The sequence below is a fragment of the Pseudochaenichthys georgianus genome, chromosome 24, assembly GCF_902827115.2.
Source record: "Pseudochaenichthys georgianus chromosome 24, fPseGeo1.2, whole genome shotgun sequence".
Taxonomy (NCBI): Eukaryota; Metazoa; Chordata; class Actinopteri; order Perciformes; family Channichthyidae; genus Pseudochaenichthys; species Pseudochaenichthys georgianus.
This window is the reverse complement of record NC_047526.1, coordinates 4,660,836-4,805,014: the sequence shown is the minus strand read 5'-3', so window position 1 is coordinate 4,805,014 and position 144,179 is coordinate 4,660,836. Positions and strand designations below refer to the sequence as shown.

The 144,179-nt window shown below is 43.0% G+C and overlaps 1 protein-coding gene across 1 annotated transcript; it reads left to right on the top strand.

The window, feature by feature from the left end:
- Window positions 1–44,882: 44,882 nt before the first annotated feature.
- On the top strand, window positions 44,883–120,271 carry ube2j1 (ubiquitin-conjugating enzyme E2, J1). The gene is made up of 9 exons (XM_034076537.2): window positions 44,883–45,257; window positions 69,580–69,653; window positions 72,373–72,504; window positions 73,766–73,850; window positions 77,043–77,148; window positions 82,100–82,232; window positions 84,190–84,318; window positions 102,818–103,102; window positions 119,978–120,271. Exons 1-9 carry the CDS (start codon window positions 45,227–45,229, stop codon window positions 120,269–120,271), a joined length of 1,269 nt encoding a protein of 422 aa, XP_033932428.1. The 5' UTR covers window positions 44,883–45,226.
- Window positions 120,272–144,179: the final 23,908 nt, after the last annotated feature.

Genomic DNA, 144,179 nt, shown 5'->3' with positions numbered 1-144,179 from the left:
AATGAATGAATGAATCAATCAATGTTTATTTATATAGCCCAATATCACAAATGTTACATTTGTCTCAGTGGTCTTCACAGTGTGTACAGAATATCAGTATGACAATACGACACCCTCTGTCCTTAGACCCTCACATCGTACAAGGAAAAACTTCCGGAGAAAACCCACAGTTTAAAGGGAAAAATGGGAGAAACCTCAGGGAGAGCAACAGAGGAGGGATCCCTCTCCCAGGACGGACAGACGTGCAATAGATGCCGTGTGTAAATTGAAAAGATAATACATTTGCAACATAGGTAGTCCAAATGTTTGGAAATGCATGTGTGTATAATAGGAAGATGAATCCACGAGGATATCCATCCAGGACCGATGATCCAGGACCACAGCCACGACTCGCGATCCAGGGCTCGCTGATCCAGGACACAGGACCGCAGGATCATCCATGACTCCGGATCCCAGCGTATATAGACACCAAAAAGAAAGACATGTGGGGAAGCTGGGTTAATCGGAACATGAGAGTACACAGGTATAGACAGAGAGAAGGAAGAAGTAAGATGTCCCCCGACAAACTAAGCCTATATCAGCAAAACTAGGGGCTGAATCTAATCAGCCCTAACTATAAGCTTTATCAAAAAGGAAGGTCTTAAGCGCACTCTTAAAAACGGATAGGGTGTCTGCCGCCCGAACACAAACTGGAAGCTGATTCCACAAATGTGGAGCTTGATAAGAAAAGGCTCTGGCTCCCATTGTACTTTTAGAGACTCTAGGAACAAGGAACAACCCTGCATTCTTGGAACGCAATGCCCTAGTACAGGGGTCGGCCGCATGCGGCCCTTTAAGCCCTCTGCTCTGGCTCCCTTGAGCTTAGACAAAAATAAGGAGGAAATACAATAAAAGTATTTGTAGGACTATTTATATTTTGTTGCATGGTTGAAAATGTTTCGTATCTTGTATTTTGAGGTGATACTGTGACACAAATAAAAAACAAAACGGTTTTAATTAGGTCAACTAAAATATGCATCACATCCTGCTACGGTCCCGCGCGAGCGCCTTTTCTTGGAGGTGAATAACCTGACCCCCGGCTCGATGAGCGAACCATGGATAAATTAAAAAAAAGTACCGGAGGAACACAGGATTTAATTCTGTGTTGACAGTTATCTGCTTTCACAGCAAACGATGCTGGTTTACCGGTATGTCTGATATGTAGAGAGAAGTTGTCAACGGTGGTGCAGCCATTACGTATAGAGGAACAACAAGGGTCTAGCGCACTCGAGCTGGTTTCTCCATTCTTACCTACCCTACCTTTAACTCTTTTTAGGGTGCAGCTATATATTTTATTTATTTCAAAGTGGGCCCATTTTAATAATATTTTTTTTCCTTCAAATGTGCAGAGGACTCCCCAAGTGCTGTGTTTAATTTATTTTAAAGTAGGCCTGTGTATTATTTTTAATTCTCCTTATAAGAGTTCTTTGTTTCTTATTAGAGGTTAACAGTTTTATATCATGTAATAAATAGCCTAATAAATGCAAAAAAACCTGTAGTTTTTGTCTGATATAACAATACAAATCTATGAAATATGTTTTGCGGCTCCAGACAAACATTTTTTTTGGAAAAAGGAGCAAAATGGCTCTTTTGGTCAAAAAGGTTGCAGACCCCTGCCCTAGTAGGACAGTAGGGTATAATGAGTTCTTTAAGGTAAGATGGCGCCTGCCCATTAAGGGCTTTGTAGGCAAGAAGAAGAATTTTAAATTCTATCCTGTGTTCTATAGAGCCAGTGTAAGGCAGCCAGAACAGGAGTAATGTGGTCCCTTTTCCTAACTCTGGTTAGTACACGAGCTGCAGCATTTTGAATCAGCTGAAGCGACTTGACTGACTTCTTGGTACTCCCTGATAATAAAGAGTTACAAGAATCCAGCCTAGAAGTAACAAATGCATGGACTAGTTTCTCTGCATAGTTTTGAGGCAAGATATGCCTGATTTTTGCAATGTTACGTAGATGGAAGTAGGCGGTCCTTGAAATTGATTTTATGTGGGCGTTAAAGGATAAATCCTGATCAAATATAACACCAAGATTCCTTACAGTCTCACTGGAGGCCAAATTAATGCCATCCATAGTTAGTATATCTTTAGATCATTTGTTTCGTAGATTCTTCGGGCCAAGTACAATAACTTCAGTTTTGGTCGTGTTTAACATCAAAAAGTTTAAGGTCATCCACGTTTTTAAGTCCTTGAGGCAGTCTTGAATTTTATTTAGATGATTAATTTCATCAGGCTTGATTGATAAATATAGTTGAGTATCATCCGCATAACAATGAAAGTTTACAGAATGATTCCTTATAATATTGCCTAACGGAAGCATATATAATGTGAACAAAATAGGTCCGAGCACTGAGCCCTGTGGCACTCCATGGCTAACTTTGGTTTGTGTGGAAGATTCATCGTTAACACGTACAAACTGAGAGCGTTCAGATAGATAGGACCTAAACCAGCCTAAAGCAGTTCCCTGTATGCCAACTAAGTGCTCTAGTCTTTGCAATAGGATATCATGGTCGATAGTATCAAATGCAGCACTGAGATCGAGCAAAACAAGAATAGAGACAAGTCCCTTGTCTGAGGCTATTAGAATGTCATTTGTGACTTTAACCAGAGCTGTCTCTGTGCTATGATGTGTTCTAAAGCCAGACTGAAAATCTTCAAATAAATCATTGTTTTTTAAGTAATCACACAGCTGTTTTGCGACCGCTTTCTCAAGAATTTTTGAGAGGAACGGAAGATTAGAAATAGGTCTATATTTTTATATATGATATATTTTTATCAACGTCAACATGAATATTAAAGTCACCTACGATAATTACTTTATCTGTTTTAAGAACCAAAGTTGATAAAAACTCAGAGAATTCTGATAAGAATTCTGAATAAGGACCTGGTGCACGATACACTGTAACAAATAAGATTGGCTGCAAAGTTTTCCAGGTCGGATGCGTAAGACTAAAAACGAGGCTTTCAAAGGAGGTATAATTTAATTTTGGTTTAGCATTGATAAGTAAACTTGAGTCAAAGATTGCTGCAACTCCACCTCCTCGGCCAGTGCCTCGGGCAATATGAGTGTTGATATGGCTGGGTGGAGTGGCCTCATTTATGCTGACATATTCTTCATGTCTCAACCAAGTTTCAGTGAGACAGCATATATCAATATTATAATCTGATATTAAATCATTTACCAATATTGCTTTAGATGCTAGAGATCTTATGTTTAAGAGACCACATTTAATCTTCCTGTTTTGTTGCACTGTAGTAGTTGTTACATTTACTTTTATTAGGTTATTATGTATGACACCTCTATTAGGTTTTAGCTTAAATTGTCCTTGGGCAGACACACACACCGTTAATATTGGGTATTTTATTGGGTTCGGGATTCCTATGGATGACTGCCTAGGAGAGAGTGCAGAGAAGCGTGTAAGACTGCGACTCCGCCTCCTGGTCTCAACTCCAGTTTGTCATGGATTAAGTCCACAAAGCCCTGAAATGTTTGCCGAAATGAGATCTGCACCTTCCAAAGTAGGATGAATGCCATCTCTCTTAATCAGACCAGGTTTTCCCCAGAAGGCTGTCCAATTATTTACGAAGCCCACATTGTTTGCTGGGTACCACCAAGACAACCAGCGCTGAAATGATGACATGCGACTATACATGTCATCATTGATCAGATTGGGGAGGGGACCAGAGAAGATTACGGTGTCCGACATTATTTTAGCATAACTACACACCGACTCCACATTAAGTTTGGTGCATTCTGATTGGTGTAAACGAACATCATTACCACCGACGTGAATAACAATCCTACTGTATTTACGTTTATTTTTAGCCAGCAGTTTAAGATGCGCCTCAACGTCGCCCGCTCTGGCCCCCGGAATGCATGTGACTGTGGAGGCTTCGGTCTCTAAATTCACGTGTCTCATAATAGAGCTACCAATAACCAGAGTTGGCTTCTCAGCGGGTGTCTCGCTGAGTGGGGAATATCTGTTAGATACGTGAACGGGTTGGTGGGGACCTGTGGGTTTCGCGTTATGCCCTCTTCTGAGCAGTCAACCAGTCTCCCTGCTGCTCGGGAGTTGCCGGGGGACGGCTAAGAGGAGCTACCTATTGCCGGTCCGCACTGGCTAACATGGGCTTTACTGTAGCTGAGTTACTTTCTAAGATGCGGAGCCGGGCTTCTATGGCTATGATTCCCGTCTCCAACCTAACAACTATACTACATTTAACACATGTATCCTTACCAGTAAAGGAGGCAGGGAAGTAACCAAACATGAGACAGGAAGAGCAGGAAATAACACCCGAGGGTGGGGAAAGAGCCATGGCTAGCTATCAAGCTAAAGTAGCTACCGTTAGCAAACACGAAAAGAGTGTAGGCAACTGTGAAGTTACAGTCGCTAAGAGAAGGAGAGTTGTGAGTGCTTAAGCTGTAGTAACGTGTGATTACAACGTCAGGCAGTTGCCGTGATCAAGAGTTTTAAAACGATCGATTAAGTTAAGATAATAAGCTATCAGCAACAGCACAGGCACACGGGATACACGGAGATGACAACAACAACAACAACAACCGGAAGTTACAACATGCTTACCGCAATAGTGGTCCGTGTAGAAACAGTTGGTTCTCCTCTCTCCTGCAGTCAGCCAGTGTGCTAGCTATGCTATGCTATCCTTTGCTCTAATCGTTCGAACACCCCTTTGAAGTGTGTGGGGGGGGGGGCGTTTAAAGCTCTATGCCCTCAAAGCTTTCAATGTGAACTCTCCACACTGAGTTATTGGGAGGAAAGGATTAAGGAGGAGCAGGAGAGGAAGAGGGCAATCAGGAGCTGGGGGAGCACTGCAGGACCGGCTGGAGGACCAGCTACAAGGACCAATCTTGTGCAATAAACCAATTGTAGTGTGCAATAATCTGTCACGTTCACAGGTACAGATCAGAACCCAATAGCACGACTCAGATACAACCAGTGTATAGCAATGTTCAGTTTATTCAGGTCAGGGACAGGCATGGTCAAAACCAGGAAATCCGTCAGACAGGCAACCAAAACCAGACAGGGAGCAGGCAGGAACTCGAGATCCGTAATCAGGCAGGCAGGGATCAAAAACCGGGCAGGACAACAATCTAGGCTAGAGCACAACACTCACTGGAGAGCTTGGCGGAAACGACAAGACAATCTGGCAAAGGACAAGTGATAGTGAGGTGGTATAAATACTGTGGAGTGATGAGGGAATGAGTAACAGGTGAGGGGAAGGGCTGTGGAGACCAGGTGAGGGTAGTGAGCTGATTACAAGGGCCTGGAGGAAGGCGGGCTCTGAAATGACAAGAGAGTTTAGATGAGCCACCAAACAAACAATAATATAAGTGTCTAACTTGTGGCAAAACCCCCCCCTCTATGGACGGCTCCTGACGTCCCACGTGGTTGATCGGGATGAGCCTGGTGAAATTCAGTAATGAGAGATGGGTCAAAGATACTGCGAGCGGGCACCCATGAACGCTCTTCAGGACCATAACCCTCCCAGTGTACCAGGTACTGCAACCCTCTACCACGTCGCCGGGACTTGATGAGGCGACGGACAGTGTAAACAGTCTCCCCGTCGATAGTCCGGGGTGGTGGTGGGGGTCTAGATGGGGGCTGAAGAGGGCTCACATTAACTGGTTTGATCTTGGACACGTGGAAGGTAGGATGAATCCTCATGGAAGGGGGCAGACACAGGCGGACAGCTGCAGGATTGATGACCCTAGATATGGGAAATGGGCCTACAAAACGGCGAGACAACTTCTTTGACTCAACTCTGAGGGGGAGATCCCGTGTGGAGAGCCAGACACGTTGCCCTGGGGAGTACTGTGGAGCTGGCTTGCGACGGCGATTGGCGGTCCGTTGATAACGGTCGGAAGAGCGCAGGAGCGGGGAGCGGGCCTTTAACCACATGCGTCGACATCGGCTTACAAACGCCTGTGCAGATGGGACGCTGGCCTCACGTTCCTGTGCAGGGAAAAGGGGTGGCTGGTATCCGCGGGAGCATTGGAATGGAGAAAGACCAGTAGCAGAACTAGGAAGGGTGTTGTGGGCATACTCAACCCATAGAAGCTGCCTCGACCAGGAGGAGGGAGTGGAGGAAGCTAGACAGCGTAAGGCAGTCTCCATCTCCTGGTTCATTCGCTCTGCTTGACCATTGGACTGGGGATGAAATCCGGACGAGAGACTGACACTCTCTCCCAGCAGCCTGCAAAACTCGGACCAAAAACGAGAAGTAAATTGTGGTCCCCGATCAGACACAACGTCACTGGGGAGACCATGCAGCCTGAACACATGTTGTAGCATGATTTCAGCCGTTTCCTTGGCAGTAGGTAATTTGGTTAATGGAATAAGCAGGGCAGACTTGGAAAACCTGTCTATGACTGTGAGTATGACTGTGTTACCATCTGAGGGTGGTAGTCCAGTGACAAAATCCAAGGAGATGTGGGACCAGGGACAATGAGGGATAGGCAAGGGATGAAGAAGACCGGAGGGAGCTTGACGTGAGGTCTTATTTTGGGAGCAGACTAGGCAAGCAGCAATGAATTCCTTGGTATCCTTCTCCATGGAAGACTACCAAAATCGCTGTCGAATCAGGGCTAGGGACCGTCTCACTCCTGAGTGACAAGCCAGGCGAGAGTTATGACCCCACTGGAGAACCTGGGTACGGAGAGTGGCAGGAACAAACAGACAGTTAACAGGACAGGCACTTGGGGCTGGGTGTTCAGCATGAGAGCGCTTGACCTTATCCTCCACCTCAAAAATCAAAGCGTGTGAAAAACAGAGCCCACCTGGCTTGACAAGAGTTCAGCCGCTTAGCTGAACGGATGTACTCCAAATTGTTGTGGTCAGTCCAGACCACAAAAGGCTGCTCTGCTCCCTCCAACCAGTGTCTCCATTCTTCCAGGGCAAGTTTCACTGCCAACAGTTTTCGATTTCCAATGTCATAATTTCTTTCTGCTGGGGACAGCTTCCGAGAGAAGAAGGCACACGGGTGCATCTTCTGATCCTCGGCCGACCGTTGAGAAAGAACTGCCCCAACTCCAGTGTCCGACGCATCTACCTCTACAGTAAACTGCCGAGTAGAATCCGGAAAAATCAAAATAGGAGCAGAGGTGAAGCGTGGCTTTAACTCACCAAAAGCCCCTTCGGCCACGGAGGACCACCGGAAGAGAATGTTCTGAGAGGTGAGAGATGTGAGAGGGGCTGCCACCAAACTGTAGTTTCTAATGAACCTCCGGTAGAAGTTGGCAAAACCCAGAAAGCGTTGGAGCTCCTTGCGTGTTGAAGGGCGTGGCCAGTCATTCACCGCCTTGGTCTTGTCAGGATCCATCTGGATGTTTCCGGTGGAGACCACAAATCCCAGGAAAGGGACTTCTGTGGTGTGGAACACACACTTCTCGGCCTTGACAAAGAGGTGGTTCTCCAAGAGCCTCTGGAGGACTAGGCAAACATGGACCACATGCTCCTGTTTTGACTTGGAACAAATCTAAATGTCATCCAGGTATACAAAAACCCAGATATTGAGTAGATCCTGCAGAACATCATTCACCAACCCCTGGAAGACTGCAGGTGCATTGGTGAGTCCAAAAGGTATGATGAAATACTCATAATGTCCACTAGGAGTGTTAAATCCTGTCTTCCACTCGTCCCCCTCCCTGATTCTCACCAAATGGTACGCGTTACGTAGGTCCAGCTTGGTAAAAATAGTAGCGCCTTGTAACAGTTCAAATGCAGAGGAAACAAGTGGAAGGGGGTACCTGTTCTTGACAGTGATGTTATTGAGTCCTCTGTAGTCAATGCATGGGCGCAGAGTCTTATCCTTCTTACCCACGAAGAAAAAACCTGCACCAGCAGGAGATGATGAAGGCCGGATAAGCCCTGCATCCAAAGAGTCATTGATATACTTCTCCATTGACTTAGTTTCAGGAGCCGATAAAGAAAAAAGTCGACCTCTAGGAGGAGAAGTACCAGGTAACAGGTCAATAGGACAGTCATTAGCACGATGAGGCGGGAGTGAGGTGGCCCGAACCTTGTTAAAGGCCTCTTTAAGGTCCCAGTAATCCTTGGGAACACCGGAAAGGTCTTGACACTCAGAGATAATCGGCTGACTGGAATCAATTGAGGAACTAGATCTTAAGCAGACAGCATGACAATGAGCATTCTACTCTCTAATAGTCCCTGCAGCCCAATATATATGAGGATTATGTCTCCTTAACCAAGGAAACCCCAAAATGACAGGCTGATGTGGTGCATGGATAAGGTGAAAAGAGAGTGTTTCGCTGTGATTACCTGACATGCTCATTTGAACTGGAGTTGAACGGTGTGTCACTCTGCAGAGAAGACGACCATCTAGAGCTATAGCATTCATGGGCTTCTCCAAAATCTCCCGACCAAGTCCCATTTGAAAGGCCAGTGTAATGTCCAAAAGACTGGCATCAGAACCAGAGTCAATAAGAACTGCCACAGTGTGCATTTCCCCCGAGCAGCTCAGCTGAGCATGGGTTAGGGGTCGAGAGGGCATTTCTAAAATCATACGGCTCACCAGCGCCCTCTGGATGACTGGTGAGCCCTGCCTTTTACAGGACAAGAGAAGGCAAGATGACCCTCCTGGCCGCAGTAAAGACAGCAGTTGTCCCGCAGGCGGCGCTGTCGTTCTGCCTCGGAGAGCCGGGTCCGCCCAAGCTGCATTGGTTCAGAAGAGTTAGAAAATCCTCCTCTCACCTGTTCAGTAGCATGCGCTGACGGGAGAGGCGGAGCCTGAGGGGCGACGGAGAAAACCCTCTCTCTCCTCCGCTCCCGCAGACGGCAGTCAATGCGGATGGAGAGAGCCACCAGCTCATCTAAATCAGCAGGAAGGTCCCGAGCTGCCAGTTTGTCTTTAAGGCGATCCGACAGACCGTTGTAGAAGGCATCGAGAAGTGAAGAAGCATTCCAGTTACTCTCGGCGGCTATGGTACGAAACTCGATGGAGTAATCGGACACAGATCTCCCACCTTGCGCCAGGTTAAACAGTCCCCGAGCGACCTCTCTTCTGGGTGTAGCGTGATCAAAGACTTTACGCAGTTCATCGGAGAATAAGCTTACAGACGAGCAGGCAGAGGATTGTCTCTCCCATTCGGCGGTACCCCAGTCTTTAGCTTTGCCCGTGAGAAGAGAGACAATATACGCCACCCGGGATCTTTCTGTTGGGAAGGGGGAAGGCTGAAGCTCGAAGGGAACATTGGACCAGGAATGGACCAGGAATGGTCTGCACGAACCTGGGGCTCCAGAGTAGCGTTCCGGAGGAGGCAGGCGTGCATCCGATGCCGGAGGATTCTGGATTCGAACAGCGGAAGCTGGAGTTAGTTCCGGACTTTGGACCGTAGCAGGAAGGTTCTGAAGATGATCACGGAGATTCACAAAGGTCCGTTCGTGACACGTTGTAACATGATATTGTGCGTCGGCTGGGTTCATGTTGGCCAGATTGTACTGTCACGTTCACAGGTACAGATCAGAACCCAATAGCACGACTCAGATACAACCAGTGTATAGCAATGTTCAGTTTATTCAGGTCAGGGACAGGCAGGGTCAAAACCAGGAAATCCGTCAGACAGGCGACCAAAACCAGACAGGAAGCAGGCAGGTAGTGATGGCAGTTTGACACTGAAGCTTCGAACGGAGCTTCAACCCTGGACTTCCTATTCCATAGAAGCAGTGCTTCGAAGCTTGCTTCAAATCATGTGACATATGACGTCCGAAGCAGCAACTGCTTCAAATCACGTGACATGTGACGTCCGAAGCAGCAACTGCTTCATTTCCTGAATGAATCACTTGACTGGTTCGCGGTCCAGTCACGCGATTCAATGCACTGCCTCGTCTCGATTCTGACAGGTGACAGGTTGAAACAGTTTCAAACTTGAGCGCTTCAACACCTTATGACCGCTCTAAACAATGTGCAATGTGTGGGTTGTTGTCGTAGTTTGCGTTGTTGCTGTTGAGTTGTTGTTGGTATTGCATTTTAATTGTAGTATCATTATAGAGCAAGCCAGGAAGAAAGATAGGTCGTTCTGGCTCGGGAAACACTTCGAAATGTGGAGAAGTTGTGAACAAAAAGACTATTATCAGTAATATAAAAACAGTTCAATATTTCAAGGAATAGATAGCCCAGTGGGTACAGCCGGCGGCCCGAATACGGCGATGTCCTCCGCGCAGCTGGTTCAAAGCCCGGAATGGATGTATTTGTATGCAGCTGTCAAGTTAACGCGTTATTAACGCGCATTGTTGTTGTTGTTAGCATCTGGTGCTAGCTAGCTGCGCTAACGGATATAAGGAGCTGTTTAAATGAAAACAGAGGAGCGACATTTCGCCACAACTGCACCGAGCACTTGACTTTATGCAGGAAGCAGACAGCGGGACATTGTAGGAGAAGTCAGCACACTCATGATTGCAGCAACATGATTGCAGCGTCCAGGCAGCTCCCGTTCGAGCATATGCCTTGAGTTGCACATAGCTCCAACGATCCAACACGCACGCACGCACGCACGCACGCACGCACGCACGCACACACACACACACACACACACACACACACACACACACACCCCCCATTTGTATTGTATGAGAGAGGTTCCAGGTTGAATTGAGGCGAATATTTGTAATGTTCAGAGGTTGTTGTGTTTAATATTCATGAGAATATTTGTCATTGTTCAAATGATAATAAACACATATTTGTCCACTCATATGTTGTGTGTATTAAAAACTTGAAAAATATTCCTCTAAGGTACATTTAGAACAGATAAAAAATTTGCGATTAATTTGCGATTAATCGCGATTAACTATGGACAATCATGCGATTAATCGCGATTACATATTTTAATCGACTGACAGCCCTAATTTTAATCATTGCTTTTCAACTTTAATGACTGATAAAAGGCCCTCTCCGCCCAAAAACATGTCTAGCACTCTCTAGTCTCTTCTTAATAACCCAATACACACAATTATCAATCTTTAATTGCAAATAGAACATGATATTCAGTCTTAGTGTGTGTGCATCGAATATTTTTCAAGGCAAAGATACGTTAAACCCACTGCAGTCTTGCACTTCGCCAGGAGAGGTCGCTGTAACTGAAGCTTCGAGAAATGAACCTATTTCCGACACAATTTTCCAAGTGGTTCGACGCTTCATTCAAAGCTTCATTTTGCCATCACTACAGGCAGGAACTCGAGATCCGTAAACAGGCAGGCAGGGATCAAAAACCGGGCAGGACAAAAATCTAGGCTAGAGCACAACACTCACTGGAGAGCTTGGCGGAAACGACAAGACAATCTGGCAAAGGACAAGTGATAGTGAGGTGGTATAAAAACTGTGGAGTGATGAGGGAATGAGTAACAGGTGAGGGGAAGGGCTGGGGAGACCAGGTGAGGGTAGTGAGCTGATTACAAGGGCCTGGAGGAAGGCGGGCTCTGAAATGACAAGAGAGTTTAGATGAGCCACCAAACAAACAATAATATAAGTGTCTAACTTGTGACATAATCGCTGTTATGTAAAAACAAACATTACAAACATTTCCCAACAATTTTACTTTTATAAGGTCTCAATAATTGAATATGTTAATTATGTCACTTTATTCTTTTAAATTGCTGCTACTCATTTTCAGTAAACTCAGAAACCATACAACCGTCATAAACCTGGGACTGTTCTTCATCATTACCTTCCACAGTAGGAACAAACAAGTGAGGAAAGCTACCACCTGATTTTTCATAATTTGAGCTTGGACCCCCTGCTGCCCCCCTCCAAAAGAAAATGAATGATAGCCCAATCTGTGAACGTGTTGCATCAAAGAATGTGCTTTAGCATGAATAACAGGAATGTTTTTTCTTTTTTTTAACGGAAAATGTTGAAATCTTGAACACTTTCTTTGTCTTTTGTCCCGTATTAAATGTCCTCCCTCTCACATATTATAACCGGCCCCAGAACGGCTCCCCAGTAAAGTTGGTCGAGAACCAGCACTGTTGATTGCATCGTCTTATGTTTGCTCTTTTGGAAGCTGAAATGTATATTCATAGTTTTCCAAGAGCCAAATCATTTCAGCTCAATTCCCCCTTTTCCCATTGCTCCAGGCTCTAATTATTTTGTTCTCAACACTGATGAAATGTGTTAAGTCCTCTGGGTTTTGGATATGTCTAAGGGAACCTGTGCGAACACATTAAACAAGGCTTAATTCTCAACAGCAATGTGCATGATTTTGAAATAGATGTAAATGCATACACAGATAATCACAACACTTAACCCCCTTTGCCCAATTTCAGCTTCCTAGCGTGAAAAACTGTGGTCGCCAAAGGGTGGGGGAATGTTTGTAGACTGATCGACCACTGCCTGGAAACTTAGAAGTAATGATCAGCTGCAACAGGTAGTCCTCGTCGGGTGCCTCAAGGATCAGTGCTCGGTCCAATTAGCTATTCTATTTACATGCTCCCTCTTGGCCGGATCATTCGCAATCAACGACCACCAGATTTATTTAAACCTCTCATCACACTGTCAATCTCCTGCCTTCACGTTATCCGCAAATGGATGTCACAACGTTTCCTGCAGCTGAATGCTGATATGATATGATCATAGGTCAAGTTGATACTGTCGTCACCAACATTTCAAACAGTCTTGGAGGAGATTACGGTTGCAAAATCTGTCAGCTCTTTTAGGAGGTGCTTTTATGTGATTTAATGATTTATTTTTATTATTTTCTATCTGTTTTACAAAAGCACTTTGTAACTTTTGAAAGGTGCTATACAAATAAAATGTCCATCCATCTTCTCCCGCTTATCCGTGGTCGGGTCGCGGGGGTAGCAGTTCCAGCAGAGAGCCCCAAACTTTCTTTTCCCTGGCGACATCAACCAGCTCTGACTGGGGGATCCCAAGGCGCTCCCAGGCCAGCGAAGAGATATAATCCCTCCACCTGGTCCTAGGTCTACCCCTTGGTCTCTTCCCAGCTGGACGTGCCTGGAACACCTCCCTAGGGAGGCGCCCAGGTGGCATCCTTACTAGGTGCCCGAACCACCTCAACTGGCTCCTTTCGACGCGAAGGAGGAGCGGCTCAACTCCGAGTCCCTCTCTGATGACCGAACTTCTCACCTTATCCCTAAGGGAGACGCCAGCCACCCTGCGGAGAAAACCCATCTCGGCCGCTTGTATCCGCGATCTCGTTCTTTCGGTCATGACCCATCCTTCATGACCATAGGTGAGGGTAGGAACGAAAATGGCCCGGTAGACAGAGAGCTTTGCCTTCTGGCTCAGCTCCCTTTTCGTCACAACGGTGCGGTAAAGCGACTGCAGTACCGCTCCCGCTGCTCCGATTCTCCGGCCCATCTCACGCTCCATTGTTCCCTCACTCGAGAACAAGACCCCGAGATACTTGAACTCCTTCACTTGGGGTAAGGACTCATTCCCTACTTGGAGTGGACAGTCCATCGGTTTCCTGCTGAGAACCATGGCCTCAGATTTGGAGGTGCTGATCCTCATCCCAGCCGCTTCACACTCGGTTGCAAACCGATCCAGTGAGTGCTGAAGGTCACAGACCGATGAAGCCATTAGAACCACATCATCTGCAAAAAGCAGTGGGGCAATCCATAGTCCACCGAACTGCAGACCCCCTCCCCCACGACTACGCCTCGAAATCCGATCCATGTATATTACAAACAGGATTGGTGACAAAGCGCAGCCCTGGCGGAGGCCAACCCTCACCGGAAATGGGTCCGACTTACTGCCGAGGACCCGGACACAGCTCTCGCTTTGGGAGTACAGAGATTGGATGGCCCTAAGTAGAGACCCCCTCATCCCATACTCCCGCAGCACCTCCAACAGTAACTCCCTGGGAACTCGGTCATACGCCTTCTCCAAGTCTACAAAACACATGTAGACCGGATAAGCGTACTCCTAGGCATCCTCCAGCATCCTTGCGAGAGTAAAAAGCTGATACGTCGTTCCACGACCAGGACGGAATCCGCATTGTTCCTCCTCAATCTGAGGTTCGACAATAGGCCTGACCCTCCTTTCGAGTACCTTCGAGTAAACTTTCCCGGGGAGGCTGAGTAAATAATTTTTTTTTATCATTTATTATTATTATAATGGAATAAGGAAAATGGTCGTTCACATCACGGTCAGCAACAATTAAGGTGACATTACTTTGTCATTAAGTTACAGAAATCATGCACTTCTAGGACAGTGCCATGACACACTGGACCAAAAGGAAGACACACTGAGCCCTTAGCTCAGGACATGTTTTGTTAGTACCATGATTCAGAGAGAGAAAGAGCTTAACAGGCCTGCTGTTTGGTTGTGACTTTGAGTGACTCACTGCCTGTGCCCTCTGCTGCAGGTCTCCACAGAAATAAAGGTCAGCTCAAATTTGAGGTGAGTAATCCTCTGCTGCCCTGAAGTACTCTTGAGCAAGAATGCTGTGTCTTATGTTGAGGTGGAAGGGTTCATTTGAAAGTATATTCCGTTGCAATAACTAGTTACATTTCAAGATGTAATGAGTAACCTATAATCTAAGTGTCTTTAATATAAAATCAATGTAATCTGATTACCTTCTGTTACTTTTGGATTACCTCAATATTAAATGCAATGCAAATGAATACAAGAGAAACTAAATGTCAATACAATTTTATTTACTTAAGTGTATTATGTAAGACAACAGAACAATCTTAGACTTTAGAAAAAAGTATCAAACATTTGTCCTCTTAAATGATAGAATAATACGGTTAACAGATTCTGTTTTAGAGTAATACATGAATTAAAGGCAAAACAAATTTTTGTAATAAACATGTGTCCACCTACACTGAAACACGGTTGACTTTGTTTAAATGTATCATGTCAACAGGTTCCAATGAATTGTATTAGGTTAGTTGAAAGCAATAATATTAAGTTGAACTTGTTTAAACTTAATATTATTGCATTTAAAAACAGTGTTTATAATGAAGAAGAAAGGAAGTAACCTAAATGAAAACCAAAAAGAAAATGTGTGCACAGTCTACCTTTAAGGGTCACCTATTAATCTCTAATCCTGTTACATCTAATGGTAAACATAGTACTCAATTTAATTTACATGAATACAGATGTTCATGGAACAACAGCTTGCCATCTTCTTTCTGTCTACTGATGAACAAGATAGGCGTCAGTTCAATTAAAAGAAGACTGTAAGGTGCAGTTGAAAGTTCCTTCTGTGAAAGTCGTTTTTTTCATGTTGAGCTCTGAAGGCTCTCATCATGCAGCAAAGCACAGGCATGCGGGGACAGGGCAGAGGTCAATGAGCCATGTCGCCTGTTCATGAGTCCTGTGGGTTTTGACTTTGCAGGAGTGAGTTCGCTAACGCCCTCTGCATCTGTATATGACTAAAGCAATAGACTGGAAGGCTTACAGTGTGTGGGCACACATGCAGAATCACTGGAGTGCACTTGATGGGGTGTGACATGAGTCAGTGGTTAAGAATCCCTTTGCTGCTTTGCTATGTGATCTTGAGGTCTGAGTTCATATTGCACAGTGGTTGGTTCAAAATGATGATGTAGAGTGTTTTGCAGTCAAGGACTCAGCCATATGTAATATGTATAAAAGTGACACATCATCGATTAATGAATACAATACAATGCATCCACAGAAAATAGACAAGTGGACCATTGTATGTGCCAAAGAAATGTTTTCCTTTTCTATTAAACAGAAAAGTAAGCAATGACTGTTTGTGGTCCCTCATCCCAGGTTTCATGTGATGAGGCTAGCCTAGAGGAGTCGCTCTGGAAATATAGTTATTATTTCCCTCTGTTTGCTGCCGGAAGAGTGTTGCTTATTTTTCACTGTGTGTCCATAAAGGCTTTCCGTAGTTTCCTGGTTCTGGCTCTCTATGGAGCATGTGACTACCCCATTTGCCCGGCTACCCGATTAGCACTTCGCAAGCGCTAGTTGGTCCGCCATATTGGACAGCAACGCACGGCAACCCAAGAAGGCAAGGCTTGGATCAGATATGTGGGCAGGCAGTCAAGCAACGTGTAAAAAAGTCTCAACCCCAAGTGAGCTTGTAGTTAGCGTGTGTGCTTAGCTGTAAACACAGTCCACAGACCAAAACGTCTCCGTTTTCCATGCAAAGTCTTCGGTGGCCGTTACCCGGTTGAAACTCCAGAATGTGCATTAAAAAACATAAAGCAAGGTGAAATAAAATGTTACATGATGTCAGTAAAAGAAGTCTATGGTAAAAACAGAGCAGAGTTGTGCCTGTTTGTAGCGTTAGCGTATTTCTTCTTCTACTACTTTTTCTTCTACCTCTACTTCTTCTTCTTCTACTTGTAATTCAATGTAGGCTACCTGCCCGCGAAATATATTATAAATATTGATATAGTGCAACAACAAAGCTTTAAACGAGGTAAATTACGAATTTATGTTCTCAATCGTCAAGTGTGGGATTGAATATTACATTAGTTTAGATTAGATTTGTACTATAATAATAATAATAATAATAATAATAATAATATGTTGTATATGATATAAACCGTATTGGTACAATGAGTGACGTGACGGATTGTGGAACATTGATTCGATTTTTCGGTACCACTTTACAATAAGACTACCCTTATAAAGATTTCATAAATAATTAGGTTATTAATTAAGTTGTAAACACTTTATTAATCATTAAGAACCATTTATAAACCAGTTCTAACAGTTTTCATACGTCAACACAGGCTCACTATTTGGCAAGATGACTAAGCCTTATATTGGCTAGCTTACTTTGTCTTCTTCATCAGCCAGCATCCTTGGTATCTGTTGTTCAGTGAGTTTATTCCCCCCTTCAATCAATCAATCAATCAATCAATCAATCAATCAATCAATCAATCAATCAATCAATCAATCAATCAATCAATCAATCAATCAATCAATGTGTATTTATATAGCCCAATATCACAAATGTTACATTTGTCTCAGTGGACTCAGTGTGTACAGCATATCAGTATGACAATACGACACCCTCTGTCCTTAGACCCTCACATCTTGATGTTTCTTGACATCTCTTTATGACCATTTATTTATGAGTTACTAACATTTATAACTGCCAAAAGGGAGCCTTATTGTAAAGTGTAAAACACATTCCCATTATTAATGAGTTACTAACATTTCTAATAAGGCTTAGCAGTACAGATAAATGTGGGCTCACTATTTGGCAAGCAACCGGTCACAGTTGCCCTGTTTATCTCAAATCTTATAAAAGCTTACTAATGATTTATAAAGTTTTCACAACTTAATTAATAAATGAATTACAAACTATTCGTAAACCCTTTATAAGGGTAGTAAAGTGGTACCGATTTTTCTCATGGCAGTTAGACTCTAGAGACAAACCAGGGGGCTTTGCTTTTAATCTGTGTCTGTCCATTTGGTGTAGTATTTTATCCAATATTACATTTGGTTTATATATTAGTCACTTTATTATGAAATGCCAGGTTGTAGGTCTTGGTTTGAACATTCAATTCTGAAAATAAAAAATCAACCATTTAATGATGATTAATGATTCATTGTTCTTTAATCCTGACGTGACTAGAGTAGATAGTAATTAAGTAAGTCAATCTGTATAGGAAGACGAGTTAAGGGATAGAGGAGAAAAGGTTATGGTATAATTACAGAGCCTGTCAATTTATGAATTGAGGAAATCAAAGTTAGTCTATTAACCAAAGTGCAGCCATCTAATAATGTACTATCTGTAATTAAAGATCAGAGGAAAAGAACACAATGAGAGGGGTAAATCCGGAATAAAAAAGCAAAGAGATTATAGAGCAGTGAGAAGGAAAGGAAGAAAGAGAAGACACGTTTAGGTCAGGATGGATATCCGAAAGTGGTTGTCCAACAAGAAGGCTGGTAGTTCTGGCAGCAGCAAAGATATTGTGGAGGCCGAGCTTCCAGAGAGGGATTTAGTTCAGAGCGAGTTAACTCCACCAGCCAGAGAAGATGTCCCGGCGGCGGCCAGAGCATCTTGTTCCACAATAAGCACTAGAATGGGTCAACAGTCGCCTCCAGCTCCACCTTTTAATGCCACTGCGCCTGACGATCTTGGGACAGAGGGGCCAACCGAGGTTATCCTGCAGTCCTACCCTGTCCGAATAATTAATGGCCAAAAACGCGCCTTTACCAAGAATAGGTTTAATGGAAGAAAGTGGCTGGAATATTCAGTTGTGGCTGATGCTGCATTTTGCTTTCCATGTAGAAAGTTTAACATAGGGTGTAGTGCTAATGCAGACAAAGCCTTCACACAAACCGGCTTCTGTAATTGGAAATGTGCAACTGATAACTGATGTGTGTGTGTGTATGTCCCTTTAACGTTCAGCACTGATTGAGGGCACCTGGCTGTCGGTACGGCCATGAGGAGTGAAAGGCCCGAGCCAGAGACTTGCTTGCTCTCTCTGTTGGAGGATTTGTTTTGGAGAGCATACCTGACTTATGATTTTGTTTCCCTTCACCTTAGTTTGGCATTCAACACTTTGCACGACTACACCATTTTCACACACCCGCACACATACACTACTGATCTTACTGATTAACACATCCCATTGTGGTAGCTCTGTTTAGTTTAATGGTAATAATAAATATATTTCCTTACATCGCGTCCGTTTCACGTTTTTGGCCAAGAGCCAGGCCGTGACAGTTGTGAAAAAAAAGTCGCCCCCTCTGATTTTTTAACAGCCCCCTCAGTCATTTCATCCTGGAGCCTGGCCTGCATTGAACTAAAATATACTATAAAATAACTAGATAAATAATAAATAATTATTAACAAACAAAATACAAGAACCTTGTAACCTTGGTTTATCCAGTGGGTTACACTAACATCACCCATTTTATACCAGAGAAACTTTCATAACAGCGTTGTGATGCCAAACAGCGGGCAGCAATGCAGCGGTCGGTAAATGCCGCTGAAACACAATAAACAATGAACCACGGCACTCTGGAGAAAAATACAAGGGTTGAGAAATAGTTATTTAATTTAATCTGGCTTCGTATGATTAAAAGCAGCACGATCATCGACCCGACGCCGTTGGGGAAAAAATCAGCGACGTAAACGCTGACGTCATGACGCAGCAGCGGCAGCACCAGTCGGGCTCTGGCGGTGTGAACAAAACGGGGGCTGATTGGCTGAAAAGAAAAACCGGTTCCGAACCAGAAAAGCTCTAGCACGGAGCTAGAACGGGAACCACGTTGGTGTGAAAGGGGCATTATACCAATATAATATGTGTCCGGCAGTGGCTCAGTCAGTAGGGGCTTGGACTATGAGCCGTAGGGTCTCCGGTTCAAGTCCCTGAACAGACCAACATATGGAGTGTGCCCTTGAGCAAGGCACTGGACATCCCCCTTCCCTCCCACTCCCATTGCTCCCCGGGTATGTATAATAGCTGCCCACTGCTCCTAGTACTAGACTCCTGGTACAAGGATGGGTTAAAAGCAGAGGCCAAATGTCACTGTGTGTGCTGTGTGACCATTAAAGAGGGTTTCATCCCTCCGATTCTATCCATCTATATTTGTTGTCCTGCCTGTTTTAATCTGTATAATAAATGTTAAGATTTTAATAAATTGGTTTGCAAACTTCATAAATAAGTAAAGGGCAAAGTCCCACGGGACACTACATCGGCCACCACATTATCCGCTCCCTTCTTGTACTTGATGACGATGTTGTAGTATTGTGCCAGCAGGGCCCAGCGCATCAACCGCTGGTTGTGGTTGGACATCTGGGACAAAAATACGAGTGGGTTGTGGAGGTACTGGAGGAAGAACGCCGGGTTACGTATTGTAACCCTTGTTATTTTAACACAGGTGGAGCCCTCTACTGGACTCTATGGGTACTACCTTATCATGCAAGCATTCACCTACTGAGATTTCTATGGATGTAGCCGGCCCCGGGGCGGGCCTACCTGAATGCGTGCGCATCTCACTTCCGTATAAATGAGGCCTCACCTCCTGACCACCATCCTACACCACTCTTCAGTGAGCGGTATAGGACAGACAGTGCCCCAGGGTAGAGGGCTCCGCCTGTGTTAAAATGACGAGGGTTACAATACGTAACCCGGCGATATATCTCTCACAGGCTCCGCCCTCTACTGGACTCTATGGGTACAGTGGGCGGAGCCCCGATGTATGCACGCACTGTCGTCCAGCACACCGTTCCACCTCACTGTCCCTGACCGGCTTTAGCAGCCGCTGCGCCTCACTCACCTCTCCCTCGGTTGTAACCGTGGAGAAGTCCAGGCTGCGGCCGATAGAGCACACCCTGACGTGCTTGCCTCGCATAAAAGTGTGCTTGAAAACTGTGCTGAGGGCTCCCCTGCGTCCGCTTATAGGCAGACGGGGAAAGTCTGCAGCTGTATGGGTTCACTATGCACTCTCCCTCCTGAGTCCCTAAAGAGCACGGGGAGAGCGCAAGTGCCCCTACACTGACCCTGTGCAGAGTGTGTACGGACTATAGTATGGAAGGCTCTCCCCCTCCTGACCCCAGGCAGACGAGGGGAGCCATTTAGCCCTGTAAGGGCCCAAAGCGCATTACGTTACCCCGCGACCCTCCAGGAGTCCGGAGAAACGTAAGCGCATTTACGCCCGGGGAGAGGGATCAGATGCCAACTGACCTACAGACCCCCCCTCCTCACCAGTCCTGTGTTGCCCCAGCAAGCACAGACACTCTCACCCTGTTGCTGTTTGAACTACTGAATTTCCCCACGGGATTAATAAAGGTCCATTTTATCTTATCTTAATGTATAAGTTGATTTACTTCAATCTACTGTACAATATTACAATAAATATACTGCATAAAGCAAACTATATACTTTTTTTGATCTAAAATATTGATGTTTCTACAACGCCCATTTTGTATTTTGTGAATGAAGCGCCAGGTCCTTATTCAGAATTCTTATCAGAATTCTCTGAGTTTTTATCAACTTTGGTTCTTAAAACAGATAAAGTAATTATCGTAGGTGACTTTAATATTCATGTTGACGATGATAAAAATAGCCTTACTGTTGCATTTAACTCTATATTAGATTCTGTTGGTTTCTGTCAGAGTGTAAATAAACCAACCCACTGCTATAATCACACTCTCGACCTTGTTCTGATTTATGGTATTGAAATTGAGCAACTATTAGTCGAACCGCATAATCCTGCTCTATCCGACCATTTCTTGGTAACTTTTGAAGTACTATTACTAGACTACAAAGCATTAGTCAAAAGCTCCTGCAGCAGAAACCTATCTGTTAGTGCTGTGGCCACATTTAAGGAAGAGATTCCACCAATACTTAACTCGATAGCATGTCTGCATGTAGGGGAGGAAACTTATACAAAATGTACACCACCCCAAATTGATCATGTTGTTGATAGTGCTATAGATGCGCTGCGAATAAAATTAGACTCTGTTGCTCCTTTGAAAAAGAAGAAAATAAAACAACATAGATTAGCTCCATGGCATAATGCCGAAACCCGCAAAATAAAGCAAAAGTCTAGACAACTTGAAAGAATATGGCGTTCCACTAAACTTGAAGAATCTCGTTTAATTTGGCATATTACTCTCAATGAATATAAGAAAGCACTGCGTAAAGCGAGAGCAGCCTACTACTCTTCATTAATAGATGAGAATAAGAATAATGCAAGATTTCTTTTCAGCACTGTAGCCAGGCTGACAGAGAGCCACAGCTCGATTGAGCCTTCTATTCCCATAGCACTCAGTAGTAATGATTTTATGTGCTTTTTTAACGATAAAATTGTCACTCTTAGAAACAAAATTAATGACCTCTTGCCTTTGACCAGTATAGTGTTATCAACAGCTCCCGGAAACGTAAGTTCTAATATTACACTAGATAGTAAACTAGAATGCTTTTCAGCCATTAACCTTGAACAATTACATTCAATGATTCTCTCTTCTAAACCATCAACGTGCATGTTAGACCCAATTCCAACTAAGCTGTTGAAGGAAGTTTTTCCATTAATTAGCACTTCTTTATTAAATATTATGAATATGTCTTTATTATCAGGCTATGTTCCACAATCATTCAAAGTAGCAGTGATAAAACCGCTTCTTAAAAAGCACAACCTCGATCCAGAGGTTTTAGCCAACTATAGACCTATTTCTAATCTTCCGTTCCTCTCAAAAATTCTTGAGAAAGCGGTCGCAAAACAGTTGTGTGATTACTTAAAAAACAATGATTTATTTGAAGATTTTCAGTCTGGCTTTAGAACACATCATAGCACAGAGACAGCTCTGGTTAAAGTCACAAATGATATTCTAATAGCCTCAGACAAGGGACTTGTCTCTATTCTTGTTTTGCTCGATCTCAGTGCTGCATTTGATACTATCGACCATGATATCCTATTGCAAAGACTAGAGCACTTAGTTGGCATACAGGGAACTGCTTTAGGCTGGTTTAGGTCCTATCTATCTGAACGCTCTCAGTTTGTACGTGTTAACGATGAATCTTCCACGCAAACCAAAGTTAGCCATGGAGTGCCACAGGGCTCAGTGCTCGGACCTATTTTGTTCACATTATATATGCTTCCGTTAGGCAATATTATAAGGAATCATTCTGTAAACTTTCATTGTTATGCGGATGATACTCAACTATATTTATCAATCAAGCCTGATGAAATTAATCATCTAAATAAAATTCAAGACTGCCTTAAGGACTTAAAAACGTGGATGACCTTAAACTTTTTGATGTTAAACACGACCAAAACTGAAGTTATTGTACTTGGCCCGAAGAATCTACGAAACAAATTATCTAAAGATATACTAACTATGGATGGCATTAATTTGGCCTCCAGTGAGACTATAAGGAATCTTGGTGTTATATTTGATCAGGATTTATCCTTTAATGCCCACATAAAATCAATTTCAAGGACCGCCTACTTCCATCTACGTAACATTGCAAAAATCAGGCATATCTTGCCTCAAAACGATGCAGAGAAACTAGTCCATGCATTTGTTACTTCTAGGCTGGATTATTGTAACTCTTTATTATCAGGGAGTACCAAGAAGTCAGTCAAGTCGCTTCAGCTGATTCAAAATGCTGCGGCTCGTGTACTAACCAGAGTTAGGAAAAGGGACCACATTACTCCTGTTCTGGCTGCCTTACACTGGCTCCCTATAGAACACAGGATATAATTTAAAATTCTTCTTCTCGCCTACAAAGCCCTTAATGGGCAGGCGCCATCTTACCTTAAAGAACTCATTATACCCTACTGTCCTACTAGGGCATTGCGTTCCAAGAATGCAGGGTTGTTGGTTGTTCCTAGAATCTCTAAAAGTACAATGGGAGCCAGAGCCTTTTCTTATCAAGCTCCACATTTGTGGAATCAGCTTCCAGTTTGTGTTCGGGCGGCAGACACCCTATCCGTTTTTAAGAGTGCGCTTAAGACCTTCCTTTTTGATAAAGCTTATAGTTAGGGCTGATTAGATTCAGCCCCTAGTTTGGCTTAGTTTGTCGGGGGACATCTTACTTCTTCCTTCTCTCTGTCTATACCTGTGTACTCTCATGTTCCGATTAACCCAGCTTCCCCAAATGTCTTTCTTTTTGGTGTCTATATACGCTGGGATCCGGAGTCATGGATGATCCTGCGGTCCTGTGTCCTGGATCGCGAGCGCTGGATCTTGAGTCGTGGCTGTGGTCCTGGATGGATATCCTCGTGGATTCATCTTCCTATTATACACACATGCATTTCCAAACATTTGGACTACCTATGTTGCAAATGTATTATCTTTTCAATTTACACACGGCATCTATTGCACGTCTGTCCGTCCTGGGAGAGGGATCCCTCCTCTGTTGCTCTCCCTGAGGTTTCTCCCATTTTCCCCTTTAAACTGGGTTTTCTTTGGAAGTTTTTCCTTGTACGATGTGAGGGTCTAAGGACAGAGGGTGTCGTATTGTCATACTGATATTCTGTATAAACTGTGAAGACCACTGAGACAAATGTAACATTTGTGATATTGGGCTATATAAATAAACATTGATTGATTGATTGATAAATCCTGTAATTGAACAAATGGGGAAATTGGGCAACGCCCTCTAGCAGTTTGGCAACACCCCCAGCCACTGGCATCCGCTGGGCTTTTGACTGGGACACACCCATTTGAGTCTGATCTGGAGTGCTACATCTGTACGTGTCTGAAAAACGATGGTTGTTACCGAGTGGCTGAATAGGACTACAGAAATGGTCGAGGCCGTTGTACGTCATTACGCCTACACACGTAAACACTCCCGCTAAGTTTGTTTTCCCCTGTGTTCTGCTTGAAAGTAAGTACCTGCCTATCTTTAGTATCTGTATATCTATATCTGACCATTAGAATCTGTATTTTTGAAATTGTCGTTTTTAACACCGTAGTTTTACAAATTATAGAATAATTAATTACCAGTGTTTTCCAATTTTACTCGGCAGTTCGTTTCGTTAGCTAACGTTAGCTAAAGCTAGCGCTACTAGTTAGCTACGCAATGGTTTGTTGCTTTGCTCAGGGTTGCAGCCACAGGTCTTTGCATGAAAGGTGCTCGTTCTATCGTTTCCCGGCCAATGTTTTCCAAAGGAGAGTCTGGATTCGTGCCATGAGGTAAGCTGACGTTACATTTTTGTCCATGTCACGGTGAAATGTAAATGATGGGTAGTGACTGTATCGCTGTTTTAGAGATGGCGCTTCTTAAAAGACCGCAACATAAGTAAAGATAATGAATACATCCTATTATAACCTGTGTGGCTTATATGATAAGTCTAATTAGTACAAGCAGCATAACGTTTCACCATGTAACTAAAGATTGTAGTCGGGGAAATCAGTTTGACATATTGGACTAATAACAAATCACCTCTGGCTGGCAGAGAACTCTCTGCTCCATAGCTTCTTCCATGTACATTTTACATTTATATTCAATTTAATATACCATCCCTCACATATTTTTGTATATATAATAACTTATATTTTGTTTATCTTGTTATGCTGCTGCAACACAAATATTTCCAAAATTGGGATCAATACAGTAATATCTTATCTTAATTAATTAAGAAATATAACTATTATAATTAGTGTAGCAGCTGACACCTATTTTCAATATGGATTAATCTACCATTTATTTCTTTAGTTCAATTTTCATCTATAAAAATGTCAAAATAGTGAAAATGTTCACGAGACAAAGTGCAAGGTTATATCTTTAGATGTTTTGTTTTAGCCTATGTACTGTATGTCTTAATGCTCTTATATGTGACGGTGTGACTTCCATGAAACTAATATTTTATATCTTCCCAACAGACGAGCTGACAGGAAGCCTAACACTCTAACAACCACAACATTGCAAAGGTGAGTAAATGCAAATTAAAAACGATTCACAATTTCTCAATTTCTTCTTCTTTCTTGCAGTGAGGCGAAGCTGACCTTGCACTTGGTGCCAGTAAGGATGCTCCTCACGCAGGCTGAATGTTTCTCCCTCCTTACTGACACCGAAGCCCTTGATTTGCAATGCCTCACTAATTGTCATTTCCCTGGCTCCGTAGGGACACTTTACCTCCAGCACAGCGGGAGACCCTACCAGACCATCTGGAGATGCCCCCAACACTCCTGATTGGGAGAGCCACAAACCTGACTCATGGACCTGCATCTGGGTTGCAGTGGTGAATGCCCTGACGCTGACACCCTCACATTCATTCATAGTCCCCCACTGTACAGACAAAACACCATCAAGGGCCTGTTGTTGCCCTAGCACCTTGGCAATAAGGGAAGCAGTCACATGCTTTGACCTCAGGACAGCTCCAAAGTTGCTGGCAGTCAACCTTCCTTTCCTGAACAAATGCCAGTTTGGGTTGGTTCGCTGACCAGTGGTAGCCACCTGAATTGCCCTCTGTTGCTCCTCAGACAATGCCATGCTTGCCACAATTGCCTCAGGTCCCTGATGCCCAACAGATTTGAGAATGTCAGGAACAGTAAGTGTTTCCAAGCTGTAGTGTTCCTCTTCTGGCTCGGGGGAGAGAAGCCAAGAAATTCCTGAGAACCTGCCCCCGAGTCTGTCCCTCAGCCAGTCAAGATCTTCGGAGGTGGGCTCTCTTGTCAGCGGGTTGAATGAGTTATTGGTTGGAGGAAATAGCTCCTCCACTGAATGCGTACGTTTAGCTGCCTTTGGCTTCTTCCACTGACAGGGGGTGTCAGTGCAGCTGAAACTGTGGACGGCAAAGATAGCTAATGCAGCCGCATGACTGCATTTCCATTCTCCACCTGGGCATTCACATTTTGTGGAGAGAATTCCCTCTTCTCCTGTAGATACCTGTGGTGGTGGGATTGTTTTATTATTTAAAATATATTTACATTTGTAATGCCTTCCCAATTATCCCTTTAATTGTTTATAGCCTACTGTATGTTTATTTCATGGATATTTCTGTGTTTTCTGGTGTGTAATATTTGTAATCTTGGGGCCTCTTCTCTTTAACATCTACATGCTACCACTGGCTCAGATAATGAAGAACAACAAAATAAGTTACCATAGCAATGCGGATGACACACACATTTACGTAACCATTTCACCAATTCAAACACTGAGTAAGTGCATTGAACAAATCAATGACTGGATGTGTCAGAACTTTCTCCAATTAAACAAAGATAAAACTGAGGTAATGGTTTTTGGAGCCAAGGCAGAACGTATAAAAGTGAGCGCTGAGCTTCAGTCTGCAATGTTCAAACCAACAGATAAAGCCAGAAATCTAGGTGTAGTCATGGACTCTGACCTGAGTTTCAACAGTCACATTAAAACAGTTACTAAATCAGCCTACTATCACCTAAAGAACATATCTAGGATTAAAAGACTAATGTCACAGCAGGATTTGGAAAAACTTGTCCATGCTTTTATCTTCAGTAGACTCGACTACTGCAATGGTGTCTTCACAGGTCTCACTAAAAAATCTATTAGAAAGCTGCAGCTGATTCAGAACGCCGCTGCTCGAGTCCTCACTAACACTAAGAAAGTGGATCACATCACTCCTGTTCTGAAGTCTTTACACTGGCTTCCTGTGTGTCAAAGAATAGATTTCAAAATACTGCTGCTGGTTTATAAAGCACTGAATGGTTTAGGCCCAAAATACATTTCTGACCTCCTGCTAAATGATGAACCATCCAGATCTCTCAGGTCTTCAGGGACTGGTCAGCTTTCTGTCCCCAGAGTCAGAACTAAACATGGAGAAGCAGCGTTCAGTTATTATGCTCCAGATATCTGGAACAAACTCCCAGAAACCTGCAGGTCCGCTGCAACTCTGACTACTTTTAAATCCAGGCTGAAGACTTTTCTTTTTGCCGCTGCTTTTAATTGAACTATTCATATCTTAAACTGCACTGTAACTTTTATCCATGTATTTTTTCCTTTAATGTTTATTTTATTAGCTTTTCTTTTTAATGACTGGTTTTAAATGCCCGTTCTTAATGTCTTTCATTTTTTGTAAAGCACTTTGAATTGCCATGTGTTGAAAAGTGCTATATAAATAAACTTGCCTTGCCTAATAAAGATTTCATGTGACACATAAAATGGATTTGTTGATGGGAATGAATGTGAATAAATTAACTCTAGGTTAACGGTACTCTTGCTATAACTACTCACCGACACTCTATAAACCTTGTCCCTCATGCTAGCCCTGACAACACCGGTATGCACACCTTCATCTAGGCTGCATTGTTTTACGTGTCCTGACTTGTAGTGGTTCTCTCCTCTATCTCCAATCTTCTTGTCATCTTTGTAAAACGATATCAGACTGGTAATTGACACAGCCATGACTTCTAGTTAAATTCAGTGTGGCTAAAATGAAAAGCTTTGTTAAAATATGCAAGCACGCGGAAGTCAAAGTCAGCTTTATTGTAAAACAATTCTACATGTGTTATACATCCAGAAATATCGTTTCCCACAGTGTGACATGTATACATAAAACAAAACAAAAAGGGCCTAGATAAACGTGGTATACATAAAACAAAACAAAAAGGGCCTAGATAAACGGGGTATACAGTTTAAAATGTTAATATATTTAAGGTGTTCAAAGTGCAGTTTCAGTGCAAGTCAGTTGAAACGATCTTAAGTTGGCGTGACGTTGAAGTCGTGCGACCCTGCTGCTGTACTGGCTTGTAGTTCGTTTATAGCATAACGTTAGCATTTCGCTTTTGGCGACTAGATTTATGATTCAAAAATTATAAAAGTAGAGGATACATGTGGAGATTATCCGGCTGAACAAAACGTGATCCGTGATCCGTGATTATTTCGAGCTATTTTCCAAAATCCTATGGAGAAATTGCATTGCGTTTTTGACGAAGGAACCGGAAGAAGTTTACATCCGGGTTTTAGGACGCATCACTGCGGTTCTCTATAGATCTGAATTCCCCTGTCTTCCTGAGAACCAGGAAGTACATGGAATAAAGACCATTTTCTCTGTGCTGAGGGTGCACAACAGACACAGCCTGTTTCTGCACCAGAGCCTGAATCTCTGCTGAGAAGAAACCAATCTCCTCCTGGGAAGACAGATTTCCTCTCGCATGCCCATAAAAGGAGGTGGGACGCTGCAAAACTGGAGTGAATAGCCCCGTTTCAGCGTCCTGTCCATCCACTTTGTTAATACACAGCTGAGTTTCAATTCCCCATAACATTGTGTTAATGGAAAGCCCTCAGCTGTGGGGCCACAGCTATGAAGCTGTGATACTCTCTGGTGACCTGTTCCGCCGCAAAACTCCCCGTGAAGGGAAGATTTGCCCATGGAGGTTTGACACAGAAAGGGCCGATTATTTACTGAGGTCCCTGAACGCACCGCCTTGCGCTCCACCATAATGCTGTTACGGTAAACAGGCGATGCCGGAAGTGAGATGCGCGCGCATTCAGGTAGGCCCACCCCGGGGCCAGCTACGTCTATAGAAATCTTACGGCCCGTCCACACAGCGGCGTGCGCTGACGCTTGCCGGCGGGCGTGTCTGAAACTCGACCAACAACCAATCACATGAATCTCCCGCCCTGACACACAAGCAGCGGTTTGATTGGCTAGAGCTTGTACTGGCATATGATTCGATTGGTTCAAAAGTTGAACATTGCTCAACTTTTGCAGCGAGCCACGCCAGCTACGCTCCACGTCGCTTCCCACGATGCATTTCGGCTAAAAGTGACGTCACCCCATTCAAAGTGAATGGGGAAGCGTCAACGCACGCCGCTGTGTGGACGGGCCGTCAGTAGGTGAATGCTTGCATGATAAGGTAGTACCCATAGAGTCCAGTAGAGGGCGGAGCCTGTGAGAGATATAACAGGCTAGTATTTGATGTTCCCTTCTACGGCCCGTACACACTACAGGCGTCAGAAAAGCTTGAAGCTGGGTGTGTCCGAGGCTTGGCGCTTTCTCGCGCCCAAGGCGACCAACAACCAATCAGAAATCTCCCGCCCGCCCCCGTCATACAAAGCAAAAAAAAGCCCGGCTCTTCTTCACTATTGCCAAAATGGATGCCGGTTTTGTAGCAACGGTAGCGTTGGTTTATTCAATGTCTCGCAGGAGGCCACGTATAGTGCGTCGCTGTTGGGTACATCCGATACTCAGAAAACGTCTGCAACGGGGGGAATACCACATTCTTGTCCAAGAGCTCCGCCTGGATGGTGTACTGTTTCAGCAGGATGAGCAAAGACGCGTTCGACGAGTTGCTCGGAAAAGTCGGTCCACTGATTGCAAAGGCAGACACCCGTATGCGTTTGTCAATCGGACCCGCCGAGCGACTCGCCATCTGCCTACGGTACGTTTTGTGTATTTCTACTTATTTAATATGACTCTGTATATAAAGAGAGAGAATGCATGCAATGGATGAATGAAGTCTGTGATTTAGTTCAGATGAATGACATTAATTAAGATAGCTAGGTAAACGCAGTATTGCTCCCCTGTGTGTGTTTGTGGTGTGTGTCTGCCTGTGGTGTAATTGTGTGTCTGTGATGTGTGTGTATCTGTGGTATGTTGGTGTGTGTGTGTCTGTGGTGTGTGTGCCTGTGGTGTGTGTCTGCCTGTGGTGTAATTGTGTGTGTGTGTGTGTGTCTGTGATGTGTGTGTGTCTGCCTGTGGTGTAATTGTGTGTGTGTGTGTGTGTGTGTGTGTGTCTGTGGTGTGCGTGTGTCTGTGATGTGTGTGTGTCTGCCTGTGGTGTAATTGTGTGTCTGTGATGTGTCTGTGGTATGTTGGTGTGTGTGTGTCTGCGGTGTTTGTGTGTCTGTGATGTGTGTGTCTGTGATGTGTGTATGTTGGTGTGTGTGTCTGTGGTATGTTGGTGTGTCTGTGGTGTGTGTGTGATGTGTGTGTGTCTGCCTGTGGTGTAATTGTGTGTCTGTGGTATGTTGGTGTGTCTGTGGTGTGTGTGTGTGTCTGCGGTGTGTGTGTCTGCCTGTGGTGTAATTGTGTGTCTGTGATGTGTGTGTGTCTGTGGTATGTTGGTGTGTCTGTGGTGTGTGTGTGTCTGCCTGTGGTGTAATTGTGTGTCTGTGATGTGTGTGTATGTGATGTGTGTGTGTCTGTGGTATGTTGGTGTGTCTGTGTGGTGTGTGTGTGTCTGTGGTGTGTGTGTCTGCGTGGCGTATAACTTTTTTATTTTTAAAATCATGTATATTACTTTTTTCTCAGGTACCTGGCAACCGGTGACTCGTACAGGACCATAGCATTCAGCTATCGGGTCGGGCATACAACAGTGGCTGTCATCGTCAAGGAGGTTGCGGGTGCCATCTGGACCGCGCTGGTCGAGGAGACCATGCCGGTACCACAGACTGAGGACTGGAGAGCCATCGCTGCTGGGTTCCAGGAGCGCTGGAACTTTCCAAATTGCGTTGGTGTCATTGATGGGAAGCACGTGGTGATCCAGGCTCCGGCAAAGTCCACCCACTCCTTGGTACTGCTGGCTGTCGTGGATGCCCAGTACCTCTTCAGGGTAGTGGATGTCGGAGGCTTTGGAAGGAGCAGCGACGGTGGGAGCCTGAGGAATTCCGCTTTTGGAGAGAGCCTCCGAAATGGCAGTCTGCAGCTCCCACCTGACACCGTCATCCCAGGAGCAGAGCGGCTCGGCCTTCTTCCCCATGTGTTGGTTGGAGATGAGGCTTTTCCGCTGCTGGACAACCTGCTGCGTCCGTTCCCTGGACGTCACCTCACCGGAGGCTGTTCAACTACCGCCTCAGCCGGGCCAGGTTGGTGGTTGAATATGCTCCTCTCATCTCAGTGGAGAATGTTCCGGCGTGTCATCACCACCAGCCCGGAGGTAACAGAGTTGTGTGTGAAGGCCACCTGTGTGTTGCACAACTTCCTCCGCAGGAAGACAATAGGAAGGCCATCACGCACACCTGTCGTCCCAGAGTCGAGTGATGAAGCTCCAACCCTGCGCGATGCACCTATGATGGGCTCAAACAATGCTACACGCCGATCCATCCAACTGCGGGAGACCTTCTGCTCCTATCTGAATGAGGAGGGTGTAGTGTCATGGCAGCATAACGTGGTGTAGGGTCGCCATGGCTCCTCCAAACCAAAAGCTCTTTTAAGAGCTACCCATTTTCTTTAAAGAGCAAATGTTCCAAATGAGCCATTTTAAAATCAAACATTCCTAATAAACATGTTTCTTGAATTGATATTATTATATTATGATATGACTAACAACCTTTTTCTTTCAGCCCTGTTTTTACTGATAAACCACTCATAACTTCAATAGGTTTTCACATGACCAATTACAGAAGAAAGCACATTATATATACCGACATACATGAAGCTTCTGGTATGTTGCAACTGACAAACCACATGAACAAGTGAAGACACAGTATAGCCATAACATACTTTAATTTTTTTTATTTGAGTGAAGTGTGTGTGATGAGTGTAAACAAATGTAATGTGGATCAGTACGTGTGAAAAAATTATAAAATTATAAATTGTCCTGCTGGTCCACGTAAAAAATGAGCTGGTGTACCCCGAGGCGGACTCTTGCCCTCTGCCCCGCTTCTTTTGGCCTCCTTTTCCATATTCTTTTCCTTGCGGAACCTGTCCCTCAGACTCTTCCATCTCTTATTGCAGACATTCTCTAATAAAATGAAATGAAATAATAAAGTGAATTTCTTGAATTTACTAAATTATTCCTCCATTAATGAATGCTATTTTTATGCTACATTCCATGCTCGCTAAATATACTGTCTATGCTTGATAGCTGTGAATCAAATCAAGTTTTATTTATATAGCACATTTATAAACGATTTTTGGTCGAGCCAAAGTGCTGTACATATAATAAAATTAGCAACAGTAGAGACACTTTACAGCAAATACAACAGCACAGATTGTTCAGAATATCAGTATGAGAAAAACGACACCCTCTGCATGTATTATATGTTATATATTATGCTTATACTTATTATATTATATATAATATTTTTGTATTAATATATATTATGTTATGCTACATTACTAGCTGGCTAAATATACTGTCTATGCTTGATAGCTGTGCATGTATTATATGTTATGTTATATATTATGCTTATACTTATTATAATAATTTTTTATTAATATATATTATATGTTATGCTACATTACTAGCTGTCCATTCAATGCTAAAACGAAGTAAACTGGATATAAACTCCCCAAACAGTTGAAAACCTACCAGTTTCACCAATTGTCTCTGCCACCTCCCGCCATGCCTGGTTCCTCCGGTTTAGGTCCCGGTAAGTGAACAGTGTACAGTCATATAAGACTGGGACATTTGCCACAGCAATTATTAATTTTTCCTCCATTTTCTGACATATGGAAAATAGTCAAGACCTGCATACACGCGGTTTGATTGGCTAGCGCTTGTACTGGCGGGAATTGCAAAAACGGGATTTGATTGGCTGACGCCAGCTTCGAGCAAGCATCGAGCCTCAAAAGTTGAACATTGTTCAACTTTTGACGCCGATAGACGCTGCAGCATCTGATATTTAAGAAGTGTGTTACATTTGAAAATGGCAGAAAGTCTTGTTGCAATTTCCAGATATTAAAAGAGGTCCTTTGAGTTCCTCTGGTAATTATCAAATAGTAGCAGTTAAGTGAATACTGTTCAAACAATACCTGTGTTTGTGTTTTATATTGATTTATCGGTTTCATCCTTTCATAAATGTGAGGACTAAAATGGGGTAGACAAAGGGCTGTTAAGGGTTTTATTGCTGTGGGGGAGCTGGAGCAAGACCCCACTGTGGTCTCTGGAATGTGGGGGGGATGTGTGTATGTGTGGAGGCTGCAGAAATAGGAGACAGTGAGTGTCAGAGGTGTTTGTTTGAGATGACTGGAAAAGACGACCAGTTGTCCTTAAACTCCACCCCTTCCTGTATCATTGGTATGAAAGCCTATCCAGCTTTCTGTTCTGCCTCTCTCTTCTCGCGCCACTTGGACGGGAAGGTCGTGGCGGCCTGTGAACAGGGGCCAGGAGTGGGCCTACTCCTGACATTATGCATATTATATGATATGGTTTTGTATGGTAATGTATTGATTGTATTGCATTGTCTTATTACCATTAAAGTAGATTATTGTTATCGGTTAATTGTATGCTCTGGATTCCTTCCTGTAATATAACCAGCTTGTTTAGGGACGCGCGGAGATTTGAAAAAGCGGACTAGTTGTCCATTCATATCTCCATCAAATGGTGCCCCGACGTGTCTGAATAAACAGAGCTGTGGAAGGATTCAGACGACCGGAATGGGTCGGGAACAAACACTGTTAGACATCTCAGACAAATAAGCAGGGCCCTGCAACTACAAATAAGGTAATTGTCTGTAGGCGTTTCACAGTGTTTTTTAAGTTTAAATGGAATATACAATGCATATTTTACTATGTTAGGAAAGTTATATAAAACACGTGAACGTTGATCGCAAGGTAGACAGAGAGTCCTGCGTGACGAGATATAAGGCGGTTTGGCGTGGATCTCAGGTAGTTTATTCCTGAGTGGCGTGGAAACGGTGCAGTTCGTGGGTTGGGAGGTGAAATTCCTACACGACGAAGCCTGGAAGCTCGATATTTCAGATCGAGTCGCCGTTTAAAACTGAGGTTCAATAGCAGACTGAGGCCATAAGCTAAAGTGCCAGCGGTCTGCTATTTGTTCAATTCTTGGGAGAGAACGCAAACGTCACCGTAATTGTGACGGGACCGGCTCTCGTTTCCATTGTCTGTAAAAATTAATTTGAAAGGCTGACGTGTGATAAAGGGCTCGCATCATTCGTGGTCTTGCTTGTCTGTTGAAATAAACATCACATTATCAAGCTGGACAAACTGTACGGGGAATAAATCTGTGTGATTTTTACCTAAACTACTTGTGTGAGCACAGACAATGCACTCAGAAGAGTGAAGCTCATTTGTGCTCTGCTGCTGCCATCTAGTGGCTGAAAGGGGGGGAAGCACGTTAACGACGACAATAGACAAGTGAACACATATTAATTAAGTCAGATAAATAAAAGCGAAGTCAATATGGAACATCAGAAGAGTAAAGACAATTCTGAAATTCCAGGGAGTTACCGGCAGCAATGGGAACAGATTAAGAGATTGATTTTAAGTGGAATCAAACAGGGAGCGAAAGACAAGGCTTGTATATTTAAATAAATAAGCTGTCTGTAGGTTGTCATTGTTGATTAGTAAAGACCTTGTTTTATGTTGGTAAATGTAATGGTACAAGAGCAAGCTATTCATCACAATTGTATTTTTAGGTTATGAATAAAACAAAAAGTAGTAGCCTAAGTGATAAGCAGAAGGGTTTTTGAACGCTTGTCAGTATATGACAGGGGTGCTTATGCCCGCTTCGGTTTTCAATGTGCGCCATCACGTCAAAACAGTGGATTGGTGGCATTTTCAGTTCATTGCTTGCTTCCACACGCCTTCCCCCTCCTTGTCTCTTTCACGACTTTAGTTAATGCATTAGAACGATTGTTAACTTGCCGTGTTTCTAGAAATCGAACTCACTGTTCCGGAATGGCCTTTCAAAATAAAAGCCAAAGGCCGCTGTTCACCAGAGATGCCTTCACAATAAAACAGTAATTAGCTTAGAAATATATTTAACTTATATTACGTCCTTAAATATTGATTTTAATTAATTACAGATCTAACCTGCTTGTAACACAACTTAGATAAACAATTTCAAAAGAATAGAATAAGCAAGTGGTTAAAGGGGGTTTCCTGTCTGGCTCATTTGATTTAGAACTGAAGTAAGGAAGAATAGTGTTTTATGAGAACTGTCATTCCTCATGGTTTCTAAAGATAAAAAAGAGATTTTACGATGTGGTTTTACTACTTTTAATGGAGTAAAGAATCTGGGTAGACTACTGCCATTGATTTGTTTTAACATTCACATGTTTCAGCATTCCTGACCATATGGACACTCAGCCGTTTTATTTTGTAACCCGTTGGGAGAGAGATTTAAATTGAGTTTTTCTCAGTAGAATGGCTGTGATTGCAGCAGCATTGGATAGTTCTGCACCACCTTTTGGGTTCTCTGAATCAGTGTGTTGGTGAAGAGTTGCTCACTGCGAACAGAAGAAATGTGCAAAGAATGCATCTCTGAGGAAATATTGACATTATGCTTGTGCCTCGTTGTCAAGGCAACAGTGGTGTGAAGAGGTACTGCGGTTTTGGGGGATTTCTGCAGTACAGAGGACAATGTGTGTCTGCCAAGTGATTCCTTCCCTCATCTCAAAGCCAGGGAGAGTTTCCTTGGAGCCCACTGACCAGGGCCGGTCCTAGCTTTTTTGGGGACCCTGCCACTGACTACAGCTGCAGAGGACAACGTATGTCTGCTGATTGTAGCACATTGATCCAGAGGTTCCTTCCCCCTCAGGACATCCCAGTGCAAGAGTTTCATTGATCCTATTGACTACAGCTGCAGAGGACAACGCATCACTGACTGTGCTCATTATGACAAGATCTTGAGACATGCTTGTCTCAGATTGTTCTGGAGGAAGGATGCAATGCAAGAGTTTCCCGGTTGGTGGTGTAGAAACCTTAATGCTTAGTGTTTAGATAGGAGGCTGCTTGTTTATAGGATGGTCTGGAATGCTGAAAAGGTTAAAGTTTAATATTCTTGGTTAGCAAACAAGACATCTGATTATTATGTCACACATAATAGTCTTGTTATAGAAACTAGCTATGGGTAAAACGTGTGGTTGTTATACCATTGTTATCATGAACAAAAGGTAAATAAGGAAATAGTATCTGCGTAAAGATGAATGGATTTCATATCCTAGAGGGGATTAGTTATTGTGAATACTCCACAAGGTATCTACTAATGTATTGTAAAGAACTTGAATTGACTTGATAAATAAGTGAAGATAAGAAGATGTATTGACCATAAATTAGTCAATTGGTAAATAAAAAATAGCGGAAAAGAGGAGAACTATTAAAGTGAAGTGGAAAATCTAAAACACACTGATAGGAACGGGGGGGGGGGGGGGGGGGCATGAAGGAAGTATGCACTGGACTTTTTATTCGTGTGTGAATTTGGTAGTGTTTTAATTTGTTACAGTAGGGAGTAATTGTTGCATGTTCGGACACCCAGAGTTCCACGCACTGTTAAAGAAGGTAACATTGTTCTTTAAGTGCACCACAATTGAAGATAAATTGATAGAATGAGTTATGGAATACATAGCAGATCTTTACAGATCCTAGTAATGTTTTGACACAAGATAGTGATGTACACATGTTTCTGAAATAGATCTATTAGTCATTTTAATACTAATTAGGTGTAAATGAATTGCAGTAATAGTAATAGTACAATAAGGAAGTGACATTTGTTGGCTAACACTTTTCAGGGAATTTGGGAAACCGCTGTTCCAATGAAAAGTTAGAGATATCTTGAACATTATAGTTGTAATTGTGAATTAATAAATGATGGCGCTCCATATATACAGATTTTTATAGATGGAGGATGCTGGCCTGTGCTGGAACGTCTCTGCAGGGCACGACACATGGCCAAAAACACTGAGACCAACTGACCTTTGACTCTGACCGACAGGGTAACTTGGGAAGGCACTCTCAATGACTGACTCTGAGGTGTACCTGACCAAACCTGACCAGACCTGACTTTACAACCTGACAGTGTGAGTGTGAGTGTGTGTATGTCTGCACCTGATCAGTGCAACTGCATGATTTAAAACAATGACTAATCAAGCATGTTTTTGGACTAACACATTATTTTTGTGTGATAATAATGTGTGAAATGAGAGGTTTCCTAACATTGCACAGAAGGGGAAACCGTATCTAATCTGCTTGATGATATTTCACTCCCACAGGAGGTGGCCGTTTGCAGAATGTGAAGCTCAAACTAAAACATGAAGATTCTGTTTCTTTTAGGGCTGAAAGATGGAGAGAAACACTTACTGGAGTGTTTACTGGGGAAATTATGGATGTACATTTGGGAAAAATGTTTGGTATTGTCTTATAATCCATTATGACCTGAAGGTTTTCTTCCCATACAGGATTTTGTTTACACATGGGATAATGTGTAAAAAAGGGGGAGTGTAAACAATGTACATTTTTCATTTAGGGACTGAAAGGAACCGGCTGCTCCAACTCCATTGTTCAATCTGACCGTTGATTGACAGTTTTAGAATTGACCTGCTCCATATTTGGGGATAACACACTGTTTGATGAATGTTGGCATGTCTCTAATATTGATTGAGTTATAGCAGGTAACACAGATAAAGAATCAGTGGCCAAGGGGCTGCTGGGAGAGATGTAAGTCCAGAATGGAATACTGAAGAAGCTGACCTGTGAGTAATGTTTCAACAGACAACATAATGTAACTAGCCTGGTAAAGAAGTAAAAGCCATAGACTTTATTGTTTAGGTCATTATGGGGATATACATTTCATCTACATTTATAATAGAAAGACATTTGATGACAGTTTGTTGGAATTCTGTATTCATTTTTTCAGCGGGATAATATCTAAGCACTGACGGGTAAAAGCAGTATCACCAGGAAGCCATTCACTTTGTTAGTATTGTGATTTTGGTTGTTTTTGAATCCATAACATTAGTGTGTTTCTTTACCAGAAACATTAGCAGTTCAAATCATATTTAGATTTTTAATGGGATCTCAAGGATTTCATTTCAAAATAAACACAGATGCTTGTCAGAAATTCAGAGCTATTGAAATATGTTATTTAGTTTACCTAAAGATGTTGGGGTTCTTATTTAGTTGGCACAGTCCAAGTATTAAGATTCTGAAGCTGCACAATTAATTTAGAGAACCTGTGCACAGACGTCTGTTGTTTTAAGACACCCCACCAACAGGCTCCAAGTGGCCACACACTGGTGGGTCAAACAGCCGAGGGCCCCAGAGCCCGGAGCGTAGGCTTGAGGGATTTGTATCAGATTTCTCCACACAGGTTGTTAACGCCAAAAGGGGGACCCGAGATGCAGGAGGCTGACTGTCAACCCCAGGCTCCGGCCCCGACCGAGTGACCCAGAGGACATCCCATGCCGTCCGCCTACAAGGAAAGGGGGACAACTGGTACCACTGGAGCCAGTGTGCGGTCGGGAAAACACCTGCGAGGACCCTAGACGACATCAGGACGGATCTGGCTCTCGTCATGGAGGTCGACTCGGATGCTGTCATCAGCGGACTGGAGGAGAAGGACCTCGAGGACATCCATCCAGCAGTCGTCCCAGGAGGCATCATCATCGGACCGGGGAAGGACCTCGAGGACATCCAGGCAGCAGAGGACTTGGAAGCGGCTGGCAGTGGGCTGGGGGACTTGTCGAGGCAGCAGAGGAGTCTACTTCTCTCTGATCAGTTCCACCCGTGAAGGGAAAGCCGCATCTCCCCCTCCCTATCAGCTGTCGTGTGGGCTATTCCTTTGGGGGGGGCGGGCAGGCGGGCTGATGATTCACCACCAGGAGACCGCTTCGTAGCACTCAGCTGCCCCCTCATGGTTCCTTCACTGCCATGGGAAGTGATGTTCTGTTCCTTCACGATTTCAAATACTTTGGATCTCAGTTTCTGATGATATTGGAGAGGAATGACAATAGTTATGTTTCAAGTGCCTTGTGTAAGTTGCACTCTTTTAGGAGAGTGCAAAAGGGGGATTGCAGCGTCTGATATTTAAGAAGTGTGTTACATTTGAAAATGGCAGAAAGTCTTGTTGTAATTTCCAGATATTAAAAGAGGTCCTTTGAGTTCCTCTGGTAATTATCAAATAGTAGCAGTTAAGTGAATACTGTTCAAACAATACCTGTGTTTGTGTTTTATATTGATTTATCGGTTTCATCCTTTCATAAATGTGAGGACTAAAATGGGGTAGACAAAGGGCTGTTAAGGGTTTTATTGCTGTGGGGGAGCTGGAGCAAGACCCCACTGTGGTCTCTGGAATGTGGGGGGGATGTGTGTATGTGTGGAGGCTGCAGAAATAGGAGACAGTGAGTGTCAGAGGTGTTTGTTTGAGATGACTGGAAAAGACGACCAGTTGTCCTTAAACTCCACCCCTTCCTGTATCATTGGTATGAAAGCCTATCCAGCTTTCTGTTCTGCCTCTCTCTTCTCGCGCCACTTGGACGTGAAGGTCGTGGCGGCCTGTGAACAGGGGCCAGGAGTGGGCCTACTCCTGACATTATGCATATGATATGATATGGTTTTGTATGGTAATGTATTGATTGTATTGCATTGTCTTATTACCATTAAAGTAGATTATTGTTATCGGTTAATTGTATGCTCTGGATTCCTTCCTGTAATATAACCAGCTTGTTTAGGGACGCGCGGAGATTTTAAAAAGCGGACTAGTTGTCCATTCATATCTCCATCAACGCCCACGAGGCTTGCAACGCCTTGCCATGCTACCCACAATGCAGTTCGGCAAAGTTTGAAAATATCCTACGTCACCCCATTCAAATGAATGGGCGAAGCGTTGAAAGCCTTTTTTGACGCCTGTAGTGTGTACATACCTGGGCTTCAGCGTATCTGCTATGTGTTCCTTTGAGTTTTTTCTTCTTCTTTGAGTCCCACTCTCTCTCGGTTGCCATGCCCCGTGCACCACCAGCCCTCCTCCGTTTGCATTTTGTTATTTGTGACCAGTTTTGAGGTTGTAAATACATTATTGTTTTTGGGAACTTTTGTTGAAACTTCCTCTCCTTTTGTTGCAAGAAGGAGCCAGTTTGTAACAATTCAGTATTAGGCCATAAGGTGAACCCTGTTATCGTTTCATCCCGCTCCACAGAAGTGGAACTACACAATCTTTAGTTCATAAAAAAGAACGAGTCATGCTTATCCACCAAAAAAAAGTTTGTCGCTAAAATTCCTGTCAATTCTTCGAGGCACGTAATTATTGGCTGAACTAGTCCCTTCAAAGCGTAATAATATCTTGGTCAAAAGTAGTGCCACGGTCCGTCACGTGATCGTGCTACACCAATTGGGTAGCTGCATATACCGGTATCAACAAACAGATTTGGAAAAAATGGCGACCGCCATGATTTCATCGAGTAGCGGGGACGAGGAAAACGCACCAGAAAGTCTCAAAAAGTCAAAATTATCAACACACAAACATTGTTACATGCATATTACGTCTGTGAAGCACGAAAAGGTTGATTATTTTACCAATATCACACTGCAGGTCTTCAACAACATCAACGTACATGACAGTGGCATTGATTTTGAAGTTACAAATACAATATTATCATATTACAATAATAATAATAATATAATATATTATATATATCTATAATAATAATCTATATATATATATATATATTATATATATCTATAACAATAATCTATATATATCTATAAAAATAATCTATATATATCTATAAAAATAATCTATAATAATATAATATATATATATATAATAATAATCTATATATATATATCTATAATAATAATCTATAATAATAATAATGTAATTCATCAAATTATTATATGATGAAAGAGTAAATAAATGAATCAATGGTCATTGGTATAAGTACTGCATTTTATTGATCTAAATTACTTAACGTAACAAGTTAACCTTCTTCTTGGACGCAGCTATGTATGAAATCAAGTCATGTTTATTTTAAGAGTGCATTTAACGTGTACAGGGTAACAATAACAACAGACAGACAGACAAAAAGTCCTCAGTCTAATGCAGGGGTCTCAGACTCCATTTACCTGGGGGCCGCTGGACGTAGTCTGGGCACGTCTGGGCCGCTTCAAGTATTCCACAAAAAATGTATTAAAAAATACAACATTAACAGTTCTTCAACATCTTCTTAACATGAACGGTTCTTCACAACATAACTATTTCCAGTTGCTCTTGCCTACTCCTTGCTGGTAGAGACCTGGCAGCGCTTCCTCTCACACAGCTGAGCCATATTTGGTTTGAGGGAGGAAGCAGTTGAAACCCTTAGTATGGCTTGAAGATGTTCATCAGTAAGTCTGGACCTGTACTTTGACTTATTGAAGTTCATGGTGGAGAAGAGCTGTTCACACATATATGTGCTCCCAAAAAGGCACATGGTCCGCTTGAACATCCTGGAAAGCTCAGGGAAGGAGGGGGCAATTCTCTCATGAACTGTCCAAGCTCGTCTGCTTTCCCATTCACTTCCCTGAACTTGGCTTTGAGCTCAGAATTGCCCTGCAGGTCAATGAGCTCTATTTGAAGCACACCAGGGGCATTTTCCACATCAAAGGAGAAGGGGTCTGCAAACATTTGGAAAGTGGCTCTGTGTGTGTTGAAGTCTGCAAACCGCTGATCAAATTCCTCCTGAAGCTTCACAATGGCATCAACATACTTCTCACCACTGAATGCTGTGCCCCTGTCCATGAGAGCCTTGCATGCTGGGAAATGGCAGAGGTTTTCCTGAGGGAGCTGGGCTTTCCATAACACCAGTTTTGTAGAGAATGCTTAGACATTGTCATATGCTGCACTGACAAGCTGGCCCTGGCCCTGCAACTTCTTCAGTGCATTCAGCTCCTGCGTGATGTCAACAAGAAAAGCTACGTCCATGAGCCATTTGGGATCACTCAGCTCGGGAACAGCCATCCCACCCTTCTCCAGCATGAATACTTTCAGTTCTGTTCTCAACTCAAAAAACCTCTTCAGGACGTGTCCCCTGCTGAGCCAACGCACCTCTGTGAAGTAGAGCACATCCTCATATTCTGACTCAATTTCCTCCAAAAAAGCACGGACCTGGCGGTGCGTTGAGCCCCTGGATCTGATATGGTTGATGCATTGCACAACAACAGACATCACATTGTCAAACTTCAAGCATTTGCTGCAAAGGGCCTGCTGATGGATAATGCAGTGCAGAGCAATAGCCTCCTCCTCCAGTTTTCTTTCAACAAGTGCCACCAGCCCATTTCTCCTCCCTGTCATTGATGGCGCTCCGTCGGTTGTAATTCCAACAAACCTCTTCCATGGCAGACCAATATCCGCAATGGCATCACACAGTTGCTGCTGGAATATCTCCTGAGCGGTGGTCTGGCCATGCATTGGTTTCACTGTAAGCAACTCTTCTGTCACTTCAAACTGGTCATCAACACCACGGACATACATTGCGAGCTGAGCGGTGTCAGTGATGTCCGTGCTCTCATCAAGAGCCACAGAGTATGCACAGAAAAGTTTGGCTTTGTCGCACAGCTGATCATATATGTCACTTGATAAGTCAGAAATGTGCTCTGCCACTGTGTTAGCTGACAGGCTGATGTTGTTAAACTGACCCTTCTTTTCCGGACAGACTATACTTGCAGCCTGCAACATGCACTTTTTTATAAACTCGCCTTCCGTAAACGGCTTTCCCGCCTTAGCAATCATCTCACTCACCACATAGCTAGCTTCGACTGCTGAATCAGCCTCATTGCGTCCTTTCTTGAAGAGATTTTGTTGCTTCCATAGATTTTTTTTTAGCTCTGTGACTCTTTTCTCTCTCTCTCGTCTCCCAGGTATTTTGCATACTCTGCATGTTTAGTTGAGTAGTGACGTTTGACGTTATACTCCTTGTATACAGCGATTTTCTCTGTGCATATAAGGCACGTTGCATTTCCCCTGTACTCGACAAAAAAATATTCAGTCTGCCACTTCTCCTGAAATCATCGACTTTTCTTTTCCCTGAAAGTTTTGATGTAGACATGACTGGGCGATATATTTTCCTTCCACTCTGTCACTTTTGGATCACTCACTGCACGCATTTGATTGACGTGGCGGAGTTCCCTCGGAGGGGGGAGGGGCGAGGGAACTGCGCGCAGCAGTTCCCTGCCAGCAGCGGGATCAATCCAAAAATGTAATTAAAATTTGAAAGCGCAAACGTAAACGCGCAGGCCAGATTAACACTATTACATGCGCGTTTACCATGCGCGGGCCATGAGAAACTGTCTCGCGGGCCGTGTCTGGCCCGCGGGCCTGGAGTCTGAGACACCTGGTCTAATGGAATAATCCACGAGCTCAGCCAATGAACCTAGCGATGCGAACATGGTAGTCCAGGAATGTTGTTGTCGCTGGAGTTGGCTGATAAACGCTGCTAGCCAATGTTGATTCGATGGTCAACTCTGTTCCCAGATAGTAAAACCTCTCACAAATACCGCGTATATAACGCAAATAGCTCGGACTTAGTGATGTATTAAGACAAATGACAAAACATGACATAAAACAAGCATACAGCACTGTTTAGAATCCATTTGGTCTGGTTTAGTGTAACCATGTAGGCGGCCATCTTTCACTTCTGTTGACAATATGCAGCTACCCAATTGGTGTAGCACGATCACGTGACAAACCGTGGCACTACTTTTGACCGCTTTGAAGGGACTAGTTCAGCCAATAATTACGTGCCTAGAATAATTGACAGGAATTTTAGCGACAAACCTTTTTTTGGTGGATAAGCATCTTTTTTATGAACTAAAGATTATGTAGTTCCACTTCTGTGGAGCGGGATTTCTTTTCTAAAGGACTTTTCGAGGTTCACCTTGCGGCCTATATGTGGAACTGTAATTGTACGACTAGTGTATCTCAAGGCCTTTATATACATATAATTGTAGTGTAAGTAATCAGTAGTAATCACATTTTACAATTAAGTATTCAGTTCTTAGTAAGATTAACACTTTTATTTTTTAATAAAATGTACAATTGACATGCCTGTTTGTTGTATGTTTTTATTTTATTTATTTTTTATTGAACATATTTAGAACTTACAGTAAAATACAACAAGTTTGATGAGGATATAAAGAAAACATTGAGTTCATGCTACATATCATCACGTACTTACTGTGTTAACATGTAAGCGTAATATTTGCCCTACAGGTGTACCAGTCTTGCTCTTCGGACAGACACATGAGTGTTATGCAAACACATGCAGGCCATATACTGTATATAGAAAGATACATACATGGTTTGTTTACAGCCATTGGGTTGGAACTTGGCTGTCAAGTTTCAGTTCTCAGTTTTAATATTCAGAGTTTCAGAATGACTGTATTATAGTGCTAATCTTACTGGAGTTTGTGTTTATGGTAAATCACTTTGGACCAATTCCTCACTGACCTTTTTAAGGCAAACACCATTATTTATGTCAAGTAAAAAAAAGACACAAAAGCATTAAAGACGCATTAAGGAGTCGGACCTTACTTAAAATAATAACAATTTAGAAATATCACTTTTTATAATTCTTTTTGGCAATTTTCCAGGACTGTGTTTTTTTAAGAGACTGTAAAAACCATATAATTCATTCATAAAACAAGGAAATAAGGGCTTGCTAGTGCTACCTTTCCATTTACAGCAAACAAACAAATTATCAATATACATGTACAATAAAATGTGGCATATTTTGAAGGCAGGAATATCTGTTAATTTAAATTGCTTTTAGTGTTCTTGCCATAACACGCATGCGCTGCCTCACATCTGCACAGAAGACGAAAGCAGTAGTTGTCAGTCACTTCCTGTTTACGTTTCCACACATGACGTCACACGGATTTAACAAGCTGTTTTAAACCCGAAACAGAAGATAACTTAGGAAACAGATGTTTAATATTCTCGCAACGGCTGAATTCAAATAACGTCCATCCTACCTACACATCGGAACATCGGGGAGAGTGGACGACCTCCAGTTTCAGCTGTCCTGCTTATTTTGAGGACCGAAGGGAGCTAACCTGGCTGCTAAGTGTAGCTAACGATAAGTAGGTAGCGTTAGCTGGGAGCTAGCTTGCGAGTTAACAACATAAACATCACCTTATCTTTGAACAGTGAACAACATCTACGAGTATGGAGAATAAATATAACCTGAAGAGTCCAGGTAAGCTCACGTTTAAATGTTTCCGTTCTGTTTTGTAGCTAATAGTTTGCTAACATGACCGACAACGTTGAAACCCAATAGTGGATTGTTGACATGTATTAATTAACATATCGTTACATTACTAACTGTGACCACATTAAGTGAAATCTAAATTGCCACCCTGACACGAACCGACCACTAAATATAATTGACCGTACTTCTTATTGTTTATTTTCTCTTCAAATGTGAAGTTATACTTTTTTTTACTTGTTTTGTGTACACGTATATCTTTGTTAGGACACGTCAACTTTAGCTGCATTCATGGCCATTTACAAAATAATGTTTAATTGTATTTAGTTTAAAATAGAAAACGCCAGGGTTTTCTATCACACCCATCGATAGCAGTGGTGTAACGTAACTAAGTAGATTTACTAAATTACTGTACCTCAGCACACTTTACAGGGACTTTACATATATTCAATTATTTGCTGCTGTGTTACTCTTCCCCACTACAAATCAGACTTATGTGTACTACTTACTCTACTACATGTATTTAATACCTTTTAGTTACTTTACAGATGTGGTTGAATGATGTGAAATATAATCAAGTGTTGAATCAGACTTTAGTTCCACCTGGAGTAAATCCACCAGCTACCCTGCAGTCTACAAAGCCATTCAGACTAGCTGCACCTTCACCAGCTTTGAGAACACTTTCATGATCAATCATTATACAACATATCATATATATTATTCTGATATGTACCAATCTGCATAATGAGTACTTGAAGTATATTTAGATGGTAACACCGTTGTACTTTTTCTTAAGAAAAATCGCATCATTTAAAATCGCGATTTCGATTTAAAATCGATTAATTGTTCAGCCCTAATACTAGATATGTCATTAACACCACCCACCAATTTTTATTAACTTCTGCCAATGCAAATGGATTTTCATGATTTTTTAAAATAATGTATTTATACTAGTATGTTTGAAAGACTTGGCATATAGTTAACACTTATAAAATTAACTACTTTTCATTGTTTCCTAGCAGAGTATGCCAAAAAGTTTCCCTGTTTCATTGTTGTACACAAGTTTATTTGTTGTTCCCATTTAGCATTTCAGAATTTCCAAATCACAAAAGAAAGAATAATTTATTAGGTAGGTAAATTCTTCGACAAATGCCTGAACTGGCATCATCATAGGAAAGTGTTGTATGAGAAGAGTACAACGGAGGACAGTTTTAAGCTACATTCACTTAAGGATCAATAACCAGGATGTGGTAGCGAGACTACATCCTGTAGACACATGGTTTCAGATTGTGGTTTTATCTTAGTTCATGGTCTCAAAGGTTTGTTACGAATTTACAACCAATTATTTTCATCTACCAGACTTGATGGGTTTTGTGAGCATTTTGATGATGGCAGACATGTAGAACAAAAGGTTATGGTATCATAAAGAAAACATTGAGTTCATGCTACATATCATCACGTACTTACTGTGTCAACATGTAAGCGTAATGTTTGCCCTACAGGTGTACCAGTCTTGCTCTTCGGACAGACACATGAGTGTTATGCAAACACATGCAGGCCATACTGTATAAAGATACATACATGGTTTGTTTACAGCCATTGGGTTGGAACTTGGCTGTCAAGTTTCAGTTCTCAGTTCAGAGTTTCAGAATGACTGTATTATAGTGCTAATCTTACTGGAGTTTGTGTTTTATGGTAAATCACTTTGGACCAATTCCTCACTGACCTTTTTAAGGCAAACACAATACAAAGTAATTTAGTTTTTTTCTGTGTTAGACTTAAATAATTACAAACATTACAAAATACAATATTAGGGCTGCACACATTTGTTATATTAAATCATGAATCAAGTTGGCATAAATCAGTTAAATAGTGATCTGACCTTTAGTGAGACACTAATATGTGGCCTGATATGTGTGTGTTTTATATCAGACGGTAGGACTACACTGCAAAGCTGCTAGCACTATCTGTTACAGTTCTCATGTACTCATGGCAATCCTGGGGTGTGGAAACGGCTAGATGGAAAATCAAATAAAGAGAGATTGATGACACCAGGGACAAAATAAAAAATGTCATGAAACAGTGAGGTTATTGTCCGTGCGGTCCATCAGGATCATTCTGATTTCAGCAGGGATCTTACTTGTAGAGTGCAAGCTAACAGGATATTTGTTCTGAAAGCTTTCTCTGTTTTTTCGAAAATTGTTAGTGTTAACTTGATTTATTATGCAAAATGCACTTTTTGATGTCTTTATATACTTAAATATGTCTCCCCGGTGTGAAGGAAGTCTCACAAAGTGTCCGAAAATACAACCCTCTCTCTTTTCCTCCTTACCCACATCTATAAAAACGGGGGTACAACGGAGCTGATCCAGATTTGCTGCGGTCTTGACGTCTAAAATGTGGGCTGGCTTTACATTGAACTCCTGGCAACGTTTCGCCCACGGCCCGAGTAAAGTTGTTATAAATATAATAAATATAATGGCACTGTTCTAGCGGTAAACACTGAATAAAGAACATGTCAAGCTGTGTGCATCAGAAACAATGCGCAACATGTTTTGGAAGTAATATGGTCTTTGTTTACTTAGTAAGCATGCTAACACCCAGAGCTAAGCTGTACTGGAGAGAGTATGTGTAAAGAAGCAGGAAATAAAATAAACTCACCTCGTGGTAAACCCACGAGAGAGAAAGCATTTGAGCTCCATACTGTTTCAGAAATAATCCTTGATGTGGTTTGGAACATAATATGGCGTTTAATAGAGTGGTGCAGGGATGACGTATTTTGTAGGCCGACCAGGAAGTAAGCTGCGCAAGGGTTCTCTCGACAAAAAAACAATGGAACTTCTCCATAGGAATTTGGAGTATTGTAAAAAATAAGATCTGTGGAAAACGTTTGATCAATGCACGTTTTGTTCAGCCGGATAATCTCCACATGTCTGCCCTACTTTTTTGATTTATGAATCATAAATCTATTGGGTCTGTGACTGAGGGTGGTGGGGACCAGTGGCAGAACTACATCCTGTAATCCTGTCACAGTTGGTTGGTTTACAGCCATTGAGTTGGAACCTGGTTGTCAAGTTTTTATTGCTCAGTTTTAAAGGGCCCATGTCACGGCCATTTCTACTGATCACTAGAATATATTTATATTGTGCAATTTTCCAAACTCACATTGGTTTCTCATACAGCATCTCTGTATAGTATGTGTATTCACTCTCTGTCCTAAACACCTTGTTGGAGCTCCTGCCCCCCCCTCGCCCACTCTGTTCTGATGAGTCTACCACTATGGTCTACCACCGTTGCAGCGGAACATCAGTGATTATGTGTTACAATGGCGTAAGCAACCAGAAAATGACACCAGTAAAGATGAGAATGCTGCGTGGGGTCTGGGTGCCGTGTTGGCGGGACGTTGCGGGAGCGGACAGTGTGAGAGCGAGGTTCATTTCCTGCTTTCTGCGTGGGGTCTGCGAGACAGTGAGACATCGCGAATGGACGCGGGAAGGGGGGGATGCTGAGGGCTGCAGCACCCTCATCTGCGAGGCTCCACTAGCACCCACAACTTTTCTGTGTTAGAGTTTTACTCGCTACAGGGTGTACTTTGAGGGTTTGTGACTCTGCAGACCGTTTCCATGCATACAAATCTTCATAACACACAAGGGGACGGGTAATAACCGGAAAAGCATGACATGGGGCCTTTTAATATTCAGAGTTTCAGAATTACTGTATCATAGTGCTAATCTAACTGGAAAAAATAACATTATCTAATGATTTTAATTTTAAACTAGCTCAATTCTGGTATGATAATTACATTTTTACTTACTTTTGAATTAGGTATTTGTTTGGAGTTTAAAAAGGGCTATGTGATATTTGAATTGGGGGAATAAGACAAAAGAGCTTCCTGTAGGAACTTGAAGGTTGCTCAAAGCTATTGGCACCCATTAGGTTCATTTAGCCATACGGACCGAGATAACAGCCTGGAGTCTGGAACATTATTCTTATCTTCTAAATGATTGTATACTGATGTTGCACCCTTTTAAAGGAACCTTGCATTTGCCAACTGTTTCTATTTTTAATCAAGGATGGCCCTTTATTTGTCTGTGCAGTTCCATGATGAGCACATCCACAGTGCTGTGAATTACATTTCTGATTTTGAATGCTTCAGTTAATACACCCTATGGTGTATGATATTTCTATATCCCATCCTGTCTCTACCTTATCGTACATTACTGTTTTCTTTAAATTCAAGAGCTGACGGAAAGAGCGGGGTTAGCTCTCTTTTGTTCTCCTGGCTTAACCTTTTAGCCGAATGTTGTGAAAGAAGCAGCAACAGAAGAGCAATAAAAGGTGCTCAGAATTTCGTGGAGTCTTTTTTTCTCCATTTTCTCTGCTCTGCGCTTTCGCATCTTTAAAGTTGGCCTGTTATTATGCAATGTGTCCCCTCTCTCCCCTCTGGAACAACTTCATTACCAGTGGCAAACACATACATGTTACGTAAGATGATTATGCGTAGGCCTTGGGCCAGTGACTGGACATCTGCCAGCCCAACTGAAGCCAGAGGCCTGTTTGGGAAAGGGCTTTTCCTTGTCATCTCTGCTTACTGTTACCGGAAGGAAGAGCCACAAATGGGCATTGGATATGGAGCACTGGAGAGCCTGTAACAGTGCGTCCAAGCACTGGCAGGGACTGTGGAGTTAGGAGGATGCTGTGCTGAGACCTGAAATGCCGAGAGCCGCATTTGTCAGAAGCTTACGTCAGAGGCGGGGGCGGGATCTACATGAGCAACAACAGTTTGTGGCGAATACGACGAAGAGAAGAACATTGTAGCCAAAGCGTCCTGCTGAGATCGAAAATTGGCTACGCAATCACACATGATACAAACCTCGCTGAACATTATCAGGCATACGTGTGACACATTATTTATTATTCACAATACTTTGAAAAAACACCTGTCACTTTGAACAGCAGCATACCACTCTTGACCATTGGCATTTTTTTGTTTTTATGCTGGGTATCAGGTTTATTGAATACATACTAGGGGTGTAACGGTTAGGGTTGGGAACTGAAAGTTGGTTCCAGATGAGAACCGATAAGAAAATGCCGGGTACGTACCCGTACAAAATACACCTTTTCGGTTCTGCTTAACGGTTCCTAAACGCGGTTGACCCTGTATTCCAGCGGGTCCGTCTGTACCGCGGTGACCCGGTGGAATACAGGGCGGACCTGGAGAATCACAGAACGGCCGGTCGTTAGCGGGCTGTTGACGGCCGGCACGGTACGCTGACGGCCGGCAGCGCCCTTATTTTTTTTAAACGGCATCATGTAAGTTGCGACGACAGAGGTCCACAGTTTCAGCGCAGCGAGGCTCCCCCCGCCCTCCCGTAGACAGTTCACGAGCTCAGTCACTTCATAACACCAAAGATAGATCGCGGTAAACGCTCTAAAGTGAGGCTCCACTACACTAAAAAAGAAAAAGACAAGGCACAGTGTAATGCCTGTTAATAGCTTGCCACAGGTATAGCTCAGTTAAAATAAAGCACAGCTATTGTGCAATACATTTATATTGCATGTATATTTTTTATTTGTAACAATTTCAGTTAAAGCTTAAAAGAATAAAGATATTTTTGTTATCTAAACGTTTGACCTCTTTCTTTTACAATTTTGGAATCGAAATGGGGAATCGATAAGAACCGGAATCGATAAGCAGAACCGGAATCGGAATCGATACATTTCAAACGATACCCATCCCTAGTATCCGTATTCGTCACGGTTCGGACGTCACGGTTCGGCACATGCAGTCACACGGCGAATACGCCTTTTTTTTACGAGTGCGAAAAAAGTCTGTCACTCAGGGCAGTATTACACTATATATAATCCAGGTGGCGGTATTGCGCCTAAAAGCCAGCCGCCCGTAAATAACAAATGAAGAACAAAACACAACAAAACGAACACAATACATGAAGAAGAAGAAAAGTTAGTTGCTACGGCGAGTTCACACAACACACAGGAGCTAGAAGACCCACCTGCTTCTTTTAAATCAGCTGTGTGGGAACATTTGGGGTTTCCTGTGGACTTCAACAATGATGGGGTGCGAGTTGTGGATCGGATGAGGACGGTGTGTCGGCGTTGTTCGACAGCTGTGCGGTATGCTAGTGGTAACACGTCAAACATGCTCAATCACATCCGAGTCAGTCTCAGTCCCCAGCGAGAGGGTTTTCTCGACGGCAGGTGACGTAGTTACCGCCAACAGATCTGCCCTCACTACTGACAATGTAGACAAACTCATCTTTCTGAAGAAAAACTTGAAAATAGAGTAAAGCTTGAGTACCTTTATTTAGGTATAATGGCCTCACACACTCACAAGTTAATTACACATGTTAGACATTGCTCCTAAAGGTACAGATTTTATTTTGTTATATATTTATCATTGTATTTATTTTATATTTTGACATCAGAAGATGTTATACAGTTCTGTATAGCCTTTTATTGATTGTGATTGAAACACTTTCTTATTATTTATTTTAATATTTTCAAGACATTCTTTTTAGTTGTAGCTACAGTTTATTTAACCTTTTTGTTTGACATCAGCCATATAAATAATATGGCCATCTGAGTGTGTGTGTTACTGTTTGTAGTTTGTTTTTAACTGTGTAATACAGTTAATGGCTCCAAATGTTAGAGTTCCTTATTTTCATACCAAAACATGCACTACTGTTACAAATAAATAACAGCAAAAAAAAAGTATGCATTTGGGACTTTTTTTTGCTTTTCCTTGTTGTACCGAACCCGTACCGAACCGTGACCCCCAAACCGAGGTACGAACCGAACCGTGACTTCTGGAACCGTTACACCCCTAATACATACACAAGTTGTCAGGTCAGAATATCAGAAGATATATGATAGTACAATTCCTCATCTATACATATGCTGGTAAAATAGGCTAGTGCCACATTGATAGCAATGAGTACCCACTCATTCCTATGTTGAAAATTAAATATGACATACCTGATTCTGCGACGTCTGCATTCTTCCTTTTAACATCCCAAATTATTACTGGGCTACTCCAGACATTTAAAATAATTACAGTGTATTCTAAAAGGAATAAAAACAGACCTCTATTACTAGAGGTCTGTTTAATTGTCAAAGCTGATTAGTGGCTTGTCACTAAAGTGAGCTTTGGCTAACTTCAGGGCTAACACCAGTCACTTTCATCAACAGACAAGACATGATATATTGGCTTAAGAAGTTGTAGCATTTTTTCAGACAGATTAATTGCACACACACTGACATTGCAATATTATTTTTGAGAAATATATGAAATGATCAAATACTTCCTGTATTTAACTTTTAAAATCAATCTGGTGCACTTTCAGAAAAAAATGGCGATATAGACAATGTCGTGCTCTTGTAAACAATTGTGTTCTCTCGTAAACAAATTAATAATACAAAAATTGGTTATGAATGTGACAACATGGCAACACTTCTGATCTGCAGCCGAGTCTTCTTAAGCAGAACAAGCTCACAGCGTGAATATCGCAGGCAATCCTGTTCACTTAATTGTTGCAAGCCAAAATCGTTTTTGTGATTTACTGTACATCTCATTAGCTGCAGCCCTACCACAAAATGTTTATTACTGTTTTGTGTTTTAATATTTGGATCTCCGTCAAAAGTCCACATTCATGCAGCTCTGCTTTTGCATGTATTGTATGATGTTTTACTGATTAGATCAGAACACTTATTTCCAATAATGTCTATGTAAACAAATAAATATTTTTATAAATGTCCCTAAACTTATTTTTTAAGGTCATAATACCTTCCTATGTATGTCCCTTAGTCGTACTTAAATTGCTGCTATTCATTTTTTAGCCATGGTTGTGTACTTATTTGTATCTCATTTTTATTTTATTACTAATGTCTGCTGTTCTTTTTTATTATTGCATGCCACTTTTGCTGCAACACTGTCAATGTCCTCGCTGTGGGACTGATAAAGGAATTCTGATTCTGAATACTATGGACATTATAATTGGCCCAAATTGTCCTTAATGATAAGTGAATGAAAGGGCTTTTTTACATGGCTGGGTGGACAGACTGATGGACTGATAGCTTGACATGGGAGATCAGGTGTCGCTCTCTGAGATTTGGACACATCTTGTCCATGACCCGAGGAGTCCCAGGCTTAGTTTAAGTTGCCCGTGGCCCTGCCATCAAAGCTGGAGCTGTCCACAACCCTCCCAGAATACACTGGTGGATGAGGCACTGAAAAGTGATTCATCTCTCATTCTGAAGGGTCTGTCGAGCCCTGATAGCCTATCACACCTCTGAAGGCTCCTAAATTCCTCTCTGCAGGGCACTGATGGATTCCCCAAGTAGAAAACCATGACTTACTGGTTGCCTGGAAGATAGAGAGATTCTTTTAACCTGTTCAACCCTGAGCCTGTTTTTCAGGTCTCAGGCCTGAAAATGACATTCACTGAACAAATGACTCTATCTTCCCTTCTAAAAGGGTTAAATTAATAATCTTTGTTCTCAAAGTAATGATAAACCTGTGAGTTGGATGTAGAAAAGTCAGAAATCAATATAGATGTTTATATATATATAGATATATATAAATGCCCTGAGTCAGTCGTGAAAAAAAACATTGGGGGGGGCCCCCCTGGGGGGACCCCAGTGCTTAAGAGGTTTTAACCTGAATAGCTTTGAGTTATAGCTCCCTCAGTCTTGCCATTTCTCTTCATCGCCCCAGCTAAAAAGTGTGTTTCTCTCTGACCTTCAGCACCAGTATGTTCTAGAATGTTGAACTGAACTTCCCTAAACAAAGTAAACATTCCGCTAACACATTTTTAGGTAGGAAAAACACATGATTAGATAAGCAGCAAACATTTCAAGAAATATATTAAAAAAATACCTTTTTTTGTTGGTTTACCAAAAAAATATAAATGTCTAAGTAAATAAAATAGTCATAATAATTTATTTCAAAATAGGATGAGAAACAAAACTGTATTGTAATCTGTACATGGACATTTATCTTCTTTTAGCCCTGGAAATGGGTGTATGTACACATATATACAGTATGTGTATACGTGTGTATATATGTGTATGTATGTAGAGAATTTCGTTATTTTTGTGTGTGTTTATATTTATACACACATGTAAAGCTACTCCGACGTTTGCAGTTAAAATGACGTAATCCATTATTTGGGTCCCTGACCAAAAAGGCTGAAAGTGTATGACTAATGTATCTGTATTAGTATTGCATTTGTAGAATTCAAATGTAAAAATATGTAGACATAGAGGTGGGAAGTAGGGTGATGGAATTGGCTTAAACTTGCTCCCAAAGTTAAAATAGTCTGTCTTTCATGCACAGTTAGTCCTCCTCCACACAGCCATAATGTGCTTCTGGGCAAGGCCTGCTGGGTAGTTGTTGAGTAGACCACTAATCTGTGTACTGTCAGGACAACTTAAGCCACACATCACACTTGTGTCGCCTCTGGCCATAGGCATATACCATACACTTTATCCTTATACAATCCATACAGAAGAGCAACCTCAGTGAACTTCGTCCTGGTCCTATGATCAATCCTGGCCCGGTATAGTCCTGTAAAAAATAATTTGACCTTTCTCACTCAGCGAAAAAATAAATCGTAACTGATACTGTCATGGTCGGAAAATAAGACACTGACACGACCACAGACAAGACAGAGTACTACAGATTGTATGTGTGGGAAAGAGGTGCACTTACGGAGAGGGTGACATCGACATGCCATGAGAAGTTCAGAATGACGGCGTATCTTAAAGAGGACGACAGGACACAAACAGAGTTGTTCTTAGTTAAACCGTGTGTTTTTGTACCTATCCACCCGGCCTTCTCCCTACATGGACTCTCTGGATTGCAGCCCATCAGGTCTTGACTCATGATTGTGTGCATTACTTTAAATTGTGTTATGAACGTTATATACAAATTAAAGTACATTACTTTTTGTAGGGGAGGGGGGTGGGGTGGAGAGCACGCTCGTGAACTGTCAACAGGGGAAGAGCACGCTCGTGAACTGTCAACAGGGGAAGAGCACGCTCGTGAACTGTCAACAGGGGAAGAGCACGCTCGTGCCGGAACATCGCTGCAGGGAAACTTTGGCGCTGTTCCGAGTTTGTTCTAATCTGTCAAAATGACAGACTGCTTTCAGATTGTTCTGTCATTGGTAAAAGAAATCCGTAATAGACGGAAAATATTCGGTTAACACCACCTCTGGTCTGGTCTGAACTGTAGTGGAATAGAAGTACAAAGTAGCATAAAATGGAAAATACTCAATTAAAGTACAAGTATCTCCAAAGTGTGCTTAAGTACAGTACTTGAGTAAATGTACTTAGTCACTTCCCACTTCTTCCTCCAGGCCGAGAAATTACGTGATTGTTGGCTGATATCTTTGCAATGTGTTGAAGTGCGACTATATGGCCAAGATGCAGCAACATGAGGCAACACAACAGTTGGCTCAGTCTTTGGTTTCAACTATCATGTAGAAAGAGTTTTAAACATTTCGCCCTGTAGACACATTCAGACCGTGAGCAGCTCTGCTCAGTCAGGCGCAGCTTGGCTTTGGTTGGAAGCGTAGATGCTGTTGGTAGGACCAGTAGGCTGCTGTTAAAGGAAAAACACAAACATCTTGACCGTGAGAAGCCGCACGGCTGCTGCAGGCACAGATGGGTCAAAGGTCTTCATCTATTTTTCGTCCAGCCTTATGCAGGGGGAGATAATTTGCCAAGTTGAAAAAGTCTGGATTGTTTTGCAAAGGTCTACATAACTTTGCAACACAGTGCTATTTACTAAACTCCCAGGACACACATAGTATTATTACACACTACAGGGTTCGTACTAGGGATGGGAATTTGAAAGCAAATGTATATTCGAATATTCGACCCCACAAAAAACGGTTAACCGAAATGTACATATGCTATAAAAAAAAAATTGGGTACATTTTTTTATTTATTTTTGGACACAAGTATACATGTTCAAATAAGTGTAGAAACCAAGTCGAATTTGTCAAATGTATTGAACTGGGGATCACAGTTTGACAGCTATAGGCCTACAACTTTCATGTGAGGAGGCGATTCACAATCAGGCCAGCTGTAGAGAAGACCCTCTCAGCTGGAACGGAGGTTGCGGGTATAGCAAGGTATAGCATGTTTGGCATAGTTTGACCTCTACACCGCACTCACTAACCTGGTCGAAATATTTCCACACATTACTCCTTTTTGACGCCATGTCTGTTGTGTAGGACTCTTCTTAGAGTGTAAATAACTACCGGACTATGACTGGTAAAATATGTTGAATACCGGCAAAACTAAATCTCTCCAGTCAAAATGTCTATGTACTTTGCGAGTGTTGACAGGGGGCGGGGGAGCACGCTCATGAACCTCGCAATGGCTGCGGAGCACATTTGCGCCACATTTGGGCATAAGATGAGGTTTGAGTCTGCGTGATCTGCGTGTAAGGAGGGGCAGCAGCCATATCATTGGCTAGAACTTGCTAGATCTGATGAATTTGGACATAAACACGAGTGAAGTATAACCGGACGCGAGAGAGAGAGAGAGAGATCAGCACCTGCAGCTCTGCCCGCTGTGAGGGACCGGTGAGCGGAGCAAAACGCACCTTTAGACGTCAACTAACACATTTAGCTATGGCACTGTCGTGTATATATATATATATATACATTGAATTATTCAATTTGATAATATTCAATTTGATAATATGTAATCAACTTAGGCATCACTCATCACTCCCAAAAACAAAATATTCATAACTCATATTCGAATACATGAATAATTATTCGAATACCTGAATAATTTCGAATATTCGATTAATCGTTCCCATCCCTAGTTCGTACGGGTGCTGGAAATCCTTGAAAATGCTTGAAATTGTACAAGGTGTTTTCAAGATTTGAAAAGTGCTTGAAATTTGGGAAAGGTGCTTGAAATTGGGATAAAGTGCTTGAAATTGTAAATGCTTTACTTCGCTTTTTAGATTAAAAGAAAATAAAGAAGTCGGAGTGCGCTTAATTGCTTCGCTTTTACATAAAACAGCTCCGCTCCGGCCTTCCCGCGCTATGCGCGTGACCTGCAAGTGTTTGTGTTACGTGTGACCTGGGCATTCTGATGAGAGATAGATGACTGTGTGCCAGGAGGTTGCAGCTTCAACGAGCGTTGGCTAGCAGAAGACAAATACAAGCCATGGCTAAGACGAGGATCAAGCCCACGAGTAGCCTCCTGCAAAGTTTGCAAAAATAACGATGCGAGAGTCTGCGCTGACGAGCCACATGAAAGGTACGCCGTAGTAGAGCATTTTAGATTAGGCTAACATTGCATGTTACGTTTGTTTAAACTAACGTTAGCAAGCTGAATAGCGAACTCGATGAGGGATAATAATAATTGCAGGGGACAATCATTTCAGAGGAGCATACCTATGTTATGTCAGTCGCCATCCTGTGGTGTTCAGAGGATGAAGCGGATGAAGCACTCACGGCATTTCGTATTATAGTCACGAAATATAATCTATTGATTCGATACAGAGCGATTTTAAAAGCAATGTATTTCTACTGGTAGTATGTTTCGTGCCTAAACCAAATGTGACTTGCTCTATCGAAATCATCACATACATACAGTAATATTGTAATGTAACTTATTACTTTCAAAAGAGAGTAATAAGTAATATATTACATTTTGGAAGTAACTTGCCCAACACTGGTGCCATGTAATCTGCTCAGTGTTTTGGGGGATGGCTGATTCAATGTCGGAGTAGCAACACTTTGCACACTGCCTGAACATGCATTTTTTGTTTTTCAAATTACACACAATTTGAGAGTGGTCCCTCCCAAGGTGAGGATGGCTGAGCCGAAACAGATGGCCTAGGAAGTGAGGATGGCTGAGATGGTCCAGGACGTGAGGATGGCTGAGATGGTCCGGGAGGTGAAGATGGTTGAGATGGTCCAGGAGGTGAAGATGGCTGGGATGGTCCAGGAGGTGAAGATGGCTGGGATGGTCCAGGAGGTGAAGATGGCTGGGATGGTCCAGGAGGTGAAGATGGCTGGGATGGTCCAGGAGGTGAAGATGGCTGGGATGGTCCAGGAGGTGAAGATGGCTGGGATGGTCCAGGAGGAGAAGATGGCTGGGATGGTCCAGGAGGTGAAGATGACTGAGATGGTCCAGGAGGTGAAGATGGCTGAGATGGTCCAGGAGGGGAAGATGACTGAGATGGTCCAGGAGGTGAAGATAACTAAGATGGTCCAGGAGGTGAAGATGGCTGAGATGGTCCAGGAGGTGAAGATGGCTGAGATGGTCCAGGAGGTGAAGATGTCTGAGATGGTCCAGGAGGTGAAGATGGCTGGGATGGCCCAGGAGGTGAAGATGATTGAGATGGTCCAGGAGGTGAAGATGTCTGGGATGGTCCAGGAGGTGAAGATGACTGAGATGGTCCAGGAGGTGAAGATGGCTGAGATGGTCCAGGAGGTGAAGATGGCTGGGATGGTCCAGGAGGTGAAGATGTCTGAGATGGTCCAGGAGGTGAAGATGGCTGAGATGGTTCAGGAGGTGAAGATGGCTGGGATGGTCCAGGAGGTGAAGATGGCTGGGATGGTCCAGGAGGTGAAGATGGTTGAGATGGTCCAGGAGGTGAAGATGGCTGGGATGGTCCAGGAGGTGAAGATGATTGAGATGGTCCAGGAGGTGAAGATGGCTGGGATGGTCCAGGAGGTGAAGATGGCTGAGATGGTCCAGGAGGTGAAGATGGCTGAGATGGTCCAGGAGGTGAAGATGATTGAGATGGTCCAGGAGGTGAAGATGGCTGAGATGGTCCAGGAGGTGAAGATGGCTGGGATGGTCCAGGAGGTGAAGATGGTTGAGATGGTCCAGGAGGTGAAGATGGCTGGGATGGTCCAGGAGGTGAAGATGGCTGAGATGGTCCAGGAGGTGAAGATGGTTGAGATGGTCCAGGAGGTGAAGATGGCTGGGATGGTCCAGGAGGTGAAGATGGCTGGGATGGTCCAGGAGGTGAAGATGGCTGGGATGGTCCAGGAGGTGAAGATGGTTGAGATGGTCCAGGAGGTGAAGATGGCTGGGATGGTCCAGGAGGTGAAGATGGCTGAGATGGTCCAGGAGGTGAAGATGGTTGAGATGGTCCAGGAGGTGAAGATGGCTGGGATGGTCCAGGAGGTGAAGATGGCTGAGATGGTCCAGGCGGTGAAGATGACTGGGATGGTCCAGGAGGTGAAGATGATTGAGATGGTCCAGGAGGTGAAGATGGCTGGGATGGTCCAGGAGGTGAAGATGGTTGAGATGGTCCAGGAGGTGAAGATGGCTGGGATGGTTCAGGAGGGGCAACTTGTGGAGGCTCCTCAAAAGAGTCCTCAGACAGAGGTGTGAGGTTCATCACAGCTTCCACCTGCCTCTTTCTTTCCCTCTTTCCTCTGATTGGGCCTCCACTGTTCCCTCTTCTTTTCAGCAGGAGATGCTGTCGGTTCTGTGACGGACGGATGATCATGCTGTCCAGCTTGCGTCCTTTGTTTATACCTACCAAGTATTTATTAATTAATTAATTTAGTCATGTATTTATTTATTATATATTCATTTGTTTATTATTTGTAATGAAGATTTAAGCCAAGTTAACTGCCAAATGCACTTTGTAGTGGTACTGTACTGTAGATGATATGGAAAACAAATTCAGGCTTATAGACAATGCATCCTATACTGTTTACTGCCAATACTGCTCTCATACAACTTCACAGTTATACCTGTCCCTTCTCTTTTTAATAATAATACAAAATAAAAATAAATAATAAAATTAATTCAGTTATACAAACTCTATAGCATGTTAAAACAATCAATAAAGAAAGAAAGAAATCAGTTAAATCCACTGTGTCATTCGGGATAACAGATGTCATTCAGACAAACAGTTTTACTGAATGACAAATTCTGTTTTGCTGAATGACAAATTTCATAGAAATTCATTCCTAACAGGCAGTTGCTTGGTCGCCTATTAGCAACAATGACCTTGACCTCAATTTGTATAAACTTCAAATTTCATCTATAAGTTTTACCGAATGACACTCAAATCTGTGACACATGGTACCACACACAAAGGTGTAATTATCTCAAATTTAGGAGCAAAACTTACCTTCAACTTGGGCGGTCTTCAGGGATCCTCTGAGTGATCATCACATGTGGCCTGAATAAAGTCATGTGACTATAGTTCAAAATGGCCTCTGATCTTTGTTTTACCGAATGACATTCAGGAAAATGTTTCTTTGCGGAACAACATTTTTATGTTTTTAAAGGTGCATCTTATCAAAACTTTAAAATGTTTATCAAGAGACTTGAAAAAATATGCCGCATAGAATAGTTCATGATTAATTATCATATAATTAATTATTCTCATGATTTTACAAACAATTGTCTTCATTGACTTTAAGTCAGAACCGTTTTACCGAATGACATCTTACCACTTTAATATTAGAAAAATCACCCTATTTAGTATTATTTACACTATTTACGAATACAATATTTAACTATTTTTATACAACAATATAAAATTAACTACTTGTGGAAACAGATATCTCGGCGTCACTGACCCTTTAACAATGATATGTAAAAGTGCTTTGAGTGGTCACAAAGTCTAGAAAAGTACTATTTAAATGCAATCCATTTATGCAACTCAGGATGATGTTGTATGTATTTTCTGATAATTAAAAAGTAGACTGCATGCCTTTGGCTAGCTTAGCATTTGGGAAATAAAATGTTAAGAGCAGTTGCCGTTCTAGATGAGCTTGTGCCGCTGCTATGGGTCTCAAAGTGAGTCAATGCACACAACGTTTATGAAAGCAGCGCTACAGTCAACGTATCATGAGTGCAAAAGTTCCCATGAAGATTTTATAACCTGAATAAACTCAAAGCCCCATTATAGCTGTATGTCCCAGCTTGGATGAGCTTTGATACACAAATCTAATACATCTATATCTATGGGCACCTTTAAAGCTCTGCTAAGGAGCTACCCAAAGTGTAGCTATATGCATACCTGCTTTATCGCAGTTTCCTACAGAACTACTGATCCAAGAACTTTACACTTTGCTCTCTCGACTCTCGACAACATAGGGAAGAAGATCTGAGGTTACCTACTGTAACCCCAGCTTCTATGAGTAAATGGCGCAGCCCTCTAAGGCTATCGCTATTGGCTAATCCCCTTGCGCCCCCGCGCAGCACTGAAAACGTGTAGTCCACGCCCACCCTCAAGGTGGGCCCCACCCTCGGGCTTCCTTCTGGTATAAATAGGAAGGAGGCCCCGCAATCTGCTCCCATACAACATAACTTTTCTTCAGCTATTCGTAGAGCCAGTGGGGCCCAGCTCTTAGAGGGCTGCGCCATTTACTCATAGAAGCTGGGTTACAGTACTAGGTAACCCCAGTTCTATTTCATATATGGCTTCGCCCTCTAAGGCTATTGCTATTGGGTTAAGGGCGAAGCATGATGTAGTCTGCGCCCCACTGGGTCCGCCCGGCACTAGAACCACAGACACACCTGCTCAATAACACCCCCTGCCTGTTGTGCCATGCGTAATGGCGCATCACCGTCCCTGGAACATAGCAAAACATGCCTATCTTCCCGACGGGGTGAAGGCTGGGAACAATACATACCGGCCGCTGTGAGAAAGTAGAGACGAAGGTCCCACCTTATCCTGCGATCATAGAGGGGGAACAGCTGCTCTCTGCATGTCAGACAGGTAGGAGAGCGCCCAGCTGGATCCCTGACATCACTCACTCTGACCAGACACTCCGTACAAAGTGTGTCAGAGGAAAAAGGAACATCCTTCCTATAAGAGGGAAAAGGGCCGCTCTCCGCGTGCCGAGAGGCAGGAGAGAGGCGCACAGCTGGCTCCCTGACGTCACTCACTCCGACAGGACACCCAGTACAGGGTGTGTCAGAGAGGAATGGGAGACAAATAAAAATGAATAAATGAACAGGGGAAGACCAAGATGCAGCAGTGCAAATATCTTCCACTGACATTCCTCCGTGCAAAGCCGTGCAGGAGGAAATTCCTCTGGTGGAGTGCGCATTGATGTTCTCCGGGGGCTCCACCCCAGAGGAGACATATGCCTGTGACACAGCCAGTGTGACAGCCGTTGTGCAGACAGAGGCTGCCCGATCGAGCGCTCTCTATAGTGCACAAACAGGCGCTGAGAATGGCGCCAGGCCGCCGTGCGCGCCACATAGCAAGACAGCGCGCGCACAGGACAGAGGAGATGAGACGTTGTTTCTTCCTCCGACCTGTAAGGAGGGGGGAATAAGCCAGCCAGGGTGATCACTCTTGACCTAAAAGAGTTGTGATGACCTTAGGCATGAAGCCGGGTTAGGGCGTAACACAGCTGAACTGCCATCTCCTTGGATCCGGAGAGCTGACGGAGCCACAGAGAGAGCAGACAAATCACTCACCCTTCTCGCTGCTGTTAGAGCCAAAAGTACTACTTTGGCTGAATACAGTTTAAGGGGAACCTGATCAGGTTCAAATGGGGCTTTGCTTTCGTGCGCGTAACACCAAAGCCAATTCCCACTGAGGCGCCAGTGCGCGTGACACATTACATTACATTACATTACATTGCATTTAGCTGACGCTTTTATCCAAAGCGACTTACAATAAGTGCGTTCGACCAACAAAATACAAACTTGAAGAAAACAGAATCATATAAGTACATCAGGCTTCATAGAGCAAAAACATTTCAAGTGCTACTCAACTGGCTTTAGATAAGCCAGTCCTTTATTAGTATATAAGTGCTTTGTTAATAGTTCTATCGCTCGAAGTGGAGTCGAAAGAGATGAGTTTTCAGTCTGCGCCGGAAGGTGTGTAAGCTATCTGCTGTCCTGATGTCAATGGGGAGCTCATTCCACCATTTTGGAGCCAGGATAGCAAACCCACGTGTTTTTGCTGATGGGAACTTGAGTCCCCTTCGCAGCGAGGGTGCAGCGAGCCGTTTGGTTGATGCAGAGCGGAGTGCATGTGCTGGGGTGTACGGTTTAACCATGTCCTGGATGTAGGAAGGGCCAGATCCATTCGCAGCATGGTACGCAAGTACCAGTGTGTTGAAGTGGATTCTAGCAGTTACCGGAAGCCAGTGGAGGGAGCGGAGGAGCGGCGTGGTGTGGGAGAATTTAGAAAGGTTGAAGACCAGGCGAGCCGCTGCATTCTGGATGAGCTGCAGAGGTCGGATGGCACATGCAGGTAGACCAGCCAGGAGGGAGTTGCAGTAGTCTAGGCGTGAGATGATGAGAGCCTGGACCAGAACCTGCGTCGCTTTCTGGGTCAGCTGGGAACGTCTTCCTGATGTTGTAGAGCGTGTATCTGCAGCAGCGGGTTGTAGCAGCGATGTTTGCAGTGAAGGACAGGTTGTTATCTAGGGTCACACCCAGATTCCTTGCAGTCTGAGTCGGGGAAACAACAGAGGTGCCGATGTTGATTGTCAGGTCAAGAGTGGGACAATCTTTTCCCGGAAGGAAAAGCAGTGCAGTCTTGTCAAGGTTGAGCTTGAGGTGATGAACAGACATCCACTGAGAGATGTCAGCTAGACAAGCAGAGATGCGTGCGACGACCTGGGTCTCTGAGCGGGGAAAGGACATCATTAATTGGGTGTCGTCAGCGTAGCAGTGGTATGAAAAACCATGCGTGCTAATGACTGATACGAGCGAGTTTGTGTACAAGGAAAAGAGGAGGGGACCAAGAACAGAGCCCTGAGGGACCCCTGTAGTTAATTGACAAGGGTCGGACTCGGACCCTCTCCAAGTAACCCTGCGGTCTTTGAGGTATGAGGTGAGGAGGGAAAGTGCAGGAGCTGAAACTCCAAGTTCTTGGAGAGTGCGAAGGAAGATCTGATGATTCACCGTGTCGAATGCAGCAGACAGGTCCAAAAGGATGATGACAGAGGAGAGGGAGGCTGCTTTAGCAGTGTGCAGTTCCTCAGTGACAGCAAGGAGGGCAGTTTTTGTAGAGTGACCTGCCTTGAAACCAGACTGGTGCGGATCCAGAAGGTTGTTCTGATGGAGATAGCAGGAGAGTTGTCTAAAGACAGCGCGTTCAAGTGTTTTAGACAGGAACGGGTGGAGAGAGACAGGCCTGTAGTTTATAACATCTGACGGGTTGAGAGTGGGTTTCTTTAGGAGAGGGTTTACTCTTGCCTCCTTGAGACTGTTTGGAAAGTGCCCAGAAGTTAGAGAAGTGTTGATGAAATGGGTGAGAAACGGTAGAATATCAGGAGCGATAGTCTGAAGGAGGTTTGAAGGGATAGGGTCCAGAGGACAGGTGGTAGGGCGGGCAGAGGTAATGAGGGTAAGAACCTCACTTGGAGAGAGAGGGGAAAAGGAGGTCAGTGTGTGGGTGAAAGGAGGGTCTGGTGACTCAGCGGTGAGTAAAGGTGAGTCAGAAAAAGAAGAGCGAATATCATCAACCTTTTTTTCAAAGTGGTTAACAAAGTCGCTTGACAGAAGGGAGGAGGGGGAAGGGGCTTTGGGGGGGTCCAGGAGGGTCCAGGAGGGAGGAGAAGATGGAAAATAGTTTTTTGGGATTGGAATAGGAAGATTGGATCTTATCTTGAAAGAAAGGGCTTTTTGCCTGAGAGATCGAAGCAGAGAAAGAGGAGAGCCTGATAGGTTAGGAGGTCGTCATGGTGTTTGGATTTCCACCGTTTCCGCTCTGCTGCCCGAAGGACGGTTCTATTAGCACGCAGTGCATCATTTAGCCAGGGAGCAGGAGGGGACTGACGAGCCTGGCGAGATGTGAGAGGACAGAGAGAGTCCAGAGAGGATGAGAGTAGAGAGGAGAGTTTCTGCAGCAGAGTTGGGAGGCAGCAATTGGAACGAGTCAGAGGAAGGGAGGGCTGAGAGCACCGATGAGGCAAAGGTAGAGTGGGAGAGGGAACGAAGGTTACGGCGGACAGGTGCAGGATGAGAAGAGATTAGTTCGTTATGTTTGGAAAGGGGTAGAGAGAATGAAATGAAGAAGTGATCGGATGTGTGGAGCGGGTTTACAGAGAGGTTAGAAGTAGCGCAGTTCCTTGAGAATATGAGATCAAGGACATTGCCAGCTTTATGAGTTGACGGAGGACTTTATGGGGACGGAGACAGTGAGAAAGCAAAGGCGGTTAACAGATATGTTAGTTCGTCTATCTTCCTGCAGCAGTTCAGAAGCTGCGCAGATCGTACTCCTCCCTGGCGATTGAGGTAGGCTGCTTCCATAGCCGTGGCGTGTTGTCTGTGCAAATCAACACATGTTTGATTGTACAGCAACAGGGCGACTCCCCCATTCTTTTCCGAGATTTAGAAAAATAGCGGGAGTAAAAACCGTGCAAGACACTGTTCCTGGGATGACAGGAGTGTTTCTTGTATCCCATGGAACTGCTGGGGGGAGAGGCTTCTCTGTGATGTGCCGTAATGGTCGTCATGGTGACGAGCCACGCCATTGCCGCTGCTGCCCGTGAAGCAAAAGGGCTGCGAGGGAGTTTCCACATGCTGCATTTCACTCCGACTCTCATCATGAGGCGCGTACACGCCCAGGGGATGGATGGAGGTGTGTGCAGTGCTGCCCACATGAGGCGTTATAACGGCGCTCGTGGGTTTATTATGACCGTGTGTAGGAGGCGTATCTCGGACAGAAGAATGCCGCGAGCTCTGCAGGTTATTAACCGAGGTTAAAACCAGCAGGCTTCTGCAGGGAGCCCTGCTGTCTACTTAATCAACAGATTAGTGGCAGCCGGCTTAATTACCGGCTCTGCTTCCTCGGAGGCTCTCGCGGAGCAGACCAGGAGCGGGGGAGCCTCACTCCCCTTTGACTCGCCGCCAGGAGACCCTGTCTCTGGGGTGGTGGGGGAGCGGAGACGTGGGACGGAGCCCCTGCAGCCGCCGAAGGGCGAGTCTGACGCAGAGGCGGTTGCTGTCTGTGTCTCTCCCCTTGCGGCCTCCTGTGGCCGGCGTGTACGCCGCGGCTGCTGCGGACGTTGGTGCCGCTGTGGCAGCTCAGCCGGCTGGAGCCAGCTGTACATGCTGGCGAATGCCGTCCGCCTGTTCCGTGGCCGTGTTCATGGACTCCACCATGTCGTGGAACTGGGGTTCGAACAGCCCGTCCGGGCTGATTGGAGCGTCCAGTAGCACTTTTCTGGCCGTCTCCGTAACAGACGCCTGCTTCAGCCAGAGGTGGCGCTGGATCTGTGTCACCCACGCGGAAATCCTCGCCTGGAAGACAGCGACGGACGCGCACAGAATGAGCGCTGTGCTGGCCGCCTTGCTGATTTCCTCTGCATCGGTGGTGGACCGCTCTACCAGTGTCACCAACGAGTTGGAGAGCAGCGCGATGTTATTCGCCGCCGCGCTGTGGTGACGGAGAGGGGGAGAGGAAGGAAGGGGAGAACCGCACGGTGAACCGTGGAGGGAGGCGGGCCAGGAGTTGCTTTTCTTCGGACTCCTGCCCGGCACTCGGCCCCAGGGACACGAGGCCCCGTCCACGGGCTCGTAAGCCTGGACAGGCCAATCGTCCTCCTCGGCCACAGCAGCAACAGCGTCCGCTCTCCGCTTCCTGACGCCCGAGGGGAGACGGGCGCAGTGTGTGCATGCTACCTGCTGGTTTAGAGCCGCGTACGCGTGCTCTGACCCCAGGCAGGATTCGCATTCTGCTTTTATCTCTGCTGGTCATAACTCATTATGAACCCAGAGCCACATGAGGGACAATCAGGGACGCAGTTGTTGCTCATGATGATTCTCAATTGTGCTTCAGTAACTGCTGAAGAAAAGAGGGAGCAGATTGCCGGACCTCCTTCCTATTTATACCGGAAGGAAGCCCGAGGGTGGGGCCCACCTTGCGGGTGGGCGTGGACTACAAGCGTTTCAGTGCTGCGCAGGGGGATTACCCAATAGCGATAGCCTTAGAGGGCGAAGCCATATACGAAATAGAACAGTCTAAGCATTGCACATTATCAAAACTCTGATACTCTGATGATATTGCCTCGTTTGATGGATGGACCTCACACGGTGGATTGCTGCAGCAGCATGTTCAGCTGTTCACGGCACAGTTAATCTTATTCTGTTATTTCATTTCTTGTACGGGACCACATGGGAAAACAGCTTTTTCATATTTTTGGGTTTCTGTTTAAGGTTAACATTTTTAGAAAACTCTACAGATTGCCGTTGAGGAATGTGAATTATGTATGATGCATCTAACCCCCCCCCCCCCCCCCCCCCCAACAACTTTTTGCATTTAAGATAACAAAATGAAATGAAAAAAATGTGCACTTTTTTTTTAAATTTAAATACATGGAAATCATTTTTACACACACACACACACACACACACACACACACACACACACACACACACACACACACACACACACACACACACACACACACACACACACACACACACACACACACACACACACACACTCTCTCTATTCCCCCATGCTCCTTGTGGCTCGGATGTTAGATTACTGTGGATGTTTCACATCTTCTCTAAAGAGTGTCTGTCCTGGGGCAGGATCAGAGAACACGTGCTTTGAAAGCCGCATGGTGTCAGGCCATCTCTGTGCTCCACTGCTCCACTCCCCCTGCAGCTGCACATCCTCTCGCCTCGCCTTCATCCCTTTTTATTAGCCCTCCCACCCAATACTACTGCAGCCCTTCATCTTCTTCTCCAGTGTTCATTTCACAGTCTCCATTTCAAGCTCGACAACATATCAGTCCGCTCTCGATTGGATTCCAAACCAATTTTGCCTTTGTGAATACTTCTTAGTTCCACTTCCTTTTGACAATTAGTTTCAAATGTTCTGCCTCATCCTGTTCCTTCTTGCCGCAGGCTCCTAGCTGATAGCTCGAGCTCGAGCAGTCCATAAGGAGGAACGCCGTTAGCTCAACAACTCTTTAACTTGCGATGAGCACTTTGTTAACTTGAGTCTGAGACTGGGACATCAGCCCTGTAGTCGTGACTCATGACCTTGTGTTAAAGCATTATGGGATATTTAACCGAAGGCTCTGCTCTGTATGGACTGTCATGCAGCCTGATGGTCAGCATTGCATCAAGGAGCATCATAGTGTCCTTTAGTGCCAGGACAGTGATTACACCCCCCTCCCCTCACAAGTGTCCTCTCCACCATGATCAGCTGGACTTGTGTAAGCACCCTTCCCAGAGTGATGAGGTTGTCTGTATTCAGATTAACACAGCAGGCCTGAGTGTGTTGTTGGCTTGGTCCTCATGACACAAGGGTTAATGCCAGCAGATGTTTCTCTGCCACCTCATTTTGCGTCTGCACACAAACTAACAACATGCTGCCATGGGTAGAGATTGACCCCTCAAACCCACTTGTTTACTCCCTCCCTGCCATGAGTTACAAGTTCAACCATGGTTGAAGGCACGTTTGTTTTGTATTTATTTGACATGCAGCAGGATCAGGCCTCCTGCTGTCATCTGCTCATCTTCACAAAGCAACTATGAAGACATGTTTGACTACAGTGTGTCCTGCTCAGATTTTTGTCAATATCTTCCAAAATGGTGGTGATGTTATACAATGATCAAAAAACATTATACTCGATTTAACAAAACGGGTATGATTTAATCATGCAGTAAGCCAGCACTAAACAAAGCGTTTAATGGAAGTTTTTAGCTGGGGGTAAGCTAAGATTATTTTTGATTGCATATTTGAAGGAGCCTTTTACTCCAGCTGTCTGAATGAGTGTGACAGTCAGCGTGATGTTTGGCAGAGACATGCCAGTACAAGGAGCCCTGTCCCTCTGCAGGCTCTTCTCAGCTGTCCATCCGTGTTAAAGTCCTGTAACCCAGCGGAGCAGCACATTTGCAGCCCTCTGCATCTGAAAAAAAAGAATGTTGGCCCGCTAACTGCCTATGCCATCAGTTGGGGATATTTTGATATATGTAGCCTGGGACAACAAATCCCTTATTGTTTTACAAAATTTCATTTTTGTTCCTAAATTCTATGTTTTGGACTTTTCTAAATGATATGTTTAACAATTGAACCGCTGTTTGGCATCACATTTTGTCATCATAATGATGGGGGAAACTCAAAATGTTTAGGACAAATACATTGAGAATTTGGCTATCAGCACAATATGAGTTTTACAGTTGATTACATATTCTTTAAACTAATTCTGCAACTTTGTCCATGTTTGTGCATCACCCAAATCATATGGCCCTATTATTGTAGTCATTAGGGTGATTAATTAACACGAAGAAGATGTGAGCCCTGTTCTGCCATGAAGGCTTTAACCTCTTTTTTCTTGTGTCATTGAATCACCAGCGGTGAAGAGGCTAATGAAAGAGGCGGCTGAACTGAGGGATCCCACTGAGCACTACCACGCCCAGCCACTGGAGGTACGTTTACTGCAGGACACTGTGCTGTACTTCCTTTAATGTACAGTGGTACAAAGGTGTTGTGTGATCCCTCAATTTTGTATGTAGGCTACTCTTAATATTTAAATGTTTTCATCAAATAAAACTTATTCAACAACAAAATTCAATAACGTGCTTTAACCACTAGGCGGTGCGGGTTAAAAAAACAGTGGTGTAGTTAATAAAACATAATAATATTAAACATAATATGACTATTAACTTTATTGTGAAATTAAAACAGAACGGTAAAGGAAAATACAGTTTCAGTCTCTCGATGTGAAGCTTATGCATTGTACCATGAACCTGTATAGACCTGTAACAGTCTGTGCACCGGTGTAAATATAACCTATACACCAATTGGATCAAATACAAAAGTCAGCCGAATTAGTGTTGAGACTGCAAGGAGACTTATTGTGTGAAAAGAAATGGTAGATGTTGTTTCAATGTTGATTTATTTATGATCCACGTCACATATTCAGTTTTGGCGGCATTTCCTACAGTTTGCTCTATAAATAAATATCTACGGCAGATATGTAATATTTAATGCAGCCGAACCGTGTATTACAATGCCGTTGTGTGATGACTTCCGAAGAGAAAAGCAAGAACATTCGGAATAAAGTATTTTATTTTTTAAAATGTTTTTCCGATTTCATATCCCATAAACACCATCCCCCAACATGCATTGTGGCTAAAACAATCGATGTTTTATCAAAACCTCTGAAAAAAGAAAGGTGTCTCTCAGAATCGAAAGAGAAAAACCTATAGGAAAAACACAAAAGCATTGTACACAATTTAAACCAATAAATGTCATATAATTAACTAGGATAAACTGATGTTTTTTGGTTGATGAGTAGTGCAGATATCACTGTGAAATCATTTGATCATTGGTTTTATTATGAAAACGTCGAGACCGGAAATACTGTTTTCAACCCGTAACTTTACATGGAGGCTGCCGCGCAGACCTCAAATCATCTTCGCAATATCTATCAAACTATAGATCCTACACATCGACTGGACGTGGATTCTAAAAGTACAATATACACTTCTCGCTAGAAATCTAATCAAAAAGCGTTTTAATGGCAAGACTATCCTACAATTTAGGATTTTACAGAGAGGGTTATTTGTGAATAAACGACCATCTGTAACGTTGGCATTCAACGGGAGCACTAGAGGGCGAAAACTTAAAACGTAATTATAGGTCGTATTAACCGCTTGAACAAACGACATATTTGGTCGTAATAAGGGCTTGAACAATCGACCCATCTGGTCGTATGAGTTGGAGGACTTGCTGGAACCGTTTAGATTCAAATAATTTTTTCCTTTGAATCACCAAATATCACATGGTGCAATGCAGCAGTGTCTCCATCCTGTGTAAAGACAAATATCACAGATGAGCTTAGCACTTTTTATGCTCAATTTGATCTCCTTAACGAAGAGGCAGCAAACAAGTCTGTCCCTCCTCCAGAGTACCGGCCACTGTCGGGATCAACAGCGGATGTGAGCTGATCTGATTTGCACATCAGCCACCCCATCACCCGTCGTGTACTAATAACCTGTGCCAACCAGCTTACTGATCTCCTCTCAGACATTTCCCACATATTTCACTGAAGATCCCACTTGCTTCCGGACAGGCACTATCGTCCCTGTAACCCAAGTGTCATCAAAACAACTACAGCTCTCATCGCCATAGTGATGTGTTTCTCAAAGTGCTTTCAGAAACTGCTTCTCCAGCACATCAAAAACAACATCCCTGCCAGCCAGTTTTCACACAGAACAAACAGATCGACAGAGGATGCTGCCTCCGCTGTCCTCCATTCAGCGCTCACACATCTGGAAGATAACAACACCTACATCAGAATGCTGTTTGTGGATGTCAGCTCAGCATTCAACACAGTCTCCCCCATGATTTGTAAACTGTGCACTCTGGGCTTCAGTTTCACACTGGATATTAGACTGCTTCACAAACAGACCCCAGGCAGTTTAGATTGGCGGCGACACTCCTGCTCACATTGTACACCCACGACTGCGAACGAAAATATATGATACAATACCAACCACAGCAACAGCTTGTTCACCCGACAGCTGTCTGGCAAGTGATACTGAAGCATGTGTCAAACACCAGACTACCATATATCTTTGTGACTACAACATTTCGTTTTTTCAGATCTGTTGTCGAATGACAATAAATCAACTTGAAACCTTTACTTAAAGAGGCCCTATTAAGCCTTTTAGGATTGTCCCAATCCTGTAGGGGTGTTGGGCATGTACATGGTCTGCAAAGGCAACAACCCCCCCTGCCTGAAATGCCTCCATTGGGCTCCCGTGTTTGCTACTGTAACATAATGACATCACTATGTAACACTTGTGCTTGTATTGGTTATCGCTCCAATACATTGTACGTGATGGGGCTAAGGGGCGGGACGCAAGAGCTTTTTGAACATTAAAGTGTGGAGACATGTCCCAGTAGAGACACAACATACTAATATGAACCTGAACATGAGCATAATATGTCCTCTTTAAAGAAAACAAGTTAGATTTATAGTTAATGTCATAATATAAGATATAGTGATTTTTTTGTTATAACAACAAACAGCTGGTAACACACACTGTCAGCGTTGTCACTTCAGATCTGAGACTTCACAGGTTTGGTCCCTCGGGAGCAACATGTCGGCTCTGTGTGATATTTCTCTCTTTTCTGCAGGATAACCTCTTCGAATGGCACTTCTCCGTACGTGGGCCCCCAGATTCTGATTTCGATGGCGGGGTTTACCACGGAAGGATTGTGCTTCCCCCAGAGTATCCAATGAAGCCCCCGAGCATCATCCTCCTCACGGTAAGACACAGAGGACGGCCCCTACTCAATCACAGACCATTATTCTTGTGCTGAAACAGAACAGGAAGACATCAGATCAGAAGATCAAGAAGTGTTAAGAGGACAGCATGTCATTGAACCCTCAGACATGTCTGGTTGCAGCATACGCAGTGACAGTTGTCAGATGAAAGCCTGGGCTGTCGTCACACTGTCAGAGGGGATTGCACGGGTTTTGCGAAAAGATGAGACTTCTCATTATATTCATATTCTGTCTGACACCTGCACCAATCACAGACTGACAACATCTCTGATTTCTCTTGACACGTTTTCATTGTGACCGCCACTTAGCTACTGCAGATCCTTTCTATAATGTTTCTTTTTTAGTTTGCATTCATTGATTGAAAACTTTTACTGAATAGCTTCCTGTTTTTTTTACTTATTCCATGCTCTCAACTCTGTCAAACCTTTATGTCTGTCTACTAGGGATGGCTATCGTTTGAAATGTATCGATTCCGGTTCTGCTTATCGATTCCCCGTTTCGATTCCAAAATTGTAAAAGAAAGAGGTCAAACGTTTAGATAACAGAAATATCTTTATTTTTTTAAGCTTTAACTGACATTTTTACAAATAAAAATATATACATGCAATACAAGTGATTTGCACAATAGCTGTGCTTTATTTGAACTGAGCTATGCCTGTGGCGAGCTATTAACAGGCATTACACTGTGCCTTGTCTTTTTAGTGTAGTGGAGCCTCACTTTAGAGCGTTCACCGCGACCCATCTGTGGTGTTATGAAGTGACTGAGCTCGTGAACTGTCTACGGGAGGGCGGGGGGAGCCTCGCTGCGGGGCAACTGTGGACCTCTGTCGCCGCAACTTAAATGATGCCGTTTAAAAAAATTAAGGGCGGTGCCGGCTGTCAGCGTACCGAGCCGGCCGTCAACGGCCCGCTGACGACCGGCCGTTCTGTGATTCTCCAGAACACACAGATGACCAGTCCGCCCTTACCCTGTATTCCACCGGGTCACCGCGGCGCGGACGGACCCGCGGCGCAGACGGACCCGGTGGGTCTACCGCGTTTAGGAACCGTTAAGCAGAACCAAATTGTGTGTTTTGTATGGGTAGTACCCAGCATTTTCTTATCGGTTCTCATCTGGAACTGAGTTTCGGTTCCCAACCCTACTGTCTACTTATATTTCTCATATTTTGAAATGTATGTTTTATTGATGTATTTCTACCCACATACTCACCTCCACCTTCTCTTTTGTGCCTTCCCTCCTAGCCAAATGGAAGATTCGAAGTTGGCAAGAAAATTTGTTTGAGCATCTCTGGCCACCATCCAGAGACATGGCAGCCCTCTTGGAGCAGTGAGTTTCCTCCAACTGAATTATTTTCAAATTCAAAACAACTTTATAACCCACAAAGAGGCAATTAGGTACGCGCAGCTCAAAGCCAAGTCCCAACATTTAGCGCATGCCCCCAGTTTCTCTAATTTGTAATAAGAATCAGTCTAAATTGTAGAACTAAACATTTTTATAAACCGAGGAATTGTGGAGCAAATGTGTGGGAAACTATTGATGCTCTGTCTTTATTTGTAAGTTCATGCACAGTTTGATTTAGTGTGTTCTGGACAGGAATCTTGAATGATCCAAATATTTTATTGGGAAAAAAAAAGAATTCATCTGAATTCAAATACCGTGGGAAGTGTGAATCGCAAATATAAATAAAGGTCAGTTAGTAAGAGAGGGGTTGCAATGACTGTACTCTAATGGCTCACATTGTACATTCAGGCGTATGTACATGTTATAGTACTACAGCTATTAGTACAACTTCTTAGGGTACATTCACCACTCGGCTGATCGAGGATCCTACTCTAAACACAAATACTTTATTCATTCAACCGTTACTTCTAAACTACTTTGACATTATTTAGCTCTGTTAAGCTTCAATCAATGAAACTGAGCATGTCCTGCAAATGTTTCATATAAAGGAACAGATGAAGTTATGAACATTGCAGTGCAGGCTTTCATTTTGAAACACACAGTATGTGCAGGAAGTGCTGGGTGTTAGAGGATTAGTCCTGAGGGAATGTACATTATAATAAAGTTAACAAGACAACATGGAAGAAGTTTTTAGTTTAACAAAAGTATTAAAACAGGATCTGATCAGAAAACAGAGGCTTCCAACTAAAACACATGACCATTTGACAGGAATCCCCTTTAACCAGAGTCGAAGGTGCTGTAGTCTTTGGGTGAAACCTGCTGGTCTTCAATCTCACGTGACGGTACTCATGCAGAACATGGACCGGCTATAATCCTCAAACTCTGTTTATCATTTAAAAAGTCTATACTAACACATTGCCACACAATATGAATCATGTTCATTGGCCAATGACTTTTGCTCTGACTTCGGGGTCCTATATTTTTCTGGGTATTTTCTTGTAATGAACTTTATATCCTTAGTGCTGGCCATTCCAAAATCCAATATGCTTGAGTTCTTGTTGGTAAAACTGTTAATACATTCTCCTGAGAACTCATTTTCATTCTCTGCAGGGGATCGGACCTTTTCAGGGTTCTGCTTTTTTAACTACCGTACTTTTCGGACTATAAAGCGCACCTGCATATAAGCCGCAGCAGCTAAATTGTCCGTCTGTCTTGCTCTCGTTCTGTCTCTCGGTTCCACTTTTACTTTGGCGCGCTACCTGTCTCGCTCTTTTCCGGCCTCCAGCTTAAAGGCGGCGGGCGCGGACCGGTCATAGAGCCCATAGAGTTAAAGGTGGTTAATTTTACCTGTACAATCCATAGATTTAGGAGGTTCCCTAGTGGCCGTTAGCTGTACAAAAAAAATGGGGAAAAAAGTCACGGCTTATAGTCCGAAAAGTACGGTAACTTTGTGGCATTTAATCAGGTGGAACTCAGAGGGAGCTACCATCCTACTATTTAAACCACTAAATCAATCAATCAATGTTTATTTATATAGCCCAATATCACAAATGTTACATTTGTCTCAGTGGACTTCACAGTTTGTGCAGAATATCAGTATGACAACACGACACCCTCTGTCCTTAGACCCTCTGTCCTTAGACCCTCACATCGTACAAGGAAACACTTCAGGAGAAAACCCGGTTTAAAGGGGACATGGGAGAAACTCAGGGAGAGGCAGCAGAGGCAATGTGTGCTCTTCGATCCAGCCGCAGTGATTCCAGGGATATTGACAGTTGAATACTTTTCTGCCACACTTTTAATGTTAGTAATTCAAACTTTCCCTTTGACAATAGACACTATATACTTTGATTCATTCATGAATATACGCGTATTTCTATATTTGTTATGTTTCCCTGTTCTGTAGTTAAAACTGTTTGCATTTATATAAATATTACACTATTATAATATTAACAGTAAGGGCTCTAATATTTGAATGTCCAATCAGCCATAAGCTGAGCCATTGCAGGACTAGAGGAGCGTTCGAGATCAGAATCCGGTTTATTGACAAGTCGGTAAACACATGCGAGTAATTGTCCTTGTGTGTATCCATAAAACAGTTGAATGATTAGATAATGATTACCATGAAATGTGGATATAGCCAAAGACAATGTATTGTAATGAAAAGTGGAAGGCTGTGTAGATACTAAGAGAGGTTGCTTGTGTACAAATGTGCAAAATAATCTGAGGGTAGTGCATAACTGGCAATTTTGTAAAACCGGCAGAAACGGATACAGTACTCGACTCAATCCTGCATAAGTCCTTTAATCCTTGCTATATCCTTATATTCAATGTTTGCTTGTTACCATAATACAATCAAATGTGGATAACCTTTAAGGTAGGCTTATCTTACTAAGACAGTCAGATATAATGGCTGTCCAGATACTTCATTGGATATTCTGGAGCTCAGACTGAACACAGCCACAAACAGACCTTCGCCATATTGTCCAAAGTGTCCTGTGCCAGCTGGGGAATGTGTGAGCACAGACACGAGGTGGATGTCCTCACAGAGGCCAGCTGGGGAATGTGTGAGCACAGACACGAGGTGGATGTCCTCACATAGGCCAGCTGGGGAATGTGTGAGCACAGACACGAGGTGGATGTCCTCACACAGGCCAGCTGGGGAATGTGTGAGCACAGACACGAGGTGGATGTCCTCACACAGGCCAGCTGGGGAATGTGTGAGCACAGACACGAGGTGGATGTCCTCACATAGGCCAGCTGGGGAATGTGTGAGCACAGACACGAGGTGGATGTCCTCACATAGGCCAGCTGGGGAATGTGTGAGCACAGACACGAGGTGGATGTCCTCACACAGGCCAGCTGGCGAATGTGTGAGCACAGACACGAGGTGGATGTCCTCACATAGGCCAGCTGGGGAATGTGTGGGCACAGACACAAGGTGGATGTCCTCACATAGGCCAGGGTCAATCCATGCTTACGTCCAGAAAACAAAGCGCCATTCTCACTTCTGTAACACAGGCACTGAACATGAAGACAACATTGTGTTATTGAACCGTCTCTGATTCCCTTTTTGTGCTCGGATTTTCAACGTTTCCTTTTGTTTTTCTCTTTCAGTTCGTACTGCCCTGATAGCTATAATCGGATTCATGCCAACAAAAGGAGAGGGGGCCATAGGATCTCTCGATTATACTCCAGAAGAGAGGAGGGCCCTCGCCAAAAAGTAAGATGTAGTAAATGCATATCCTTCTATTGTTCACACTCTGCAGGGCGTGACTTGTGTGCTATGGCTAGCACTGATGAGCCGAGTGGTGTGGAGCAGATGATGTGGTCTTGCATGCTGGATTAGCAAACAGGTCAAGGATATGGACAGTGCATAGATTAGATGCATGCTGCTAGTCAGAGGGCATAAAGGGCTTGTTTATGTTAGTTTGTTGGACATTGTTGACATCATTCCGACCGGACCAACCAGAAGACTCTCGGTCTTGTCTGAATGAGCTTCACCGCTCATTGAGACAGCCGTAGAGGGAGGTGAGCGATCTGCCAATGGAGGTCAAAGTCAGACACTCACTGGCAGCAACATCCAGCGTCCGACATTCCATCTTTCATCAAAGATAGGAATCTGTTTCTCATTTACTACATTCTTCCATTGTGAGTTCATTCTCACGTAGGACAAAGCTCTGAAAAAAGCAGGATGCAAAGTTTTTCTCGAGGCAGCCGCATGCGACGACATGTTTTCATAAACAAAACACTGGTGCTCACAAAGAGGCGCGATGTGGACACAGGCCCGAAGAAAGAAAAAGTCACACAAGAATGTAATGTAATCAGCACCTGAGCCTCGGCGGACATGCCTCCCACTAATAACTTGCTAGTCACAAGGGGGAAGGATGCGCCCAAGCCAGTCTTGGTATTACAAGATGAAAAAATGCATTATCGCCAACATCCCCAGTCTCTGGAGGGATCATGAGTGGGCACGTTGCTCTTCATTTCACACCGCATTTCGCTCGGGGGACACGGTACAGAGCCAGCGATGGCGAGGATCCAGCTAACGTTGCTTTTCTATTAGCAGAGGGGACGGGGGTCTTGATCAGCTGCCTGTCGGAGATGAGATACACAAGAAGACGCACTTTGCTATGAATACATGGCTGCTTATCTCCCTGATGGAAACCCACTTTTTTAACTCTGTCTCAGGTTGACGCAGCAACTTTCTTTGATTTCTCTTCTTCTGGTGCCGTTCCCATGGTGATTGTGAAGGCTGTCATTTATAAAGAGTCCTCTGCACAGCAGGATGTACTCAGAGTTTGCTGAGTCTGTAGCTGTCAAAGTAATGTTGCAGGGCAAACACAGGGGGTCCTGTGGAGAATTGAGAAGTCTCTGACATGAATATGAAAAATCATTTCATAACCAGAAGAACTTCTCATTGCATTTTGTGATGATCATTGTTGGAATGAAGTTACAGTGTGTGGATGTAGTTGCTTACGTGGGTTTGAAAGATATTTTCTTTGACAAAGATGCTAAAAAAGTGCCAAATGTGTCTTTTGATCTCCGAAACTGGTCGGGAAAAAGTCAAATCCTCAATCATCTCCTTTGTTGGTCACTGAGCTATCCTAGGAGTGTTATTGTGACAGAAAGGAAACATATAATGAGATAGAAGCGTGAGCAGTTATTGATTAAAGTAGAGCTCGCTGAGAGACGGGTGACTGACGGACGCTGCTGAAACACTTCCTGCGTAGGTACGTCTTGGCAATCCCAAGGTAAATCAGATGAAATCAAAACACTTACTTTTATAACCTTTATATTAAATGTCTCTTTTATTTAGTGTATTTAGTGCTCACCCTCTCAGTTGATAAATAGTGTTACGCTATATTGCAGTATGCATTTTCTTTTTCCACTGGGCAAATGTGCCAACACTTTCTCCTCTGCTTCTCACACAGCTTCCAGTTGTATGTCTTGTCATGTGAACGGCCTGAGGCGGGCTGAAGGGGACATCGTTAAACTGAGCAAAGTGCAGGGAAGCGCACTTAGTTCTCACAAGCACACTAGTTTCCCCTTCGTTTATAATTATCAAAGGCTTTTTAAAAGTTTGAACGGCATTTTTATCATAGTAGTTTGTTTGGTTTTGGCTCGACTGCTTCATTTTAGAAAATACTGCGTCACACACTTTACTGAATCTAAATAATGATGAGCTAATTACCTAAATAATGAATAACATCTAAACTGCTGTCCTGTCGGTGTGCGTCTCAGAATGGACACCCCAAACCTCCAGTCTTTGCCGTTTCCCCCAGCTCAGATGTTCTCTTGATGATCGCCACTTACGCCTACAAGGATCTAAACCAGGGGTTCTCAAAGTGCGGCCCGCGGGCCAATGGCGGCCCTCGGAAATATTTCTGGCGGCCCGCGATAGTTAATGTGACACGCTGAAATGCATGCGTTATATTTTAATCCTCCATGGTCGTATCTGGTAAGAATTAGAATGGAATTTAAGAATGGTAAAACTGCGCCCCCTGGCTGTCATTCCTAAATTATGAATGACAGCTTGTGGAAAGTTTGCTAGACTACTGGTTGCATGGCAACGAGGCATCTCGCGAGTTGCGGTAATTGGTTAGTACAATAAAGAAAGGATTTGTTTTGGAATTATTTTGTGTTCCGTTTTTTCTTGGCTGGCCCTCAATCCAATATTGGGTACCTAGATTGGCCCTCACTCATCAACACTTTGAGAACCCCTGATCGAAACAGGCATTCTAGTGAGGAGCCATCGACCAACCACGGTGCCCGTCTGCATGGTGTCCGCTTTAGAGACTGCCTGTGGTGTGGCGGTGACGTGATGACTGGAGGCAAAACGTCTGCTGCCTAATAAGCCCAGCTTCTCCTCCAGCTACTGTACATCCGAATTTCACTTGAACATACTTCTACTTCAGTTTGGCTCCAGAGGAAGACAGGGATTGGGATCATTTGACAGCCTAACGTATCCAAATCTTTCCATGCCACCTTCAGCCTGCGGAGCGTGGCGGTGATGACACGGTGTTCCTCAGAGCATGGCTCATCCCTCCTCTCCATCGCTGTGACATCAGCCCATTAGCCGGTGCAAGGGACGATGAGCTTCTCTGAGCCGAATGAGCAGAAACCTTTGTAATGTGTTGCATCTTCTTACCTGACTGCATTAAGAGGCGGTGGTGATCCTGCTCTTAGCGCTGTCAGGGCTGACATGAGGGCGTGAAGGTAACATAGCACATCCTTAGCGCGGGCCTGACATTTGAATGTGCCGCAGGTGGAGAAGGCAAACTGAACCTGTCAGCCAATGAGGCACTATTAGGAAGACAACAATGCAAACAGACAGCTCGCTCCAGGAACACAGCCGGCATGAATACAGATGCACATGGATCGTGTGCCAGTTTGTTGACACCAAGCAGCCACATTACCAATGGACCTGATGACAGTACTTTTGTTTTACTAAGTGCCACCCACTACACAGGCAGCACATAAGTGTAATGTTATTTTTAATGCGTCCTTTTATGCTTTTGTTTTGTTTGTTTCTGTCCTAGTGCGTTATATAGCTAGTGTGTTTTATAGGTTAGGAAAGGCTAAAATCCCAACGTTGCCTCCAAAGGGACTTTCTCTTACACACATTAAAGCATGGAAACACGTCACGGGAGAGCCACTCCATACGAATATCAACCTTAAAATGAGCATAATACGGCCTCTTTAAAACTGGTACACTGCTCCACAATAACTCTGTGTGTATGCTTGAGGTAACATCACGTTGAAGAGGAACCTTTAGGAAGTCTTCACCTCTTCGTGTGGCTTTTTGACCACTTGGAATTCACTTTTAGGGTTAGCAGGGTTAGCTTAGCATTGGGTTCAGTTGCATAGTTTGACTTACATAGCTGTAACCTCTGTAACTGTGCATGGTGATATCTGTTCTGGATCATCGGATTTGATCAGAGCTTTGCACTGTAAACGGAATAAGGAAGGGGGCGTCGTCTTCCTATACAGATACCTAGCTACACTGACTAAGCGGTACATGTAAGTCAAGAATGTTGTAGTTGTGTTTCTCAAATCTCTACAAGGGAGGTTGGGAGAGAAACTGCAGCCTGATCAAGAGCTAGAATGGACATAAAGAAAAGGGAATAAATATCTTCATGATTTTACTCAAACCACAAAGCGATGACATACATATTTAAGATATTGTGTGTAGTTTTACACAAAAAAACTAATTGCACTCCATGATCAATTACAAGCATGAGCTGTTGTACAATTGCAAACCATAGCGAGACGTGTATCAGTGAAAAATTGAATTAATGTACAAGCCGTGGGCAATAAATCAGAACAACTTGGCAGGTATACCTGCGGTACTGTGGCAAGTCAGCCAGAACAATTATGTTGGCACCATTCATAATTTACAGGTCTTTTATTTGAACCACTGCCATCGTATCGACAGTAACACAAACAATCAGTTCAGGCTTGTTTTAGTAAGGCTGTGGAAACAGAATGACAGTACATCCAAACCAAGTAATCTAGGCTCATAATTGGAAACACTGAATGTCTATTCTAACAGAAATATCTCCCAAAGTCCCCCAAAATAAAATGGGTTAAGCCTACTTTTTTAAATGTCACCTAAAGAGATTATTTATTTATTTGTATATTGTTTTATTTATTTTAAATGTTTTTACTTCCATCATTTATTTTACAATTTTATTAGCAACACTTTTGGTCTTTTTTCCTTTTATTATTCTTTTTATTTTATAGTTTTCTATTATTATCATCTTATTTGGCATCTTATTTTTAAAACATTTTTTTTAAATGTATAGGATTTTATAGTTTGTATTGGTTTTGTCTTCCTTTATTTTACTGAGAGGGATCATTGTTTATTTAAAGTGTATCATCATTATCATCTTACCTCCTGTGTCTCCTAAACGGTCAAACTGTTATATCATGTTGCTATGCTGCATATGTGCTATACGCTGTTAATGTCTGCCTGATGTGATATCCTTCTTCTGTTTTCATGGTGATGTGTGCCTTGGTGTTAAAGCACTTGAGCTGCACCTGGTGTATGGGAAGTGCTATACAAATACACATTATATTAAATATATTATTATTATTATATTATCAAGAGGAGAATAAAAAGTGCTCCTGCAGCAGGATGACCTCACCACGTAACATTTGTTGTCCTGCAGGTCCCAGGACTTCTGCTGTGAGGCGTGTGGGGGGGGCTCCATGCGCGCCGCCCTCCTGGCGCTGACCCCCAACAGTGACCCCAGCGCAGAGGACGACCAGGCGAAAGAGCTGGCTCAGCAAATCAACTTCAAGGTACAGACGCTGGCTGCGACACGAGGGCTGGACAAGAACCATTCATAACAAGCTCTGACCCTTCATTACTTTCACAATTGTTTCAATACTGTCTGATTCAAATGAGAAAAAGTCATTTCTGTGTATCCCAACAGTCAAGAGAAATCAAGGCTTAATTTGAAAAGTATTTTAATTTCAATTGTGTTTGCTGTTCATGTAAACATAAGTACCACATTCATTTAATCCTCACAACTCGCTGCTCTGTCTCTTCTTGACGACAGCAACGTGTGATCATCAATACAAGTCTGTCCCTGGCCAACTGAGTGAGGAGAACGGTCCACGCGTTTGTGAAAACAAAATGTCCTCCATTGTGAGGGGACAAAAGGAGGATTTTGTCGGCCATCAGACTTGTGATTTCTCTGTATTAAGCTCTCTTTGCATCAGCCACAGCCACACTCACAACCAAAACCCTACTAACACAAATACTTCTTATAATACAGAGATACAGATTTCTTTCTCCAATTAGTCCTGTACCTACCATTTTGTTTTCATTTTGTAATGTTTCTAGTGCAGTAACCGTTCAGGATCTGCTTGTGTTGCTGCTTTGTGGGTTTCGCAGTGAGTCCATGATGCGTATATTCTTGTAGAGTTCCTACCTGATAGAAACTCTACACTATACGCATCATGAGTGCAGATTCGAGCTGACTGCCCCAGCTTTGATGAGCTTTGACGCACACATCTAACACATGTATATCTGTTTGCACCTTCACAGCTGAGAGCAGGAGGTAACCAAACTCTGGCAATGGTTCCGGGTTTTTCACAGTTTTCTGCAGAACTGCTAATCCAAAAACATGTGCAGGTGACACTGCTCTCTGTCGTCTTGTCCACAACAACACACACGCTACACATGAAGTAGATCAGTCCAAGGATGGGAGACATCATCAAAGCGCTTTACATACACGTAAACAGACCCATGGGTCATTCTAGTCGATGATGTGGCCTCGTGTGATGGATGGACCTCACACGGCGGGTTGCTGCAGCAGCATGTTCAGCTGTTCACTGCACAGTTAGGCTTATTCTGTTATTTCATTTCTTGGCTCTTTGTAAAGGACCACGTGGGAAAACAGCTTGGTAAAATGTTGGGTTTCTGTTGAAGCTTAACATTTTCAGAAAACTCTACAGATTGTCATTGAGGACGGTGGAATTATGTCTCAAACAAGGGCTCAATACTGTCAGAGACCAATTGAATGCGTATGACCAACGTTTGATGAAAGATTTGGAGAAAAGTTGCAGACAATACACTTGGAGGTGTCTTACTATGCAGGGTGGCACACCTCTTTGGACGCCCCAGGCCCGTAACTGTGTTGTATTTTCAAGATATACAAGGTTTACTTGGTATACAATTACCTAGAATTTTGAAAATATGTCCCCCCCCCCTTAAAATACACATATTAATACACACACACACACACACACACACACACACTCACTCACTCACTCACTCACTCACTCACTCACTCACTCACTCACTCACTCACTCACTCACTCACTCACTCACTCACTCACTCACTCACTCACTCACTCACTCACTCACTCACTCACTCACTCACTCACTCACTCCCTACATTAAGTCCTTTAATAACTCAAATGTCATATACTGGAATGTGTTAGTGCTATGTGAATGTACATTATACTGAATGTAGCATATGAACCATTCAAGTAATTCCGCCATTCTTAATGATTTTAAACAATAATTGATCAACAAACAGACTTTTATTTTCTTTCTTGGCTCGTCTCCTTTTAAATGAGATACAGCCATGCTATACATGTATTTAAGTCATCTGAAGTGAACCACAAGGAAGTGGACATATCATGCACTGTATTGTTATATTTAGCATTGTTGAAGTAATTGTGTGTTTATAATAACTTGTGTATTTGAGGCCATGCTGTGACTGCAGTGTCCTGTGTGTTACTGCAGGAAGAGTCCAGTGTATCCAGACAGCCCAGTGAGAGCGGGGGTGCAGAGAGTGAACCTTCCACGTCCCCCCAGGGAGACTCCTCCTCGTCTGCAGAGCAGCAAGAGTCTGAGGGGCCCCGGGCCGAGCAGGTAGGTGTTACACTGCCCCCCCACAACATATGACCTGCCTGCAGCCTGCAACAGATTTTAGAACGATAGTGTGGTGGCCGATTATCCAAAATACGAAGTTCCAAGGGCACTTAGCCTACAAGGCGATTTTGAGTGTTGACTTTAGTTTAAAACGTCACTCACTCTAATGATAAAGTCACGTTTTGAGGGTTGTATTCACGTAGTATTTCATAGATCCCACAGCGTTCCACTACTGACTTCAACACTTTAAAGGGTCCACGTCATGCTTTTCCGGTTAGTACCCATCCCCTTGTGTGTTATGAAGGTTTTTCATAAAACTGTAAACGGTCTGCAGAGTCACAGCCCCTCAAAGTACACCCTGTAGGGAGTAAAACACAGAGAAGACCCGTCTGTGCTGCCCCAGAACGCCTCGTTGGAGATTTCTCTTTTTCCATTGTTTACTTCCTGGGTACTGTGACGTGTGAACACCCACATCAACAACAAATGACCGGATTGGCCCAAATGGACCAATCCACAGAGCACCTCACACACCAGGATCCCTTGGCTCACTAACAGGGAGTCCCATTGACTTGCATCGAGCTCCCTGAACGCTGGTAAGAGACGAGTTGGGATGGCGGAGAAATGCTCTCCGCAGACCCGTTGACTCACAGCGTTATCAACCTTTTTCTTTCTCAATATCAAGCCACACTTATTGTTTTCACTTCGGCTGTGAGTGTGTGTGTGCTCAGGATGAGTTTCGCTTGTTCTCGCTGTATCGCCGACCCGGAAGCCTGTCTGCTCCTCGCAGCAGCTCGCAGCAGCAATGAGCCTCGCAACGTCCCGACCAATCAGAGCACACTGGGCTCACAGGGAGGGGGGGCAGGAGCTCCAACAAGCCGTTTAGGACAGAGAGTGAATACACATCAGTGATGCAAATTAGTCGCTTTTCGGCGCCTCCCGCTTTTTTAACGCTGATTTGGGCGACTTCTGTAGTTTTCGTTTGGGAGGGGGTCAGTTGGACTGACGGACAACTCACTTCAAAACATAGACTTTACTTGGGCGGGCCGCCCACGTATAGCCTATTAACGGCCACCAAAGTATATTTTTGTATCCATCCGCGAGCACGACTAGTGGACAATGATCCCTCGCTCTACGCCTCCTGTACCTGTTCGCTCTGCTATCGCGTGAAGGGTCTGCTAACAAGCGACCAACAGAAGACAAACAGAGGAGTCACATGTTGTTGCACATCAGTCATGCGCAAAAGCGGCGCACTTCTGCGCTGTAACCCCGCTGCGAGGCTCTGGCCAACTATTACACCAACGCGGTTCCAGGGCCGGTTCAGAGCTAGAGCCTGATGAGCACCGGTGACGTCATGATGCAGCAGCAGCAGCAGCAGCACCAGTCGGTTGCGTAAAGCAGTTAGTAAAGCAGACGTAAAGCAGTAGAAACACTTTCGCAAGCAAAGAAGAAGAATAAAAACTGAAGCCCTTAAAGTCAAAAGTGTATAATATCTACCTGTAAATCTACATGTACATCTCTGTCTCCTCTTGATCTGAGTATATTATAAAGAATAGCCAGTTAATTGAAGCATTATACAGTTCTGTTTTATATGAGTGTTGAGAGCTGTATCCATACATCTCTTAATGTTGCCCTCAAAGTGCACCAGATTGATGCTTTTAACTTCAATTTAAAGAAACAAATCTTCCCGGGGGAGCATGCCCCCGGACCCCCCTGGAGGAGGTGAGGTCCCCCCACAAATAAACAGGTTCATATGGATAGGATACTAGATACGTTGCACACACATTATATATAATGATAATATATATGTTTCATTGCGGAGGACCCCCTGTTTTGTGTGTCCCCCACTTCTTAAACCAAAGTTACACCCTTGATAATATCTACCTGTAAATAATAATAAAAACCCTTGATTTATAACTTAACATCTCTGTCTCTATTGATCTGAGTATATTATAAAGAACAGCCAGTTCATTGAAGCATTATAGCACAGGCCTTTGTCAGATGTTATACTACGCTGTTTCTTTTCTGCTTCGAATAGTTCTCTCTTTTCTCTCCATAGGTGTGTTTGCATCACTGACACATACTATACAGAGATGCTGTTTGAGAAACCAATGTGATTTTGGTAAATTGCACAACAATATATTCTAGTAGACCTCAACAATGGAATTATGATCAGTAGAAATGGCCAAGACATGGGACCTTTAAACTGCATATACATAAATAAACACAAGTACAAATACCATCAGGTGTGCAGACTCGAGCGGTCGAACACCGTTTCAACCATCTTGTAGACTTCCCATTGTCCGACTGGTGAAAAATCATTTTAATCTCATAGACTTGAACAGTCTGCTTTACGGCAGACACTTGATCGTAAACAATAATAAACATAAACCTTGCGCAGTCCAGAAACAAACAAAACTATACAAAAACTGTATAATTCTAACTAATGATTACCAAATTCATTTAAATTAAATTAAAAGAATATGCCGCTCCGGAAAAAAGAGACCACTCCAAATGATTCTTAAATCTCAATCTCTACATGATGGCAGCCATTCCATTCCAGTGTCTGTTGGATTCCAGCACAGGGACATTGGGTCAGTCGTTTATAGAATCAAAAGAAAACATTTCCATTTTACTCAAACTGTGGGGGAGACTTCTGAAGCAAAGAGAGACACGGGGAGAGCTGGAGCTTTGATGTCAAACACTGATGGTTTATTCTGAGTTACAGCCGGAGAATTCACAAGACATGTCAAAGAGCCAGAGGTTCTGACTTCACGGTAGAGTTGCCACGTCAATTCTGAATAACTCTCCCCCAGACCCGTGTGTTTAGCTAGTTCAGAGAGCATCATCAACATGCTGCATAACAAGATAGAACCATAACACCTCTATCAGCTGACGCCAACAGGCAGGAACATAGAACCATAACACCTCTATCAGCTGACCCCAACAGGCAGGAACATAGAACCATAACACCTCTATCAGCTGATCCAACAGGCAGGAACATAGAACCATAACACCTCTATCAGCTGATCCAACAGGCAGGAACATAGAACCATAACACCTCTATCAGCTGACGCCAACAGGCAGGAACATAGAACCATAACACCTCTATCAGCTGATCCAACAGGCAGGAACACAGAACCATAACACCTCTATCAGCTGACGCCAACAGGCAGGACCATAGAACCATAACACCTCTATCAGCTGACGCCAACAGGCAGGAACATAGAACCATAACACCTCTATCAGCTGATCCAACAGGCAGGACCATAGAACCATAACACCTCTATCAGCTGACGCCAACAGGCAGGACCATAGAACCATAACACCTCTATCAGCTGACGCCAACAGGCAGGAACATAGAACCATAACACCTCTATCAGCTGATCCAACAGGCAGGAACATAGAACCATAACACCTCTATCAGCTGATCCAACAGGCAGGAACATAGAACCATAACACCTCTATCAGCTGACGCCAACAGGCAGGAACATAGAACCATAACACCTCTATCAGCTGATCCAACAGGCAGGAACATAGAACCATAACACCTCTATCAGCTGACGCCAACAGGCAGGAGCATAGAACCATAACACTTCTATCAGCTGACGCCAATAGGCAGGAACATAGAACCATAACACCTCTATCAGCTGAGGCCAACAAGCAGGAACACAGAACCATAACACCTCTATCAGCTGATCCAACAGGCAGGAACATAGAACCATAACACCTCTATCAGCTGACGCCAACAGGCAGGAGCATAGAACCATAACACCTCTATCAGCTGATCCAACAGACAGGAACATAGAACCATAACACCTCTATCAGCTGATCCAACAGGCAGGAACATAGAACCATAACACCTCTATCAGCTGACGCCAACAGGCAGGAACACAGAACCATAACACCTCTATCAGCTGACGCCAACAGGCAGGAACATAGAACCATAACACCTCTATCAGCTGACACCAACAGGCAGGAACATAGAACCATAACACCTCTATCAGCTGATCCAACAGGCAGGAACATAGAACCATAACACCTCTATCAGCTGACGCCAACAGGCAGGAACATAGAACCATAACACCTCTATCAGCTGACACCAACAGGCAGGAACATAGAACCATAACACCTCTATCAGCTGACACCAACAGGCAGGAACATAGAACCATAACACCTCTATCAGCTGATCCAACAGGCAGGACCATAGAACCATAACACCTCTATCAGCTGATCCAACAGGCAGGACCATAGAACCATAACACCTCTATCAGCTGATCCAACAGGCAGGAACATAGAACCATAACACCTCTATCAGCTGACGTTAACAGGCAGGAACATAGAACCATAACACCTCTATCAGCTGACGCTAACAGGCAGGAGCATAGAACCATAACACCTCTATCAGCTGATCCAACGGGCAGGAACATAGAACCATAACACCTCTATCAGCTGATCCAACAGGCAGGAACATAGAACTATAACACCTCTATCAGCTGATCCAACAGGCAGGAAACATAGAACCATAACACCTCTATCAGCTGATCCAACAGGCAGGAACATAGAACCATAACACCTCTATCAGCTGATCCAACAGGCAGGAACACAGAACCATAACACCTCTATCAGCTGACACCAACAGGCAGGAACATAGAACCATAACACCTCTATCAGCTGACGCCAACAGGCAGGAACATAGAACCATAACACCTCTATCAGCTGATCCAACAGGCAGGAACATAGAACCATAACACCTCTATCAGCTGACGCCAACAGGCAGGAGCATAGAACCATAACACCTCTATCAGCTGACGCCAATAGGCAGGAACATAGAACCATAACACCTCTATCAGCTGAGGCCAACAAGCAGGAACACAGAACCATAACACCTCTATCAGCTGACGCCAACAGGCAGGAACATAGAACCATAACACCTCTATCAGCTGACGCCAACAGGCAGGAACATAGAACCATAACACCTCTATCAGCTGATCCAACAGGCAGGACCATAGAACCATAACACCTCTATCAGCTGACGTCAACAGGCAGGAACATAGAACCATAACACCTCTATCAGCTGATCCAACAGGCAGGAACACAGAACCATAACACCTCTATCAGCTGACGCCAACAGGCAGGAACATAGAACCATAACACCTCTATCAGCTGACGTCAACAGGCAGGAACATAGAACCATAACACCTCTATCAGCTGACGCCAACAGGCAGGAGCATAGAACCATAACACCTCTATCAGCTGATCCAACAGGCAGGAACATAGAACCATAACACCTCTATCAGCTGACGCCAACAGGCAGGAACACAGAACCATAACACCTCTATCAGCTGACGCCAACAGGCAGGAACATAGAACCATAACACCTCTATCAGCTGACACCAACAGGCAGGAACATAGAACCATAACACCTCTATCAGCTGATCCAACAGGCAGGAACATAGAACCATAACACCTCTATCAGCTGATCCAACAGGCAGGAACATAGAACCATAACACCTCTATCAGCTGACACCAACAGGCAGGAACATAGAACCATAACACCTCTATCAGCTGATCCAACAGGCAGGACCATAGAACCATAACACCTCTATCAGCTGATCCAACAGGCAGGAACATAGAACCATAACACCTCTATCAGCTGATCCAACAGGCAGGAACATAGAACCATAACACCTCTATCAGCTGATCCAACAGGCAGGAACACAGAACCATAACACCTCTATCAGCTGATCCAACAGGCAGGAACATAGAACCATAACACCTCTATCAGCTGACACCAACAGGCAGGAACATAGAACCATAACACCTCTATCAGCTGATCCAACAGGCAGGAACATAGAACCATAACACCTCTATCAGCTGACGTTAACAGGCAGGAACATAGAACCATAACACCTCTATCAGCTGACGCTAACAGGCAGGAGCATAGAACCATAACACCTCTATCAGCTGATCCAACAGGCAGGAACATAGAACCATAACACCTCTATCAGCTGATCCAACAGGCAGGAACATAGAACCATAACACCTCTATCAGCTGATCCAACAGGCAGGAACATAGAACCATAACACCTCTATCAGCTGACGTCAACAGGCAGGAACATAGAACCATAACACCTCTATCAGCTGACGCCAACAGGCAGGAACATAGAACCATAACACCTCTATCAGCTGACGCCAATAGGCAGGAACATAGAACCATAACACCTCTATCAGCTGATCCAACAGGCAGGACCATAGAACCATAACACCTCTATCAGCTGACACCAACAGGCAGGAACATAGAACCATAACACCTCTATCAGCTGATCCAACAGGCAGGAACATATAACCATAACACCTCTATCAGCTGATCCAACAGGCAGGAACATAGAACCATAACACCTCTATCAGCTGATCCAACAGGCAGGAACATAGAACCATAACACCTCTATCAGCTGACGCCAACAGGCAGGAACATAGAACCATAACACCTCTATCAGCTGACGCCAACAGGCAGGAACATAGAACCATAACACCTCTATCAGCTGACGTCAACAGGCAGGAACATAGAACCATAACACCTCTATCAGCTGATCCAACAGGCAGGAACATAGAACCATAACACCTAATCAGCTGACGCCAACAGGCAGGAACATAGAACCATAACACCTCTATCAGCTGACGCCAACAGGCAGGAGCATAGAACCATAACACCTCTATCAGCTGACGCCAATAGGCAGGAACATAGAACCATAACACCTCTATCAGCTGACGCCAACAGGCAGGAACACAGAACCATAACACCTCTATCAGCTGACGCCAACAGGCAGGAACATAGAACCATAACACCTCTATCAGCTGATCCAACAGGCAGGAACATAGAACCATAACACCTCTATCAGCTGATCCAACAGGCAGGAACATAGAACCATAACACCTCTATCAGCTGACGCCAACAGGCAGGAACATAGAACCATAACAACTCTATCAGCTGACGCCAACAGGCAGGAACATAGAACCATAACACCTCTATCAGCTGATCCAACAGGCAGGAACATAGAACCATAACACCTCTATCAGCTGATCCAACAGGCAGGAACATAGAACCATAACACCTCTATCAGCTGACGCCAACAGGCAGGAACACAGAACCATAACACCTCTATCAGCTGACACCAACAGGCAGGAACATAGAACCATAACACCTCTATCAGCTGATCCAACAGGCAGGAACACATATGTTCCATAAACACGCCTAAATGGCTCTTACAGATGGGCAATTCCTCACACAAACACTGAGTCACCTTTATTACTATTATTATGAATATGATTCATGATTCAGCACCATTGTTTACATTTTGTTCATGGTTATATTGTCTTTGAGTGTGTCCTGAATTGTCCACACTGCTAGATTAGTCATATCAAACATGTCTCAGGCCAATCTAATAAATATAAGCATAAACCTAAAGAAGAAAAATAACCAATATGTCGTAATATGCATTTCTATGGGTTATGATAACATGGTATTTGAATAACAGCTGTTCATTCTGAAAGTTACATAGGGCATTTAGAGAAGCATTCCACTCCCAAACAAACACAAGTTGAATGTCTCTCAATTGTTCCTACATTACGGACTCGGCTACAGTCGAGATTGCAATAAAGATAAGAATAAAATGGAATGATAAATGAAGTGGAACATAACATATTCCTTGGTGGAATTGATCTGCAGATGCTCCAGTCAAAAATAAGACCACACTTTTCTATGGATGACCGAGGCCAAATTGTAGCCCGCAAAGACACACATTGTGCTCCTGAAGCAGTTGTTGATCACTGATGACCGGCGGATAGGGAACCAGCAGCCAATGACGGTATCAGACAGTCAGTCAAAAGGCGAGTAAAAGGCTTCATGTAAAGTTGATGAACTATTTCCGCGTGTGTCCATTTTTGTGTTTGATTGTTTTTTTTGACCAATTTAACTTTATTGTCACCATGTTTTCAATATGTCGATGCTTCAGCGAGTACATTAGAATGATCCAACTGGTAGGGTCCGTTTCTAAGAAATATCCACATTCTAAGAAACGGTTGCAGTTGAATAAATCACAGGCATTGTGGGGAAGTTTATTACAGGAAGAAGATGAAGTGAAACTTGAAGTCGTGTCGTCGTTTCGTAAAGAATGCTGACGTTTATTGGAATCATTTCAGGAAAGGAGCCTGCTTTATGTTATTAGTCCCACCTGTGCTGTCGCTGCTGGGACAATACACGAGTGCTCTGATGCTGCAAGGCTTTCAGGGATTATTCAGAAATGAAATGAAAACATAAAGTACAAGTACGTGAAGTCATCCTCTCAAGGTCCCCGTGAGTATATCAGAAGAGCCTTGTTTCTCTAATGTGTAAACACCGAGGCGGTGTAAACAAAGCCTAAGGACTGTGTTACCTTATTGTTCTTTTATATTGCGATATCAACCATTATGATATAGTCTTTGTGAGTGAACACACTTATATGGGTCAAATATTTGTATAGATAATTCAAGATATTTCGTCACTATATTTCATCAGGATATCTCATCACGTTGATGCAAGATCCATGCAAATATACGATATTGCCATAAATCAGTTCTGCTTATTGATCTGAAGCTTTACAACAATGGTCAACCAGAGATATCAAGGGGTCCTTTCTTTCTCATGTCCTCAAATCACCCTTACAGCATCCTGCAGGTCAACAACAACAGAACATGTTGTTCCTGATCAAACTATACATGGTCTGGTAACCGTGACAACACTATTTGGTTACAAATAAACAACACACAGTGCCTTTTAGCCATTTCTTTACTGAAACACATGCATTAAAAGGGAAGTGCAGTTGTTGTATTGGATCAGTGATGTCCAAGTCTGTTGCAGCAAGATGTATCGTATCATAGTTTATTTATCAGGCTGTTTTTTTAATCTTTTGTCGGGCCCCCACTACCTTCATTGAAGTGACGGTGTCTAAAGGAGGAGACAGAAGATCAAATGGTCCCAGTCAGGATCCAAACCCGGGTCCTCCGCATGAGTACCTACCCCATTATAGACCCTAATGTCCTTTTTAAGTACCTTTACATCAACTAAGTTTAAAGTAGTGTCTTCAAACATATTAAAGTGGAAGTAAAAACAATAAAAAACAGCCATTGCATTAAAGGTCACCTATGATGCTATTTTTAGGCAATAGCATAGGTCTCAGATATATAACAAAATATCAAAAACATGTCGATGGAGTGTTTTTGCTCACAATACCAAACGGATCACCCGTTCTCGCCACGCCTCAGACCCTCTGTTTATCTGCTTGCTCCAAAAGTGCTGATTCTGGGTATAAACAGGTCTCTCTTGAGAATGAGACACGGGGTGTTTCTCAATGTTGAGTACGCTTGCTTGGTAGCACATGTCTTCCGAGTCACTTGCTTCAGAAGCGAGGCAAGAATCCTTCCTGGCATTCGGAAAACGAAGAGTGGAACAGGCGAGCAAGTGTGCAGGTGTGCGTCATACGAGAGGCCCCGCCTTACATATTCCGCCACAGATTTGGGGAAATTGGTCCGTGCGCAAAGCATTGTGGGGATTTTAAGACCGCGGAGTCTACACATGTGCAGCCTCGACATTTCTCCATACGAAGTACGCCGGGCTCGGTAGAATTCCAAGTATGCTGGACATTGGAAACAGTCCTTCGGCGGCACTCGATGACGTAGGATGCTAGAAATAGTGGCTCTGGGGCAGCTTTACTCGACATTGAGTAACACCCCCCTGTGTCTCAATGAGATGTTCACCTGTATAAATAAAGGCTTAAAAGAAATAAAGCTTTTTTTTTTTTTTAAAACTGAAAAATACAGAAATAAGAGGGGGCGGAGCTTATGCCGGCGCATGCGGGACCTGGCAGATACTGTCTCAAATGCTGCCGTGATGAAACGCAATGATTATTAGATCAAGGATTATTAGATCAAGGATTATTTCTGAAACAGTATGGAGCTCAAAGGCTTTCTCTCTTGCCGGTTATTTCCTGCTTCTTCACACACATGCTCTGTGCAGTACAGGTTAGCTCTGAGTGTTAGCGATGCTAATGTGAACAGTCGGGCATTGTTTCTGATAGCAACGTTTCTGATAGTGCTGTGGGTCCGCCGCCGATATGGCGTCATATCGACCGCAAATCTGGATCAGCCTCCGTTGTACCCCCGTTTTTAGAGATTTGGGTACGGAGGAAAAGAGAGAGGGTTTAATTTTCTGACGCTGCGTGAGTTCCCTGACGCACCGGGGACTCATAGTTATGTAGAAAGACATGATAGGTCCCCTTTAATATCACAGTTTGATTGACAGTGATGCTACAGCTAAATACTCACATAAAAACTCACAGTTGCTGGTTGCCCATAGAAACCACACCATCGTTGTGGCTCTGGAGTCATTACAGTCTGACATGACTGAATTGGATGTGACAAACAAACTAAAATATACTCGGGCACTTTAGAAATGAACGTCCATCAATGTCCGATGGCCATCACTGTAGTGCTGCACATTCCCAGCTACATGTGTGTCGGGGGTCTCTCTCCCCTGGACTAAATGACAGCAGGACGAGCGGGCGCCTGTCAGTGGAGTCACGGCTGTGCTCACTCTGCCCCCCGACAGCACGCTGACATGTCCCAGCATGATGCCTGCAAACCTTTTTTAGCTTTTGTCATCTGTAATGTCTTGTTCACCTTACAGTCAAGCTACCAGCACTGTGAACCCTGACATGTTGAGTACCCAAAGTGCTATGTGAGCACTGGTCCACAGCACATCGAAAGGTGTGCATGAATAACAATGAGTGTTGTAAACTACTCAACAGCCCTTTTAAATATGTATTTTTAACCTGCAGTGCACCGGCTGGCTTTTAGCCAATAGGCGCTTTCACACCGCAGTACTTTCCCCACAAAGGTTCATCAGAACTTAGTTCATGAGAACTCTTTAGTTGAACTAAGATCACGTTCACACCGGAATAAGTTCCTGGGGAAGGATTAGGCAAATGAAGCCGCTGACATCACTTCTTCTTCTTCTGCTTTGGGTTTACTGGCAGGCCGCAAAGGCCCCATCAGAAATGGGAACCTTTTTCTCCCACGAAAGTCCCTGCTCTCTAGGGGGTAAAAAGGTTCTGATGAACTCATTTTAGTTCCGGCTCTTTTGGTGTGAACGCGACATTTCGGCTCTAAAGTGGGAAAGGTACTGCGGTGTGAACGTGGCTATTGTACTGAATGAGAATGGTACTGTGAAGCTGACCGTTGAGCGGCCCGACCCAGCAAGGAGGCAGAACGTCCAAATACAACCCGGTGTGGGCATTTATTCAAATCATGAGCACATGTTTCACAGCCTCAATATTGCTGTCCACCTGAACCCAGTCAGCAGCCACGAGGATCTCACACTCACTACCTGTCCACTGACAGGGAGAACAGAGCCTAGATACACACACACTAATCAGGCCAATAAGACACAGGTGGGGGGGAGACAACACAGGGCACCAGGTGAACCCAATCACCAGCCAATCACCAGCCACAGACACAACGGGAGGGGACACACTTTCCAACTAAACCACATCTGCAATATTCCAAGGCCCGAAGCCGTCAGTCCACGGTGACAAAGTTACCTTCGTCACTGGTATGACAGAATATGTTATTGCACAATACTAATTAATCCAAAATAGAAAAAATGGTATGTCTCCATGCAACATGAAATGCGGGGTTTGAATGGCCCATAACGACTTCTAACTAGCTCCCTCAGTATTAAGTGAATGTTAGGTGCTACTTATGGGGACGTTGTTGTCCTCTACGCAGTCAGCAATACGTTGTTGACTAGAGCAGCGGTCCAGTAACATATCCTTTGGTTCCGGGTGTAGCTATATTATGTGGATACAATTCTAGAATCAAGGCTATACGAACAGAGGGAAGAGAAAGAGTTGCTCTGTCTGATATTTCAGCACCCTGGACAGCACCATGGAGTCCTCAGTACCCAGCAGTTAGGCTGCTGAGATTTCACAGCTGAGATTCTAATGTGCACTAACCTCAGTCAGATGAAGGCTGAATGAATCAGGCAGACACGATTCAGTCAGCAACCCCTCTGCACTCTCTCTGCTGCGAGGGATGGAGAGGGGCGGGGCACTTTAACAAGGACCCTGCATCCTGGTCAGAGTGCTCACAAAGGGAAGGACCTCTTTCTGTGTGAAGCTAAACACATACCAGAGGTGCCCAGTACGTCGACCGCGGGGGCAATGCTGGTAGATCGCGAGTCATTCATTAAAAAAATAAAACCCAGCCTCCGTTAAAATCGACAAAAACAGGTTTTGATCCCTCCTCCCTTGGCCTCCCTGCCACTTAATTCAGGAGTTTACTTGATTGACAGAAAAAGCGACCTATCGATTTCCAGTCTGTTAACCCAGAATGCAAAGCGATATAAAATCAGTCAAGTGCCGGGAAAACTCAAATTAAGTTAAACAGAGGACAAACAACAAAATGAGTGCGGGACCGAGCAAGAAGCTAAAGACATTCCACTTCCACCCGGAATGGGAGGAAGAATATTTGTGTGATGTCACATTCAAAGGTTATTTGCCTTATTTGTAAAGCAAGCGTCGCTCTGCCAAAGAAAGGTAACGTGGAGAGGCATCATCGGAGTGGTCACAAGGCATATGACAGCGACTTCCCTCCGAGTAGCGAGTTGAGAAAGAGAAAGGTCATGTATTATTGCTACACAAACATTATCTCGCAGTCTTAGTGTCGCCAACTCGTTTCTAACATGCAAAAAGACAAACAAATGCGTCTCTGGTCGGTGTATTTTTGATCTTTCCAATCCAGACGAGATCTCTCTCTCCCCGTCTGTGTGCGAGGGGGCGGGGCAGTTTACACACACGCAGCTGCTCCATGCAGCAACACACGGCGGGGATGGCGGAGAGAAGCGCTCCAAGGTGTGGTTAAATGTTACCCGTCTTGAGGTGGACAATGCTCGTTGCCTAGAGTGTTCAGCATGTGAGGGCGGTAACACGAGCAATGTGTCTAAACATTTAGCAAAAGTGCTCCACATCCAGACGGAGGAATGCACCGGGTTCCACTGTCTCTCTAGCAGCTCTGTAGCCCCGTCCACGAGTAACGTTTCCACGTCAGGTGTTCTGTATGCTAGCAGCAACACACGGAGCTAACGCCATTATACAAACATGGGTTATGATTAGAGGAAACTGAGTTACTCTTTATTTTGTTAAAGTTTCAAACTGATTCTGTTTACAGTTCTGTCATCAGATTATTTAATACAATTTGTTAAAACAATGTTTCTTTTGATGTGAATTATTATTTATTTAATTTAAATAAAAGCAATGTTAATTTTGTAAACAATTTGTTAAGTTAATTTAATAATATATGTATTTTTGAATCAAGTATTCATCTTTATTGTTCTTCATTGTAGTTTCCACATGCCTAAAACTACCTCAAGCTAAATCTAAAAGTTGATGGCTAAATAAGAGCGTTTGAGAAATTGTGCAAGGCGTACAGTAGTAGGTCCGAATAGTCGATTAATCGTTTCATTAATCGATAGATTAATCGATTATCAAATGAGTCGTTTGTCGCAGCCCTATTGTCCCATGTATAAATAAAGTGTTATTCAGCAACCCTTGCCATTTGGGATTTTCTTTTTGGTTGGTCGACCTCGGTGAGCTGGTCATTTCAACAGTAGCTCTCAGCCCAATAAGTGTGGGCACCCCTGCTGTCGAACACGCTGACTTCTGACTCTGGGAAAACAACACTAGAAACCTGACGCTTGCTTACCGCACACTTGCAATGTATTGCATCACCCAAACTGCAAAATATCCGCCTGAACTATGAATCTAAGTCACTGACATGCAGCATAGTTGATGCTAAGGATTATTTAGGCTTTGCTCATTCCTTCTGCTAAAATCATGACCTGCGTTCAGCATTCCGTTTGTTTTTCAATCCATTTAAGCTCCACAGTATTGTTCTGAAGCTCCACCCGCGTACAATCAGAAGCTTTATATGCTGCTATCAATTACACATCTTTCTTATTGTCCCTTTTAAGTGATGGCATGCTTCGTCCCCCTGCTTCATCCCACTGAGCTCCAAAATCATCTTGAATATGTACGGAAGGAAATGATTCTGCATGCCGAGTTACTTTAGTTAAAGCAGCTAGATATCAGCACTTTCTCTCATCGTCATAGCGATGGGCTATGGGAGCTTGAAGCCTGTGCTGCTGTGGCTTCTTTTCACCACTTCAGATGATGTGGACAAGCTGTGTTGAGGATAGCTGTTGGCGCCAGCTGCCACCCAGACCCGGTCTGAAGGAGCAGAGGTGGGTCAACTTAGATTAGTGTTTGAGTTTGAGGAGGGCCACGTCAAAAATAGCACTCACCATCTGCCGCTGGAGTCGGAGAGATAACACGTGTGTGGCCCTCGGTTTCCCACACTGCCTTGTGCTGTTCCCTGAGTACAGAGAGATGCAGCATCACTTTGAACTGCTTCTGCATGCTCCCTCCAGTCACTCTCTAATTCAGGGGTCTTCAACTAAAATTCAACGAGGTCCAGTTAGAGAAAATCTCCCCATGCAAAGGTCCGGAACATCAAAATGTCTAAGTTGCTTCATGAATTAGTGTGATATATATTGAAGTGACCTGTAGCTTTATCAACGTCTGCATGTAATCAACAACTGATTGCCAATCAAATAAAGAAAGTACAATTCAAAAACACCAATATTTATTGTCAATTAACATTACTTAAATACTGTGGATATGTGTAATGTTCCTCTCGGGCTGCATTTACAAATAAAATAGAGAAAATAAATAAAATAGCTTTTGAAAATATGTGCACAAGTGCTTAATTTTAGATAAATAAAATAAAGTGTAGCAGCAGCTTGAGTGTCCCTTTTTCTTTGTTAACCATGTCACATCATGACTTAACAGTTTCAGCCGTTTTTATAGAACAATATCAGTCTTTACACATCATAACAATTGAACAGTTTTAAAGTTTCTCTTTCTGTCCCTCTTATATTGCAGTCCCTCACTCACTCACTACCCTCCTCTAGGGGGGCATGCTCCCCCGGGAAGATTTTTTTAAGTTTTTAAGTTAAAAGCATCAATGTGGTGCACTTTGAGAGCAACATTAAGAGATCTATGGATACATCTCTCAACACCCATATGAAACAGAACTGTAGCATATTTTTCTTTTTGGATATTTTACAAATCACTCCCTTTTAAACTCTATTCTTGTTATTTTTAACAACTTTTGTGTTGCTGTCATATAGTATTTTATACCTGTTTTTCATTTAGTCTCATTAATAACTATAATGATCATATCAAGGTGTGCCTTAACCTCACTGCGCTGAGGTTATTTGAGCCTCTCAGGAGAGAGCTCTCTTCCACCTGGTTGTAGAAAAGCTCTTTAAATTCGTTAGCATAGCTAGCTAACCAGATCCAACTAAAGACACAGCCACGCAAACACTGCGGCATGTGTAGCTCCTTATGGGTATTGCAATATTTTAAGGGCTGGAGCAGCGTTCCGGTGCTCAGCACTCCTTTCAGAAGAGACATGAAGACACGTTACGCTCGTGTTGTGTTCATGAACCTGTCCTTGGCCAGGAAAAACAGGTACTCGATTGTTTAATTATTTTTGTGGTCTAGATTTCTTCTTCTTTTTGAAGTGAGAAGTTGTCCGTCTGTTGGACTGACTCCCCCCCCCCCCACCCCACCCCCAAAACGAAAACTCTTCGGTTCTCCACGAATTACACAAGTCACCCAAATCAGCGTTAAAAAGCGGGAGGCGCCGAACAATCCCCTATTAATGTATTGATTATAGCTCAGGGTCCGTATAGGTCGGCGTCTGGGTCCGGATCCGGACCGCGGTCCGCCTGTTGCCGACCCCTGCTCTAATTGGGTGAGATGTTTGTTTCTGTGAGTCGTCCGGTTCCATCTGCACCGGTCACTCCGTATCAACAGCAGCGTCATGCCTGTTCCTTTAAAGGGGACCTATCATGCAAAATGCACCTTTGTACGTCTTGTATACATGAACATGTGTCCCCGATGTGTCAGGGAACTCACCAAGTGTCAGAAAGCACAACCCTCTCTCTTTTCCTCCAGACCCAAATCCCTGAAAACGGGGCTGCAACGGATCGGATACAGATTTGAATTGTTATGACGTCAGAAAAGGGGAGCTCCGCCTATATGGGCAACTCTCCACCTATCAGGGGAAGGAGAGACCGCTAGAGACGCTGTAGTACATATGCCAGGCCTGTGAGTGGCGCTGTAGTCTGCCACAGAAGCAGAATCAGCCCTTGCAAAAACAGGGCTGGAAAAGAGCAAATAGAGCGAAAATGCATGATCTGTTTGGTATTTTGAAAACAAAGGTATGACCTACAATATATGTTTCAAATATAGCATGATAGGTCCACTTTAACAAATTCAAAGTATTTCTGCTGAAAAGCCAAAAGGTGTTAATGTGCTGATCCAGGAAGCTTATACATTACTAATTACTTCTATGAATACATACTTTTTCGCCATGTTTTTTATAAAGCCATAATTGAAGTTTCAATATTCTCATTTACACAACTTTTTTTCCTGCTGTCAAACAATGGAATGATTATGAATTGATGATGAATACTAACTTTTAATCCTAAAATAATGAAGTGATTATCAACAGCTAGGAAACAACTGCCATTTCCTAGCTGTTGATAATCACTTGATTATGTGATGAACATTGTCTGACTGCAGGTTATCAAACACTGTGATAGACATTCAAGAAGAGTGATCACAGGCGACAAAAGGTTACACCCTGCCCACACCCTCCGCTGGCAAGGAGACATAGAAATATGTATTTATAGATTATATTGGCTTAATGTCTCAGTAAATAAGCTGCAAATAAAGCAGAGGAAGGACAGCTGGCTTATTATACAAACTACAGCCTCATAGGATCAGAAATAAAAGAGCTAGGAGTGCAGAATATAAAAGATTTCAGCAAAACACTGAACTATTGTTACATGTGCTGCAGAGCAGAAGCTCCACTTCTACAATGTGTGTACTCAGTGGTGTCAAATATATTTAATCTTAGTTTTGCGATACTTGTACTCTACTACTAAATTGAGTGTTTCAACATTTTGATTGCAGGACTTTACTTGTAACAGAGTATCGCTACACTTTGGTCCTTTTTTATGTTTACTTAAAGCTACGTTTCAGAAACCGGCTCGAGATACACTTTTTTGTTATATTCCATGGAATGCTCTTAACATCCCGATAGCAATGAATATCTGAAGTGCTTTGACAAAAAATCCATAAAAATGTCATCTGTGGAAGCCGTGGTACTGTAAAATGTACAATCAATCCGGATTGGATTGCCGCCCTGTCTGTCAGCCTTCCATCTCGTGCACGCACAAATGTATCTCGTGCCCTCATTGGGCGTGCCGTCATTGGGCGTGCATTGCAGCAGTACTTCAATGACTCGCCAGCAACAGGCGGCCACTTTCACCAGTCTGCTGACGTCATGTTCATGTGTGTTGGAGGAGGTGCTCTGTAAGGAAGTCTGAAGGAAGGGGCGGATTCTTTTCGGCTGTGTTCTTTCAAATTTAAGTGCACTCAAGCCGGTTTCTGAAACTTACCTACCCCACCTTTAAAGGTGGGATAGGTAATTCATTTCAGAAACACTTGTTATATTCCATGGAACGCTCTTAACATCCCGATAGCAATGAATATCTGAAGTGCTTTGACAATAAATACATAACAAAGTTTCATCTGTGGAAGCCGTAGCGCTGTAGAAAGCACGCCCAATCATCTGAGCCGGCCCGGCTAAAGTAACTGGATGGCCTACCTGCCTGTCAGGCCTTCCATCTGTGCACAAACTTATCTCGTGCCCTCATTGGTCATGTGCGCGTTCGTGTGTGTTGGAGGCGTGGCTCTGTGAGGAAGTGGCAGATTTTCTAATTCTAGCTCGAGCTGGTTTCTCCAGAATGACCTACCACACCTTTTAGTACAAGATCTGAGCTCTTTGTTTACTTTAGAACATTAACCCTTGTGTTGTCTTGCTGTCAATTGGTTGTCCTTCGGGTTTGACTATTCATAAAGCATTTAGTATAAATAATCACCCAAATCCATTTGACACCTTTTAAGGCAACTGTATTCCTACTTGTTGCCACGCATGTTCCTCCTCTTGTTGGATTGTATGGTCGATGTAGAATGACTTTACAAAGTGTACCCCAGAAGACCACAGATGCTACACATTTGAATAAAACCCAAAACTTAATGAAAGTGATCATAATTAACTTCACGTGGAAAACGATCAAACATGTTACTTTTCTGGCACTAACAAAAAATAAACCTTTATCTCGACATAAACACATTTGGGGAAGGGACACATGTGACCCGAGGACACTGGGAAGGTTAAAGGTTCTGACAACCGGAGCGAACAAGCAGGGAATGGATCCATTGGGGAATTGTTATCCTCTAACGGCTGCTTTTTGTCTGCATGTCCTCCACAGGCAGAGGCGTCTCCAGCCACAGAGACAGAGGGACTCAGCCCCCCCGCGGCCCCCGGCACCGGGCGCCCTCTGAGCCCCCGGCAGCGCCGCGCCCAGCAGCACAGCCAGAGGAACCAGAGGGAGGGCAGGGAGGCCGCCAGCAGGCCGCCCTTCACCCCCCCCCCGGCTCCCCTCGAGGAGAGCAGCGCGGGCTCGGTGGTCCTCATCGTGCTGCTCACCCTGGCCCTGGCCGCTCTCATCTTCCGCAGGATCTACCTGGCAATGAGTTCAGTTCGACTACGAGCTGTGAGTGCTCACTTCTGACCCCCCCGGTCCCACCCTAACAGAACTATGGCGGGCTGAAATTGGAAGCAGAGCTGCGGTGGGGGCTGACTCTGACTCTCTACCCCCCCCCCCCCCCCCGCTCACCACAGAGGGTTGGGGGGACTTCATTCCGCTCTCCACATCACCTCCAGGCTGTCTTTAATCAATGTGAATGTTGCTCTCCGGAGTGTCATGCATTCTTTTTAAACAGGAAGCTTTTTGTGTTTGTGATGAGTTCAACACACACACACCACACACACACACACACACACACACACACACACACACACCACACCACACACACACACACACACACACACACACACACATACGACTGTCCAGCCCCCTGGGCTCCCGCTTGCTCACATTATTTAATTAATACTGTAACATAGTATGTCAACAGGGTTATAGGGGATTTTTGTTTTAAAGTAATGAATTGGTGGTGAAATGATCTGCTCAGAGTGTATGTGCTGTAATGACTTCCTGCTCATGTGCTTTGACTTCCTGTTTGGCCGGGTCAGTCATCACATTAATAAGGTGAAGGAGAATCTTTCCATCCTGTCCGCAGCTGAGGACGTCAGACACTGTAACTCACTGAAAACACTGTCACGGTGACTTGAATTGAATGTATCAGGTCAACACATTTCACATAACTGTATTGTTAGTTGAAAGCAATGATTGTTAAGTTTCAATAGTTTCAAATTCATATTATTGCTTTCAACTTATCTAATACAGTTATGTGAAATGTGTTGACCTGATGCATGTAACTGAAGTCCACGTTTCAGTGCTCTCAGTGTGGTGATAATCCTTAATAGCTGAACGCAGACTGCTATAGCAACATGTGTGTTACAACACGTTCTGTGACCTTTGTAGTGTGTGACTGCGGGGGGGGGGGGGCTGTCTGCAAGTGAGTAGGGAGATGATGCATTAAGGTCACACTGTTTGACATCACTAAGTGGGACCTGCAGAGTGGTGCAGGGATGGCGTACTTTTGTAGGCCGACCGGCAAACGTCCCGAGGGCCGCCTCCTCAGAAACCAACGGGATTTCTCTTTTGGATTTCAGGATATTGCAAGAAATTAAATCTTTGTCAGACAAACGTTTATGATCCTGACACGTTTTTGTTCAGCAGGATGATCTCCTCATTTGTGAAGCGTAAAATGCAATTGCCAGAAGGGAAAGAATGTAAACCAAACTACATCACGGTCACATGACTTCACGTCACCACCGCCTAAGCTAAAGGCGGCTAATGTTTGGTATGATGACGATAAGTAGTCTAATTTAGCCACTGTTGGCTACCACTGTTTTAGAAGTTCAGACATTAACTAGTGGGGTATTTCCTGACATGTCTTATGGTGTGCATTAAACTGTTAAATATGTTTAGCTTGTGTTAACTGCAAACCTACCTTATACATTCCTGCACCACTCTATTATAGCTAGATGAAAAAAAGTGCATCCAAATATTATCAGGTACTCGGCCTCTTTCTCACTATGTTATTCAAGCTTATTTTTTTAACCCCTAATAAACGTATATAATGTAATAATACCACTTGTGTGACAGTCCTTGAAACAGCACCACCTGCGGCCCCACGGTATAATATGTGACATTTCTGCATTAAAATGTCTAAAAAACAACTCGACCTATGTCATATATTCTCTTGAGTTGTGTACTTACATTATTCCAAATGTTTTCCAAAATGTTCAAATCTAGAGAATTCTGTCATTTTATTCTAGGCAACACATGCAAGGCGCGAGACAATAAGACCATTCTTATATTATACAAGTATACTGATAATCATCAACATAAGCTGAAAACTCTTGATATCTTAACTTTACCTTTTGGTCCAATAACAATAATGTAATAACTCCATGACAGAATTTATGTTTAAATAATTATCCTTTTCAGTAAAAATAAATAAATAAGGAAAATAAGTTCCCTCTGCATAAAAAGAGGATAGAAAAAAATGTATACATATTTTCATATTTGTTTTTTGTGTTCCCTTTCATTACCCGTGATAGGTAACTGAACAACTGGCATACTCACGTTTATCGCAATATTGGACATTCCCCAATGTCAGCTGGGTTTTCAAACGTGATCTGTAATAAGTGTATATTGTGCCATCCTTAGGGTAACGGTCGGTGCGTTTCATTTAATCGCCATGATATCCTCTTACCTGTTGTGTGTGCACTTCTCTTCCAGTAAAACAGCCTTCGTGCTCCCGCTTTTAAAGAAACAAAAAAAGAATCTCAAGGTCATAAAAACCGAAACTGTCGGAGCGCTAGCTGCTGGTCACTGAGCCGCTGAGACGGAGCCGGGAGCGATCCAGGATGGGTGAATACAACATGTTTACTGAAGCACAGCGTGACGGCGGCGTTTACAGGTGAGATAATGTCAGGGATTATTTGCACCAGTGAACAACACTTGTTCCACCGACTGTGTTTACCTCACACACAGGTATCGTAGTCTGATTCTGCTTTCAGAATAAGAATCAGAATTCCTTTATTCGTCCCAAAGAGGGGAAATGTACATTGTCACAGCAGTCGAAAAATAAAAGTAACACACTGTTCTATACAAATTAGGGCTGTCAAACGATTACAATTTTAATCAGATTAATCACAGTTTAAAAATTAATTAATCATGATTAATCACCATTCGAACTATGTCCAAAATATGCCATTTATTTATGTATATTGTTGTGGGAATGGAAAGATAAATGAAAGAAGGCGGATATATCCATTTAACATACAGTATCTATGTTATTATAACATTGTTCTGCATGTCAAAATGAAAGGACAACCCACAACACCTATCGATCATCAAACCGTGGGGTTTAATTCATTACGTGTTGATTTCTATCAACGGGGGAGTACTTCAGGAAAGTCGACAGAGGGGGGGGGGGGGGGGCGCGCTAGTGGAGTACTTCGTGACCACAGAGTGTGAACGTTGTGATCAGCTGTTTTTAGCGCAGTTCTCCAGTGAAGGGGGGAGTCTCCCTCCGCAGCCGGTTGGCGTAGTTTTGGCACAGTTCCGTTGTACAGGACCGACGTTAACAGCCGCCCTGGTCTGTGCACACGGAGACCGACTCTGTCGTCCGGTGATCTAACCGCCTTCTGGAAAAGCTTTACAAGTACGTCGGTACGCAAATGCGCTTTGTGACACAAGTGACGGTACGCATTTCAGAATTACGCACATAACCTGCGTACCAGTTATGTGCACCCCTGTACCAGAGCCATATTATTACTATTATATGGCTCTGCCCTGTACTACAGCAAGAGTATTCTCCGTCGGGACTTCCTGCAACAACACCACGCCGTTATCAAAGATGTTCTATTGAGAAGACGATCACTACGTGACAAAAGTTTTCAAAACCGTGGCTACTGAAATCAATCTTACTAACTGCTGTCTGTGCAATTTACTCCGCACGAGTTGGCAGACTTTATTTTGCTTACTTTAACATCATTTTTCATGGTGGGGCTAAGCCATTTCTTGGTATGGGTGTAGCCTACCCCAGCCATACCCTGGCGCTGCCACTGGTGGCACCTATGGGGCGGGCCATTCTGCACATGCGTTAAATGCGTTAAATATTTTAACGCAATTAATTCAAAAAATTAATTACCGCCGTTAACGCGATAATTTTGACAGCACTAATAAAAATGCATGCACAGTATTTCAAATAAAAATTACAGAAGTACACAATCAGGGAAAATAAGTAAGTAGGCAGTATAAAATAAAATAAGTGTAACATTGTAAAATACTGTGTGGTAGCGGGTTGATTGCAGTGAAAAAACATGTATCTATTTACAGAATAACATCAATAAATGGTGGTACTGTAATCCCATTCATTTGTATGTGTCCTGCCCCCCCCCACCCTGCTGTGTCATGGTAATTACGCCCCATCCCTGTGCATTAATCTCTTGGTTTGCTTGCATTTTCGAAAGCTGTATGCAAACAGTCCCACTGCTCGTACACATAGACTCGAGCACTGTCTCACATGAACCCTGTGTATGTGAAGTGTTCAGGCTTCATCAGCTTGGCAGCATGCAAACAGCTCGGAGGAATTCTGTCTTCTTTATCTTTTTAGCAACATCTAACTCCTGCATGTTTCCAGGTATGCCTTGAAAGCAGCAGAATCTCTCTGCCTCTTCAGATGTTGTGCTTTAACGGCTTGTATACTCGGACATAAAAAGAAATCAATTTCTTAAATAGAATTATGTTTTTCATGTATTTCACAAGTCATGCAACAGTGAGTATGGTGCATTTCTCTAAACATTCGCTAATGTGTGTAGAAAACATTTTGCTACCCTTGTCATCTCAAAGTTTCTATATAAAGCTGTGTAATCAGTCATATAGACAGATGTCTGACTGTCTGTGAAGCACAGGAAATGAGCTGTGTATCTCTGAGATGTTTGAAAACTGTTTCTTTCTTTCTGGTGTCAGTAGAGCCTGGTTTGATTAATGCTTACAGCTTATTCTCCCTGCACTCGAATCTGAATGATTAAAGGTTTATGTTTAAACAAGATTGTACTGCCATGCTCTTGGCTGTGTGAGTTAGCGAAATGCTAACATGCTAATGTTTCATCTCCAGGACCAGGACATGCATCACCCTGTCACGGTTTTACCCCTCTTAGTCCACAGCTTTTGACTAATTAAATCAATCAATTTGACACAAAATATTGATTTAACAGACTGTAGAATTACACTATTGACAAATAAGAATGATTTATTCAACAAAGCTGTGCAATAAGCAGGTTTAATGGTTATTAATGCTAACATTAGCCTAACAGCCTAAACACAAAGTAGCCTACGGCTGAGGCTCATCTGAATGCAGTAGTTCAGTACTAAATAGTAGTTTTAGTAATCTGTTACTAAAACAATCTGCAGATTGAAATGTTGACCAGATGGTGGCGCTAAATGAAAAGGATTCAAGCTAAAGTTTTGTCATTTGAAAAATATCCTGCCAAAAGGAAAGGTTCAGCTCAAAATGAGAACAGACAATCCAGTCGGGCTCTAGAGAGGGCTTTATACTTTACTTGGAATGGGAGGGGTGAACACTGAACAGAGGGGTATTCAGTTGGTTGCGAACTATAATCTCACCACTGGATGCCACTAAACCCTACATACTGGACTTTTAAGTCATTAGGGCCCCAAAGGAGTCCTAGCACGAAGTGCGAGGAACCTATTATTATCCAAGGAATTATTATTATTCTGCTCCGGGAACCCATTTTTGAGGGCCTTTGGACGCTTCAAAAGTTGTATAATTTTGCACGGGCGCCAAGACTGGTGAAAAAAATTGACATTCTGGTGTCAATGGGTTCAAATTGTCCAACATGCTCGCTAGCGCCACCTATATGTAAATAATTTTGGAAACATTTACATAGTCGCACCCATGGGCGTCGCCTGGGGTAGACAAATTCTCCCTCAATAATATAATACATTAACCATACTTTACCTAGAGGATGGCAGGATTGTAATTTCCCGTGTTCAGTGAATGCAACAGAGGCAAGACACCACCAGACCAATCAGAGAGTTGCATGGAAATAAACGTGTTTTATTGGCTGACAGGTACGTACCTCTCCTCTGTGACAGTGTTTCAACTTTAAACTGTCAGCCGCGGACGCAGAGTTTCTGAAGATGACAGATGGGCAATTCCTCACAAACACTGAGTCACCTTTATTACTATTATTATGAATATGATTCATGATTCAGCACCATTGTTTACATTTTGTTCATGGTTATATTCTTTGAGTGTGTCCTGAATTGTCCACACTGCTAGATTAGTCATATCAAACATGTCTCAGGCCAATCTAATAAATATAAGCATAAACCTAAAGAAGAAAAATAACCAATATGTCGTAATATGCATTTCTATGGGTTATGATAACATGGTATTTGAATAACAGCTGTTCATTCTGAAAGTTACATAGGGCATTTAGAGAAGCATTCCACTCCCAAACAAACACAAGTTGAATGTCTCTCAATTGTTCCTACATTACGGACTCGGCTACAGTCGAGATTGCAATAAAGATAAGAATAAAATGGAATGATAAATGAAGTGGAACATAACATATTCCTTGGTGGAATTGATCTGCAGATGCTCCAGTCAAAAATAAGACCACACTTTTCTATGGATGACCGAGGCCAAATTGTAGCCCGCAAAGACACACATTGTGCTCCTGAAGCAGTTGTTGATCACTGATGACCGGCGGATAGGGAACCAGCAGCCAATGACGGTATCAGACAGTCAGTCAAAAGGCGAGTAAAAGGCTTCATGTAAAGTTGATGAACTATTTCCGCGTGTGTCCATTTTTGTGTTTGATTGTTTTTTTTGACCAATTTAACTTTATTGTCACCATGTTTTCAATATGTCGATGCTTCAGCGAGTACATTAGAATGATCCAACTGGTAGGGTCCGTTTCTAAGAAATATCCACATTCTAAGAAACGGTTGCAGTTGAATAAATCACAGGCATTGTGGGGAAGTTTATTACAGGAAGAAGATGAAGTGAAACTTGAAGTCGTGTCGTCGTTTCGTAAAGAATGCTGACGTTTATTGGAATCATTTCAGGAAAGGAGCCTGCTTTATGTTATTAGTCCCACCTGTGCTGTCGCTGCTGGGACAATACACGAGTGCTCTGATGCTGCAAGGCTTTCAGGGATTATTCAGAAATGAAATGAAACATAAAGTACAAGTACGTGAAGTCATCCTCTCAAGGTCCCCGTGAGTATATCAGAAGAGCCTTGTTTCTCTAATGTGTAAACACCGAGGCGGTGTAAACAAAGCCTAAGGACTGTGTACCTTATTGTTCTTTTATATTGCGATATCAACCATTATGATATAGTCTTTGTGAGTGAACACACTTATATGGGTCAAATATTTGTATAGATAATTCAAGATATTTCGTCACTATATTTCATCAGGATATCTCATCACGTTGATGCAAGATCCATGCAAATATACGATATTGCCCATAAATCAGTTCTGCTTATTGATCTGAAGCTTACAACAATGGTCAACCAGAGATATCAAGGGGTCCTTTCTTTCTCATGTCCTCAAATCACCCTTACAGCATCCTGCAGGTCAACAACAACAGAACATGTTTTCCTGATCAAACTATACATGGTCTGGTAACCGTGACACACTATTGGGTTACAAATAAAACAACACACAGTGCCTTTTAGCCATTTCTTTACTGAAACACATGCATTAAAAGGGAAGTGCAGTTGTTGTATTGGATCAGTGATGTCCAAGTCTGTTGCAGCAAGATGTATCGTATCATAGTTTATTTATCAGGCTGTTTTTTTAATCTTTGTCGGGCCCCCACTACCTTCATTGAAGTGACGGTGTCTAAAGGAGGAGACAGAAGATCAAATGGTCCCAGTCAGGATCCAAACCCGGGTCCTCCGCATGAGTACCTACCCCATTATAGACCCTAATGTCCTTTTTAAGTACCTTTACATCAACTAAGTTTAAAGTAGTGTCTTCAAACATATTAAAGTGGAAGTAAAAACAATAAAAAACAGCCATTGCATTAAAGGTCACCTATGATGCTATTTTTAGGCAATAGCATAGGTCTCAGATATATAACAAAATATCAAAAACATGTCGATGGAGTGTTTTGCTCACAATACCAAACGGATCACCCGTTCTCGCCACGCCTCAGACCCTCTGTTTATCTGCTTGCTCCAAAAGTGCTGATTCTGGGTATAAACAGGTCTCTCTTGAGAATGAGACACGGGGTGTTTCTCAATGTTGAGTACGCTTGCTTGGTAGCACATGTCTTCCGAGTCACTTGCTTCAGAAGCGAGGCAAGAATCCTTCCTGGCAATTCGGAAAACGAAGAAGTGGAACAGGCGAGCAAGTGTGCAGGTGTGCGTCATACGAGAGGCCCCGCCTTACATATTCCGCCACAGATTTGGGGAAATTGGTCCGTGCGCAAAGCATTGTGGGGATTTTAAGACCGCGGAGTCTACACATGTGCAGCCTCGACATTTCTCCATACGAAGTACGCCGGGCTCGGTAGAATTCCAAGTATGCTGGACATTGGAACAGTCCTTCGGCGGCACTCGATGACGTAGGATGCTAGAAATAGTGGCTCTGGGGCAGCTTTACTCGACATTGAGTAACACCCCCTGTGTCTCAATGAGATGTTCACCTGTATAAATAAAGGCTTAAAAGAAATAAAGCTTTTTTTTTTTTTTAAACTGAAAAATACAGAAATAAGAGGGGGCGGAGCTTATGCCGGCGCATGCGGGACCTGGCAGATACTGTCTCAAATGCTGCCGTGATGAAACGCAATGATTATTAGATCAAGGATTATTAGATCAAGGATTATTTCTGAAACAGTATGGAGCTCAAAGGCTTTCTCTCTTGCCGGTTATTTCCTGCTTCTTCACACACATGCTCTGTGCAGTACAGGTTAGCTCTGAGTGTTAGCGATGCTAATGTGAACAGTCGGGCATTGTTTCTGATAGCAACGTTTCTGATAGTGCTGTGGGTCCGCCGCCGATATGGCGTCATATCGACCGCAAATCTGGATCAGCTCCGTTGTACCCCCGTTTTTAGAGATTTGGGTACGGAGGAAAAGAGAGAGGGTTTAATTTTCTGACGCTGCGTGAGTTCCCTGACGCACCGGGGACTCATAGTTATGTAGAAAAGACATGATAGGTCCCCTTTAATATCACAGTTTGATTGACAGTGATGCTACAGCTAAATACTCACATAAAAACTCACAGTTGCTGGTTGCCATAGAAACCACACCATCGTTGTGGCTCTGGAGTCATTACAGTCTGACATGACTGAATTGGATGTGACAAACAAAACTAAAATATACTCGGGCACTTTAGAAATGAACGTCCATCAATGTCCGATGGCCATCACTGTAGTGCTGCACATTCCCAGCTACATGTGTGTCGGGGGTCTCTCTCCCCTGGACTAAATGACAGCAGGACGAGCGGGCGCCTGTCAGTGGAGTCACGGCTGTGCTCACTCTGCCCCCCGACAGCACGCTGACATGTCCCAGCATGATGCCTGCAACCTTTTTTAGCTTTTGTCATCTGTAATGTCTTGTTCACCTTACAGTCAAGCTACCAGCACTGTGAACCCTGACATGTTGAGTACCCAAAGTGCTATGTGAGCACTGGTCCACAGCACATCGAAAGGTGTGCATGAATAACAATGAGTGTTGTAAACTACTCAACAGCCCTTTTAAATATGTATTTTTTAACCTGCAGTGCACCGGCTGGCTTTTAGCCAATAGGCGCTTTCACACCGCAGTACTTTCCCCACAAAGGTTCATCAGAACTTAGTTCATGAGAACTCTTTAGTTGAACTAAGATCACGTTCACACGGAATAAGTTCCTGGGGAAGGATTAGGCAAATGAAGCCGCTGACATCACTTCTTCTTCTTCTGCTTTGGGTTTACTGGCAGGCCGCAAAGGCCCCATCAGAAATGGGAACCTTTTTCTCCCACGAAAGTCCCTGCTCTCTAGGGGGTAAAAAGGTTCTGATGAACTCATTTTAGTTCCGGCTCTTTTTGGTGTGAACGCGACATTTCGGCTCTAAAGTGGGAAAGGTACTGCGGTGTGAACGTGGCTATTGTACTGAATGAGAATGGTACTGTGAAGCTGACCGTTGAGCGGCCCGACCCAGCAAGGAGGCAGAACGTCCAAATACAACCCGGTGTGGGCATTTATTCAAATCATGAGCACATGTTTCACAGCCTCAATATTGCTGTCCACCTGAACCCAGTCCGCAGCCACGAGGATCTCACACTCACTACCTGTCCACTGACAGGGAGAACAGAGCCTAGATACACACCACACTAATCAGGCCAATAAGACACAGGTGGGGGGGAGACAACACAGGGCACCAGGTGAACCCAATCACCAGCCAATCACCAGCCACAGACACACGGGAGGGGACACACTTTCCAACTAACCACATCTGCAATATTCCAAGGCCCGAAGCCGTCAGTCCACGGTGACAAAGTTACCTTCGTCCTGTATGACAGAATATGTTATTGCACAATACTAATTAATCCAAAATAGAAAAAATGGTATGTCTCCCATGCAACATGAAATGCGGGGTTTGAATGGCCCATAACGACTTCTAACTAGCTCCCTCAGTATTAAGTGAATGTTAGGTGCTACTTATGGGGACGTTGTTGTCCTCTACGCAGTCAGCAATACGTTGTTGACTAGAGCAGCGGTCCAGTAACATATCCTTTGGTTCCGGGTGTAGCTATATTATGTGGATACAATTCTAGAATCAAGGCTATACGAACAGAGGGAAGAGAAAGAGTTGCTCTGTCTGATATTTCAGCACCCTGGACAGCACCCATGGAGTCCTCAGTACCCAGCAGTTAGGCTGCTGAGATTTCACAGCTGAGATTCTAATGTGCACTAACCTCAGTCAGATGAAGGCTGAATGAATCAGGCAGACACGATTCAGTCAGCAACCCTCTGCACTCTCTCTGCTGCGAGGGGGATGGAGAGGGGCGGGGCACTTTAACAAGGACCATGCATCCTGGTCAGAGTGCTCACAAAGGGAAGGACCTCTTTCTGTGTGAAGCTAAACACATACCAGAGGTGCCCAGTACGTCGACCGCGGGGGCAATGCTGGTAGATCGCGAGTCATTCATTAAAAAAATTAAAACCCAGCTCCGTTAAAATCGACAAAACAGGTTTTGATCCCTCCTCCCTTGGCCTCCCTGCCACTTAATTCAGGAGTTTACTTGATTGACAGAAAAAGCGACCTATCGATTTCCAGTCTGGTTAACCCAGAATGCAAGCGATATAAAATCAGTCAAGTGCCGGGAAGGAAAACTCAAATTAAGTTAAACAAGAGAACAAACAACAAAATGAGTGCGGGACCGAGCAAGAGCTAAAGACATTCCACTTCCACCCGGATGGGAGGAAGAATATTTGTGTGATGTCACATTCAAGGTTATTTGCCTTATTTGTAAAGCAAGCGTCGCTCTGCCAAAGAAAGGTAACGTGGAGAGCATCATCGGAGTGGTCACAAGGCATATGACACGCGACTTCCCTCCGAGTAGCGAGTTGAGAAAGAGAAAGGTCATGTATTATTGCTACACAAACATTATCTCGCAGTCTTAGTGTCGCCAACTCGTTTCTAACATGGCAAAAAGACAAACAAATGCGTCTCTGGTCGGTGTATTTTTGATCTTTCCAATCCAGACGAGATCTCTCTCTCCCCGTCTGTGTGCGAGGGGTGCGGGGCAGTTTACACACACGCAGCTGCTCCATGCAGCAACACACGGCGGGGATGGCGGAGAGAAGCGCTCCAAGGTGTGGTTAAATGTTACCCCGTCTTGAGGTGGACAATGCTCGTTGCCTAGAGTGTTCAGCATGTGAGGGCGGTAACACGAGCAATGTGTCTAAACATTTAGCAAAAGTGCTCCACATCCAGACGGAGGAATGCACCGGGTTCCACTGTCTCTCTAGCAGCTCTGTAGCCCCGTCACGAGTAACGTTTCCACGTCAGGTGTTCTGTATGCTAGCAGCAACACACGGAGCTAACGCCATTATACAAACATGGGTTATGATTAGAGGAAACTGAGTTACTCTTTATTTTGTTAAAGTTTCAACTATTCTGTTTACAGTTCTGTCATCAGATTATTTAATACAATTTGTTAAAACATTGTTTCTTTTGATGTGAATTATTATTTATTTAATTTAAATAAAAAGCAATGTTAATTTTGTAAACAATTTGTTAAGTTAATTTAATAATATATGTATTTTTGAATCAAGTATTCATCTTTATTGTCTTCATTGTTAGTTTCCACATGCCTAAAACTACCTCAAGCTAAATCTAAAAGTTGATGGCTAAATAAGAGCGTTTGAGAAATTGTGCAAGGCGTACAGTAGTAGTCCGAATAGTCGATTAATCGTTTCATTAATCGATAGATTAATCGATTATCAAATGAGTCGTTTGTCGCAGCCCTATTGTCCCATGTATAAATAAAGTGTTATTCAGCAACCCTTGCCATTTGGGATTTTCTTTTTGGTTGGTCGACCTCGGTGAGCTGGTCATTTCAACAGTAGCTCTCAGCCCAATAAGTGTGGGCACCCCTGCTGTCGACACGCTGACTTCTGACTCTGGGAAACAACACTAGAAACCTGACGCTTGCTTACCGCACACTTGCAATGTATTGCATCACCCAAACTGCAAAATATCCGCCTGAACTATGAATCTAAGTCACTGACATGCAGCATAGTTGATGCTAAGGATTATTTAGGCTTTGCTCATTCCTTCTGCTAAAATCATGACCTGCGTTCAGCATTCCGTTTGTTTTTCAATCCATTTAAGCTCCACAGTATTGTTCTGAAGCTCCACCGCGTACAATCAGAAGCTTTATATGCTGCTATCAATTACACATCTTTCTTATTGTCCCTTTTAAGTGATGGCATGCTTCGTCCCCCTGCTTCATCCCACTGAGCTCCAAAATCATCTTGAATATGTACGGAAGGAAATGATTCTGCATGCCGAGTTACTTTAGTTAAAGCAGCTAGATATCAGCACTTTCTCTCATCGTCATAGCGATGGGCTATGGGAGCTTGAAGCCTGTGCTGCTGTGGCTTCTTTTCACCACTTCAGATGATGTGGACAAGCTGTGTTGAGGATAGCTGTTGGCGCCAGCTGCCACCCAGACCCGGTCTGAAGGAGCAGAGGTGGGTCAACTTAGATTAGTGTTTGAGTTTGAGGAGGGCCACGTCAAAAATAGCACTCACCATCTGCCGCTGGAGTCGGAGAGATAACACGTGTGTGGCCCTCGGTTTCCCACACTGCCTTGTGCTGTTCCCTGAGTACAGAGAGATGCAGCATCACTTTGAACTGCTTCTGCATGCTCCCTCCAGTCACTCTCTAATTCAGGGGTCTTCAACTAAAATTCAACGAGGTCCAGTTAGAGAAAATCTCCCCATGCAAAGGTCCGGAACATCAAAATGTCTAAGTTGCTTCATGAATTAGTGTGATATATATTGAAGTGACCTGTAGCTTTATCAACGTCTGCATGTAATCAACAACTGACTGCCAATCAAATAAAGAAAGTACAATTCAAAAACAACAATATTTATTGTCAATTAACATTACTTAAATACTGTGGATATGTGTAATGTTCCTCTCGGGCTGCATTTACAAATAAAATAGAGAAAATAAATAAAATAGCTTTTGAAAATATGTGCACAAGTGCTTAATTTTAGATAAATAAAATAAAGTGTAGCAGCAGCTTGAGTGTCCCTTTTTCTTTGTTAACCGTTTCACATCATGACTTAACAGTTTCAGCCGATTATAGAACAATATCAGTCTTTACACATCATAACAATTGAACAGTTTCAAAGTTTCTCTTTCTGTCCCTCTTATATTGCAGTCCCTCACTCACTCACTACCCTCCTCTAGGGGGGCATGCTCCCCCGGGAAGATTTTTTTTAAGTTTTTAAGTTAAAAGCATCAATGTGGTGCACTTTGAGAGCAACATTAAGAGATCTATGGATACATCTCTCAACACCCATATGAAACAGAACTGTAGCATATTTTTCTTTTTGGATATTTTACAAATCACTCCCCTTTTAAACTCTATTCTTGTTATTTTTAACAACTTTTGTGTTGCTGTCATATAGTATTTTATACCTGTTTTTCATTTAGTCTCATTAATAACTATAATGATCATATCAAGGTGTGCCTTAACCTCACTGCGCTGAGGTTATTTGAGCCTCTCAGGAGAGAGCTCTCTTCCACCTGGTTGTAGAAAAGCTCTTTAAATTCGTTAGCATAGCTAGCTAACCAGATCCAACTAAAGACACAGCCACGCAAACACTGCGGCATGTGTAGCTCCTTATGGGTATTGCAATATTTTAAGGGCTGGAGCAGCGTTCCGGTGCTCAGCACTCCTTTCAGAAGAGACATGAAGACACGTTACGCTCGTGTTGTGTTCATGAACCTGTCCTTGGCCAGGAAAAACAGGTACTCGATTGTTTAATTATTTTTGTGGTCTAGATTTCTTCTTCTTTTTTGAAGTGAGAAGTTGTCCGTCTGTTGGACTGACTCCCCCCCCCCCCACCCCACCCCCAAAACGAAAACTCTTCGGTTCTCCACGAATTACACAAGTCACCCAAATCAGCGTTAAAAAAGCGGGAGGCGCCGAACAATCCCCTATTAATGTATTGATTATAGCTCAGGGTCCGTATAGGTCGGCGTCTGGGTCCGGATCCGGACCGCGGTCCGCCTGTTGCCGACCCCTGCTCTAATTGGGTGAGATGTTTGTTTCTGTGAGTCGTCCGGTTCCATCTGCACCGGTCACTCCGTATCAACAGCAGCGTCATGCCTGTTCCTTTAAAGGGGACCTATCATGCAAAATGCACCTTTGTACGTCTTGTATACATGAACATGTGTCCCCGATGTGTCAGGGAACTCACCAAGTGTCAGAAAGCACAACCCTCTCTCTTTTCCTCCAGACCCAAATCCCTGAAAACGGGGCTGCAACGGATCGGATACAGATTTGAATTGTTATGACGTCAGAAAAGGGGAGCTCCGCCTATATGGGCAACTCTCCACCTATCAGGGGAAGGAGAGACCGCTAGAGACGCTGTAGTACATATGCCAGGCCTGTGAGTGGCGCTGTAGTCTGCCACAGAAGCAGAATCAGCCCTTGCAAAAACAGGGCTGGAAAAGAGCAAATAGAGCGAAAATGCATGATCTGTTTGGTATTTTGAAAACAAAGGTATGACCTACAATATATGTTTCAAATATAGCATGATAGGTCCACTTTAACAAATTCAAAGTATTTCTGCTGAAAAGCCAAAAGGTGTTAATGTGCTGATCCAGGAAGCTTATACATTACTAATTACTTCTATGAATACATACTTTTTCGCCATGTTTTTATAAAGCCATAATTGAAGTTTCAATATTCTCATTTACACAACTTTTTTTCCTGCTGTCAAACAATGGAATGATTATGAATTGATGATGAATACTAACTTTTAATCCTAAAATAATGAAGTGATTATCAACAGCTAGGAAACAACTGCCATTTCCTAGCTGTTGATAATCACTTGATTATGTGATGAACATTGTCTGACTGCAGGTTATCAAACACTGTGATAGACATTCAAGAAGAGTGATCACAGGCGACAAAAGGTTACACCCTGCCCACACCCTCCGCTGGCAAGGAGACATAGAAATATGTATTTATAGATTATATTGGCTTAATGTCTCAGTAAATAAGCTGCAAATAAAAGCAGAGGAAGGACAGCTGGCTTATTATACAAACTACAGCCTCATAGGATCAGAAATAAAAGAGCTAGGAGTGCAGAATATAAAAGATTTCAGCAAAACACTGAACTATTGTTTACATGTGCTGCAGAGCAGAAGCTCCACTTCTACAATGTGTGTACTCAGTGGTGTCAAATATATTTAATCTAGTTTTGCGATACTTGTACTCTACTACTAAATTGAGTGTTTCAACATTTTGATTGCAGGACTTTTACTTGTAACAGAGTATCGCTACACTTTGGTCCTTTTTTATGTTTACTTAAAGCTACGTTTCAGAAACCGGCTCGAGATACACTTTTTGTTATATTCCATGGAATGCTCTTAACATCCCGATAGCAATGAATATCTGAAGTGCTTTGACAAAAAATCCATAAAAAATGTCATCTGTGGAAGCCGTGGTACTGTAAAAAGTACAACCAATCCGGATTGGATTGCCGCCCTGTCTGTCAGCCTTCCATCTCGTGCACGCACAAATGTATCTCGTGCCCTCATTGGACGTGCCGTCATTGGGCGTGCATTGCAGCAGTACTTCAATGACTCGCCAGCAACAGGCGGCCACTTTCACCAGTCTGCTGACGTCATGTTCATGTGTGTTGGAGGAGGTGCTCTGTAAGGAAGTCTGAAGGAAGGGGCGGATTCTTTTCGGCTGTGTTCTTTCAAATTTAAGTGCACTCAAGCCGGTTTCTGAAACTTACCTACCCCACCTTTAAAGGTGGGATAGGTAATTCATTTCAGAAACACTTGTTATATTCCATGGAACGCTCTTAACATCCCGATAGCAATGAATATCTGAAGTGCTTTGACAATAAATACATAACAAAGTTTCATCTGTGGAAGCCGTAGCGCTGTAGAAAGCACGCCCAATCATCTGAGCCGGCCCGGCTAAAGTAACTGGATGGCCTACCTGCCTGTCAGCCTTCCATCTGTGCACAAACTTATCTCGTGCCCTCATTGGTCATGTGCGCGTTCGTGTGTGTTGGAGGCGTGGCTCTGTGAGGAAGTGGCAGATTTTCTAATTCTAGCTCGAGCTGGTTTCTCCAGAATGACCTACCACACCTTTTAGTACAAGATCTGAGCTCTTTGTTTACTTTAGAACATTAACCCTTGTGTTGTCTTGCTGTCAATTGTTGTCCTTCGGGTTTGACTATTCATAAAGCATTTAGTATAAATAATCACCCAAATCCATTTGACACCTTTTAAGGCAACTGTATTCCTACTTGTTGCCACGCATGTTCCTCCTCTTGTTGGATTGTATGGTCGATGTAGAATGACTTTACAAAGTGTACCCCAGAAGACCACAGATGCTACACATTTGAATAAAACCCAAAACTTAATGAAAGTGATCATAATTAACTTCACGTGGAAAACGATCAAACATGTTACTTTTCTGGCACTAACAAAAAATAAACCTTTATCTCGACATAAACACATTTGGGGAAGGGACACATGTGACCCGAGGACACTGGGAAGGTTAAAGGTTCTGACAACCGGAGCGAACAAGCAGGGAATGGATCCATTGGGGAATTGTTTATCCTCTAACGGCTGCTTTTGTCTGCATGTCCTCCACAGGCAGAGGCGTCTCCAGCCACAGAGACAGAGGGACTCAGCCCCCCCGCGGCCCCCGGCACCGGGCGCCCTCTGAGCCCCCGGCAGCGCCGCGCCCAGCAGCACAGCCAGAGGAACCAGAGGGAGGGCAGGGAGGCCGCCAGCAGGCCGCCCTTCACCCCCGCCCCCCGGCTCCCCCTCGAGGAGAGCAGCGCGGGCTCGGTGGTCCTCATCGTGCTGCTCACCCTGGCCCTGGCCGCTCTCATCTTCCGCAGGATCTACCTGGCCAATGAGTTCAAGTTCGACTACGAGCTGTGAGTGCTCACTTCTGACCCCCCCGGTCCCACCCTAACAGAACTATGGCGGGCTGAAATTGGAAGCAGAGCTGCGGTGGGGGCTGACTCTGACTCTCTACCCCCCCCCCCCCCCCCCCGCTCCACCACAGAGGGTTGGGGGGACTTTCATTCCGCTCTCCACATCACCTCCAGGCTGTCTTTTAATCAATGTGAATGTTGCTCTCCGGAGTGTCATGCATTCTTTTTAAACAGGAAGCTTTTTTGTGTTTGTGATGAGTTCAACACACACACACACACACACACACACACACACACACACACACACACACACACACACACACACACACACACACACACACACACATACGACTGTCCAGCCCCCTGGGCTCCCGCTTGCTCACATTATTTAATTAATACTGTAACATAGTATGTCAACAGGGTTATAGGGGATTTTTGTTTTAAAGTAATGAATTGGTGGTGAAATGATCTGCTCAGAGTGTATGTGCTGTAATGACTTCCTGCTCATGTGCTTTGACTTCCTGTTTGGCCGGGTCAGTCACATTAATAAGGTGAAGGAGAATCTTTCCATCCTGTCCGCAGCTGAGGACGTCAGACACTGTAACTCACTGAAAACACTGTCACGGTGACTTGAATTGAATGTATCAGGTCAACACATTTCACATAACTGTATTGTTAGTTGAAAGCAATGATGTTAAGTTTCAATAGTTTCAAATTCATATTATTGCTTTCAACTTATCTAATACAGTTATGTGAAATGTGTTGACCTGATGCATGTAACTGAAGTCCACGTTTCAGTGCTCTCAGTGTGGTGATAATCCTTAATAGCTGAACGCAGACTGCTATAGCAACATGTGTGTTACAACACGTTCTGTGACCTTTGTAGTGTGTGACTGCGGGGGGGGGGGGGGGGCTGTCTGCAAGTGAGTAGGGAGATGATGCATTAAGGTCACACTGTTTGACATCACTAAGTGGGACCTGCAGAGTGGTGCAGGGATGGCGTACTTTTGTAGGCCGACCGGCAAACGTCCCGAGGGCCGCCTCCTCAGAAACCAACGGGATTTCTCTTTTGGATTTCAGGATATTGCAAGAAATTAAATCTTTGTCAGACAAACGTTTATGATCCTGACACGTTTTGTTCAGCAGGATGATCTCCTCATTTGTGAAGCGTAAAATGCAATTGCCAGAAGGGAAAGAATGTAAACCAAACTACATCACGGTCACATGACTTCACGTCACCACCGCTAAGCTAAAGGCGGCTAATGTTTGGTATGATGACGATAAGTAGTCTAATTTAGCCACTGTTGGCTACCACTGTTTTTAGAAGTTTCAGACATTAACTAGTGGGGTATTTCCTGACATGTCTTATGGTGTGCATTAAACTGTTAAATATGTTTAGCTTGTGTTAACTGCAAACCTACCTTATACATTCCTGCACCACTCTATTATAGCTAGATGAAAAAAAAGTGCATCCAAATATTATCAGGTACTCGGCCTCTTTCTCACTATGTTATTCAAGCTTATTTTTTTAACCCCTAATAAACGTATATAATGTAATAATACCACTTGTGTGACAGTCCTTGAAACAGCACCACCTGCGGCCCCACGGTATAATATGTGACATTTCTGCATTAAAATGTCTAAAAACAACTCGACCTATGTCATATATTCTCTTGAGTTGTGTACTTACATTATTCCAAATGTTTTCCAAAATGTTCAAATCTAGAGAATTCTGTCATTTTATTCTAGGCAACACATGCAGGCGCGAGACAATAAGACCATTCTTATATTATACAAGTATACTGATAATCATCAACATAAGCTGAAAACTCTTGATATCTTAACTTTACCTTTTGGTCCAATAACAATAATGTAATAACTCCATGACAGAATTTATGTTTAAATAATTATCCTTTTCAGTAAAAATAAATAAATAAGGAAAATAAGTTCCCTCTGCATAAAAAGAGGATAGAAAAAAATGTATACATATTTTCATATTTGTTTTTTGTGTTCCCTTTCATTACCGTGATAGGTAACTGAACAACTGGCATACTCACGTTTATCGCAATATTGGACATTCCCCAATGTCAGCTGGGTTTTCAAACGTGATCTGTAATAAGTGTATATTGTGCCATCCTTAGGGTAACGGTCGGTGCGTTTCATTTAATCGCCATGATATCCTCTTTACCTGTTGTGTGTGCACTTCTCTTCCAGTAAAACAGCCTTCGTGCTCCCGCTTTTAAAGAAACAAAAAAAGAATCTCAAGGTCATAAAAACCGAAACTGTCGGAGCGCTAGCTGCTGGTCACTGAGCCGCTGAGACGGAGCCGGGAGCGATCCAGGATGGGTGAATACAACATGTTTACTGAAGCACAGCGTGACGGCGGCGTTTACAGGTGAGATAATGTCAGGGATTATTTGCACCAGTGAACAACACTTGTTCCACCGACTGTGTTTACCTCACACACAGGTATCGTAGTCTGATTCTGCTTTCAGAATAAGAATCAGAATTCCTTTATTCGTCCCAAAGAGGGGAAATGTACATTGTCACAGCAGTCGAAAAATAAAAGTAACACACTGTTCTATACAAATTAGGGCTGTCAAACGATTACAATTTTTAATCAGATTAATCACAGTTTAAAAATTAATTAATCATGATTAATCACCATTCGAACTATGTCCAAAATATGCCATTTATTTATGTATATTGTTGTGGGAATGGAAAGATAAATGAAAGAAGGCGGATATATCCATTTAACATACAGTATCTATGTTTATTATAACATTGTTCTGCATGTCAAAATGAAAGACAACCCACACACCTATCGATCATCAAACCGTGGGGTCTTAATTCATTACGTGTTGATTTCTATCAACGGGGGAGTACTTCAGGAAAGTCGACAGAGGGGGGGGGGGGGGGGGGCGCGCTAGTGGAGTACTTCGTGACCACAGAGTGTGAACGTTGTGATCAGCTGTTTTAGCGCAGTTCTCCAGTGAAGGGGGGAGTCTCCCTCCGCAGCCGGTTGGCGTAGTTTTGGCACAGTTCCGTTGTACAGACCGACGTTAACAGCAGCCCTGTCTGTGCACACGGAGACCGACTCTGTCGTCCGGTGATCTAACCGCCTTCTGGAAAAGCTTTACAAGTACGTCGGTACGCAAATGCGCTTTGTGACACAAGTGACGGTACGCATTTCAGATTACGCACATAACCTGCGTACCAGTTATGTGCACCCCTGTACCAGAGCCATATTATTACTATTATATGGCTCTGCCCTGTACTACAGCAAGAGTATTCTCCGTCGGGACTTCCTGCAACAACACCACGCCGTTATCAAAGATGTTCTATTGAGAAGACGATCACTACGTGACAAAAGTTTTCAAAACCGTGGCTACTGAAATCAATCTTACTAACTGCTGTCTGTGCAATTTACTCCGCACGAGTTGGCAGACTTTATTTTGCTTACTTTAACATCATTTTTCATGGTGGGGCTAAGCCATTTCTTGGTATGGGTGTAGCCTACCCCAGCCATACCCTGGCGCTGCCACTGGTGGCACCTATGGGGCGGGCCATTCTGCACATGCGTTAAATGCGTTAAATATTTTAACGCAATTAATTCAAAAAATTAATTACCGCCGTTAACGCGATAATTTTGACAGCACTAATAAAAATGCATGCACAGTATTTCAAATAAAAATTACAGAAGTACACAATCAGGGAAAATAAGTAAGTAGGCAGTATAAAATAAAATAAGTGTAACATTGTAAAATACTGTGTGGTAGCGGGTTGATTGCAGTGAAAAAACATGTATCTATTTACAGAATAACATCAATAAATGGTGGTACTGTAATCCCATTCATTTGTATGTGTCCTGCCCCCCCCCCCCTGCTGTGTCATGGTAATTACGCCCCATCCCTGTGCATTAATCTCTTGGTTTGCTTGCATTTTCGAAAGCTGTATGCAAACAGTCCCACTGCTCGTACACATAGACTCGAGCACTGTCTCACATGAACCCTGTGTATGTGAAGTGTTCAGGCTTCATCAGCTTGGCAGCATGCAAACAGCTCGGAGGAATTCTGTCTTCTTTATCTTTTTAGCAACATCTAACTCCTGCATGTTTCCAGGTATGCCTTGAAAGCAGCAGAATCTCTCTGCCTCTTCAGATGTTGTGCTTTAACGGCTTGTATACTCGGACATAAAAAGAAAATCAATTTCTTAAATAGAATTATGTTTTTCATGTATTTCACAAGTCATGCAACAGTGAGTATGGTGCATTTCTCTAAACATTCGCTAATGTGTGTAGAAAACATTTTGCTACCCTTGTCATCTCAAAGTTTCTATATAAAGCTGTGAATAATCAGTCATATAGACAGATGTCTGACTGTCTGTGAAGCACAGGAAATGAGCTGTGTATCTCTGAGATGTTTGAAAACTGTTTCTTTCTTTCTGGTGTCAGTAGAGCCTGGTTTGATTAATGCTTACAGCTTATTCTCCCTGCACTCGAATCTGAATGATTAAAGGTTTATGTTTAAACAAGATTGTACTGCCATGCTCTTGGCTGTGTGAGTTAGCGAAATGCTAACATGCTAATGTTTCATCTCCAGGACCAGGACATGCATCACCCTGTCACGGTTTTACCCCTCTTAGTCCACAGCTTTTGACTAATTAAATCAATCAATTTGACACAAAATATTGATTTAACAGACTGTAGAATTACACTATTGACAAATAAGAATGATTTATTCAACAAAGCTGTGCAATAAGCAGGTTTAATGGTTATTAATGCTAACATTAGCCTAACAGCCTAAACACAAAGTAGCCTACGGCTGAGGCTCATCTGAATGCAGTAGTTCAGTACTAAATAGTAGTTTTAGTAATCTGTTACTAAAACAATCTGCAGATTGAAATGTTGACCAGATGGTGGCGCTAAATGAAAAGGATTCAAGCTAAAGTTTTGTCATTTGAAAAATATCCTGCCAAAAGGAAAGGTTCAGCTCAAAATGAGAACAGACAATCCAGTCGGGCTCTAGAGAGGGCTTTATACTTTACTTGGAATGGGAGGGGTGAACACTGAACAGAGGGGTATTCAGTTGGTTGCGAACTATAATCTCACCACTGGATGCCACTAAACCCTACATACTGGACTTTTAAGTCATTAGGGCCCCAAAGGAGTCCTAGCACGAAGTGCGAGGAACCTATTATTATCCAAGGAATTATTATTATTCTGCTCCGGGAACCCATTTTTGAGGGCCTTTGGACGCTTCAAAAGTTGTATAATTTTGCACGGGCGCCAAGACTGGTGAAAAAAATTGACATTCTGGTGTCAATGGGTTCAAATTGTCCAACATGCTCGCTAGCGCCACCTATATGTAAATAATTTTGGAAACATTTACATAGTCGCACCCATGGGCGTCGCCTGGGGTAGACAAATTCTCCCTCAATAATATAATACATTAACCATACTTTACCTAGAGGATGGCAGGATTGTAATTTCCCGTGTTCAGTGAATGCAACAGAGGCAAGACACCACCAGACCAATCAGAGAGTTGCATGGAAATAAACGTGTTTTATTGGCTGACAGGTACGTACCTCTCCTCTGTGACAGTGTTTCAACTTTAAACTGTCAGCCGCGGACGCAGAGTTTCTGAAGATGGACATTAGACATTTCTTTAATAAAAAAGACAGCAATTCTCAAGTGGTGGCTCACACAACAACCCCAGAGCCACTACCTGAGCCAGGTGAAGAAGGTATGTAAATGTCAGTAAACGTACAAGTTATGTCAACATGTAAGCAAAGCATAAATTATAGCTACGTTGACGTTACTTTGAATCGTCAACGATAAACCGTTAGCAAGTAGCTATAGCTAGCCAGATATATTATATAAACACTTTGTCATACAATCTAAATGTTGTGTTTTTTTAGCGTTACCTGGTGATTTCAAAGAAAGCTCTCTGGGAAATGTTGACTTGTGGGTTTTCTCCGGAAGTTTTTCCTTGTACGATGTGAGGGTCTAAGGACAGAGGGTGTCGTATTGTCATACTGATATTCTGTACACACTGTGAAGACCACTGAGACAAATGTAACATTTGTGGTATTGGGCTATATAAATAAACATTGATTGATTGATTGATTGATTGATTGATTGATTGATTGATTGATTGATTGATTGATTGATTGATTGACTTAGCCTACTGTCAGTGTTCAACATGAAGCTAGAAGCTTCATAGTTAGCTTAGCTAAGCATCAACCTAGCACTGAAATATATGGATGTTATGTGACAGTATTTCTGAGAAAAAGTCAGCTGAAATGGTGACATAGTTGCCACTGCTTTAGTGTCGACAGCATGTTTGATTTTTGCAGCAGTAAAAGTAGCCACTGACGTTGCCATAACAACACCTGAATTTAAATGTGCAACCTCTTTTTGTGACAGATTTTTGCATGAAATTATAATTCTTCTGAATGATATTCCTATTGACAGCTAGTTTATATTTGAACATTATGAGATGGACAGCCAGCTATCGAGCGTTTTATACAAATATTTCAGATCAAAGCTAATCCAGTGGGGCTCCTGAAAGGGGGCAAGGGACACTATGCTCCCAAATATTAAGCCTTGACCCCATCTTAAAATTGATATGATCAAAAAATTATCGGAGGCCTTTTTTCCTCATTATCATGTCAAATTGTACAGCTTTCCTTAGTTTTGAATGCAGAAAGATGACTATATTAGAGTATTAAGTGAAAATGACTATATTAAAGTGTTAAGTAAATATATTAAGTGAATTACTCAAACTGCATTTGTATAGGAATGATTCTATTTTCAATTGGTTAGTATTACATTTTGTGACAGTGTGGTGACACTCATTTTAATGAAGACACATTTGTGTATCTTGAAATTCATTTATTTGACAGAGCTGGAAACTGATTGACTTACATACTTGTTTGTGTTTACCTACACAGTCATCACAGATGAGCCAAACAGAGTAGAGGATGAAGAAAGGAGAACAGGAGAAAGGGACACACAAGAAGGAGATACACAAGAAGGAGACACACGAGAAGGAGATACAACAGACAAGAACGACAATGGAGACAACAATGAACAGGAACACCAGAACAGACAAGAGTCAATGGGTAACATGACTGATTTAGGGACTGCAGATACAGGGCCAAGGCAAGTGAGACATCACTGCTTTCCATCCAGCATGTTTGGCCAGCAAAAGAGATAATTTCAACCGCAAACAGCAAGTGATGAGGGAAGCAGCAAGAGATGAGGGAAACAGCAAGTGATGAGGGAAGCAGCAAGAGATGAGGGAAACAGCAAGTGATGAGGGAAGCTGCAAGTGATGAGGGATTATTATTTCCTCCTTCCATCCCTGTTTTCTGTTTAATCTGATTGCTAACAACTTCTAATAATTTGACATAGTTTATGATTTAATTGGAAAATGAAGTGTTTTTAAATAATAAACCCGTTTCTGATTCTGATTCTTTGATTTTTTTTGTTGACATATGGGTGTTGAGAGATGTATCCATATCTCTTAATGTTGCTCTCAAACTGCACAAGATTGATGCTTTTAACTTCAATATTAAAAAAAATCTGGGGGACCCCAAAGGAGGTGAGTTCCCCCAAATAGCACTTTATCTCTGCTTATGTAACTCCGGTGTAGTGTCCCCTCGGCAACAGATCACTCAGACCTGGTGATTACTTTCCTGCATTTCAATGGACAGCATACACGTGAGCTGCATTGCTTAAGAGATCCTCACATGCTATCTCTTTTACAAAATAAGTGTCCAGTCAACAACAAAACATCAGTGATCATATAGTCGTATATTTTTCATAAGCAATGTGAAACATTAAACGTATACAAACTGGTGTACAAAACTCACATACCTGTTGATCTCCTGGAGTGTCTCTACTCTTTCTTCTCCACATCTCTTGTCCACCATCAGAGATTGCAAACATTTCAGAAACAGCTAGAGGTAGGGGACAAACAACTTGTTCGCTGGGCATGTCAAAAACCTCCCTGCTTTGACTTTAGAGAGCCTTTCAGCCCCTCTAGTAAAGGGACTGGAAAGCAAGCTTTGAAAATGCAGTACCATCTACATATTTGTCATGTTCCAGACACTGCTCTCAACCACTCAGGGCCTGCACAAATACCTGCAGAAAGAAACAATTGACTTGGTGCAGGCAGTAGGGACTGGCTTTCCAGTCCCTTTGCTATCCCTTTGCTATTTAGCTAGGCTAAATGAAATGCTTGTTGATACTATGGGCACTTGTAAATGTCTATAACTATGTAAATGTATCCTGTAAATATAATGTATAATGTCCTTTATTGTTTTATGTTTCATGTGGAACCTATATGCTGCAGGTCTCCCTTGAAAAAGAGATCTATGATCTCAATGGCACCAATCTCGTTAAATAAAGGTTTGAAATGAAATGAGTAGATTACAAAACAGCAGTTGAGAACACACTGAAAAGTTACCGAAGTAACGAGAAAGCACATAAGGTCTATGACAAGACTAAGGCCATGTGCAATGATCTTGATATTCCTGAAACTGTGACACAGAGGAAGAAGCGTAGAAACATGGAAGACTTTGTAGTCGAGGCATCATGTGGAGCAATGTGAAACATTAAACATAAATAAACTGGTGTACAAAACTCACATACCTGCATTTCAATGGACAGCATAAAAGGACACGTGCGCTGGTTTCTGGTGCTCAGATTAGCTATTGATGATCACGTTGATAAATCATATAAAACAAATAGCCAATCACACGAAAACAAGTTGCTGTGACTGTGAGCATTAAACAATTAACATTAAACTAAACAAACACAACAGTACGTTATTGTCCTTATAAAATAAAAACATACATTTTGTCCACCGAGATAATACAGGCACCTTACCCTCAAGAGATCCTCACGTGCTTTGAGAATCTCCCACAATCCATTGCCATAACAAAGCTAATGCAGGCACACGTTTGTGACAACAGATGGTGCAATTGTGTATGTGCGTTAAGTCTTGCAGTAGAAAATTCGACTGTACGCCACTGTGGGCTAAGCCCCGAATGTTTCCAGGTCCAGGCGACGCCCCTGGTCACACCGTAAGTCTGTTTGACCTGAAATATTGCACACTTATCCGGGTGGACCTGCTCTACATATGGTCCTCTTGAACCTCTAAGCTCCGCCTACTTAGATTTTTTTAATTAGCATAATGTTCAAAACAGTGAAATATTCACTTAAATTTAGATTTTTGGTTTTTCGACACCAAACTTAGGGTCACACACATTACCCTAGGAAATGAGCATGTTCAGTCGATAAATATGGCCTTCGTTTTCCCCCCCTTACTTTGGTGTTCGCGGTCAAATTTGACCGGTCCTGTTTTAACTGCTATTACATTAATATTGTATCAGACTACTGGTATACATGGACAACTGCTGTAAATGTACAAAGAATAGACACTGAACAAGTATTGCATGTGCCAGGTGTGATACATGTGGGGGGATGGGCACATAAGGGGGGAACACATATATAGTGTGTGTGTGTGTGTGTGTGTGTGTGTGTGTGTGTGTGTGTGTGTGTGTGTGTGTGTGTGTGTGTGTGTGTGTGTGTGTGTGTGTGTGTGTGTGTGTGTGTGTGTGTGTGTGTGTGTGTGTGTGTGTGTGTGTGTGTTCACGTTCTCACTCCCAACCCGTCACATATTGACGGACGGTCAGGGCCCCTCCCCGTCACTCTGTTATGTACAGGGTACCCCTTGGAAGTCAGGCTTCTACGGGCAGGGCGTCCCATAGACCTTCATTGCGGACAGCGGACCACTTGACCGTTAACGGTCCGTCTACACTACAGGCATAAAAAAATCTTGAAGCTGGGCGTGTCTGAGGCTTGGCGATTTCTCGCGCCCAAGGTGACCAACAACCAATCAGGAATCTCCCGCCCGCCCCCGGCATACAAAGCAATAGCAATGTTAAAAGGAAGTAAACTGGATATAAAATCCCCAAACAGGCGAAAACCTACCAGTTCTACCCACTGTCTCTGCCACCTCCCTCCATGCCTCGCTCCTCCGGTTTGTATCCCGGTAGATGAACAGAGACTGATCATACAGCACCGGGTGATTCACTACCGCTCCATTTTTTTTAATATGAGGAAATGACCTGCGTAGTCTCTCCCAGCATACACGTGGTTTGATTGGCTAGCGCTTGTACTGTCATATTTGCATACGCAGGATTTGATTGGCTGATGCCAAGCATCAAGCCTCAAAAGTTGAACATTGTTCAACTTTTTATGCCGATAGATGCTCGTGATGCTTGCAAAGCCATGCCGTGCTCCCCACAATGCAGTTTGGCGAAGTTTAAAAATCTTCTACGTCACCCCATTCAAATGAATGGGCGAAGCGTTGAAAGCATTTTTCGATGCCTGTAGTGTAGACGGGCCGTGGGCTTCTACGGGCAGGGCGTCCCATAGACCTTCATAGACCACGTGATCAACAGCAATGGCCGACCTTCGTGTTATTCTCGGTGGAAAATGCCTATTTTAAGGTTGATTTGGCCATTAAAATGCGTTTTGATGTCATTTTATGCGATTAATATGAGTTGTTATTTCTGATTATTTGTGCAGTAGATGTACATGATGTTTAGTTTGCTAGTTATGACGAAGATTACTTCATGAGTGTGTACACATTCATGGTTGCTAAGGTGGTTGGTATGGATATTGCAACAGCTCCCGGACCACATGATCAACAACAATGGCCAACCTTCGTGTTATTCTCGGTGGAAAATGCCTATTTTAAGGTTAATTTGGCCATTAAAATACGTTTCGATGTCATTTTATGCGCGTAATATGAGTTTTTATTTCTGATTATTTGTGCAGTACATGTACATGATGTTTAGTTTGCTAGTTATGACGAAGATTACTTCATGAATGTGTACACATTCATGGTTGCTAAGGTGGTTGCTATGGACACTGCAACAGCTCCCCGTTCTCAGCTGAAGCGTATGTTGCGAGACGTCATTGCTCTTTATATATAATTTATACAAAATGACAAAATTGTAATTGTCATACTCTGTGATAGTTCTCGGCGATAGTTAGGCAAACATAATAGGTTTATAGGCATTTATTTCTCTTATGTGAAGTTGAGATGATGCATGCTGGGTACTGAATTATGCGCGACGATGTTTTCGGCACACACTTGTGACGTCGTGTATGCACGACGATGTTAAAGACCATTTGCGATCCTTCCAGCAGGTAAGAAACACCGTGAACATGTGCCTGAACTCGAGAAAATCATTCAATATTCAGCACAAACAACCTTATGTCGGACCAATAAGACATTGTTGGAACATTTACAAGTGCAGGGTAGTCGTCTTTTTGCCTGTAAATAATTTTAAGACATTCAAAAAAGTATAACTTGCTGCATCAAACGTGCAGAATGCTAGCTAGCTGCTACTAGCTATTCGCTAGCACAGAAGGTGCTTCTAAGTTTAACTTTATTTAAGAGGCAAGGTGGCAAACGACTGACACCTGTTATTGCATGAAATAATAGTTGTGATTGTTTAGGAATGTAGTTATTATGTGTCAGTTATGTGTTTTCAATGGGGTTAGAGTTGATTCAATGAATGACACAACAATAAAAACAATTAAATAATCATAAAAGTTCAGAAATATTCCTAAATGTTCATGACACTAATGCCAAGCCCCTTACATATTAGGTGACCTTTATTTGTCAGATATGATCTTACAGGTTACAGTCATAGTGAATTGTATGGTTTCCATTAATAATGTATTTCCAGTAACCTATGTTACCATAGCTCCAAACGGTCTTTTTGTAATCATGCTATGTTGATGTTGTTAATTATTTGATAAGATAACGCCACTGTAAAATGTAAGGTGTTCAATTTCTAATTGTTGTTTCTTCTCTCAACAGATTCTTCTGAGTTCTAAGTGAAAGCCAAACACCGTTATAAGCTATAGCATCAATCCAAAGGCACTTTTAAGAGCCACGTCCCCGTTGTTTCCCTGCCCTTGCTGTTGTGAAATTGTCCTATCTCTGTTGCTGTCTGTGTATCTCTGTCTGTGTACCTGTGTATGTGTCTTATCTTATCTGTCATCTTTCTGTTGTTAGTCCATTTCTGTGTTTTTGTTTGACTAATGACTAATAAGGAGCCAATATACTGCTAATATGCATGTTAGTTAACAACTAGTTGATGGTTAATTTGTGTACCTTAATATAAATTGTTACCAAGATTCTATATGTTATAGCAGGTGGTTGACTATCATGATTGAATGACTTTCTGCCATCCAAAACTAGCGAAATCAAACAATAAATAACTTATTTGTTTTTGTACTAAAGCCCGACAAACCTATTAAACCAACACACTCTCACTCCCTAAGCGTCCAATAGCGACATTTGGTCAGTAATAATAATAATAATAATAATAATAACTGAGATTTCTATAGCGCCTTTCAAAGGACCCAAGGTCGCTTTACAGGAATAGGGCAAGCACAAACAAAACAAAACAAAGGTCAGACAGACAAAACAACAGATCGATTTAAGGGCCGAAAGCCTTGATGAACAGATGGGACTTGAGGGCCCTTTTGAAGGCGTCCAGTGTGGGGATGTTTTGCGAATCTCCACAGGGAGAGCGTTCCAGAGGGTGGGGGCTGCCACACTGAAGGCTCTGTCCCCGAAGGTTCTCAGTTTGGTGCGGGGGGTGGTGAGCAGGCCAGAGTCTGAAGATCGCAGGTTCCGGGGTGGGGCATGTGGGTGAAGGATGTCCGATAGGTACTGGGGGGCAAGGGCATGGAGGGACTTGTAGGTGAGGAGGAGGACTTTGTAAGTTATGCGGAACTTGACCGGCAACCAGTGGAGGTGGATGAGGGTGGGAGTGATGTGCCGCCACGGCTTTGTGTGTGTGAGGACCCGAGCTGCACAGTTTTGGACATACTGGAGCCTGTCCAGGGTTTTGTTGGGAACCCCGAACAGGACACCATTGCAGTAGTTCAAGCGGGTGGTGACAAATGCATGCACCAGGGTCTCGGCAACCGACTCCGAGAGTGACGGTCGGAGTCTGGAAATGTTCCGCAGGTGGTAGAAAGCCGATTTGGTCACAGACTTGACGTGGGAATGGTAGGAAAGGGTGGAGTCGAGGATCACACCCAGGTTGCGGGCTTCAGGAGATGGGGAGATGGAGCAGCCGTCGACCTCAAGGACGAAGTCACCAACCTTCTGGAGCAGTGCCTTGGGTGCCACAACCATGAGCTCTGTTTTACCGCTGTTCAGCTTCAGATAGTTTGAGGACATCCATGTCTTGATGTCATGCAGGCAGTTGATGAGAGACTGAGGGGGGAGCTGGGAGGATGGAGTGGTGCTGAGATAAAGTTGGGTATCATCAGCGTAGCAGTGGAAGTTGAGTCCATGATGTCGGATGATCTGTCCGAGGGGGAGCATGTAAATGGTGAACAGGAGGGGGCCAAGTACAGAGCCCTGGGGTACACCGTGGTGGACTGGGGCCGGGGGTGAGTTTGAGCCACTGATGGAGACAAACTGTTTCCTGTTGTGGAGGTAGGATGTCAACCAGGACAGCGCTGTGCCACTGCCAGTGACACCCAGGAGGTCTGAGAGGCAGGTGAGGAGGATGTTGTGAGAGATGGTGTCAAACGCTGCAGAGAGGTCCAGGAGGATGAGGATGCTGAGGCGGCCAGAGTCAGCAGCAATGAGGAGGTCGTTGGTGATCTTGATGAGGATCAATTGTGACGCTCCTAGGCTCCTTCAGCGTCATAAAGGGACGCAAATAGCTTTCAACTGATTGCAATGTATTCCCATCTGCGTCAGGATTTGACGCTCATGGAAGCACGGCATCCGTTTGTGTCGGCTGACCTTAAAGGCAATGTGAGCGTCCATTCCCATTGGATAACGGAGAATTGTACACCCGGAAATAAGTATTCCCCTTACTGTCGATTGATTTTACAGTGATATCTGCACTACTCATCGACTAAAAAACACCAGATTATCCTTGTTAATTACACAACATTGATTGGTTTAAATTGTGTGCAATGCTTTTGTATTTTTCCCCTTCGATTCGGAGAAACAAATATTTGTTCTGAGTAAAGGATGGCAGAAGACACTACACTACCCAGAATCCCCAGCTATCGTTTGGACTACACCATGTGCTCTGTTTGACAAAGTGATAATCCTCAAGCTCTGTAATTGGAGAGTGTGCTCCGAGGGTTAAGCCGATTCTCGAACAGCACTTGAAATGGGATGGAACCACGGCAGACTGTCCAAAACTTTCAACGGGTCCACCGCGTCCCCCCTCCCCCACCCCGTCCCCAGAACTACACATGCTGGCTATTCTGTTTCGCAACATGTTCTCTATGGCACGTCTCTACTGGGAGTTGTAGTTTTAAAAGACGTTTTCGTATTTCCCATAATAAGAAGTTGCCAGTATTAAACTGTGTACATCCCTGGAGGTTTAGGGGACAGGAAACACTCACATTCAAAACATATAATTAATAAATGGGTGAAAATTGCTTGTGCCCATTATGGGCAGTATTAATATATATACCCACATGCCAGCTAAGGTCAGAAGAGCTTTATTTAACAGCTGGTCTTATGTTTGTGACCCCTGTGATAACATTACATTACATTACATTAATTGATAAGCCTGAAACATCCACTTGTCAAGGTTCAGAGGCACATTTTGCAAATATGGCAGTAGCCATCGATCAGCTTAAGATAAGATATACTTTATTGATCCCAAGTTGGATCATTTGCGTTACATCAGCATGTGTAACAGTTAAATATGCAGTTGTGTTTATTTGAAAATCATTTAGTATAATCACACAAATTCTGTGTTTTATATTCAACAATTCTGTGTTCTTTATTTATTGATTGTTCAATACCTGACAAGGCCGGAGATGAAATATCTACATACATCTTATAAGAGTATGATACATTATGTATAATATCAGTTAAAATAAGTGCTTCAACATAGTTAACATTGCTGGAGGTATGCACAAATATTGATAGATGTCTTGTAATGCACTATTGAGGAACCTGCGACCCAAGTTTTTCATTCAGTGCAGAACTACACCACAGTTGTGTAGGCCTATATGATATGTCAATAAACCTTAGAACATCTTGAAATATTGAAAGGGATGTGCAAAATAGTCATTACATACAGTCTTTAATTAACTATTAGTAGAGAATAACGAGTAATGGATATACTTTATAGGGATGTATTAATATCTAATAATAAAAATAATTAAATTCAATAACATGCTTTAACCACCAGGTGTCCCTTTATATCAGCTGTGCACCTTTATGGTGTAAATACAGCCTATCTACCAATTGGATCAAATATAAAAGTGAGCCGAATTAGTGTTGATACTGCAAGGAGACGTATTGTGTGAAAAGAAATGTAAGATGTTGTTTAATGGCTGATATATTTATGATCCACGTCACGTTTTCAGTTCCTCATGTTTGTCTAGAGGTCTTCTCATCAGGGCTCTATAAATACAGAACTACGGCAGATATGTAATATGTAATGCAGCCGAATCGTGTATTACAATGCCGTTATGTGATGACTTTCAACGAGAAAAGCAAGCACACTCGGAATAAAGTATTTTTTTTTAAATGTTTTCGGTCTGTTTCCGGTATTTGTTAATGACGATGTGCTGTGAGATGTGAGACTGGAATTGCACAGGGGAAAATAACGTAGGCTATCTTTAGATGCGGATTTTGTTAAACTAATATGTTTAGGCTGTGGACCAACACTATACATTGACGGGGAAGGGGGTAGCAATAAAGATAACACAATTAAACAGTTACACAACATAACAGAAATAATATCGATAGCAGCGTCCCTAGCAACCACCTTGGTAACAATGAAAACGTCGCGATTTCCTGAAGTAATCTTTGTAATAACTAGCAAACTAAAGATCATGTACATCCACTGCACACATAATCTGAAATAACAACTCATATTTCTCGCATCAAATGACATCAAAACGCATTTTAATGGCCAAACTAACTTTAAAATAGGCATTTTCCACCGAAAATAAAACGAAGTTCGGCCATGTTTTCTTTTTCTGCAGGGAGAAATTTGAAGATCACGTGACATAGACGCCAGCCATCGGAATGAATGGTGAAAAAAACGGGGTTTGTCAAACAGAGCACATGGTGTAGTCCAAACGATAGCTGGGGATTCTGGGTAGTGTAGTGTCTTCTGCCATCCTTTACTCAGAAACAATATTTGTTTCTCCGAATCGAAAGGGAAAAATACAAAAGCATTGTACACAATTTAAACCAATCAATGTTGTGTAATTAACAAGGATAATCTGGTGTTTTTTGGTCGATGAGTAGTGCAGATATCACTGTGAAATCAATCGACAGTAAGAGGAATACTTACTTCCGGGTGTACAATTCTCCGTTATCCAATGGGAATGGACGCTCACATTACCTTTAAGGGCAGCCGACATAAACGAATGCCGTGCTTCCATGAGCGTCAAATCCCGACGCAGATGGGAATACATTGCAATCAGTTGAAAGCTATTTGCGTTCCTTTATGACGCTGAAGGAGCCTAGGAGCGTCACAATTGGACGCTAGGGGTGTTGAAAATAATCGTTTCTACGATGCATTGCGATGCGGACGTGGACGATTCGGTCTCGATGCAGTGACGGAAGATAATCGGTTATAGAGTAGTAACGTTGCTTCCTGATTTTCCGGCCGCGGCTTTACTATAACGTTTTTTCTGTCACTTTAATATCAAATCGGTCGGTGACGCAGAGATCAGGGAACAGACGTGACAGCGGCACAGCAACACCGAACACCGAGCAGTCTGCTTTATCCACCAACACAAGAACACCAGTCCAGAACCAACAGCAGCAGGACCCGCTCCGAATCACTCCGTGTCGCTGCGGCTCAGAGACACAGACAGGGATTTATGTTTTTCAAAAATAATCGCGTTACAATCATGTCAGGTTTTTGGTGGATTTAATTAAGTCTTGGATTGCAAAGTATGAATGTCCTTTAGCAATTTTCAGACGATATATACGTGTGTAAAGTTTGTGAAGGCAGGAGGAAAAAAGCTTCCGCGATCACAGTCTCCTCTCCGTTCCTCCAAGCCCCGCCCCCTCCCTGAAAATAATGAGTGACAGGCTGATAGTGACCCGATAGAAACTTTATTATTCACTTAATCACTGAGATATAATTAAGCTAACTTAGTCTCTTAGTTTATGTAACAGTAAAACAGAGAATGTAAGTGTGCACCCACATGCAGTATTTTAGTTTGTATATGCTGTTGTAAATACTCCTGTTGTCTGCTGTGTTCAGACTCAAGTCCTGTGTGTGATGCCACATTCAGGACATTCAGTGTCCTTTCTTAACAGAAGACCGTTGCTAGAAGCTGCAGCTAGACTGCAGAAGCATTAGCTTTTTGTTTTTGAGGATGGAACAACTTCACACACGGAGGCTAGACCTATACAATTCATTTATTTTGGTTTATAAATTAATGTCAAGACATTTATGTTATTGATTTCTGAAGCACTTTTTAAATAATAAAAAGAGAGTTCATATGTATTTACTGCATGTATGCATTGATGAAAAATAAGCCATGTGCAGTAATATAGAAAATTGAGGATGCAACGCATTGGTATGAATCGTGATGCACCGTGATGCACCGGGATATCGAACCGAATCGAATCGTTGACAGGATAATCGTAATCGAATCGAATCGTGAGACCAGTGAAGATGCACAGCCCTATTGGACGCCACGGACACTGACCAAACGTCGCTATTGGACGCTTAGGGAGTGAGAGTGTGTTGATTAAACATGTGATGCGAGACAATCAACTTTATTTACAAATTATGTGTGCAGATAGAAATATTGCTTTTTCATTGCTCTCAGTATAATATACAGAAATATATATAACTTAGGCCTATATATAATTTGTTGTATTTATATAACTGAATAAATCCTAATTATATCTAAACATTCTAAATGTTACAAACACAATACAAGTTTGAGTGTTTACATTAATTCTTAACATAACAACTTGTAACAAGGATTTACAGATTGAATGGATATACATGGTGTACATGATTATGCAGTATGTATGAAGCAAATAAATGTCTATATACAGTATGCAGGATTTATATTGACAGGCATTATGATTTGTGTATTTAAAAAACAAAGATGTGCATTTAACCTTAAAAATGTAATCTATAATCAAATGAAGTAGTGTTTTAAGAGGCTATTCACAATGTTTGAAGATGTGTCAGGAGTGTTCTCCTGAGCCTTTATGATGACTGATTATGATGGTTACGGTTGGGTGGACATTTTGGATCCTGGGAAATAGTTGATCTCAGAAAGCTGTTCGGTTCCATAGCAGTAATGTTGCTGTTTGCAGGAAGGGGGCCCCACAGGGATAGGGCCGGGAGGGTTGAAGGAGCATCTTCATAATCGTCCATATGAAGGGGTCAATTTCTAATCCACGTCAGAGTCAGAGTCACTGTCATAGTCATCAGCTGAAGCCCTGTACACACACTCCAGCAGCCCAAGTGGCATGACATGCGTCACCACTTAATTCAGGCATGATAAGATCATGTCTTCCTAGAAAAAACAAAACACATCTCCTCTTATTTAAAATGTAGACACAAGTCATGTGTAAATGTAAATATGTCACATACACATCTATTGAAACGAGACATCGTTTTTAAAAAAAAAGGAAAATTCTTTGCATTCTTACCATTAATTGTCACCACGGCAACAGTCTTTCCGGGGTTGACCCTCAATGAAACTGGCGAACAACGACAATTTCTGCAGGCATTTCCACAGGCACAAGTCGAACTAAAAAAGATTGTTCAAGTGAAATGAGATCATTTGTATCGACTTAGAAAATGTGACACAGATGTATCAAACCACTTAAAGAGCAAGAGCCTAAATGTGAGTACATTCAATAAAGGCTCAATAGCCATGAAGTACAATCCTGCAAAAGTACTAATAATAATAAATTGTATTTTTATAGTGCTTTTCAAAACTCAAAGACGCTTTAAGTACTGAAGAGATACTCAGGAAGCTTACTGACATTGAGCTCAATGTAGATAAATGCATAATAAAGAAATAAGAAACAAAAATGCATTGAATAAATTGTCAAATAAAAGAGCCGAGTCCAAAGATATGATATATATTGTACATTCACGAACTACGACTTACCACAACTGGAAAGGGCTTTATCCACAACAACAGTTGATGGAATAATCCGCTATCATGGCATCTCTGTTGGGACATGTTGGTGTGCATGCCTCCATCACATTCAGCGCAGAACAAGGGGCTTGCTCGACAGTCACGGCACCGACCAGCAGCTGGGTTGCTCCCACTCTGCGGTTTGCCACATCTTCCTGTTCCACTGTGTTGTTCACCAGGCGGGGCCTCTCTCTCGGGGTCTCCACCGTTCTGAAAAGACACTTTTTCTAGTTCCCCAATCCAGGGAAGCGTTGAGAGGAGCAGTTCGGGCTGATGCGTCCTGTCATCCTCTGAGGTATCGCCCAATCAGTGCTGGAGATCTCGTAGAAAACACTGTTAAAAAAGAGAGAATAATAAATCAATATTATTTTATAAAATATCAAAGTGTACTGAGTGGCTGTGGCTTTGAGAGGTGTAACAGCTTTGCTCATTATTATTATTACAAAATGAATATATTATGATTACAAACATTACATTTCCAATTCAGTATCAGATACAAATATATAAATATTAGTAGTAGTACAAATGCCATATCAATCTCATTAGTATGCAGAAAAAGTGACAGGTCGCCCCGCCCATTTTTGGCCGGAAGTCCCGCCTTATTTGACCGGAAGTCCCGCCTTTTTATTTTTATTTTGAAAACCGGAAGTCCCGCCTCGTTCGACCGGATGTCCCGCCCCCGCTTCCGGCGGATGTCCCGCCCCCGCTTCCGGTTTACAAAATAAAATAAAAAATAAATTAAAATTTAAAAAATGAGAAAAATAAAATGCCATTGTTTTCAATCAATTAATATGTCTAGGATATATATATCCCGCCTCCTAACCACTTCCTGTGTGGTTAATCCTGTATACAGTATCGAGTGTAACTTACAAATACTTGCAAATAACATGAAATTAATCAAAAGTAAAAGCATCTAAAAAACATATTTAAACCTCTCTGTTTTTTGCAAACAGGACATGACAGGACATGAGGGGAGAAAACATATGGTGAAGGAGGGGGAACACACACACACACACACACACACTTTCCTCGCCCCTCACCCTCTCCCTCTGTCTAAATAAAGAGCCAGCGTCACTCTTAAATATTTTTCAAGTCGAGAGAAAATGGCCAAGAGACGTCTTGATATGAATTTAATCAGCGAGACACCGGTGACAACTTACAGCCATCCGTTGGGTGCTCCAATCAAGAAACGAATGCAGTTTGTATGCCGGGTTCAGACGCCTACAGCCGAAGAACTTCACGAAGAATGGATTCTGAAAAATGGCGATGTTTGGGGTTATATATTCAACTATATGGCTATTACAAATAACATGAAATTAATCAAAAGTAAAAGCATCTAAAAAACACATATTAAACCTCTCTGTTTTTGCAAACAGGACATGACAGGACATGAGGGGAGAAAACATATGGTGAAGGAGGGGGAACACACACACACACACACACACACACACACACACACACACACACTTTCCCCGCCCCTCTCGCTTTAGGGCTGTCTAAATAAAAAGCCAGCGTCACTCTTAAATATTTTTCAAGTCGAGAGAAAATGGCCAAGAGACGTCTTGATATGAATTTAATCAGCGAGACACCGGTGACAACTTACAGCCATCCGTTGGGTGCTCCAAATCAAAGTAAAGCATATAAAAAACAGATATTTTAAAAAGTCAGCCTTTTTTGCTAAAGGATAAGGGAGGGGGAAAACCCCAAACCCCCTATGGAGAAGTCATAAACCCCCTATGGAGACAAGCATGTTGTAAACAGAGGGGAGGTAGGTAATATACTTAAATATATATAGAAAGTCAGAGAATATTTATCAGAGGATAACGCATATACATTTTGTACAAGTCGACACGGTGGATTTTGGTAAGAAAACAGAGTTTTCGTACTCAGACCGCTGCAACAATTTCAAGCAGATCTCTGCGATATGCAGTCGCTGTCCGAATATAATGATGGCTTTAATTATTTGTTAACAGTCATAAATGTATTTAGAAAAACCTGTGCTCTAACATTAAAAAGAAAAAGAAGGGTAAGGTTACCAAAAGCTTTTGATACAGTTTTAACACACACAGCGAGATCCCTAAAAAGTCACAAACAGAAGCGGGGAAAGAATTCTTTAATAAAGTTTTTCAAAACTTGTTGAAGAAAAGCGGTATACAACATTATATAACCGCCAGTGACATAAAGGCATGTATGGTAGAAAGATTTAACCGTACGCTGAAAACTAAAATGTGGAGGTATTTTACAGCTAAAAACACTCATAGATAGCGTTTTTTATGTATGACAACTTTACAACTGGTAGAAAGTTAAGTACTTTTTCTGAGCAGATTTTCTTTAAGACTGTGACTCTTAACACACCAACCCCCCGAGAGCCAGACATACTCATCCCCTTTTCAACGTATTTGTTTTTGTCTTTCTCGCTTTTTTTTTCCATTATATTTTGAAAAAACTACATAGTGATTGACTAGCAAAAAATACAACATGCAACTAATACATTATACAATATTACGACTTTTGACGATATTTTCAACACAATATACTTGTACCCTTTTTTTTTTTTTTGTAGGACTTCAAGATATGTTGCATGTCATGCATAAACACGGTGTCATCTTTCTTGAAACTGACGTGCTGTCCGTTTTACAAACAAGTTATGTTTATGCTTCTTCATCCTCTGAATGTTCCTCCCCCGTCCCTCTTCACAATAACAATCAAGGTGGATCTGTTGAAATGAAACACCTGCTTCCCAAAGCGTGACTACCCTATTGAGGGCATGCAGTAGGGGCAGTAGGGCAGTAGGGTCTAAATCGATGGGCCAGATATACTAACATGCAGAACGTACGGTATGTTTGACAAAAGACTAACCAGTTATCCAGTTCAAGCTGTCTTTAGATGTGACATAGCGCTCTGACTATTTTCCCGTAAAATCGTGACAAACTATTACTTGTTCTTACATTTGACCTCTTGCTGCTTGGTTGAAAATGATAGATGAAAAGAACTTTTTTTAAAAGAGTCAAACCACAAATGTTTTAAGATTGTTACAAAATGTAAAAAATAAAAAAGGTCTGGAGACAAAATTAATTCAGGTGACTCTGGCTTTATTAGGACCAACAAACATATAATACAAATGGGTTAGGGGTTAAATATAACCATCGTGGACTTAATAGTCTAACAACAATACTTTTATCTGCATACATTGGTTCTTTTTAAGAGCACTTTTTGAATTATTTATTATTATTTCAATGGAACAATCCAGTGTTTGTTAACATTAACGCTTTCTTCTCTTTTTTCTTATGTGTTACTAAGATACTTTTAAACACACTTTGGTGTATGCAACACTTGTTCAGATAAACAAGGTTTTTTCTTTTCTGATAAACTTACATATTTTAGTTATTTTATGTTACCAAGATACTTTGAGATACACCCTGATGTACGCAACACTTAACAAAGGGTATAATATGAAGTAGTTGGTAAGGAAGGGGTTTTTCTTTAAGGGTGCAAAACTTTAGAACAGGGTAAAATATTCATTAATTTGTATTGAATTGAGTTTTCTTTTTTTGATTTTCAACATACTATATGACTTTTACATATTTCTGACGTACTATACTTTTTGACTTTTTTCTGTAGAATCTTGACAAAACTATTACTTGTTCTTAAATGATGACCTATTGCTGGAGATGAGATGAAAAAGCTACAACGCTTAAAGAACTTTTTTCTAAAAACTCTCAATTCTACCACTGACTCCCCCCACTCAACGCAATAAGTCCCAACCCACTCAGCAAATCATCTAAAACGAGGACCCCACCAAGACGACCGTTGAAAACTAGCATGGATCTGAGAAAAACCAAGTCTGATGTAGCCTACCCTTATTATCACCAGGATAATGGATATGGGCTTAATGACTGGATGGTACAAAGTAGGGGAGAGGATGTTCCCCGAAGAAGAGCTCTCCTCTATATGTAATAGTATTGTAAACGAAACATTTAAAGTGGTCCTGGAATCTTCATTTTTCAGAAACATTCTGTAACATTACCGAATAAATTACACTTACTCTTTTTCTTGTGTTTACCAAGATACTTTTAGATACAGTTTGGTGTCTGAAAACTGAAACTGGTTGAATATGAAGTACTTTATAAGGAATTCGGATTCTTTTAAAAGGCAGATTTGGCTTTTTTCTCCTGCCAAGATACTTTTAGACACACTTTGAGGGATGCAAAACCTTAAAACTAGAAAATTGAAGTACAGTCTGATTAGAATTTTTCTTAAAGACTGTTTCTCTAAAAGGTAAGTTGTTGTGATTTTAACAATTTTCCCTGACACTTGGCAGATTTTGTGTGTAATTCTCTCACAAAGGAACTGTAAGATACACTTTTTATGTATGCAAAACCTTAAACTTTTTTTTTTTTTTTTGAAAATAAAATACTTTGTCTGAATACATTTTCTTTAAAGGCACTTTTTTTTATTTTAAAGCTATTTCAGTGGAAAAATACAGTTTTGTTGACATCAAGGCTTTTTTCTCTTTTTTCTTGTGTTACTAAGATACTTTAAACACACTTTGGTGTAGGCAACACTTGTTCAGATAAACAAGGTTTTTTCTTTTCTGATAAACTTACATATTTTAGTTATTTTATGTTACCAAGATACTTTGAGATACACCCTGATGTACGCAACACTTAACAAAGGGTAT

Coding starts and splice junctions, on each gene's coding strand:
- ube2j1 (XM_034076537.2), top strand. CDS start 45,227: ATGGAGAATAAATATAACCTGAAGAGTCCAG. Junction 72,505..73,765: donor CGAGCATCATCCTCCTCACG/GTAAGACACAGA, acceptor CTTCCCTCCTAG/CCAAATGGAAGATTCGAAGT. Junction 84,319..102,817: donor AGGGGCCCCGGGCCGAGCAG/GTAGGTGTTACA, acceptor TGTCCTCCACAG/GCAGAGGCGTCTCCAGCCAC.